The following is a 144179-nucleotide window of genomic DNA, read 5'->3' as shown; positions in this document are numbered from 1 at the left end:
TTTTACTACTAAAACTTAGGTTGGAGTGTAAGTGCTATTGTAATGTTATTAAAAAGTGAGTTCTAGCACTCTGCTTCTTCCTATTCCTCTGGGGTCTTTATTCATCATGGTATCTCCCTCCCCATTCTCCCACTCTGCTCTTGATCCAGCTGGTACCTCCTGCTCCCCTAAGCTCTCTTTCCCCCGACCCTTGCCCTCCATTACTCCACCCCCACCCCCAGTTTGCTCCTGTAGATCTCATCCATTTCTCTGTTGTTGGTGATCCCTGTGTCTTTCTTAGGGTCCTTTTTACTAGGTAGCCTCCCTGGAGTTGTGAGTAGCAGTCTAGTCATCTTTTGTTTTACATCTAGTATCCTCCTATGAGTGAGTACATACCATGTTTGTCTTTCTGGGTCTGGGTTACCTCACTCAGGATGATATTTTCTAGTTCCATCCTTTTTCCTGCAAACCTCATGATGTCATTGTTTTTCTCTGCTGAGTAGTACTCCATTGTGTATATGTACCACGTTTTATTTATCCATTCTTCAGTTGAAGGGCATCTAGGTTGTTTCCAGGTTCTGGCTATTATAAATAATACTGCTATGAACATAGTTGAGCATGAAGCAGAGTGCTAGAGAGGCCCCCAGAAATCCACAAAGATACCTCCACCTTAGACTACTGGCAATGGTCGAGAGAGTTACTGAGCTGACCTGCTCTGGTAATTGGAGGCCGAACACCCTGGCTGTCATGATAGAACTCTCATCTAGTGTCTGATGGAGGTGGATGCAGAGATCCAAGGCCAAACCCCAGGTGGAGCTCTGGGAGCCCAATCAGTGAGAGAGAGAAGGGATTGCATGAGCGAGAGATATTGAGACCATGATTGGAAAAAGCACAGGGACAAATAGTCAAACTAGTGGAAACACATGAACTGTGAACCAATGGCTGAGGAGCCCCCATGGAACTGGACCAGGCCCTCTGGATAAGTGAGACAGTTGATTAGCTTGAACTGTTTGGGAGGCCCCCAGGCAGTGGAGCCGGGACCAGTCTTTGGTGCATGGGCTGGCTTTTTGGAATCTAGGGCCTATGCTGGGACACTTGCTCAGCCTTGTTGTAGGGAGGAGGGGACTGGACCTGCCTTGGCTGAGTCTACCAGGCTGGGCTGACTCCCCAGGGGAGATCTTGCCTTGGAGGAGGTGGGAATGGGGGGTGGATTGGGGGGGAGGGCTGGGAGGTAGGAGGAGGGAGGATGGGGGAATCCATGGCTGATATGTGAAATTAAGTTAATTATAATATATATACAAAAGACAAAAAAAAAGTGAGTTCTTTAAGAAATGGCTGGCCCATAAGGGACTAAGTTTGGTATGAAATTATCAGTATTGTACAAGTTTGAATTCAGTCTCCTTATCTTTTTGCCTTCTCCCATGTGATGATGATAGCATGAGGAGATTCTCACCAGGCAATGGTGCTTTGGGGAACTAAATTACTAAGATAAATATGTCATACCATTTTAATGTTTATAGCAGCATAAGATTGCTTTTCTTCACCGGGCATGGTGGTGCACACCCTTTAATCTCAGCACTTGGGAGGCAGAGACAGGTGAATCTCTGATTTTCAAGAAAGCCTGTTCTACAGAGTGAACTCCAGGACAGCCTGGTATTCATGGAGCAACCTGTCTCAAACAACACAACACAATACAACGCAAGATTTCTTTTCACCAAACTGTCAATTTTCCATACTTGTGTTACCATTCAACAATGTGTTCTTTTTTCAGTGTAGAATATAAATACCGTGGTTCTGCTCTAAAGAGTGTTGCTAACACTGAATACCCCTTGATATGTACTACCCAGCAGCTCATTAGCAAGTCTTAGCTCTCTATTTTATTCTAAGTATCTCTGCTCAGATGGATCAAGTTACTATCATGAAGGCAGGAAAAAAATATATTTTACCATCAATATTATTTCCTGGCCCTGTGGCTGTAGATGCTCAAACATTTATGATTGGAAATCCATACCCATTGGAAATGGACGCTGAAACAGGTTAATTTATTGAAATAGGGAGTATTCTTAGAAGGGAGGAAAAAACTATCTTAAAAGTATGAGAACTGAACTTCTGTCCTTACTGGTTTTTGTTTGTGTCTGTATAACCTTTCACCTTTCACATAACAGTGGATTTCTGTTTCTTCACATATGAAATTAAGGGTTTGATAGACAAATTCTCAAAGAGTGATTATGAAATCTACTTTACATGTTTGAATCATTTAGTATTGTTTAACCCCTTTAGAAATATCTCTAAAATGATTCAGACAAGTGTAGCAGAAATCTTAGATGGTCTTATTAATAAAGTCAAACCTGAGGCCAATTATTGGGGTGAACACTGGAAGATCAGAGAGACAGAACAAGCCACAGCTAACCTCACCTGGCCAACTTCTCAGCTGATCTTGTTTCCTCAGACTGGAAGCCTCTGTGTCCTCAAATCCGAATGGCTCTCAGCTGACTTGTGCTGCTCAAAACCTAAAAGCTTAATCAGCTAAATGCTTCTAGTTTCTGGTCTTCATGCCTTATCTACCTTTCTGCTTTCTACCATAACTCCCTGGGATTAAAGGCTCGCTTTCTGGGATTAAAGGTGTGAGTCACCATGCTTGACTGTATCCTTGAACAGATGGATTTCTGCCTCTGGAATGCTAGGATTAAAGGCGTGTGCTACCACTGCCTATCCTAAGTATCTAGTGGCTTTTCTGTTCTCTGATCCCAGATAAGTTTATTAGGGTACACAATATTTTGGGGAACACAATACTACTACAGACAAGTGCCATTCAAATTCTGTTTTATTCCCAAACTGTGTGTGAGCTTTCCATCTCTGCGAGCACTTGCAGGTACTTGACAACCAACTGACAAAGGGAAACGTTTCACTTGGCTCAGCGTTTTGCCTGCCTTCCTCGCTGCCGGCATCTTTCCTTAGCTGACATTGCTGGCCACTGGTGTTGCCACGTTTCTGGGATCTCTGCTGCTTTCCTTGCACTCTCATAGCCCCATTCATTGCCCTCACAGGAGGATGTGTGCAGGGGCTTCGTTCCTGCAGCTCACTGACTAACCAAGATATTCCTTTGAAATCTCAAATGAATCTTCCATGAACTCACAACTCTCCATTCTGTGTGTACAGAATACCAGCCTCAAGTGGGCTCTGCTGAGATCAGCCCTTTGTGGAAGCTATATCTGGGACTGTTCGTGCAATAGTTGCAGAACTCCTGAAAGCCTGCCTGGTTGCCTTAAACATTTTGAAGAAATCAAGGAAGTTTGGCGGACTTATATTAGGAAATTCACTTGAGATATCTTTGAAACAAATTGTTGTTTCCATGACTCTAGAGATGCCTTTCCCAGTATCTCTCTTTCTTCCCTGGTGCAAACAGTTGGCTTTGTTTTTTTAATGAGCCCGAATTCCCCCACCTTCCTTGGCCATATCTTTATATATGCTCTTTGTTCTAGATAAGTTCCAAAGTTTTAAAACTTTCCCCCGTGCTTCTCTATAATCTCTGGCTAAATGCAGCCATTGACACATGCTGTGCTGGATGCTGGTCCTTCTTGAAATTTCTTCCCTTAAGTAAACTAGTCTGCCACCTTCAAGCTCAGTTTTCCATAAAGGCTCAAGGAAGGAGAAAATGCAGCCACAGCTTGACACAGGTAGCCCCTAGCTCCGTTTTTGGCAGAACCCTCATCTCTGTCTTAAACTTCATCAGGATGGCATCTATGCCCATGGTTCCACAGCATCCTGGCATTCCACGTCTCCAACTGAACTTCTTGTTAAGGCTTATTAGAGCATGCTACGATTATGTTACCTCCTCCAAACAATTGCGGATTTCTCTTATAAACCCATATCAAAAGCTCTTCCACATCCTCACCATATATATACTAATCCACTTCCATTTTACTAATCCACTTCCATTTTACTTTTACTATATAAACACTGGGGATAGTTAAAAGAGAAAATGGTTAGTTTGTCTCAGAGTTCTAGTGATTTAAGTTCATGATCAATTGGCCCTGTGGTTTTGAGGGAGACGCTCATAGAGAGGTGTGATGAAGAGAACTGCTCACATCTTAGCTCAGCTGCAGAAGAGAGGTGTGAAAGGAGCCAGACTACCATAATATCCTTTGAGGGCATGCCTTCAATGACACTAAGATTTCCCACCAGAGAGTTCATTCCTAAAGGCTTCTTCCTCCAGTGACCACAGGCTGGATCAAGGGTTTCACACACAGGCCTTTGGGGAATACTTGCCCAAGCGATGGCAGTAATGTAAGCATATATCCCCTCTTTTGAAAAAAAACCCACAAGAATTTTCAACTTTCTAGAGAAAGTTAATTTCTATTAATTTCAACATATTAATAATTCTATTTTTATACGTGTATAGTGTTGTATGTGTGTGTGTGCAAGTGTGTGTGTGGGCACACACACACACACACACACACACACACACACACACACACACACAGTGATTTCTGAGGCAATGGACAGATTAGAGACCGCAGTACCTCTTAGCATACCTGTGGAGTCTTTTCTTGCCTCTAAACAAGAAATATAGCCAATATTATCTCTTGACCCTTTCAATGTAATTACTCATTTAGTCTCTTCAATCTCTCCTTTTCTGCAGGGACGGAATCTTGAATTATCAAAGACATAATCCATAGTTTCTGACTTAAATCATGTTGGGCCCCATTATGTTTTGAAAGCATTGCTAGCTGCTGTATCTAGCAGGCAAAAGGACCAAGAAAAAGTGGCATCAACCCCAACAAATGCTGTCCTTAATTTTCCTTCAATGTTTTTGAATCTTTAACTATGGCAACTAAATAATTGACATGTATGTGATCTCCTCCTTAACTCAAGCTCCTACCCATCTCAAACAATGCAGTCCCCAGAGTATTTGAGACAAAAAGATACAAATTTGTAAGCAAAATGGTAGTTTCCTGAGCCTGCTTTCGTCACTAAAATAATACGGCTTGTCATCCTGAACTAGTCATCATGATAAATTTATTTTCTGCCTATTAACTTTTTTTTTATATGACTCTATTTTAGATTGAAATTGAATCTATGGTTCCTGTGGTCCATTTTTCATCACTATGACAAATACCTAAGAGAAACTGTTTAAAGGGAGCAAAGATTTATTGGGGCTCCTGATCTCAGAAGCTCTCACCATGGTCCATGGTGAGCTAGCTCCATTGGTTTCCAGCCATGGTGAGGGAGAGTGTTTTGATGGATGGAAAGTAGAGAAACAGAAAAGGGCCAGGGCACATGGCACAGCTTTCCAGGAAAAATGCCTAATGATATATTTCCTCTAACAAAGCCTATGTTTTACTTTCTACCATCCACCAATAAAGCCATCAAATTATCAACCCATCAATCAATTAATCATTTATGAAGTTAGTGCTTTCCTAATCCAACCACTTCCCCCAAGCTCCACCTCTGATCATGCTGCACTTCTGACTAAGCCTTCCACCTCACATCCAAATCATAGCACTAACCCATGCCTGCAGTTGTACAGCAAGTGTTTATGGCATGTGACAATGCACTGTGTTTTGTTTTGTCATGTTTAAAAACTTACTAAATAAAACAAGGAGCACTAATATTATTATTCGAGATTGAGACAGGAGGATCCTAAGTTCAAGGACAGTCTGGTCTACCAAGTGAGGCAAAACCGATAAATAAATAAATAAATAAATAAATAAATAAATAGACAAAATATCTAAAATAGGTATTTCAGAAACAGAGAAAGTAAGTCCAAGATACATTGCATTTTCCTTTAAAGGTTAAAAGAAGGTGAATATCAAGAACAATGTGTCATTTCTTTCCTTGGCTTCAAGTTTCATTTCTTCCTGTATCACTTTACATAATCACTGGGCACATTTACTTTTTTATTTTTGAGATATTTATTTAATTACATCATTTCTCCTTTCCCTTTCCTCCCACCAAACTCACCCTTCTTTTCTCCCCTTAATTCATGGCCTCCTTTCTTACCAATTGTGCGGGCACACGTATCTTTGCATATACACATGTATTCCTTAATGAAACCTGTTTAGTGCTGTGATGTTTCTTGTATGTATGTTTTCAAGGCTGGCTGTTTAGCACTGGACAACCAGTTGGTGTGCTCTGACTCTCAGAGATCTCAGTCCTTATTTGTAATTTTCAACCTGGAGGCACAGATCACAAAAATCAGTGACTCGCATTCCACACCTCCTTTGGCTTCATGATACATACTTAGAACTTACTGTAGATTTAGAAAATCTTTGTCAACCTGATGGATTCTTGACATTCTCTAGCTATATCCTTGGGACATTCATGGTGTAGTATGTTTCAGAGATTTTATAATTTATGTCTCAAGAGTTTTTCTGTAATGATACAACTCATGCATGTTTACAGATTGAGCGTGATCTTTGCTCTCTCTTAAAAGTAGGATTGGTCATTGTGCTTGTTAACACATGGCCAACACACATAGTTCATCTAAAGTGCTTCCAGATTGCCTTTGCTGTCTTATTTTCCATCCCACCAAGACCACCGGTTTTAATCATTTATATTATTATGCCTGTATATGCTAGTCAGAGATTTCAACTAAAAAAATCACTATTAGGTTAACACAGTAATTTAAGTCTGTCACTTACCAGCAGCTTTTAATTTTTACACTAATGCATCCCTGACAACGATTCCTAGCATCTGCAGTCTCTGGCACTTTGTCTTAAAACAGAGCTGCCTGAGAGTTCTATGGAAAGGACCATGCCAGGGTACTTAGAGGTTCCAGCTTCTCCTCTGGCATCACAGAAACAAATTTGAAACCACACCAATTCCCTGAGTCATAAATTCCAGAATTCTAGTTAAGAAGCAGATGGGCTTTCAAGGCAGCCAGATTCAAGACAGCCAAACAAGAACTGATTACTAAGCATGTGATGAGCTCATGTGGATGGATGGTTTTTATTTTGAGTATGGCTGATGCTTTAATGTTCTGTTCTGTTGCAGTTTCAGGAAGACTCTCGTTTATCTATAATGCAAGAGTTTGATAAGCAAAAATGAAATACTTGTGTTTGTCTTACTTCTCTACCTTGTACTTTAGAGGTTGAAAATTCTTTTTTGTGATTTGGATTCATGTCTTCTAAGCCATGAATCAAAGACCACCACCCCCCATACCCCACACTCCTGTGGATCAGGACTTTATTCTTAGCTACTGCTCCAGTGCCAAGAGTGCTACCATGCTCCGGACATACTCCCACCATAATTATAATGAAGTAAACCTCTGAAACTTTAAGCAAATCCTAATTAAATGCTTTCAAGAAGAAGAAGGAGAAGAAGGAGGAGGAGGAGAAAGAAGAAGAAGAAGAAGAAGAAGAAGAAGAAGAAGAAGAAGAAGAAGAAGAAGAAGAAGAAGAAGAAGAAGGGCCTGTTTGGAAGTTCCAGCCTTTTTGGGTATGCCCCTAAGATATAAGGAAGGCATGTTCAAGAGACCATCTGTTAGAGATTTGTGATAGGGATCAAATGAAAAGAATGAATAAAAAAGTATATTCAAGGAGGAGGATGTCATCATCGGTGCTTGGGGGATATGCCTCTGTGAATGTGTTAAACTATGGGAATATGATGTTATATCCCCTTAGCTGTGTGAGTGGTGGAAGAACATAGGTGGACTTAGGAAAGGAGCCCCACACATTAAAAAGAAAAGTTATGATGAAAAAGAGAAAATCTGGGTTCAAATCCCATCATTTGATATACCTTATTCTCTTCAGGGTAGTTTAAGATAATTTCTCTTCTTTATCCTCAGTAGTATCCTATAACCTGTTCTAATGCTTGGAATTTGGTCTTCCAAATCTGATATGTTCTAATGTACTATAAATCATTAGGAACTTGGAAATTCTGTTTGGCTGTAAAGCAGTTGGCTACTCAATGACATTTTGATGTCTATAGTATGAGACATTTGAAGAGCTAAATACAACAATACTGGATACCCAAGTTGTGTTGGATTATTCTTATGGATTTAAATATGGACTTAAAAGAAACTTAAAAAAGATCAGTTAGTATAATGACACAATGTAAAGGAAAACAAATTGGTCTCTAAAGTGTAAAGTGGACATTTTAAAAGTAGGTACAACTTTATTGAGGATCTCAGATTTTGGAGGGTCTTTGTAAGCTGTTGAAAGAACTTTGGCTTCTGGCAAAAAAGCATACAGTGGTTTGGAGCTGAAAATGGACCACATAAATGCAAGGAGAAACTGGTTATAAATCTGCTACAATTAACTATCTGAGAAATGATACTGATAAAAGTCAGTCTCAGTGGATATCATAAGAAGAGTTTGGAATTTCAGACAGGTGGACCAATTCAGACACACCACAACCATGTGAGGTGACTAGGCATTTGGCTAGACTGGGGTTCTAGAACAATGATTCTCAACTTTCCTCATACTATGACCCTTTAATACAGTTCCTCATGTTGTGATGACCCCTAGCTGTAAAATTATTTCATCACTACTTCATAACAGTAATTTTGCTACCATTATGAATTGCAATGTAAATATCTGTGTTTTCTGATGGTATTAGGTGCATGTGAGGCAAATGAGTGTTAATTGTATTTATAATGAGAAATTATATGTAAATAAAAATGTGTTGATGTCACATTAAAGGATATTAAGAACTTTAAGAAGCACTTATGCTATACCTCTTATAACAAGTTTTGTTAATTTGCACCAAACTTTTAATTTTCACCTATAATCTACTGAAGAAGACATTTTTATGTTATCAGTTTAGATAATTATAGAAAGTGAGTTACAAACTGAAAAAGAATTAGAAAAAGATTGTTATATTTAGTAATAATTATTACTGAATTTATGTTTGCATGAAAAATTATTTTTAATTATTAATTTTATTTTTAATTATGCATATGTATGTATGTATGCCTGTTTGTATGTATGACACTTGTGTACATGTGTCCTTGAAGGTCAGAGGAGAGTATCAGATCCTCTAGAGCTGGAATCACAGGCAGTTGTGGGCTTCCTGATGTGGGTGCTGGCAACCAAACTCTGAACCACTGAACCATCTCTCCACCCCCAAGAAAACTGTAAGTTGGTAAAAAAAAACTTGCTAATGTATTTCTCTATATTTGTATATAGTAAATTAGCTTTCCCTGGGGTGAGCAATTTGAAGGAAAATTATTTTTCTTCTGTTTCAATGACATTTTAGAAATAACAATGCACAAAAATAACAAACAATAGCTTATTATCAAGACTTCAGTGCGAATTTTCTCAAAATTGAAAAGTTGGTTTGGACATTGGGAATGACATACAATAGGCCTAGAATTGTCAAAACCATTTAAAACCGAAGAACGTGTACTATTTGATGTCAAGATTTATCATCAAGACAATGTCATGTTACTTTAATTCAGACATGCCGATCGATGACAGAAAAAGAAGAATTCAGATATTGCTGTTGTCCTTACAGAACTGATAATAGCACTGAGAAAATTCAGGGTAAAATGACAGTATTTGTTTATGAAAACATTATGAGAAAGTTAAACATATGAGGTAAACACTGAATATAAAAATCTTCATTTGTACCATTCATTAAACTTCATTCACGATTGAAAATTAATTCTAAAAAAATAAAGCTATGAAGTTTGCAGAAGAAAATAATGAAAAAGCCTTGTATCTTTGGGTTAGGTAAAGATGTTTAAGATTGTACCTAAAAGGCATAAGCCATAAAACATGAAAAATGATAAATGGGACTGTCATAACTCAAATAATTGTGCTTTTCAACAGACACTATGAGGAAATATAAAGGCAAGTTTCAGGATGGAATAAAAATGTAAAAACCTTTGTTATAAGAAGACTTGTATACAAATATAAAGAGCACACTGACACCTCCATTAGAAGAACATTAGTCAATAAGAAAGTGAAGAAATGTTTTGATCTTTTCTTTAGCCAAAGTTAAGTGAACTATAAACAAGTGAATGAAAGGATATTCAATGTCAGTAGTACCTATCCAGTTAAAACATAATAACATATCACTTGAAACTTTTGAGAGTGATTAAAATTCATAAGAACTGTCTATATCAATAGTGGTGAGGACTGGAGTAAGGGGAATTCCTGTATTATTGGTAAGTACAAATGCATTATTAAAGAGTGGTGAGACTGTGGAAAGTGGGGCCTAGTCAGAGAACTGGGTCAGTGGATGTGTGTCCTTGAGGAATGTGCCTTGTCTTGGGCTTTTCTGATTAATGGCCCTCTGCTTTCTGTCCATCAGGAGATGAGCAGTCTTTTTCTGCACATGTTTCTCTTACCATGATGTTCTGCCTCTCCAGAGATAGTACCAAGAACTACAGAATAAAAATTTCTGAAACCAGAAGCCAAAATGAATATTCCTCACATGGTTTTGGCCAGATGTGTTGCCATAGCAGTCATAAGACTAACTTACATGGTAGAAATTTCAAAGTGTTCAGACATTTTGGAAAATATTGTAAATATTTTCTATTAAAGATAAATGTAAAATTATACTATATAATAATTTTATCCCTAGGTAATTTGAATGAGTTATGAAAATATATATTCCTCAAAGTCATTTATATGAGTTTGCACAGTATTTTTTGCAATAGTTAAATCCATTTGATGATTAGATAGAATGGAATATTTGTGGATGAAAAATCATAAAGATAAAAGAAGTAATTTTCAAAAATACATGTTAGGTAAAAGAATGCACACAAAAACATATGGTGTATTTTATGATTTCACAAACAGAAGAAGAGGAAAGTAGAAATGTTTCTATAACTAATATTTGTTGAGGCCGGCCAATAGAAGAGTGGTCCATAAGGATGACATTTTGCATCAAGATTAGATCATGGATATAGATCATATTTCATTGTTAACTTACATTAAACATATTTTAATCAATGCATTTTATTGCCTATAGATGATAACGTCAAAAACTGAGAAGGCAAAAATTTTTTTTTGCATTTTATCAGAATTACATCAATTTTCTTAGTTTAAAAGTAATATAATTACCATATGGTTTCTGTTTGTATGGATAGTATATTGCTTTATTTCTTTGCTAGGTTGATTTATTAGACAGTGTTACAATGCATGGTATCTTTTAAAAATTATACTTGTTATTGGTGGCATACCATAATGTTATTTCAATTAATGTTTAGTAAATTAATTACATAGAGAAAAACTTAATTTCCATGAGCCTTTAACTTTGATAAACCACCTCACTTGTTATTGGTTTATTTAGTGTTATTATTGGGATTGTTTTACTTATTCATCTTGTGACATAGCCCCCAGATATACAAATAATAATTGGTACAGTTACATGGAGAGTATGAATCAACATAAATAGGTGTTCATTTTGACATACTTTTATCAACTGATGGTCCCATCAGACGAAATTTAGCTATAGGAAAAATAAAAATAACATTCATTATGTGACATGCCAGATTCGGTTCCATATCCAGCATCTGTATCTCATAATGGAATTTTCTGGCTCCAAAGACTCCGTACACTCACTACTTCAGTGTAGCAACATACGACACAGAGCCTCTTTCTTGGGTCAGCTCCATTTAGGCCTGCAGCTTTTCCTGGGCTTGAGTCCCATGGTTCCAGCCTCTCCACTTTCTGGGGTCTATATTACAACTTGGACCTCACCTTGATAGCTTCATGAAGTGATCTCTTATGGCCTCTCTGCAGAGATTTTATTAGCTATACATTGTCTTACCTCAGTGGTTCTCTGGGATGGTGGCTATTTGTGAAGGGTGTTGTGTAGCTAGAGTTTTCCTGCCTGGCCCACAGTCAGGATAAATCTCTCTCACCTGCCAGTCCCTCACCTGCCAGTCCCACAGATGCTCAAACCTGACCAAGTAAACACAGAGACTTATATTGGTTGCAAACTGTATGGCCATGGCAGGCTTCTTGCTAACTGTTCTTACAGCTTAAATTAATCCATTTCCATTAATCTATACCTTGCCACATGGCTCGTGGCTTACCGGCATCTTCACATGCTGTTTGTCATTGTGGCGGCTGGCAGTGTCTCTCTGACTCAGCCTTCCACTTCCCAGCTTTATTCTCCTCCTTGTCCCGCCTACACTTCCTGCCCAGCCAATGGCCAATCAGTGTTTTATTTATTGACTAATTAGCAACACATTTGCCATACAGAACATCCCACAGCAGTGCTGTTTCCATAATTTCTTTCTCAGCCCTTTTATCATTTGTACATAAGAGGGTTACTGATTTTTTGAGTTAATCATGTGTTCAGCCACTTCAATAAAGGTGTTTAATAGCTGTAGATGTTCCCGGGTGGATTTTTTTTTTTTTTTGGTTGCTTATGTATACTATCATGTAGTCTGGAAACAGTGATATTTTGACTTCTTTTCCAATTTATATCCTCTTGATCTCCTTTTGTTGTCTTATTACTCTTGCTAGAACTTCAAGGATGATATTGAATAGACACAGAGAGAGCAAGAGTCCTAGCAGTAGTGAATACTTAGCCTGAACTGGCCATCTTCTGTGATCAGGCAAGACTTCCAGTAGAGGGATTGGGACACCAACCCAGCCACACAAACTTTGTAGATGTTAGTGAACTTACCATTTTAAAAATAGTACTAATATTTTTTGGTAAATGTTGACTCTTAAACAAACAAGTCAGTTTCTTAAAACATTGTAATAATTTTATGAATGGGTTTCTTATTTACTTTCCTGTATAGAAATTTCTATAAAATTTATAATGAACTTTCATTGTTCCATATGTTTTTACATTATATATTCACAATATTTAAGTTCTTACACTAAAGGCTCTTGATGTATAAAAAAACTAGACTCAGTTGAAAGAAAACATATTATAAATAAATGAGTCTATTAAAAATAAAGAGAAGTTTAATAGAAGAACCTGTTTGCATAATGGAAGTGAAAAAGATGAGAGAGGGGAGCAGTGTTTGAGCTGGAGAATCATAGGTGCACAAGGCTTTTACTACCTTTGGTGGGGAATCCAAGGAAAAAGAGCATGACCTGAACCCAGAGAAGAGCATGTCTGACCATACTGTATAGAATTCTGAAACTATTTTTTATTGTGCTCAGCATTCAGAGGAGAGAACCAGGTGACTTAGTACTTCTGATATTCCAAATCCCAAACATGTCTGGGGTTTCGTATCTCAGAGAAAATAACATACAATTTGTACCCTAGGTATGCAGAAAGGAACTAGATTTTGAATGAGGCTGTCTTAAGCACGGAAAGGTAACAGACAGTGGAAATGGAAGTTGCTATACTCTAGAGCCTACTTATCTTCCATAGTGACTATCATGAGAAGTTAGTCGCCATTGACACTGAATTGGCTAAGAGCTAAAAGGTGGTCAAGTGTTCCTCACAGAAGAATATTTTAATGCTTGTTAGTTACTAAAACTTGACCACACAGTAAATTTGTGGGGCTCTTAAAATGTCACACATAATTATTTTAGGTTGATGTTTAACAGTCTTGGTTCAAACAGGTACTGGTACAACAAAGTTCTTACATATTGGTTATCTCTGTGGTGAGGGTGCTGAGGACTAAGTCTTCACTAACTACTGCACTAACTTCCCATCTATAGTGGGAAGGCAGTGGGAGAAGAATGCAGTGGAGTAATTGGTGCTTCTCAAACTTCAGTGTCTATCAGCATCTGGATATGCCAAAGCAGAAATTTCTGAATATCTAATCTAATTATGACAAGTTTAAGAATTTATATATTTTAAAAAGCCTTAGTGGATATTAATACTGCTGGAATTTGATTTGTGTAGAAGAAGACTCAAAAGTGTAATTCTAGCTCAATAAAAGCCTGTAAGGGAGATTTTGGGTAATCACAGCCTGTCAGATGATATTCTGGTGGGCTATAGGGATCTGGCCATTCCATTTTCATAATCCTTAGCTTTCTCAGTTACATTAATTTGAGAAGTACATGAATTTGAGTGAAATCTGATATCTGAAGTTGAGCTAGCCTCTGAAGAATTTAAGATCTACAGACACCATTACCCAATTGTGTTCAGCAAGGCCTTTCTTGATGTGGGTTATCTGGCAGTATGTTTCCACATCTACCAAAAAGGCTGAAATAAAGTTTCTTAACTATAGAGTTTTGTAAGAACTGGGTTTTATTTTTCATTTTTAAAATTCAATTAAATTAATGTACTACCCAATATTCAAATATCACTTGAAATATAGAATAACAGTTCCCTACTGGACCATAAAACAAAATGGGAAGAAAAATGTATGTATGAAGTGAATGTGATATCTCTATGTGCTCATATTGTTCTGAAATAATTGTGTAATAAATCTATAAAACAAAGCATTTTATAAAAAGCAACACAGGATGCAATTAAGGATGTTGGAACTCTTATGAGGAATAAAGATGTAAAGTCCAGGTATAATGGGTAAAATTTATGATTCAATTATATGAAATACTCACTTTTCAATGCTAACATATACTACAACTGTAGTTGGCCTAATTATGAATTGTAATAGAAACAAAATATAATTTCACAAATAAATTATACCATATTTCACTGTTAATATTACCTGGTATTTAAATATGATACTCTAATATTAATTTATGAAATACACTTGAACTATAAAGCATTAAAATTTTATGTTTACATGTTTTAGAATGATGAAAAATACATTTTATTCAAAAGGTAGTTAGCTGGAGGCTTTCTTTCTGAGAGATGATTATTTGCTGCATAAAATCTCTTTCTGTTTTAAAATTGAATTCTATTAACAGAAAGAGTTAGATTTTTGCTTTATTTTGAAAATCCCATTATTGTTGATTATCAACTCAGGCTGCTTGGCAATAATTACTCCCAGCTATATTTTTCAAGTCTACAAAAGCAATCCACTTATTCAAAGGTTACAATTTAAGTGCTGACATCCTCATTAAAATATGTAAATTTAAAAATATTATAAGGGTATATGAAGCATGTTCCATTCTTTATTGTGCAGAGTTTGAGTATTGCTGTTTAATATCTTCAAGATTTGGTTCCCCAAAGTAGTTTAGAAAAAAAGGAATAGATATAGCTTTATCATTATCTATTATCACAAAAGTTCTTAGTGTGAATATTTTACATTATAGAATGGAATAAAGCAGTTTAGCTGTTACTGTTTTCCATATGGATGTATGTGTAATTATGAGAGATTTTCAATGTGCATTTTTAATCAAAATACCAAGCAATGCTTTGCTTAAATTATTTAAATTGTATACATATAAGTTTTATAACTGTTATGCTTATTGGATTAAAAAAACAGTTAAACTTTTTTCTAACATCTATTAGTTAACCAGACTAATAGATGTAAAGAGTTTTATAAACATTAAGAAACTGACTACGTTAGGAAGTAAGTATTTCTGGTGTTGGGAAATAGTAAAAAACACAAATTGGTCACAAAAGAGAGATGACACAGCAACTTGCTTCATGGAGTCCACTCTCAGGAGAGCTCTGGGGAGAACAGAAACTCATTCATATGAGAAAGACATTATGCTGTTCATAAGGGCTCTGCCCTCATGACATAGACTCCTCTCATTAGGTGCCATATCTCAACACAATGGGGACCAAGACTCAACATGAATTTGAGTGACAACAAATCATACTTAATTTATAGGGCTATCTGCCTCTCTGTGGGATTTTCCCCTTGCCTCCAGGTTATTTATTGAACAGTTCTTCACAGACCTTCTATTTATAACAAACATCTGCACTATCACTCTGCAGGCCTTTCTTTGTCTTAATCCTCTTTATAGCATTTCTATTGCTCTACAATGCTACCTCTATAAAACTGGGAACTGTCCACTTGGTTTAGTATTCCACTGCAAGTATTATAACTAGTAACTGTAATAGAGTAGGAATGAATGTGCATTTCTTACATTAACAGTACATTTGTAGCAAACTTTGAAGAAACACTAGCAATTCTAAGTACTAGGCTTTACATTAAGTGCTTTAAATGTGTGATACATAATCCTGAGAGGAACTCCATATCAGGGAGGGAAACTGCCAGCATAGAAGTGATGTGGTATGTCTTTCTGTATGCTGTGAATATGTGTTGCTTTGATTGGTTGATAAATAAAGCTGCATTGGCTTATGACAGGGCAGAATGGAGCCAGATGGGAAAATCCAAGAGAGATAGTGATAGAAGAAAGGAGAGTGGGGCAGACGCTGCTAGCCACCACCAGGAGAAGCAAGATGTAAAAGTACTGGTAAGCCACAAGCCATGTGGCATAGCATAGGTTTATAGAAATTTGTTAATTTAAGATGTAAGAGCTAACTAGCAAGAAGCCTGAGTCATTAGGCCATATAGTCTGAAAATACTATAAGCTTCTGTGTGTTTATTTGGGTCTGAGCAGCTGCAGGACTGGGCAGGACACAGGAAAACTTCCAACTACATAGAAGTAATAGAGGGAAGACTGATTTTAGAGACCAAATGATTGCACATCATTTCAAACTACAGAATGAGAAATGACTTTAGTATTTAAATACATCACTGGTCTGGTGAGATGGCTCAGTGGGGAAAGGCATTTTACATTAAGCCTGACTACCTGAATTTGGTCCCCAGGAGCCACATAGTGGAAGGAGAGAACCAACTCCTGCAAGCCGTTCTTTGATTTATACATGTATGCTGCAATGTGCATATACTCAACTCCCTACCCCCAACACACACAATAAATACATGTGAGCAAATTTTTTAAAAATTACTTATTTTCTCTGAGGTTTCATATTCTTCATTATTTCAGATGAAGAGAGCAAGGGTAATGGACTTGCATTTTTACTTCATTTTGTTGTTTTCTTCAGGCATTGCTTTTTAGGGTAGATATCTTCTCTGACATGCTATTACTCTCTTACATCTTTTTGGTATTGAAAATATGATGAATTAAAACTTTATAATCTATTGTCTGGACCTCCAATCTACTTAATCTTTTATTACAGTTATTACATCATCACATAGCCTCTGGACTATTCCAGACATTGAGATTTCTTTTCAAATTTTATACCACATTGATATTCTTGAACATAATTTGTTGCTTTTGAAGCACTTCTACTTAGCAATATAATTTTAATTTTAATAACATATGACCTGTTTCTGTTATTTTTCACATATAATCTGTGAAATAATATAAGCAATGTATATTAGTCAGTTTTTAACAGTAATTGATGGCCTAATTTGATCATAAAATTATGAGCTAATACTCACTGTTTTATTTGAGAGCGACTGAAAGTAAAATAAGATGATAGTCAGACCATCTCTAATGCAGAATTCATTCTCCCTCCAGAAACCCCAACAACTACTGGGCACAGAGGGCTAGAACCTTGCCAATCACTAAAAAGATTTAGGGTTAATCAATCTGAGTCAAATATAGTTTTATAGCCAGTCTTCTAGAAGTCCCTGTTTCTCGTTAACGCCACTGAAGTCACAGGAAGTTTTCCTATTCTTCTATACAAAATTACTCCACTCATCATTTCCCTTCAAAACTTTCCTAAAAGAACAGGTCATGGCTTTCTCTATAGCTACATGAAAAATGGAATAAATGCTCATTGCTTTTGTGTTCTCATTTAGGTGAAATACGTTTAATCTCACAAATCCTTTATTAATGGGCTGATAATTTTGAGTAAGTTGGTGTTATACATACTTAATAAGATATAGTTGGGTTGAATTTAAATTTATAAAATTCATTCATTGTTGTTATCATCACTAATTCTAAGTAATCAATCCTTTGACAATTCTATACATTTATTTAAAATATTCTGGTCACACTTGTCTCCCTCTCTTATTCTCCTACACCATTTCCAAACTCCCTTCTTCTCTCAAGTGTTCATACCACTTCTTGTAATTTTGTTTTGCTTTTGACTTATATCTAACTAGAGCCATCCCATGGACAAGGATGTGGAGCTATCCATTGGAGATGAGTAACAGTAGCTACAAATTTTATATATCGATCTCTAACACACAGCAGAAAAATGCATAAACAATAAAGGCATAAGTCAATGTATTTTCACAAACTAACATCTCTAACAGCCACATTTCAGAAGTAGAATACTGCCACTCCCAAGCCCCTTGTGTTCTCTGCTTCCCAGAGGTAACTAGTGCTCTTATTTCAAATACTGTTGAGGTGTTCCATGTGTCTGAAGTTAAATAAATGGATTCACTAGTCTAAAAAAAGGAAAAAAGAAGACATTGTCTTCTTCTCTCACAGCAGACAATCAACGGTTGTCAAAAACTCCCCTGGATGTAGACAGAGAGGAATGTCAAGAAAAGAAAACCTCCCATCAATGTATCCTTGGGAAAACCATGTTTATTTGCCTACCAAGCCCAAGGGGTCTCAATTAAGGCTCCTCATTTTGTGTGACAACCTTTAAAATGGCTCTGCTAAAACTTCCTTATTAAGATCTTTGATGAAGATATTTTTCTTCACACTGACACGGTAGGCACCTGGGTCTTATAAAGTACAAGACTATTTTTCAAAATCTTCAGTTAAGAGACCATTATGTCCCCTTGAGTTACATGTTTGTTTGTCTGCCTCGTGCCCTGTGTCAGCTGTATTCTCTGTCTTCTGTTCTTGCTGTCTCACCTACTCTTGCTCTGGAGTACAAACCAACAATCCAGTCTCCATTTCAAGAAATGAGAAGAATCTAAATCAAGCAGAAGGAAGGGAATACAAAGAATAGAAATAGGTGAAATTGAATTAAAAACTAATGCAGAAAATCACTAAAGTCAGAGATGAGCACAAGCTTCCTGAAACCAGGACTCAGAGAATATCACTCAGCACAAAATCTGAAAATCTTATTCTCACATCTATTTTGTGTTTTCCCTTTTTCACTGTCTAGCAAACAGACAAATTGCAAGCAACTAGATATATAGGTTTAGATTATCATTAACTCTTCTAAAATTTTTGGCATCTCAAATAGGACAGTAGTTTATCTCCTATCTTGCATGGTCCTTAATATGTCCTGTTAAAAAAACAATAGGCATGAAAGTGTAAACTACAATTATTTCAGAGAAATATGAAAATGATACTAATTTTTAGAGATGAGAATGTGTAAGTTACAGGCACATTTATGGATCTATAGATGAGTGACTTTACCTGTATTATCCTAATTTGAGTGCATTAACACAATTCCAGGTTGGGATTTGATTCATGCCTATTGGGTAAGTTTATGGATTTTCTACTGTAGAAGGAATTATGTTTAATTGTATACCCTAATGGTATTACTGATTGCTAGAAATAACAGTCTTCCAGACATGTTTGGAAGTTTAAATTTGCTATAAAACTGCAACTTGTGATAGTTGACAACCAGAAGTGTGTGTATGAAAGCACTGAATTACAGTCACTCTTTGTATTGGAATGTACTCCATTTCCATGACTCTTAGAGACAGCAGCCTCTAGAGATGCAAGAGCATCTCAACTTTCTATGCCACTCATGGATTCACTACATTTCCTCCCATCTATTATTAAAGGCCATGCTTGAAACTCTGGCTACAAAGGGGAGTAGAAGTTGACTACTTACAGCAGAAATGGACATAGTCTGTCACTCAAATGTTATCATTGACCGAAATGAAGTGAGTTTTTTTTTCACTTTTAGTAGTGAATTAAAAGGAAAAAAATTTTAAATGTTTCTACAGTAATTAAATGTTCTCTTCTCAGAATATCACTGATACAGTGGCAGCCTAATTTCTTTGTAAATATTCAGTTTAGCCTTAGCAGCTGCTGGGCTCTACTGGTAGCTAGTTTTATCTTAAAATAGAGATAGTCATTTTGAGGCACAAATACATTGCTTTATTTAATACTAGTATTGCTTGTCTCCTTGACTAAAGCACTTTGCCACAGCTGAAAAAAAATACAGCTGCTTTCTTGTTCCTTACACTGCAAATAAGATAAATTGTAGGAAAATGAATTATAAAGTAAAATAGTTTATTCAGTATTTAGATTGGATTTCTGCAAGTTAGAAATGGATGATTCTCAGAAAAGGAACATACAGTTTAAACTGAGATATACTAATAATGATCAATTGTTCTAATCATTTTGCAACAAAGTTTTAAATTTGTTTTTCAGTAAAAGACAAACAAAACATGTTTTTATTTAAGTTTCAAGGAAAACTGAACTTGTGAACTTTAGAATCCCTTATGTAGTCATTTGTAAGAAATGATCATATATAAGACTTGTTTAGAATTTTATCAGATACTTAGGGTTAATATTAGCAATGCGAATCTGGAAAACATAGAGCATAATTATTTCTGATGATGTAATAAGTTGCTTAGGAGTACAATAAAATTCCTTGTCTAAACTATTATTTTCATCAGTAAAAACTTAAACTCATATGCTGTGCTTTGCTTCGTGTGTGCACTTGAATGTCCTCTTGGCTGTTTTCAAAGTCCAGCACAATTATGTTTGTTGTGTTCAAGCTCATGTAGAGTTCATGAGCACATTAAGGACTGTATCTAATTTCTTCCTTCTCCATATACAGCAGAAAAATAGGCCAGGTATGTCCCACCTCCTTATGTGACAACCAACAGATAGACAAATTTATATGAAATAATTCTTCTCAGACACTGAACAAATATAGTTTAAGGCAGTGATACTTTGAGAAAAGAAAATTAAGGGAAGTTCCATAGGCACCCCAATGATCTGCTCAGCCTTTCTTCTCTCTCTCTCCCTCTCTCTCCCTCTCTCTCCCTCTCTCTCTCTCTCTCTCTCTCTCTCTCTCTCTCTCTCTCTCTCTCTGTTTTTATTGAGACAGAGTTTCTCTGTGTTGTTTTGGTGCTTGTCCTGGATCTTGTTCTATAGACTAGGCTGGTCTTGAACTCACTGAGATCCACCTGATTCTGCCTCCATAGTGCTGGGATTAAAGGTGTAGACCACTATCCCCAGAGGGAAAAACACTTCCTAATTTCAGCACAAGAAACAGACCAAACAAGATGGCCACAACCCACAGCTGAGTTCAGAAAACAGAGGCTCGAGTCTGACAAGGAAAACATCAGAATACTGGATGTAGAGAGAGAGAACAGAATCTGAAGATGTGCAGAGAGACCCTTGTACTCTAGAATCTCCAATTAGGTTCTGATTTGTGCAGTTCTCTGGATCCATGAGAGAAAAGTACTGAAGACCAGGAAAAGACCTACCAGGAAACAGGAATATAAGTCATTTACAAACTTCATACAAAAAAAGCCATCTAGCATATAGATTTTATAGTGTCCAAAATAATTAGCAGACTCCTCAGAAAGTCATTGCTTTGTAAAGGACTGTTTTGTCCTGTACTATAATTGCAAGAAGCTTCACTATCAAAATTTAACAAGAAGTCTAAATGGAGAAAGATGATTATAAATAACAACTAAACTAGGTTCTATACCACTTAAAATAATAAAACACAATTTTGATAACACTGATCTACAGGTCACAATATCTGCTGTCTTATCAAAACCTGCCAGACAAATAAAGAAACAGGAAAATATAGTATGTGGTCAAGAGAAAAAAAAATAATGGATTGAAAGAAACCAGAAAGTACAGTGGACAAAGACACCTGCTTCCAAGCCTTATGACCTGAATTTGATCTCCACGACCCAAATAATGGAAAAGAGAGATCTGACTTCTGGAAGTTGTCCTCAGATGTCCACACTTGTGTCATGACACACAGGTGCTTATACACACACACACACACATACACACACACACACACACACACACACACACACACACACACATACACGTGTATGTTTTAAAAATATGATTAGTAGGTTTAAGGCACTAGAAATAATCATTAATTATCATGGTTAGAGAAAGTCAGGAGGTATTCTAGAGATAAAAAATGCATTGTTGTAAAGGAGTTTAATGACCCCTGTAATACAGCAATAGAAACTATTTGACTAAAGCACAAAAAGACATTACTAAATGATTGTAGTGAACCAGTGTCCTGGGTTGATGAACTATATTAAATGGTTTATCAGTGTATAAATGGCACTCCCTAAGGAGGGAAAAGAGAATTTTTTTAAAAAAAGACCATGTCCCACAGTTGTTCAAAGTAATAAACCCCTGTACAAGTAATACACTCAGTCAGTCAAAAAAGTCAAATTCTAATTCAGTTCTTAAGCCAGCAGAAAAATGAAAGTCTAGAAGAAGAAGCAGAGTAAGCTGGGCATACCTGTGCACATCATTGATTGTAGTGTTTGATAGTGTGTGGTAGGAGGAGCCTGAATTGAAGGCTAGTCTAGGCTCAAAGAAAGATCAGGGCCTCTACATGCTGAACTCATGTCTCTGACAACAGAAGCAAAAGTAAAACAAAGAAGACCTGGAGTAAAGTCACATAAAGAAGGATTAATTGAAAGAAAACCCTGTTTTGAAAACAATTAAAATAACAAAGTTATCAAAAAAGGGTTCAAAGTAAAATTCTACATTCATAAAACACTTTTTTTGGTGGGGGGAAATGAAAGTCAAATAAATACTTTTCAAAAAACAAAAGCTGAAAAAAAATCATCACCTGAAGATCTATACTTAGAGAAAATTTAAAGGCTGTTTTTCAGATACCAGGAAAACACCAATAAAGGACATTTGAATCTACACACAGAAGAAATTGACATGAGGATCTAATCAAAACATTACATACTTATTTTCTGAAAGAGTTAAAGGATAACAGGCATGTCAAAGTCAAACGTTAATCATGTGTTTTGTGACTTGATGTATCCAGAAATAAATTTTATGAAATAAATAAGGTAACAGACAGAATGAAAACATGGAGTTGCAAATTACTTAGCATACATTTGCAAATAATATGTAATTATTGCAATCATTATTGAGAAAACAAGCAAAAGCCAAAGATATGTAATTAATAAACAACATTTTTCTTTATATTTAATACAAAAACTGCGAGATTTAAGAGCTTTGGTAAGCAAAAGATATTGTCACATTAGATAGCACCCTCTGGTCTTTAAGTTGCTTGAAATAGAAGAAATTTCATTGTGTTTATGTTTTTTTTCCTTAAATTTACTTATACAAACAAATCACACTATATGGTACTAATATTACATTCACGATTTTGATAACTGCCCAAAGAAGAAAAATAAATATCTCACTTATTGAAACATTTGTCAATTCTAGAACATTTCATTTATTTCTATTTCAATAGTTTACAAATCTGCTATCTTTTTTTTTTTTTTGCAGTTCTAAAAATTTGATTTGACTTATCTTACGGTGTATACCTGGCAGAAATAAAATCAGGCTTTGAACGCGTTTCCTGTATCTTCTTTTGAAATATTCTTTAGCACATCCAGAAGTGGACATACCTGGATTGTGAATTTTCTTTGAGAACTGAAAAAGTTCTCAAAGTCATTTTATTTTGTGTTTGTTGGGAATAGAGGAATTCTCTTTCAGATGTAATGAAGATGTTTCTATGAGTGTAGACTATCTTAGTAAAAAGCTGGTGTAACTGCAGTGACTTTAGTGTTCTAAAGACTGGATCTGAATCATATCTTCATACTTGAAGCCATTCGCCAGCTGGGCTATCATAATTTTCTAGAGAGTTATTTATGATTCATTGTTTTCAATATTTTATTTTCTCTTATAATATGTATTTGGCAGGTCTTAATGTCAGTTTATATACTGAGGATGTTCAATGCGGTGCGAACAGCCCTGAAACCATGCATATAACTCAGCAAGTTGTATTTATTAAGTTAATATATGTAACAATAATAATTAAAGAAAAAGAGGCTATCAAGTTAAGTGTGGAAGGTCATGGGAGGGACTTGAGGGAAGAAAGAGAGAAGGAAAAGTGATACAATTCTATTTTAATTAAAAATACTAGAGAATAAAACTTTGCAAAAATTAAACTAAAAATAAGTTGGAGTAAATATCACTTGTGAACAAAATGTGAAGTTTAAAAAAATATAGCAATAGAAGTTAACCATCTTAAATAAATGCATCTTGACCATCACTGCTAATAAAACATTAAAATTATGAAAATATATGTACCTTTTTTCATCACTAAAACTGTTTATAAATGTATTTTACCATCTGACAAAATGGTGCTATGATTCTTTTAGATTTTTTGCATATATACACATGGCTAGCTTTGGTCAAGAGAATGTGAACAAAAAAATTTCTTTTAGCATTTTTTGGTATACTGTTGTGTGATATTTGTACTCTATGTGAAGGTATATTGCTATGATTGGTTTAATAGAGAGCTGAACAGTCAACAGCTAGGCCGAAGGTATTGGCAGGATTTCCAGGGAGAGAAAGGAAAAAGAGGAGGAATTGAGGGGTAGCAGAAGCCAGAAGACACAGAGAGGATAAAGGAGGGGCAAGAGGGAAGAGAAGTAAAGTCATGCGATAGTACATAGACTAGTATAAATGGGTTAATTTAATTTAATAAGAGATAGTCAGGAACAAGCCTAAAGCTATAGGCCAAGCTTTCATAATTAATAAAAAGTCTCCATGTCAGTATTTGGGAATGACTGGTGGTAAAGAGAAAGACTCATTCCATAGGCTATTCAACATGATGGCTCAAATATCCAAACACAGGGCCTGACAAAGCTAAGAAAAGTTCTGGGCAAGGAGCCAGATGTGGCTTCCTAGTTCTATAGTCTCTCAGGCAGGCCGGTGCTCTGAAGTGTACAGAGGAGGGGCTACCTGTAGACTGATGGTACATGTACTAAGCTAAGTTGCACAGTGGCTGATGTGGCAGTTTAAGAGTTGGCTCCCATGGTCAGAAAACGCTGCAGATGCACAAAAATCAGGTCCAGACCAAGAAGACCTCTGAACAGATATAGTACGCTTAAAATGTGCTTAGATGCTGGAAAAAAGAAAAGAAAATGGGTATAGACAGCCATAAAAATAAATAGTTTAAAAATAATAAAGTCTTTAAAGAAAGAGTAAAGTAATATAAAAGGAATAAGCCACATAAATATGAGAAATACACAGGGTGTCTGGATCCTGTATGGTGCTTTGTCGACTTTGAATTTTTTAAATGCTAGTGAACAAAAAATAGCAGCTGCTGAGAGATATTGGATTGTGGAAAGATCCTGCTTAATTGAACTAGCCTATACATTTTAAAACTTCAGAATGGAAGTCAGGAAATATGTTGTATTTGGTGGAAAGGTTATGTCTTTATTTCCACTGAAAACAAAAAAGTTATGGATCGCTTCAAAATTAATAAAGATCAGATTTGATCAGGGGAAACCTCCTGAGGATCTTTACCACAGACATTAAGGAAGAAACCAAGAAAGATAGGTGATGCATATGGTGATCCTTCGACATGGGAACAGCTCTGATACTGGATGAGACATGATAAATCTTATTTGCTACAGAGCCCTCATGACATGACATGCCAATTTTCATATGAAAGGACAGAAATTTATATTACAGTCTGGTTGTGCAGTCCAAATGGACTTACAAAGCTGACAGATGCCTTTTACTTGCTCAAACATAGAACAAAAGATCTTTAGCTGACCTGTACATGCCATGCATTCCATACTTCCATTAATGCAGATATATATGTTACCTTTAAAAATTTATGTGTTTTTAGAAAAAAATGTCCAGACTCCAATGAAAACAAGTAACCCAGGTGATCCAGCCTCAAAATGCCTTTGTTGCAGTTTCCTCAAAATTCTGAATCCAGAACAATTTCAAAGCTGTTAGCTGAGATGGTCCAGCCTCATGCACTCCAGCCAGGATTTCAGATAAACCCTGTAATTTCCCATTACACAGAGACTGGACAACAAATGATACAGCTCGCTTTCCCAGGACTTGACCATTATCTCAGCTTTCTCAGGGTCCCCTAGAGGTGGATCATCCTCAAACAACAGAAAGTAGTCTAGAGAATATAAGGTCAACATTCCCAAGAGGTGGAGTAGGTGATTTTTGGTTATTCAAAGGATTATGGATGTTTGTCATCAGTTAAGGGATTGATTGTAAGTTGTTATTGGTCATGGTCAGGGAGAAAGCTGAGCAAAGGAGATTAGATTCAGGGATCTCTTTCTGAAGGAAAAAGGGGGGATATGATATAGAAATGATAGGAAAAGGGTAGATATTGGTAGAAATATTAAGGAAATTCTACATAGTTAAAAAAGGAGGTTTATTTGAAGGTTTTACTTACAAAAAGTAAAGGGGTAGATTACAGGATCCGGGAGAAGTGATGTGCAGTCCAGCGGTGTTCTCTGGAGAACTCTGCTCAGTCTACATCCCACATCCAGGAGCACCAGGAACCAAGAGAGCCAGCACATCAAATCTTGGGTCTTAAGGGCTCCTGTCTTGGCTCCATCTCACGGGCAGACCATAGGTAGGCATCACAGATACTGGAAGCCTCAATGGGGGTAGTACTTCTAGGTCAAAGCTAGAACAGCTACCCACTACAGGTAGATTATTGGATCTACTTTTAAACTAAAACAACTACTAGCCTTAAATATTTTACATATTTAAGGTTATTTTTGTTATACTGTATATATGCTTCTACTCTTATTTAGGATATTTATGTATATTGATAGAAATTTAAGGTTATTTTTGTTTTAACATACTGCATATATGTTTCTACTATTGTTTAAGGTATTGTACCTATACAGCTCATCTTAAAATGTAGTGTAAAATTCTTATCCTTAAAGTCTATTACTATAAACTATTTACTATAACTAAGAATTGTTGATTAGTAGTTAGTTATCTATAACAATCAAATTTGTGGCCATGTTAGGTATGATTTCAAGGTCAAACAGAGATATATTTTAGATAGATAGATGGTCTTCAAACACTTCAGAGACCAACAGATATGGCATTTAAGATGTTTTAATAACATAAGGCTTTTCATGACAATGAGACACATCTGCTCCTGGTTGCACCAATGTATATCAAAACAGGATGATGGGCATTGAAGAACCTCCATGTGAAGTTTGCTTTCTATGTGGCAAAGCTAGTCACATGGGCAAGAAACTGCCATTGTCTCGATTGCTGACAGTACGGTATCCAAATTTACAAGCAGGACACAAAAAATGTCACTGTTAAACTTTGCCAAGATAAGGTAGGACTATTGGTTGTAGTATTGGGGCAACTCCACGTAGTTAAAAGGGAGGTTTACTTTGTGGGGTAACTTACAAGTAAAGGGATAGGTTACAGGGTCCGGGAAAGGTGTAATGCAGTCCAGTGGTGTTCTCTGGAAAAATCTGCTCAGTCTACCTCCAGGAACCCAGAGCACTGGCACATCTGGATCTTGGGTCTTAAGGGCTCCTGTCTCAACCTGCCTTGTAGACGTGACAGATACCGAAGCCTTAATGGGGGTAGTACTTCCAGGTCAAAGCTGGAACAGCTACCCACTACATAGGATAGTTCTTCAAAATTCATGCTTCACAAAAATGTCTGCCAGATATTCTAGGCTTATAGGTTGAAGATGAATGCTCAAACATTGCAGAGGCATGAGGGTGACTGTCCAGGCAGCCAGTTGTTTCTGTCATTTCTATAGTTTTGGAATTTGCTTTCTCTGTACTTCCTCTTTACTCAGGTAATACTATATCCTTCTTAGGTCTCTGATGGGAGTGAAGACAATATAGTTATAGTTACAGCATTCCTTGTCACCAAATTAAAAAAAAAAAACTTAAAAAGAGTTGTAAATTTAACAAAGGTTAAAAAACATAAAAGCTTAAGTTGTTCATCTAAGAAGATGTTTTAAAATCTAAAAAGATATTTTCAGTATGGTAATACAAGTTTTGATAGAACATGGTTTAGGCATAAAACTTTGAACTCCTTAAGATAGGATAGATAATATAGTACTTTCTCCAAATTTGCTAAATACATATGGACTATACATTGTGAATGTATTTTTTACCTGATAATTGTTCTCGTTGTATATAATTTTAGTGTATTAAAGCTAACCTCTTCCTTTTTCTTTAGACAAAAAGGGGGAAATGTTGTGGGATATTTGTACATTGTGTGAAGATACATTGCTGTTTAATAAAGGGCTGAATGGCCAATAGCTAGGCAGGAGGTATAGGTGGGACTTCTGAGGAGGGGAAAGAAGGGGATGAAGAATCAAGGGACAGGAGAAGCCAGGAGACACAGAGAGGAAACAGGAGATGCAAGGTGGAAGAGAGGTAACACCACATGATAGAACATAGATTAATATAAATGGGTTACTTTAAGTCATAAGAGCTAGTTGGGAACAAGCCTAAGCTATAGACCAAGATTTCATAATTAATAAAAAGTCTCCATGTAATTATTTGGGAGCTGGCTGGTGGGACAGTGAAAGACTTCCTATATACTATTTTAGAAAATATGCTAAAATAATTTATCATGTCTCTTTTCCCTTTTCCACAACAATTCTGAAACCATGTGTTTCCTTTAATCATATTCCTGAATGATCACTGAAAAATTATTTATAACTCCTAACATATTTTGTGCATGTATGACAGATAATTAAATCAAATAAAGCTTTAGAAATTTTTGAATTATTTTTTAATAGAATATGCCCTAACAATTTTGGTCAATATCTGGTTTCTTTTCTGAATGTACAACTGTGTTGTATACAACTGAATGTGATTCCATTGTTCAATATTCTGCGTTAAATCATTAACCCTTCATAATCTCCATTCTGTAGTTATGTGATAAGGAGCTGACATAAGTTTAGTATGGATGGATACAGGCCAAAAAGGGAAGATAAATGACTAACTTGTAACACAGAACTAAGAATATTGATGGAGACATGGTCTTGGCTGGAAAGACAAAGTTTCCTGCATTTGAAATCTACATGAAGTGGACATGTAAGTGCCTAAGAGCTCATTCATAAAGTTGTCTGTACCTTTACTGTGGGAATCATAGGAGTCTGTATCTTCTAAGATTTCACTGATATCAAATCCATCTGGGTTTATATAGCAAAATACTGTCTCAAGCCCGCTTTCCTCTGTGTCTGTTGATTTTGTAGCTGTGGTAAAAGTGCTGACTAGATTGTACTCCATAATCTAGATAAAGGATTTTGATGTAGGCTGCTCTTTGATCTCAAGTTCACAGCTATTGGCTTATGTTCCTGAGTAAAATAAAATATATCCAATGGTATCTTCCTGCTTATGCAACAACTGATTTTTAAGCACTATATGGTAAAATAGTGGATTATATGAGGCAGACACATGTTCTTCCAGATTACAATTCAGGACAATTAAATTACTTGCCAATTGTTGGATACCAAGAATTTGGGACAATGTTGACAGATAGGGTTCAGTTAACAATATACATGGGGAGTTGTGTAAAAATTTCAGGGGGATTCTTGATGCTATTCTCAAACTACATAATTTAAAGCTGGCACTTAGCCCTTCAGTACCACACTTTTCTTCCTTTAGAAGAACAGTGGAAACAATTTAATACATTTTCTGAAGCATAGTGAGGAGTCAGAAAGCCAAACTACTTCTACATAGCTGTGTGATCTAAGATCATGCTACATATATATGATTTATTCTTGACTTACCAAATGGCAACATGCATGCCTGTGTGGCTGCATGTGCGTGCATGTGTGTGTGTGTGTGTGTGTGTGTGTATGTATGTATGTATGTATGTATGTATGTATGTCTATGGGGAAGAAAGGTAATTTCAACAGTGGTGGAAAGAATTTACTTCCAAATGAGATTTATTCTAAATAGACATTGAACTGCATTTTCTACAGTTTTTACTGGGTGTGTGACACACATATGTTAATGCAAACTGTCCAAATGGAACCCTTGCTCTACTATGCGTAAGTTTTCCACCCGAAGGTACAGCCTAACTGCTGCCTAATATTATTTTAGGATGTGTTACATTTGTTTATGCTGTGGAATATTTGCTTTAATGATGCAAAGATGTGTTGCATTCTTTTATTTTGCATTTGTTTAACTCTGTGAAGTTGTGTTACTCTGCCTGTCTAAACAACTGATGGTCTAACAAAGAGCTGAACAGCCAATAGCAAGGCAGAAGAGAGGTTAGGTGGGACTGGCAGGCAGAGAGAATAAACAGGAGAAATCTGCGAGGAGAAGAAGAAAGAGCAAGAGAACAAGGAAAGGAGGATGCTAGGGGCCAGCTACTCAGTCACATAGCCAGCCAGGGAGGAAGAGTGAAAGTAAGATATACAGAAGTAAGCAAAGGAAAAAGCCCAGAGCAAAAGGTAGATGGGATAATTTAAAATTAAGAAAAGCTGGCAAGAAACAAGCCAAGCTAAGGCTAGGCATTCTGAAGTAACAATAAGATTCGATGTATATTTATTTGGGAGTTGGTTGGCAGGTCCCTCCCAAAAGTAAAGAGTCAAAGAGCAAAGAACAAAACAAATAACAACACCTGACATTTTATCTGTAGTGGATGCTTACACTTTGACATTTTACTATAGAGTACTGGGAGGAGAAAGAACTGTAAAAGGTTTACAAATTGACACACAAATTGTCTTCACAAGTAAACATTTTAATAACTAGTATATGCTAACATCAGCAGATTTTATCTTCCAATCATTTGGCTTTTACCTCAGAGAATTTTTACTAACCAAATGGAATGAGGGTATGTTGCTGATAACATCTCACATTGAACTAGACTTCTATTTGTCAAAGGTTTTTAGAATACTTTACTTATTTACCAAAACAACATTAGAAGAGACTTTCAAATCATAGCTTGCACTTGTAAAACTGAAGTTGAGATGAAATAAATTATTGACAATATCCTTTTGTTTTTATGTAAAAATGTCATTTTGTTTAAATATTAATAATCTTACTTCCAGTGAAATGTAATGAAAGTTTAATTATCTTCATATACAGAAGCTAACCATATTGACTATTGCACTATAATAAGCATCAAGACAATGCACTTATCACTTAATATACTTTATTAAAAATTAAACATGGACTCCCACATTATTTGAAACATAACCTAGAAGCATTATGTCTAGAGGGATTCAATCCAATCTGAAATGATTTGATGATGTCTTTATATACTATTTAATTAGTATTAGTGATAGAATTAGAAGTGATTTCCTTTTTCTGATCTTTATTTTTCTAGGAAATGTGTGTTTAAAATCTTTACTTTGAGTCTGAAGAGTAAGAAACATTCTCATGACCACATGATTGTCTGACACTCTTTTGAAAATAATGAAGTGCTTCTATGAGGCTAGAAAATTATAAATGAAATTATTATTTCACATTTACCTAAACAAATATATTTGATGTACTGAAGCAAATGTAGCAAGTGGGTTTATATTGTTAAGTAGTTTTTAATCATTAAATTTATACTTTTGCCTGTGTATCTGTGGCTAATAATGATGGCTAATTTTGATGTTGTACTATAAGAAAAGTGATAATTTAATGTTGAAAACTTCCATAATAATAAATGGCAAATAAGGAAGAAACAGAGGCTGGAGAGAGAAATTTGCTGTTTTTCCAGAGGACTCTATTTGATTTCCAGCACCCACATGGCAGCTCACACCTTCTATAATAGTAGTTCCAGGGGATTCAATGTCTTCATTTGGTCTTGGTGGGCACTGCAGACACATGGTACACAGACATACATGCAGTCAAAACACCATAAACATAAAAATCAACAATAATAATACCATTTTAAAAAGGAATGCATGAATTCTTCCAGAATTTTAGTTTTCTAAATTAAAAAAAATATTGCTAAATGAATATCCTAAAATGATACAATGGTTTTGATTTCCCCCATTAAGTATAAGACTTCTACTTATAAAGATCATATTACATGTTTTGTTATGTCTTCCAGATTTTATTCTGTATACCAATATATATTATGATTTAGATTAAGATATTATGATAAAATATATGTTTGTTTCTATTTTAATTTTTTAAGAACTACTTGTTAGAATTTCTAGAAAACTGGTTTGGTATCTAAAGATTATGTGATTTGGTAAGTTTAAATATGCTTTTTATCTCCTCCTCTTCTTAATTTAAATTAGTCAGTCTATTTATCACAATGTAATCATGAGTTAATACATGTTACTACTTATTGTACTGCACTGAAGGCTACAAACATTCTTTTTTAAATTGATAATAAATTCTTTTTAATATACTATATTCTGATTATGGGAGCTTCCAAGATCTTCACCACCTCCCTCCCATCAGAATCCATACCTTTTCTGTCTTTTGTTAGCAAACAAACAGGCATCTAAATAATAATGGAATAAACTAAGGTAAAGAAAAAAAAAAACAATTAGGATAAGATAAACAAACAGAAGGAAAAAGTACCAAAGAAAAAGCATGAGGAAAAATATAGACAAAGAGACAAACACATTTATGCACAAAGAAATCCCATAAAAACACATAAACTAGAAGCCATGCTAACATATGCAAAGGATCTGTAAGGTTAAAAAAAAAAAAGCTGTTACAAAACTTTATGAGACAAAGAACCTCCAAAGATGCCACTGAGGTCATTTTGTGTTGGCCATCTTCTTCTGGGCATGGGGGCTCTGTTTAAGAGTGGTTTGTATCCCCAGTGAGACTGTTGGAGAGAACTAATTTTTCATTTGTGAGTGGATATCAATTGGAGATAGCTTCTGGGTTAGGGACGGGGACATGTGTCCACTTACCCTCTCAACACTAGGACATCTTTCCTGTGCCTGTGAAGGCCCTGTGCATGGTGCCACAGTCTCTGTGAATTCACATGTGTGACAGTCCTCTTGTGTTTAGAGAGTCTTATTTCTTCGGTATCCTCTTTGCCCAAATTACTTGTCAGCTGTCATTTTCCTGAAATTTTATAAGAGTTTTGAAACAAAATTTCTCTCAAAAATCTCAAATGTCTGCTGAGTGTGGTAGCTGGTGTCTCTAAGCCCAGATTTGGAGTAGCTTAAAAAAAACAAGAGGGTTGTGAGTTGTGGGTCAGTGTGTGTTGCACAGTGATTTTGAGGTTAGCCTGAGTTGGGACCTGATTGAAAATAAAAATTCAATACAGTTAAGTACAGCTAGGGAGTTTTATCACATCAAAGTAAAGATTATACATTATATACTAACATTAAACTATGCACCTCACAAAAGTGTACATCACCCTTTGAAAGCTTCAGTTAACTAGCATTCTTTTAGGCCCCATCACATAGCAATGTGCAGGGAAGACCAGAGCTTTCCTTTATGATATTGGGAAAGATAAACCTGTTAATTTATGCTCAAACTTTATATGATCAATTTAAAGTAAAATACAGTAATATTTCTACCAGTTGTGTGCTAATAAAGGCCTTGAAATTATTATAAGCATAAAAATATTTCATAAAGTTAATTCACTATAGTTTATTTCACGGAAATATTTTAAACCAGAAAACTGATGACTCATGTCTGACTCTAGTTTGCAGGGTGATGCAAATCTCATAAAGTGAGTTTGGAAGTATTTATTTATTTATCTATTTATATTTTATTCTTCTCTCATATATTAGATCCTGACCGCAGTTTCCCCTCCCTTCTCTCCTCCTAGTCTCATCACCCCTCCCCCAAATCCATTCTTCCATTTCCCTTCAGAGAAGGGCAGACCTCCCAGGGATATCAACCAAACATGGCATATCAAGTTTCAATAATACTATGAAACCTCTCCCTCCCCAATATTAAGATTGGACAAGGCAACCCAGCAGGAGGAATAGGGTCCTAAAAGCTGGCAAAAGAGTCAGAGACAGCCCCTGCTCTCATTGTTAGTTGTCTCACAAGAAGACCAAGCTACACAACCATAACATATATGCAGAGAGCCTAAGTCAGACCCATGCAGGCTCCCTGATTGTAGATTCAGTCTTTGTGAGCCTCTGTGACCCCTGATTAGTTGATTCTGTGGGTTTATGTGTGGTGTTCTTGACCCCTCTGCTACTATGTGCTTCCTCTCCATCTTCCATAGGATTCCACAAATGCCTTCTAATGTTTGGCTGTGGGTCTCTGCATCTGTTTCCTTCAATTGCTGGATGAAGCCTCTCTGATGATGATTATGCTAGGCTGTGGTATACAGCAGAGTGTCATTAGGAATCATTTATCATTTCGTTGACCTTTTTTTTTCCTTTTGTTAGTCATATTACTTATTTCTGTTTGATGTATGTATTTCATTTCTTATGATAATTTTTAGATTCATTTGTTCTTACTGTTATGAATAATTGAGAGAAAAAATGTTTTTTCAGCTTTTTCTTCCTTTTTCACTGGTGACATTTAGCTGTGTAAAATTCCCCTCCAGTGCTCTTTCTTTGAGTCCTATCAGGTCTGATTTATTAAATTTTGATTTTCATTTTTCTCAAGACATGCTTAAAATGCATTTTTGATTTTTTTCTTTGGCTCAGTCATTGTTGAAGAGAGTTCCTGATTTTCAGTCCATATTGGAAGCCCAAAGCTGAGCCCTAATGTCAAAAAACAAATGCATCAATGGCCAGGATGGGACAGATGAACTTGCCAGTCAGAGTAATTAATGGCAAGCACGCAAAAGCAAAGCTTCCTACTAGCTTTTATCTGGTCTGCCTAAAAGTTTAGAGTGGCTCTTCCTCTCCAAATAGTCTGACCATGAAAACCCCTCGCAGAAATGCCCAGCAATTTGCCTTTGATTCCAGAACTCATACAATTCTTGTGTATAGTTTCCTCATTATATTTTCTTTCTCCAAATCCCTTCTTTTACTTATTATTAATACATTTAGTATCAAAATTTTTAAAATCCTAATTAACACTTTTAATATCTATGTTAATAAATTTCTGTCAACACAAACCCAGACATATCTGGGAAGAGGGAATGTTAGTTTAAAAAATGTCTCTGTAAGATTGGTCTGTAGGCAAGTCTTGATTATTGATTGATATGGATGGACCCAGATAAGTGTGGACAGTGCCACTGCTGGGCAAGTGTGGGGTGTTTACCCACCAACCCCACAGTTCCCCCAGTTTTCTTGAGTGAGAGCAGCAGGAAATATTAGATAGAAGGATTTAGAATGTGGAGATAAACAGATAGAAAATACAGGATAGCCTCAAGAGGGCTTGGAACCTATTCCAAAGGGCCCTGACTGTCTCTGCCCTAGAGTATTTATAGAAACGTCAAGGGGTGGAGCAAAAGACCTCCCCCCAGCACAGCCAAGTGCACACCATCTCAGATACCTGCACTTAGGCCCATGGTCCAATCATGCCCTCTATGCAGACCTGCTGGGTAAAGCCACTAGGAACCTGAAAATGGGCTCCCACAGGTTCCCCTTTTTTAATATCTAAAAAATAACTCATTAAGAGCTCACAGCAATCTCCACAGTTGTTACACCTTCCATATGGGAGTAGAGGATGATAAAGATTGCATTTCTCTTTTGGATTAGGCCTTTAGCTGCATCAAGCCCTTTCTAAACCAAAAACTCTTAATGCAATTGCAAACTCAAAGAATTCCTTAGCTTCATCATTACCATCAACAGGTTAACATAAAAATTGCTATACATAGTTACTATTCTCTCAATCTTACAACTTAAAGCAAACTCTTGACAGAACCATTTGAATTAACATAAATGGTACTATATATGGTTAACAATTTTCTCAGTCTTACAACTTTTAAGTCTTAATAGAACCATTTGAGTTTTCTTTCTAACAGAACACAGGGAAAACCTTGAAAGAAAGAAAACTTCTGTTTTCACATCAAACTTAAATATTTCCTTAACTTCAAAACAGGGTGCATTAATATCAATAGGTCACTGTAATTTCTGCAAACATACATTCAACCTTAATTCACTCATAACTCCTCCTTTTCTTTATAATTTTTTAAACAAAATCTCAAACCTAATTAGAAAACCCCAAACTTACACAATTCCTACAAACCCATATTAAAAAGCAATATTCTCAATCTAACCATTAACACTTTGAAAACTTTCAGCAAAACATCCAAAAGCAGTTTCTTAATCAAACTCTTTCACCCTTTAATCTCTTAGTATACCCTTTTGCATTTCTTACTAACAAAACATAACATTAATCCACCCAAATAAGAAAATTTTTAAATTAAATAGAGTAAGGAATATTAACTCTCCCTTTTCTTTATAATTTTTTAAGCAAAATCTCAAGCCTAGTTAGAAAACCCAAACTTTTCCTTTTAAACAGTTCCAATTTGTAACACAAAACCAGTTCCATAAGTAATTCCATTTTTAACACAAAACAATTCATGAACCACCAGCATATACGCATACACAAAACTGCATCTTGAGTCTAGGTAGAAACAATAAATTTCTTCATTTAAACAGTTCCATTTTTAACACAAATAATTCCAGAAAACAGTTCCTAGGTCATTACTGTAAGTAAATTCAAAACTTTCCCATAGCAATGAAATCACTATTGTTCATTTCATTTCTTAAATCCCAAAATTCAAATAATAAATTCTGGTACCAGCCTTCCAAATATGAAGAAATCCAAAACAAAGACCTTCTTGTAATTTTATCTCATGTAAGTTCAAAAAGTTCAAAAAAAAAGTAAATTCTTGTATTAGACTTTCACTTCCAAATATGAAGAGATGTTTTACAACCAAAACTTTTTGCAGTTAACAATTTTAGTTCAAACAAGCATCTCTGCAACTTTCATTCTCAAGTCAGAGACCTTTGTAGTTACAGTAATGTTTTAAACTGCACCGTTTTTGATGTTAGCTCAGGTTTTTCTGTGCTGCGTTGATTTTCCATGGATTTCAACTGTGGATGCCTTGTTGTGGTTCTGGTGTCCACCATTCTTAGCTTCTTAATGGCTTCTGGAGCCTTTGAAACCACTCAGACTGCCTACTTTGCAGTCTACTAGGACACTAACTTCTGTGTCTCAGGTTTTTTCACCATATACATTAAGCATAGACTTACAACATATATACACATACAACATATCTTGCAAAGCATTTAGACTCATATTCAAACATTTACACTTTTTTTTACAAACTCACATATAACATACTTAAACATAAACTCACACTCAACATTTACACTTTTTTACAAACTCATAACATATTAACATCTACTTATTTATATTTCTTAAGGAAACTATAAGACTACTTTAGCAAATATACTTCTTATATACTTCTTTAAACTTACATCATGGCCATTTCCTACATGTCTTAAAGAAATTCTATAGATCTATTTTACAAACTCCACAGGGCTACCATTAGCATATATCTAACTTAGCAAACACCTAAAGATTTCTTACACTTAGAAGAGATTTAAAATTTTCTAACAATACAGAATTCTACTTTTTACTCTTAATTATTATCACTATCTCTATTGAAAGATTTTCTTAACTAGAGAGGAAGTACACAAATCATTTCTAAAGTTCAGAGCTTATAATCAGCTTTGATAGTTGTGAGAGTTCTTTTGAAAGGAGAATCTATTTCTTTAATGGCTTTCTTAACCCTGGGATTTAGTCAGTTCTGTTGCTAAATATTTCAGGTGTTTTATAACAAGTCTATTAAGAGCTATGTCAGTTTACAGCAAACCCACAGAGAAAGAAAAGAGAAGAAAAACAGTGTAAGGAACATTCTGTTTCTGAATTGCTTAGCTGGCAACTCAGTCTGTTTACCAACAGGAGAAGACAGTTGTCTAAATTGGAGTCTGGTTCCAGACCTGAAGCATTCAGCAGGTCTGAAAACATTGCTGAAACATTTTAAACTCCTCAGCAGCCTGGAAGCCTTTTTATACTCCTGCTATCCCCAGACTGCAAGATGGAACCTTAATATCAAGAGTTTTGTTTTAGCTGCTTTTTTAAAAAGAGATTTTCTATTCATTTTACATACCAACCATAGATTCCCCTGTTCTCTCTCCTCCCACCCTCCAGCCCTCCCCCCAACCCACCCTCCATTCCCACCTCCTCCAAGGCAAGGTCTCCCATTAGGAGTCAGCAGTGTCTGGTACACTCAGTTGAGGCAGGTCCAAGCCCCTCCTCCCCACACCAAGGCTAAACAAAGTATCCCACCATAGGCACTAGGCTCCAAAAAGCCTGCACATGCACTAGGGATGGGTCCCATTCCCACTGCCTGGGGGGCCCCATAAATAGTTCAAGCTAAACCACTGTCTTGCTTATCCAGTACCATAAACTAGGTTTTTTTTTTTTTTTTGGAGATAGGGTTTCTCTGTGTAGTTTTGGTGCCTGTCCTGGATCTCGCTCTGTAGACTAGGCTGGCCTCGAACTCACAGAGATCCGCTTGTCTCTGCCTCCCGAGTGCTGAGATTAAAGGCGTGCGCCACCACCGCTCGGCTGTGTTAGCTGCTTTTTACACTCAATCTCTGATACGATTTTCCCCCTTCTTAATTTTTTTAAAGCTGTATTTACCTTGAGTTCTTTATCAATGCTGATGTTTCTGATAGATTTTTATTAGCCCAATGTTTTCACCAAAACTGCTATATTCAAAGGAGTCAATAACATAGCTGTTCTTTCATGAAACATATCCTTCATTAGTTTACTCAGAGGAAAAGTATTTTCAGGATTTAGTATTTTCACTTCATTAGCTTTAACCCCTGATGTTATTGTTAGCAACTGTGATATTTAGCATTGATTTCTTATAAGGAACTTTTAAGTATGAAGCAAATATTTTTTTTTTTTTTTTTTTTTTTTTTTTTTTGGTTTTTCGAGACAGGGTTTCTCTGTGTAGCTTTGCGCCTTTCCTGGATCTCGCGCTGTAGACCAGGCTGGCCTCGAACTCACAGAGATCCGCCTGCCTCTGCCTCCCGAGTGCTGGAATTAAAGGCGTGCGCCACCACCGCCCAGCAAATATTTTTTAAGACAGTTAGATTTTCTGGTTTGTTTCCCATCTATCAAGCAGTCATTTCTTTTTGAATGCCTGTTTCCTTATCTCCTTATTAAATTGCAAAGGAATCATTCATTGCATGTTGCTTGTTCAAAGGGCAAAGAACTTTTTCTATTTTCACGTTTCTTCATATCTGAAACAACGTTCAGTGTATAAACAGCTTTCTCTTGCTTTCTTAAGGATTTTAAAGTGGCTTGTTTGCTCTTATAGGTAACTTTTTGTCATCTAACTACTGCAAACACAGCTATTAGGGTAAATAAGGCATTTTCTCAAGGAGCTGGTAAAGACAAAAAGCAGCATAACTCTGAGTTACATATTCTTACAGTCTTTCCTTGTAACTAACATTCCAGAAACTCTAGATAATTTTCCTCCTTCTTATTCTTTTAAAAGCAGTATTTTAAGTTTACTATGAATGTATTTTTGAGCTGACAAAAGTCTTTCAGGGCAATTTTGCCATCTTTAGTGGAAAAACTACCTTTCCCAGAATGCATTTCTCTTCTATCAGTCCTTTGTTGCAAGCTACCTTATGGACTTCATTTCCCATAGTTCTTTTCGGGTCTGAAAGTGAACTTCTAGTTCTCTTTTACCCGGCTTACTTTCAAAGTTCTTGCCCGGGAGGTTTGAACCAAGCTTTTTGTGTTTTTAAATTATGAGAGATCAGGAGATTTCTGTTCTCTTTTACCGGGCTTGCTTTCAATGTTTTCGCCCAGCAGGTTTGAACCAAGCGTTTTATGTTTTCAATTAGGGGACATTGGGAGATTTCTGTTCTCTCAGAGCTGGCCTCAACAGGTGTCTCCAGATCAGAGCCACTCCTGCCTTGTTAGCATGCCTTTGAGGTGGGCATTCCTTTAATCAGCTCCCCTCAGGGCTTGTGTTTGCCTTAGCCAGTCAGTGAAAAATAAAAGCATTTACAACAGAGCTTTTCCTTAGCTCCTTCAGAGAGATTTTCTCCCACTGATAGATCTTTATCTCTTTTTGCTTGTCCCCCCCCCCCCCCCACACACACACACCATGCAGAGCTTCATTTATCTCAGGCTGCTGCTCTGCCCCTCTGCTAGCTGCCTCTGGAGGTAAAGGCTTTTTCCCCTTCTGAATCTGCCTCAAACTCTAGCAGCTTTCTGGGGAGGAATCTGTCCCTTCTCCGTTTCTTCTGAGAGTCACTCTCCCTGACAGTTCCCAGTTTTGTCTAAGTTTATCCCCTCTGCCCCAGAAACAGTTTCCCAATGCCACAGTGGCAGTTCTTCTGCTTCTGAAGGTAGAGGCTTTAGTCCATCTCTATTTTCAGGGTCTGTGTGGTTTCCGTACAGACTGAACCTCAAGTTTCTGCTTTTCTAACAAGGGAAGTTTTTGCCATCTCTAAGCTCTCATTAGGACAGGTGTGCTTCCCTAATTAGGCCTTCACCTGGCCCAAATCCCCAGTAGATTGCTTTTGTTTGTCTGAGTACTCTCAGACAGAGCTTACTGCCTGAGGCAATCACCCTTTAAGGCAACACTCCCTCACCTCACCCAAGTCAGTTGAAATAAAGCTTTTTTCAGAAAGGTGTTTTCTCTGATAGAAAAGAAAGCTTTACTCCTGGATAGTTCTCCATTCTGCCCTCGCTGGGCTTTTTCCCCAGACTGCATTCCTGACTGGGCTGCTCAACTGCTTCAGACACAGTTCAGCTTTATTGCTTTACCCAGCAGCCCCTCCTGTCAGGGAAGGATCTTCTTTGGCTCTTTGCAGCTCTGTGTCTGCAACTTTCCCAAGTCTATGGCTAAGTTCTAGCTGCAGGAGAATTCTGGCTAGTCGCTTCTCGGTTGTTGGTTAGAAGTGAAGATACAACACTTAACAGAGAGAGTTTCGGCTCATTGCTTAAGGGGATCTTTGCCTTAGGGCAGTTAGGAGCACCCTTTTATTCTGACAAGTGCTCACTCAGAAACAAACCCCTTGATGCTTCAAGCTCAGCTGTAACTGAAAAGCTTGGCTTTTTTGCTTTTCCCATGCAAACAGTTTCCTGCCCCTTTGGGCTCTCTGTGGCTCTTCCCCCACATTCTCCCAAGCGTTTCCCTCAGGGGATTCCAACCTGCTGCTTTTTACTAGCTGGAAGAGAGAGAGCTTAGAGGAGAGGTTTTTAGGAACTCAATCCCCGCCTCCTGCATTGCAGGGAGGATTTTTAAGGCTTGAAAGAAAGAACTTAGAGAGGTTTTGCTGTCTTAAGAGGTTTGTTGTTTTCCCTTAGAACTAATCTCAGGTGATTCCCATACTAATATCTTCAGATGACTCTAATTTTTGTCCTTTTGGGAGAATTCTGAAAGGCTTTAGTTTAAGTTTTTTAAGAGACCTTTAGTTTGAGAAAGATTAAGGATTTTTAGAGAGATTTTTCCCCAAATTTTCCAAGAAAAGCTTTTTTAAAAGAAAGATTTTTTTCCCAAGAGAGAGTAAGACCGACTTTTCCCAAAACTTCTGAACTTTAAACTTTTTGGCTTCTTATAACTCCATTTTTGCCTCCGGGAGAAATCACTTTCTCCTGCGGCTTGTACTTAGCTTTTCAGCTGTCCTCAGGCCAAAAGCTTCCATAGAAAACTTTTTTCTGCCCTATAAGCTCAAAGAAGAGCTTTTTTTACTACCCATAAAGCTCAAAGAAAGATCCCCCCGTTTGCTTTCATAGCCCCCAAAGTTAGAAAATTGAAGTTTTTCTTAGTTGCCTTACTTATCTTCAATTTTTCTACATGATCTTACACTTATAAGTTTTTCCTACACTGTATTACTACACTATACCTTATACATGTTTTTCACAGACAGAAATTAAGAAAGAGATAGAAGATAGAAGTCTTGATAGAGATTTTTGTGCTGCAGCATCAGACATCCTTCCAGTCCGTTTTTCTTTTTCTCTCGAGGATAAAGCCCCCTGCCCTTATTAATTTCTGTACTTTCACTTAAACACTGGGCTGGCCATTTCTGGCAGGACCTTACTCTCACTTTTGCCAAAATCTCTGTAATAAAACTAAGTATTACTATTGTTTTCCTTTGTCTTTAGTCCCTATTCCTTTGTCTTTAGTCCCTGTTCATTTGTCTTCAGTCCCTGTTCATGGTGCCATTCTGCAGGATGTTTACCCGCCAACCCCACAGTTCCCCATAGTTTTCTTGAGTGAGAGCAGCAGGAAATACCAGATAGAAGGATTTAGAATGTGGAGATAAACCGATAGAAAATACAGGATAGCGTTGAGAGGGCTTGGAACCTATTCCAATGGGCCCCGACTGTCTCTGCCCTAGGGTATTTATAGAAATGCCAAGGGGTGGAGCAAAAGACCTCCTCCCCAGCACAGCCAAGTGCACACCATTTTCAGACACCTGTACTCAGGCCCATGGTCCAATCATGCCCTCTATGCAGACCTGCTGGTAAAGCCACTAGGAACCTGAAAATGGGCTCCCACAGGCAAGGTGGTCCTGGGTTGTATAAGAAAGTAGGTTAAGTAAACCCTGAGGAGCAAACCAGTAAGAAGATTCCTCCATAGATTCTGTTATAGTTCCTGTTTCTGTGTTCCTGCTCTTGACGTCTCTCTGTATGATGGACTGTTAGCCTGAGAGTTACAAGCTAAAAAAAACACTTTCCTTCCCAAGTTGTTCTTGGTCATGATGGTTATCAAAACAAAAGAAGCCTAGCCAAGGAAGTATCTTAGTTTCTTTTCTAACTTTACAATGATTAAAAATAAAATTTCAGAAATAACACTTCATAGGTAATGAGACTATATGAACTGCTGAGAAATGAGCTATCTGAATGTGTCTTAGACAGTGGACAGTCTGGTTCATAATTTTGTTGTATAACTCATATTGGCTTTGTCATCTACTTGATAACCATCATAATGATATGTGTCCTAAAAATTTTAAAGGAAAAAATTCACATTCAGTTCTATCAGGTACTTTGGGTTGCTTGTTTTATTAATTAAAATTTTAGTCACTTGCTGTCACACATAGAGCTAATTACTAAGTTTAAAGTCTTATTGAAATTCCCATAGAAAATACTTATACCCAGAAATTGAATCATTGATACTTATGGTGTATATAGAAAACGGCTATAAAAATAGCTTAGATTACTTTTAAGTTTACAATAAAGAAATGATAACTTCTTTAAGAGATAAAAAGTTTTACCCTAATTTAAACACAATACTATATATATGCATACATATACCTACAGGTGTATGTATTAACCCATAGGGTGCTGCATTGTATAAATTTAAATACTTTAATATTTCTATGTACTAATTAAAATCAGTCCCAAGTGGAACATCTACAAAACAACTGTTGCACCTAAGGGTCAAGGAACACTGTTGAAAAGAGGGCAGAAAGACTGTAGGAGCTGTAGCATGAATCTTAAAGAGTCTTATTAATAAAATCAAACCCAGAGCCAGGTATTGGGGTGAATGCTGAATGATCAGAGAGACAGAACAAGCCACAGCCACCTCACCTTGCCAATTCATCAGCTGATCCTGTTTCCGCAGACTGGAAGCCTGAGTCCTCATCCAAATAGATCTCAGATGAACTGCTGCTCAAAAACCTAAAAGGTTAACCAAGTCTAGTTCCTGGTTTTCATGCCTTATATACCTTTCTGCTTTCTGCCATCACTTCCTGAGATTAAAGGCATGAGTCACAATTCCTGGCTGTGTGGCCTTGAACTCACGGAGATCCGGATGGATCTCTGCCTCCAGAAAGCTAGGATTAAAGGTCTGAGTGCCACCATTTCCTGGCTTCTATGTCTGTCTAGTGGCTGCTCTGTTCTCTGACCCCAGATAAGTTTATTAGGGTGCACAATATATTGGGGAACACAATATCACCACAAGGAGCCAAAGAAACAGGGAATTTGCTTTGAGGCTGTGTCTCCTGGTAATTTCAGAAGTTATACCCATAAAATTTCATTAACATGACTGCCCAAACCTGAGCTGAACAGGAACAACAATAGACATGCTAACGTGGAAGGGAGAAAGAATTCAAGGCTTCAACCCTTCACCAAGAACCACAGGTGACTAAGGAATGCTAAGAGCAGGAGACACAGACTTCATCAGGAAAGAGCACACTAATTGGTTATTCAATATCAAGGGGTCAGCCCTGAAATTATTCATACAAGTAACATTGTATAGAAAGGACAGGTTATAGATATGAATATGTATTTATACACATATGCATGTAACAACAATTGATAAGAAAAGGACATGAATTTGAAAGAGAGCAAGGAGGTGTATATGGGAGGGCTTAGAAGGAGAAAAGGGAAGGGAGCAATGATGTTATTATAATCTAAAAAATAAAATATTGAAAAAATAATTTTATTAAAATACAAGCCTTTACTACACCTTTAATTAAAGTATATATATATATATATATATATATATATATATATATATATTTTTTTTTTTTTTTTTGGTTTTTTTCGAGACAGGGTTTCTCTGTGTAGCTTTGCGCCTTTCCTGGAACTCGCTTTGGAGACCAGGCTGGCCTCGAACTCACAGAGATCCGCCTGGCTCTGCCTCCCGAGTGCTGGGATTAAAGGCGTGCGCCACCACCGCCCGGCTTAAAGTATATATTTTAAGTTGAATTAGTATAATAATTGGACAGTATGTTCTACTTTAAATATTTTATTTTATAGGGAATCACAATTTTATCAAGTGGAGAAGCTCTAGTGCTTATCCTGGTGGGGTGGTGAGGACGACTTTGGAATACTGTCGCTAGATCGGGAGAACACCTTTGACAGAGTTGAAGATACCTTTGCCAGCACTTTAGACCCTTGCTTGGAAATAGTGTTCCTGGATGTTTCTGTGGAAAAAAAAGACGACATTAATGAACTGAGAGATAATTGAAGTAGTTAAATTACAGCAATGATTTAGAATTCAGAAGTTGGCATTTGTAAATTGATCTGTGTTTTCTCTTGACTTGTTCAGCTCCCCTAAGGAATCATGCAGAGCAATATCCTCATTTTTGGATGATGAGCTTTGGTGAGGTCAGAGACCTTGCTTGAGATCATACAGACAAAATGAGTCTAAGCTAGGAACACACTTCAGTAATTTTATCTCTCCTTGACCTTGAGGCATCTCCAGGTAAGTGTGCAAAGTCCACTTTTTGTCCCTCCTGAAAACTATTTGGAAATGCCTAATGAGCTGAGCATGGAGATACATTTCAGTGCTCTGTATTTGGGTTCTATTTTATAGTGCTCAAGTGTAAGAAGAAATATTTTAAAATGCTGTAGTTCCTCTATTTTGTGTAAATTTCCTTTTGAAAGTCCATAGATAGATTTCTTTGTCATGTAAGATATGATGTATAGATAAAGAAACTGTCAGTATTGGGATTCAGTTTTCTGTATCAGCTATTAGTAGCCCGAGTCTTTTTAGCAAATATCTCAATTTACGATAACTTGTAATAGAACTTGAAAACATATAAGATGTCAAAACTCAACATTTCCCTAACTGCAATATATAATTTCAAAAGTCAGGAATCTTTCTTTAAATATCTATATTTAGTTTCTCTTTTAAAAAGAAAGGAAGAAAGAAAGGAAGGAAGAAAGAAAGAAAAAGAAAGCTCTGAAAAGGCGACTAGGAATCTAGCATTCAGTGACCAATGGGTCATGCCAGTTCCACTATGTCACAGTCCTATTCTATTTCTATTACATCATCCATCTTGCTCAGGAAGCCATACTTTCTTGTGAACCATGCTGCTTCTGAGTGACCATAGGCCCTAAAAATCCTGGGGTTCTATGTAGCTCAGCAACTATGTGACTTTGGAGAACTCATTATGGTCTTTCTCCTCAATTATTCCCATTTCATTCTTTAGTAACATATGGATAATTGCAGCCTAACAAATGTTAGTTACACCATCTGTTACCCCTTGGTGTCCACATTAAAGACAATTATATAATAATGTATAGATTTTTATGCAAATGGTATCATTATTATATCAATCCCATATTAATAATGTACAAGACAAGGGCCACTCATACTGGAAAGATCAATGATAAAAATGTCTACATTCACAATAACATTAATAAGAGTTTTACCTCATTTGTGTTTAAAAGTTACTGCATTTTGTACCTGAAATGTGTTCCTTTGAGGGACGTGTAGTGCTGGTCACTCTTTTTGATCCTTCAAAGATGGTGACAAACTGCCAAGACAAATTGGCATAGTCAGATCTTTAGACAGTCAAGATTACATATGCCAAGAAATACCCAAATATATATCTACTATTACACAATTTCATGCTAGTGATATCTGTATTCTTCTGCTTCAAATAAGCCCCCTCTAAGACTCATGTAGATGAACTTTTCCATTTATAGTATTGAGTATTGATTTGTCTTTGTGACAGGTGATGACCTCAGCTATAACCACATGACAACCAAAGGCTGAGCCCTGTTGACTCTTAGAAAATGTCAGCTATTTGTCCACTTCTTCCTTTGCATTCACTGCAATACCTTGCAAACCTGTTTCTGAGAATGGATAAAATGATAAGGGAGAAGCCAAAATGCTTCACTTTGCAACTCTCAATATTCTCTGTGTAAAGTTTTGCAATTTACAAGTTCTGAAACAATAGAGTCACTTGTTTTGATATTTCTAGGAACATGCGAGATGCTAGGTTTTTTTTGGAAACGTGTCATTTCTCTGAATAAAGAAGAGTAACTGTTCCTGAAAGGCAGGATGCGGCCACTACCAAGACTTAAGTTCTCAAAATCTTTTGTATATATAACTTCAAGTGTTCAAGAGAAACTTCAGTTAGACAAGTAGGTACTGCCCTGCCTAAGTCTCTCTTTCTATATATAATTCTCCTTAGCTTTTGACCCTTAACAGACCCTCTCCCTTTAATCAGCTGGTTAAAATGCCCTAGGGCTCTAGTCTCCTTGTGTGTTGTTTCATGCTCCTTAGCATTGCAATCACTTCCAAAGATCAGAAACAAAACACAGGTCCACTCCACAGTTTTCATCAGCTTGGAAGCTTTATGTCCTCTGGTAAGAAAGAATACTTTTCTTTCAGAATTTTAGGTAGCATCTTGTTTTCATGACTGACATTGTCATGGTAGCAGGAAAAACAACACACTCTCTACCACCATGGGATAAGTATCAAGGCCTTCTAAGCAAACTTCATTCTATCCTTTGTTTCTTTGAAATTTCAGAATTGTGCCAGGAAATAGTGAAAGAATGTTTAAAAAATGGTATTGACTGCTCTTTGAGATTTGATTTCCCATTCTAAACTTCTACTATCTATTTTCAGATCCTCACTATTGTCCACAGTTTCAGTTGTAATCAACTAGTGGATATGTCTGAGTGAAGGGTACGTATACAACTTTATTTAGAAACGCACCGAGTAACAATTTTAACAATAGTTTGGGTATGGAAAAGGTAACAAACAAGGAAAGTACAACAGTGGAAGAGTGTAGACTCGCTAGGAATTCAGCGTCAGTCAAAGAATGTTAATGATTTTCAAACTAGAACTTCAAGGCCTCTCTTCTATTGACATATATTTTTATTTTCTGCAAGGTATGAATTAAATGAGGTAAGAGATTGTTAAAAAGATGCTCACATTCATGAATAAAGATTATGTTGACTGTAGAAGTGACTGGTTTCTTTGGAAAACTGGCAAAAATTTCTTGAAGTGTGATACAGGATTTTATGAATTGGATCTGAACATTGTACTATATTGTAATACTGGAAAGTTGCTGAGTTGCTGAGTTGCTGGTGAGTTTGTAATTCTGTATTCGTGAATGTACTGTAAATAATGAAATTGGATTAAAATAAACCAGGAAGACACCGTGAAAAAGAATGAAACAAAGAGAATTACATCAGGATCTATTAAAAGGGTTCAGGAAGAGGAACATTCCTCAGCCCACACTGTGGGAGCCCGTTCTTGGGTTCCTCATGGCTTTACCCAGCAGGTCCGCATAGAGGATGATTAGACCATGGGCCTGAGTGTAGGTGTCTGGGATGGTCTGCACTTGGCCGTGCTGGGGGAGGAGGTCTTTTGCTCCACCCCTTGGCGTCTCTATAAAAACCCTGGGGCAGAGACAGTCAGGGCCCATTGGAATAGGTTCCAGGCCCTCTCGAGGCTATCCTTTATTTTCTATCTGTTTATCTCCACAATATTCTCCGCAATAAATCCTTCTATCTAATATTTCCTGCTGCTCGCACTCAAGAAAACTCTGGGGAACTGTGGGGGTGGTGGGTAAACGCCCCACAACACACCATGTAGTAGTTAACTGTATGTGAAGAGTCAGTCTGTAGAAACATGAAAACATGGGTGAAACTAGGCATTCATAGCCTTCTTGACTCATCTTTGAAGTTACCCTAAATGTCCTGTCTCCATCTCCCACATCATCACTGGACCCTTAGCCCTAGGCAGAATCAAGTAACTCACCCCTTTAGGCTTTTCTTCAGAATCAGAACAAGCTATTAATGGAATTGTAGTTAGGTGTTGAGAATCAGTGGCTTATTCTACTCACCCCAAAAATTAATTCTTATTAAAATCCAAGGATCAAATACTTTCCTAAAGGGATTTTTTCAGATATTAAGGACAGGTTTCATTTAGATGGGGAGATCTGAGTGTGAAGTGATTGTGAATAAAGCAGTGTTTACTGATGTTCCTCAATAATGCTACTCAGGCTCTGATAGAATTTGAAAATTGAGCTATTTTACAACTAACCCCCATTGTACAGAAACTAGAGGATATTGAAGAATATTTACCTGAAGACTGCTTGAGTTTCCTGCTTGTGGTTTCTGAGAACTTTCTGGAAAAACCAGGAAGAAATATTTTTTTCTTATATATACACACACATACATTCATAAACACACATACATATATTGTTGATACAAATCCAGTATTTTACCTCAATTAATATAATTTAGATATACAATTGTTATTATTTTTAATGAATAGACAGTTGGAACAAATTTGAAACAAATAAGAACCCTAGAATGTTAGAAGATGTATTTGTTTTCCACATGGAAATTATAAAAGATTAGTATGATGTCTCAGGAGAAGCAAACTCTGTGCTTCAGTAGCTATACATCTATGCAAAGTCACTCAATCCCTGTGCCTATTTTTTTAATCTATAAAAGAGAGATTACTTTAATGATAGTCCCTAAGTGCCTTTCCAGCTTTAACATGCCTTATATTTATCAAACTACAAAAAGGTAAGTGAGTCAGATATGGTGGCACTCTCTATTAATCTCAGCAGAGGCAGTCTGATCTCTGTGAGTTCAAGGCCAGCCTGGTCTTGATAATGAGTTCCAGTCCAGCTAGAACTACATAGTAAGATTCTGTCTCAAAAACAAAACACAACAGAAATAAATAAGAAAGTGCTAATGTTTTAAAACAGGGCATCTTTGTTGTAATACTCAAGGAAAATCTAGTGGAACCATTTCAGATCACAAAGCTGCTGGAGGTTCCAAGGGAGATCAACACATCATCAAAACACAAGGAAGCAGAAATAAATTGACAAGCAACATTTCTCAAAGACCCATTTTTAGTGGGGCAACTAATCTGCTGGCAGAGGATCTCTGTTGAGTCTTAGCTTCATTGCTTAGAAGTGGGTGACAAATTAAATGTAACTTTTCTGACTCAGTATCTTCATACATAAAATGGGAATGAGACTATCTACTTGGACACTCTCATAAGAAGACATGAGGAAATACAGCACATTCAAGTACTATGTACTCGATACATATGAAGTCATCAAAAGCCAACACAAGTGAGTATTCTGAATTATCATTGGGGAGCAGTACAGATTCTGGAAAAATAGTAAAGGAAAAACTTCAAGTAAACTAGAATGATAGAGCTATCTGACAGAACTAGTAACTTCATAATTAATTTATTGTATTCCTAAAGGATCTCATTCTACTTTAGATTGCAGATGACTGCACTTACTTTTTCTTTGAAATTATTGAGAATATTTGAGTTCAACATGAGGGCCAAAACTGTAAACACCAAGTGTTTTTTTTTTTTTTTTTTTTTTTTTTTTAATGTTTCTACAGTGTATAGGCTTTGTACTTCCAGGACTGTCTAGAAAGCTGTTTTGATTAAGAGGAATACAAAAATTCCAGTTATTTAAGTGGCTCAGCTATTCACACTTACTTGAAGTTTTGTTTTTTTATTGTATGAAACTAGGAATAAGTATGTTCAGTTAGACCTCCATTAAAATCTATACTGAAATATCCAATGGCTCACATGTTATCTCAGCTTAAATATCTAATGGATACTTTATTCTCATAACCCAAACTGTTTTCACATGCTTCCTCCCCACTCCTTTAGCTTCTTCTATATCCTGCATTACTCAATATTTTTAGCATCTATATGTCAATATGCTGTTTTAGGCTCCAGTGGACATTAATTCAGCAAGCTTGCATTCAATAAAAAGCAGTCAAGATCAAATTATTAAAACATACCATCTTTTAGAAAACTGCAGGAGAGAAAAAGAAAGCAAATATGTGGCCTATGTAAGATCACAGAAGGCAATTAATTTCCATTTCAGGGTCTGTGATCATAAGAGAGCTCTCTTGGAAAGTGAAGTGGAAAAAGTCTACAGGTGAGGGAAGAATAAGGCAGAGTAAGGGGAAAGAAAACTCCAGAAATCATGACAAGTGAAAGGCTTTGTAGGATTGAAGGACAGCAAAGAGGTCAGGAATCAGAGTTTGCTGGAGTAGAGGAAGCCACAAGGAAAATAGAGGAAGAGTTAAGAAAGACAAAAGGGGCAGTATGAGCTAACGATGGAGGGTCTTGTAACCATTGCAATGTCTTGAAATTCTGTCATTAGTAAAATTGGAAGGGACTTACCAACCTCTAGATTTATCTTATATTCTGATCATTGGATTCTTCAACTCAAGTTACCATGTAAATTCCATAAGAACAAACTTTGTCAGTATTGTTTATACATGGAATATTATAAGAACAAAAAAGAACTGTTTGGTGAATCTTCAGATGAATGAATGAATAAATGACTTGGTCAGTGACAATATCAGTGAAAAATATAAGAAATATGCATAATCCAAAAATCAAAGTTAGACAAAACAAAATAATACACAAAATTTAATCACAGGGAATGAGGCCTCATGTGGATTCTTAGACAAAGAGTTGGACATGTTGGACACTAATGTCCTCACCTCCTGCTTGACTGTCTTCAATATTGAAATTAAACAATTACATTAGGTAGTTCCTGGCTGGATCTTATAACCCATGATTTATAATTCAGGAATCTTAGTGGTGATTACCATTATACATACAGATTATGATATGTTGATGCTGTTCGGACAGAATTATTGCTAACAACAGTGAAAGTTATTTCTATATCCAAGTTGAGAGAAGTTGTTTCATGAGTGGGTTGCAGAGCAATAGTTGGGATAAACTTGTGGCTTGAATTCAAGGCCATGCTATAGTAAAAATGATCTCTATACCTTATGTATATATTGTTTATTATTTAATCAGATTGATCTCATGAGGTCTGAACAAATATTGGAATAAAACATCATAAAAATGTGGTAAGCACTTTATATAAGCTGATATTTAAAAACAAAACAAAACAGTTAATGCTAGCCAGATTTTGATGTGAACAACTCAATTTTGTGTTTAAAAGGCCTTTTGTATATAAGTAGGGGTAAGGTCTAATACAAGGAAAGCATAACTTTTCAATGAGCTAATTAATTTCACTTCAAGTCCAGATATAATTTAGCACAATAATTTCATGCTTCTTTATTTACAGGAGGATGGTCAAAGTAAATTTATAATATCAGACTAAATTACTATAAGCATTTGGCTTATTTTAACAGCTGGATGAAATAGTAATGAATCACTTCATTAAAGTAGACATACTTAATAGAAAAGTAAACTAGCATCTCTTTCAAGTTTAATGATTAACATTTTCCAAGTAGGAAATAATTAAGCTACCAGAATAGTCAAAAAAGTTACTTTTTCATCAGTTTTTAAAAGTTAAGAAAAACATCCAACCTTCTAGTGCATTAGCCTTTGGATCTGGTTTAAACTCTTCTGCTTCACTAAAATAAAATAAAAGAGAATAATTTTTAATGTGTATATTTAACAAATGAAGAAGCTACTGGTTAACAACAATCTGCCATTCTCTACATGGAAGCAAACCTGGAATAGCATGTTGCTAAAATTGAAAATTGAATGAGAATGATTTATGATTTACTTTTCTCCAATTTTAAATTATATATATAATTTATATATTTATATATATAAAATTTATATATATAAAATTGTGACAATTTTAGAAAGTTGCATTGTATGGTTTTGTGTCATTAAGCACATTTTCATTGCTATGCAAACATCACCATCTCCCACTTTCAGACATGTTTTGTGCTTAAACACTAACACCCATTTTCCTCCTGAAAAAAATCCCTATTTTACTTTTTATCTTTAGGATTTTGAATACTCCAAATAAGTAGAGTAGTAATTTTACTTGTCACTTTGTAACTTACTCTAATTAGTTCAATGTCATCCATATCCATGCATGTTTTAGTATGTGAGGATTTTCTTTAAATAGTAGATAATATTCAAAAGAATGAGACATTTTTTTCTCCTGATTTAATACACTGATGAACAATGATGAAAGGTTGCCTTTATCATTGGTTTATTTTGAATCATGTTGGTATTGATACACGTTCACTACTATCTGTTGCAGTACCTGCTTTCAGTTCTTTGAGGAATATATTCAGAATTGCTGGGTCACACACTAATTCCATGTTAAATTCTTTAGGAAAGTGCCACACTGATTTTTCACAATGATTTCACAATTTTATAATTTACCATCAGTGCATAAAGGTTCCAGTTTCTCTCCATCCCTAATACTTCTTTTCTTTCCTTTCCTTGCTCTCTTTTCTTGCTCCTTTCCTTTCAGTGACTGTCATGGTTTCAAATGGCGTCTTCTGAGATTTTGATTCACATTTCCTTAGGGATTAATGATGTACAATCTTTTAGAGGATTTTTCTATTCAAATAATTTGTATTTTTAAAATTGTTTTTGTTGTTTTATTTTGAAGCATACAGAGTGGTTTAGGTAGTGACCTATGTATATGTAAATATGTATATATATGTGTGTGTGTGGTGTGCTTGCATATGTGTGTATGTATGTGTGTGTTTGCATGTGTGTATGTGTGTGTGTGTGTGATGTGTATGATCTGCAAATATTTTCCATTCCTAGTATTGATTTTTTTTATTCTCAATTTGTATTGCTCACATTGTCACAAAATAGTATACTTCTTATTCTACTTAATAATTTACAGTTTAACTTTGTGTTTTTATATTACTACAACTAGTTTGTGCTTTTAAAATTAATCTCTGAGTACTCCAACTTAATATTTTTCCATGTCTTCTTCAGATTCCTCTTGTAAGGCAGAGCTATACACCTTTAGCTTACTTAACAAAACCGAGCAGGAGTCTTTCTGTGCTGACAGAACACTTTCTGCTGCTGACTCTATGCCTATCCTTTGGGTTATAATAACAACCACAAGCAACAACACATTAGCAAATATCTGATCCTATGACATTTACATGAGAGAACAGGTATCTGAAAATATGTAGAGGCTAGGTAACTAGAAATACAGTATTGTATGGTAAGAGAACTTAAGACTTAGAGTCAAGGGATAAGAATCAGAAGTGAAGAAGGATTTGATACTGGGCACTTGCTCAACTACAGATTTGCTAACAGACCCATTCTTTCATCTCAGATTTCTAGATTTGTTCTGCATTAAGTTGTCTGTACCCAGAAAGGAGGTCTTCTTGGTTGTATGATGAAGTACTCATAATTCTGTGTATGAAGTAATGTGTTGGTTCAGTAGCAAGTCTTTCTTCTTTCTGTAAAATTATAAATCAAGTATTACACACACAGAACTTGATATGTACTTTCTCCCCCATTGTCATTTTTGTATTCCCATCAATACTTTAATGAAAAGAAATTTTTATAAATTACTTAAAATACTATTTTAAAAGGTAAAAATAGAGGTGGTCCCTTTAATTCTAATTAAAATGTCTCTTCTAGTATAAGTTTCTTGGAAATGGTTATGAAAAGATATTCTAAATTATGGCACTAGATTTTGAACACATTTTAAATGTAAAGTACAGATACTGAAGAATGTAACATTCTATTTTAAACTTTAAAATATTTTAATTAGTTTATTGAATTAAATAGAAGAGCAGCGATACAACTCTAAGCATCTCCTAAACTTGTATGATCAGACATTTATCACATACTCTGATCTATTTTTTGGGAAATCCTGTGTTTCTGATTTGACTGAAATTGGATGTGTTTATTTTCTGAAGTTTACTATAGATTTGGTATTAGTCTAAACACAGAAGTACAAAAACTGTGGTAGGATATTTAATTAAGGCAATTGTCTCACTAGGAAATCTCCTATCATATGATTTCCAAAAATATGATTAGTATTGACTTTTGGACAGGGCAAAACCACAAGGGTCATTGAGTATCTTATCACCATTGGATAGGTTGGATACAGTAACATGAACTGTACACCGTCACGATTAAGAAGTTTAATGGATAAATATATCTGTGATGTTTAAAATACTGGATATAACTTGTTACATTTGGGTAAGAGTCAAAAACTGTGTAATAAAAATATTCACCGTATAATTTATGAAGGTAACATATTTATTAAGTGCAAGAAAGTCTGGATTCAGATCTGTTGCAGGATATTTGATTACACTGTGAACCCAAGATTGCATTATTTATTGGAAAAAACCTGTTTCTAGTTGTGGTGTGGCTCAGGCCTATCCCACACGTTTAATCCAAGAGCTTTCTGCTTGAATATTGTGAACAGGATTAAATAAAGTCAACCATAGGTTAAGTGGCAGAGCTAGCAACTTGTTGACAGGAAGTGAACATAGGATTATTAAGAAAAAAATCATAGAGAGTAAGAGGGAGTCAGGGGATGGATAGAGATATGCACAGGAAGCAGAAGGGAAGACATTGAGTTTGGTTTTTTGCTTGAGATGGCATAGGAAAAAAGTCTTTTCCTGGGATGTCAGGGGAAGAGGAAGGTTGGCCAGATGCTTTCTCTGCCTCTCTGAGCTAGTAGGATTTCACCCCATCATATGGCTCCTGAATATTTATTGATAAAATCAAGCATTTGAGATTTAGTTAGAAAAGCAACATTTGGTGCCCAGTGTGAGGAATGACCACAAGGACAGAGAAATTATGCCAGCTATGAACAAACTGAGAAGACATATTTGGTAGGACAAATTGGAAGTCCTCAATGAGAGAGGTAAGTAATATTAAAAGGAAAAATATTTCCCATGTTAAGGATGGGAAATATAATATGAGGACATTAGGATCCTGTATAATGCTACTTTAGGTGACTTGAAAACAGAAGCAGAAAATTAAAAGATGAATTACTTAACTGAGATTGACATAATATCAATTATAATTACTATCATTCTGGTAATTCTAGTAGTCATAGTGGTTTTTTGTGCCAAATATGAGAAGTGGATTGGTAGCATACAAGTCTTAGAAAAACTTATAAATGAAAATAAGAAAAATACTCAGACACAGAGGAATTTATACAAGAACCTACTACACTACCATATGATGAAACTGAAGAGCAGCAGCCCAAGGCTGTTAGAAAATCAAACTTAGCTTACCCAGTTACTATATAAGAACTACCAGTAGATGATAGTTATCCCCAAGGTTATCAAGAAGTTAAAAGGAATCCCATAAAAATATTAGATTTGAGGAAATTTAAGGATGTGATTGTTTAACATGGTATGTATTCACTCTATGTGAAGCAGATATTAAATTCATGGTCAACTCAGAAAAGCATTATCCCCCAAGACTGGAAAGGTTTGGCAATAGCAATATTCAGAGCTAGTCCTCAGCTACAATGGTGAACATGGTGAAAAGAGGAAGCTAGGGCCATAGAACAACAAAATAGAGCTGGGGTATTAATATTTCCCAAGACAAGTTTTGAGGTGAAGGTCAATATGCTTAGTTGCAAAGGCAGCTTGAATTTGATGATAATGCCTTGGCCTTGGTGTTATGCTTTTTAGCAACTTTAAATGCTTGGGACAAGGTTTAAGAATCAGGAAAGGGGCCTGAATCATTTACTAAAATTATACAAGTCCCCAAAGAAGCCTTCATTGATGTTTTTTGTGAAGATTGGCTTCAGCTATAAATAGGATAGTATCAGATCCAGAAGTCAGACAAATACTAATTGAACCTTTGTTCAAAATGCAAAAGGACGATAAGGCCTTTAAAGGCAAGATCAGCACCAATAGGTGAGTGGATTAGAAATATGGCTAATATTGGATCTTATATTTATGATGCTACTCTTATAAGAGAAATAATTTCTCAAAGTTTTAAGAAAAGTCAAAATGTCAGATGTTTTAATTGTGGTAAGCAAGGTCATTTGAAAAGGGATTGTAGGCAAGACATTCCTAGAAATGATGCTTATTCTGTAGATAATTCAAACGGGTTCTAGCCTTCTGGTGTACACAGAAAGTATGACAAAGGCTAGTATTGTACTAATGAATTCAGATCAACAAGGGACAGGCAAGGTAACCATTTGCCATCAAAATGCCCTAAGGGGCCTCCCACAGGCCTTGATATCAATTTGGTTTAATAATTCCTTGTCAGCATTGGAGAAACTCATAAACAGAACAATTAAAAGTTGATATATGTTGTTAAAAACAACACTGATCTGGATGTAATCAAGGAGAGAACAGCTTCAGTAAATAAAAAATTCAGGAGAGATAAGAAAACAAGTATTTTGGCAAACTGCTGCAAATGATAAGAGACCAAACCTAAAAATACAAATAAATGGCATTGAAATTGAAGATTTACTAGACACAGGAGTTAGATATAAATAATTTCACCAAAATGTTGACATCCAAATTGACCTCTTCAGGAGGTAAATATTCAGCTTTAGGGATTGAAACTTTACCTCATGTGAAACTAAATGCAAGATGGGGGGAGTATATAGGGACAGAAGGACAAATAGGAAAATTAAAGCCATATGTGGCTAACACAATGAATTAATTTATGGGGAAGTGATTTGTTGCAGCAATGAAAAACACAGGTGAATATTCTTCCAATCTCATAAGCAAACCATAAAAGATGCTTCCAAGAAAAATGTTAAAAGGTATTATAATGAAGAGTCACAGACTCTTCAGGTTGTACATAAATACAACACAACAGCTGTTGGTCTTTTAAAAGCACCAACTACCCTACCTTTAAAATGGTTAAATGACAAATCTGTGTGGGTGGAACAATGGCCTTTGACATCAGAAAAACTACAGGCAGTAGAACAGCTGGTACAGGAGCAGCTAAGAGCTCAACACATTGAAGAATCGACTAGTCCTTGGAATTCTCCTATATTTGTCATTACAAAAAAATCTGGATATGGAAAATGTTAATAGATTTAAGAGGCATAAATAAGGTGATTTAGTCAAAGGGCTCTTTACAGCCTGGAATTTCCTTGTCTTTTTTATTACCTAAGGGGAGGTCTAAGGTCTATTATAGTGATTGATTTGAAAAAACTGCTTTTTCCCTTATACATTTACTAGAACAGGATAAAGAAAAATGTGCCTTCACAGTGCCTACTTATAGTAATGCTCTACCTGTTAAAAGGTATCAGCGGAATGTTCTTCCATAAGGAATGTTAACAGCCCCTCCTGTGTCAATATTTTTTACAACAGCCATTAGAAATAATCATAAACAGTTTCCTTAATCTAAATTTTGTCAATATACTGATGATATCTTACTAGCTGATTCAGAGACATATACCTGAGAAAAAGGTGTTTGATGAAGTAAAGAGAATTTTGCCTTGCTGGGGAATACAAATTGCTCCAGAAAAAATACAAAGAGGAGATTCTATCAATTATCCAGGATATAAGAAGGTTTATTGAAAATTCGACCACAGAAAGTAGAAATCAGGAGAGATCAATTACAATCTCTTAATGATTTTCAAAAATTGCTGGGAGAACTGGCTGTGGCCCACAATTGGATTAACTACTCAAGAGCTAAATAATTTCTTTCAAACCTTATAAGGTGATAAGGACTTAAATGGTTCAAGAAATTACCAGCTAAGGCTGAGAGAGAATTTGGTCTGGTAGAGAAGAAATTACAGGATATACATTGGATTGCTTGGAGCCAAAGCATATATATATATATATATATATATATATATATATATATATATATATATATATATATATATATATATAAAATCATATTCTGGTTATTTTACCATCTAGGCATTCTCCCACAGGAATTCTTATGCAGAGAGAATATAATATCTTAGAATAGATATTTTAGCACACAAACAGTGTAAAAAATTAAAGATCCATATAGAAAATTTTTCTGAATTGATTTTTAAAGGAAAAACAAGATTTTGTCAATTAGCAGAAATAGACCCAGCAGAAATTGTGGTACATTTTACTAATGCTGAAATTGCCTCATTATGGGCAGAAATGAACATTGGCACAGAGCTTGCAGTAATGTTTTTGGAAAGATTAACAACAAATATCCCCAAAAGAAAAAGACATGTTTATAAAAAGAACTAATTGGATTCACTATCATATAGTAAAAGGGACACCAATTTCTAGCTACATTCTATACTGATGCAAATAAATCAGGAAAGGCAGGTTATAATTCAGGAAAAATAGGTAAAGTGACTCAAAGCCCTTATGATTCAGTTAAAAATTCAGAGCTATGTGCCATTCTTATGGATTTTTTTTTCAGATATTCCTGGATCTCTTAATATAGTTACTGATTTTCAATTTGCAGAAAGAGTTGTTTTACAACTCATTGCAGATTATTCAGAATTAACTTCACTAAATATTCAACTACAGCAAATAATCAGAAACAGAAAGCATCCATTGTATATAACACATATCAAATTCCATACGGGTCTACCAGACCCTCTAGCACAAGGTAATAATGAAATTGATCAGTTACTAATAGGAAGTGTGCTAGAAGCCTCAGAATTTCATAAGAAACACCATGTTAATAGCAAAAATTTGTAGAAAGATTTTTCTATCACTTGGCAACAAGCTAAGGAAATTATAAAGGCAATTTCCTACTTGTTCTTTTTAGAGCCAAACCCCATTATCTACAGGAAGTAACCCAAAGAAATAAAACTTGGCAAATATATGTGTTTCATTTTGCAGAGTTTGGAAAATTAAAGTATGTGCACCATACCATAGATATATATTCAGGGTTTCAAAGGGTAATTGCTTTAAGTTCTGATAAGCTTGATTCTGTAATTACACATTTATTAGAAGTTATGGCCATCATGGGGATACCTGTGCAAATTAAGACTGACAATGCTCCAGCATATGTCTCTAGTAAAATGAAACTTTTTTGCATATTAAAACATAAAGCATATTACAGGTATACCACACAATCCTACAGGACAAGCACATATAGAAAGATATAATTGTACTTTAAAAGATATACTTAATAAACAAAAAGGGGCAATAAAGACACCCTGAGATAGATTACACAGTGCTTTAATAACTTTGAGTTTTCCAAATGCTAATGAGAAAACAATGACAGCTGTGGAAAGACATTGGATAATAATAAAAAACCAAAACTATGGAATTAAATCAGTCTGTATATTTTAAAGATGTGTAGACCTCAGAATGGAAACAGAGATATGTGTTACATTGGGGAAGAGGTTTTGCCTTTGTTTCCACAGGAGAAGAAAGGCAATGGAAGCCATAAAGATTGATAAACATTAGATTTGAACAGGGAGACCTCCTCAAATGAGAGGTGCTAGTTCATCAGACAGCTTGGTCATTCAATCTAAACTAACTTATAAAGACTAACAAATACCTATCATTTATTCCGGCATGAAAAATAAAACCAAATAATGTTTTGAATGATAATTTACCAAAGGCACACTTGCCTGTGGTGATATTTTATTTGTGCTGTAACAAATAAATCTTGCCTGGGGATCAGAGGACCAAGCCAGCCACTATATTAAACACAGAGGTCAGGCAGTGGTAGCCCATGCCTTTAATCCCAGCATAGACCAGTGAATCTCTACAAATTATTTGTTTTCTAAATTCCAGAGCTACAATGAACAAAGGTCATGGTGACACATGCCTTTGATCTCACCACCCAGGGAAAAAACTCATAGACAGCTCCTAATTGGTATGTTTGCGCATGTTTGCACACTATGGAAATCACATACCATGTTTCCAGAATATTATGAAAACTATGAGGTTTCTAGAAAGGCATCTAATTTCCAATGGGCACAGGAACAAACAGCAGCTTTTGCAACTGTAAGCTCTTCTCCATGCTGTAACCCTGACCAATATTGAACCAGTTGATATTCTAATTATGGATATCATATTTATTGGTGAACTGGCAACTGGAGACTCTTCATAAAGGAAAAATGAGTCCACCAACATTTTCCTGTTGGCTTCTAATACAAACATTTTCCATATAAGGATAACAAATGTTATCTTGTTTGAGAAACAAATCTGGACATTTTTATGAGGTATGGAGAACCTTATACTCAGTCATTGCTAACCACCCTATGGTCGTAATGGTGCCATTACAATGATGGATTGGGTCCATTTAAAGCCAGAGACCTTCACAGGCTTAGCTATGTAAGGAAATGTATTACAGTGGAACTGGTACCTATCTGAATTCCTTTACGACCGGAATATGGTAGCAAAGGGGTCTGTGTCTTCCCACACTGAGGAAATAGCTCAGTTGCCCATAATGCCCATCCTTAAACCTATCACTCCCCCCCAAAAAGAGGCACCTATTGAACTGTGGGGACCAAGAGAATGATCGCATTTGGCTAACACATGGTTTACTGATAGTTTTCAACCACTGATGGACCAAAAGCTATTGGAAATTGGCAGCCTATAGACCAGGTATGGAGTGGCCAACACTGAGAAAGGAACCACAAAATCAGTGCAGCAGTATTGGCTATAAGACAACTAGGAAAGCAAAAGGAAAATCTCTATTTTCTCCAATTTATGGTGTATGTGCAATGGTATAGCTATATGGTCATCAAAATGGAAAACCACTAACTCTCAGATAAATGACAAAGATATCCAGTCACAGGAGGCATCAAATTTTATGTCGCTCATACAGGCAAGATAGCCAAAACATCTAAAAATAATGAAATAGCGAACAATTTGGCATCATGTTTGATTAAGACTAGAATATTAAAAGTTGCCAGGGAACAAATTCAGAATAAATCAGCAAGAATGATAGATTACATGTTTGAAAAACATAAATATTTACCCCTAAATAATAGGAGAAATGGACAACCAAATTAAAACAAGACAACCCTATGACAATAACTATTATAAGGAATCTATAGCCAGGTGGTGGTTCACACCTTTCATCCCAGCACTTGGGAGGGAGAGGCAGGCATATAAGAAGTACAGAGATTTAAATTTAAAAGACACTTGCAAAAGGCAGGCTGAAATTCAAAGTGAATGTCCTTTGTGATCTAAAACTAAATACACTTAAACATTGAATTTATATATAAAGAAAAGGGGAAATACATGCATATTTGTCCACACATACTGAGGTATATTTAGTTTCAAAATTTCAAAATAATTATTTTAATTGAAAGGTAATACTTTTTCTGTTGCCAAAATCATTTTGGCCTAGGAAAGATAGAACCTGAAAAAAAAAAAAGGTACTCTCAGCATTTGAGTTGGGGTAGGGTTTTGATTTTATCATTCCGAATAAAAACATCCAACTAAGGAATCCAGAGACCACTGGATAAGTGAAACATTTAAAGAAAAAGGATGAATCATCAAGAGAAAATGTCCCAAGAAAAAGAGTAAATTTGGCCAAGTGGTATCACCGACTTCCAGCTGACTGGCTTGAAATCCCAGGTCAGAGTCCCAGAGTGTGACCCAAAGATCAGCTTTGGACTATGAACTGCTCAGAACAAATTCTTGAGTTCATATCATACTGACACAAATATTTTACAGAACTTTGTACTCAAAAATGTTTAATCCTAAGTCTGCCAAATACAACCTACCTGGCATTGTGGCAGGTTTGACAGTTATAGCTTCATTATTGCAAATAGTTTTAATGTGTTAGAGTAAAAAACCTTTCCTACTTATTTAGACAAAAAAAGGGAAATTTTGCAGGATATTTGATCACACTGTGAACCCCAAGATTGCATTATTTGTTGGAAAAAACTGTTTCTAGTTGTGTGGCTCAGGCCTCGCAAGTACCTTTAATCCAAGAGCTTTTTGCTTGAATATTGTAAACATGATAAATAAAGTCAACCATAGGTCAAGAGGCAGAGCAAACAACCAGTGTGAAGATAGGATTAAACCATAGAGAGTAAGAGGGAGTCAGGAAGATGAATGGAGAAATGCACAGGAAGTAGAAGGGAGGGACACTGAGTTTGAGGTTTTTGTTGGAGATGGTGGAGGACAAAGGTCTTTTCCTGGGATATCAGAGGAGGAGGAAGGTCAGCCAGGTGCTTTTGCTGCCTCTCTGAGTTAGTAGGCCCCTGAGTATTGGTAAAATTGAACATTTGAAATTTAATTAAAAATAACACAGACCAGATAATGATTTTTTTGTTGTTTGTTTTCAGTGCTGTGGATTGGACTTAGGTCTTAATACAAGTTATGCAACAATCTCACTTTCTACAGATCATTTTTAACTTCCATATAACTTAGCCAGGTATCTGGATCCATCCTATTGACATGAAGTTCTCTACAGATGTCCAACAAATATTTATAGCCCAAATACAAAATGGAATCTCTTGTTTAACAAATAAGGTTGAATTTCCTTAAGCAGTGTCTATTTTCCATTTTCCCTTCAGCTAGTAGTTCTAGGGTTTTTTTTTTTTTTTTGTATTAAATACTTAATTGAGTTTCATGCTTGGTTAATTATTTAACCTATGCTATATATCTACAGGCTTATGCAGATAATCACTCAAGTATGCTTTGCTGGATAATCAAGGTACATCCCAGAACAGAATGTCTGAGGTTGGCTACTCTTCCAAGCTTCTGGGAATTATGTTTGTCACCTACCTTATACTGTAACTTGTCCTTAGAAGACAGTCCTTCTGCTAAGCTTTTAGAAGAGGGCGTGTCAAGTTCAGCAACAGCTCTTTTAACGTGTATCTTGTTAAGTTTCATAGTCTGATTTCCAAATGCTTCAATACTTTCAATATTTTCACCAGAAGTGGGCTGACAGCATTTGCTTAGTGCTAAGAATTTTCTCAGGCTACTTGTGCTTGTTGTTGTCTTTGGAGAAACAACCTTGGTTCCTAAAGGTTTCACAACTTCTTCACCATGACCTCCAGATATTTCTCCTAAGCACTGATGTCTAGCAACCTCTCCTAAAACAATTTCCTCTTCATCAGAAACCGGGTCATTTCTGAAGCTACTTTCTGAAACTTTTTGACTAATATCATGAGCTACTAATCGAATGATCAGATCTTTTTTGTTATGAATATCTTTCAAAAGCTCTACTCTGGTGATATCAGGTCTTCTTATATTTTGAAATGAATTCCTGCCAACAGCCTGGAATTGAAAGTACAATAAATATTAAAAATATATATATATCAATATCTTTTCCAATATTACTTTGTGTCATAGCTATTTTTTATGATTTCTAGCTTCAATCTAGCTAGTATCTTCAAATTCCACTTACTGGCATATTTTCACTGTTTTAAAAGAAAGAGATAAAAATCACATGTAACACTTGTTTGTATCTAGCATTATTTTTACATTTAGATAATATTAATCTGTCATAATTTATTCCAAATATCCATTCTAACATAATAGTTTAAGCTTTATATTTTCTTATAAAATAAACTTATTGTCTTCTACTTTTGTAATTTCTCTTAAAAATTGTTGTAGAACTACATAATTAACTTTTTTGTCTTTAGTAAGTGATCCTATAGACATCTAGACATTAATTTTTAAAGAAAAGGCAAGACTTTAACAAACTCTACATATAAAAGCAATGCCATATTGGAATTGTGATCTTCAGCTTATTTTTTTACTCCATAATCACATCCTTTGTCTTTTGCAAAAATAAGTAAATCTTCATTTCTTTTTCATATTCCACTCAAATCCCAATTACTATTTTTTAATATAGAAGAATCCAATAAAGGGTAATTATAATTCAGAACCAAATCACTCCATTTCTGTAGTCTTTGCTATATCACAGAAATTATAAATAAATTTATAATTGATCTTCAACTCAACCTTTCTTTGCAACTGTCTAAACTATATTTTCAAGTGGCAATGTCTTACAAAGATCAGAAGTTTATTTCTTCTGTGGAAATAAACTATTTAGAAGCAACTCTTGAAAAATTCAAAACAATCTCTTATATGCAAAAAATTAGTAAGGTTAGAAAATCCAAATATATGCAATATAGTTTGGGAATTTGTTACTGAAGGTGATTTAAATATGTCTTATTAGGTGAAAAGTATGGCATTTCTAAGCATAATATTAAGCTATGAGGCAAAGCCAAGTGCCTAAAGTACTTGACCTAACCTGTAGATTTTTTTCTGTCCTTTTGTTGGCAAAAGACATAGTCATAATCAAATTGGCATGTAATATTTATGTGCTTTGAATTCCACATGGCTGCTGGTTGTTTATTGTTATTTTTGTTGTTATTACTACTTTTACTACTATTATTATTATTATCAAATGAATTTTTCTCCCATTAAAAAGAAAATGGCATTTGTGTTTAAAAATTCACTGTGACCTAAATAAAGTTGGTAACCAGGAAAAGAATTTGTTATGGATAGTTCTATAGATAATCCAAATTTTTTTGGTTATATTATTTTATAGGATGTTCATAGTCATTTTACACTCAGGGAATTGCTTACATATAAATGAATACTACACAAAGTATATGCTAATGTAGCAATGGGAACTCAGAAAAGAGAGGATATTTTATGATGACAAGGACCATCATATGTTCTTAAAAAAGGATAAAAGAGGTTAGAGGAGTATAAATGCACAATAATTTTAGTATTTCAGTTTGAAAACATAAGTACCTGCAAATCTAGCACCAAGAGGCAGAGGCATCATAGTCAGAAGGAGCTAGAGAGAGCCTGGGATAACTTTTTTGGGGGATACATGAACAAATGTCTGTTCATCTCAGACAGAACTCAAGGATATACCAAAAAACAACCACCACCACCACCACCAACAACAAAAAAACCAATTTTATCCAACTCTATCTTACTAGTCTTACTAAAGCCAGTGAGTTTATTGAGGTTACTTACAGAAACATGAGTGAGAGATTACTTTCAGAAGGGTAGATGACTCAAAGGTAGCTTTATCAGTAAAAATCCTAACCAAATATGAATAATAGCTCACTAAAATTGCATCCCTTGAGCTTTCTGTGTAATTTCCTGTCAGCTTTCCACTTTCTAGTAGTTGTTACTGTTGAAATGACCTTGAGTAGAGTCTTGTGAATCTTATATGCCTTAGGAGCTTCCTGAAACTTGCAAGTTTTATTTTATTCTTGAATCTTAGTAAGTCTTTGTCTAAAAGAGAATGTTATACTTTGGAAGAAACAACTAAACATCATCAGCCTTTGTAGTAAGTTCCAGGTTGTCCTGGGCTAAACAATGACTTAGTGTCTAACTCAACAATCAATCAATAACTAATTAACTTATTTTATTATCGGCTTTAATACTTAATTCAGTAATTTTCAGAGTCATACTGGAAAAAAATGAAGTATTTATTTTCCAGAGAATATAGTTTTATACTTGGGTCAGTGCTATGGCACAGAGTACATCCATAAAAACAGAAATCCCACAAGAATGCACACATTCAATATGAGAAATTTGAATAGAACCCCAGTGTGCCAGGAATGGGTTACATTTTATTGAACAGCTGATCAAAGGGGTCCTATAGAACCCCTCAAATACCACAGGCTATTGATAAGTCTATTGGTTACCCTCTGCAACTTGACAGTAAATGCTATGGCTCTAGATATCATATACTCATGTCTTCAAACATGGAGAAATAGAGCTGGTACCTAACTAGAACCTTCACCCCAGTGACTAGCTTTCATGGTATAGGAAGGCAATTTGCATGTTACCGGAGGAGGGAAGGAGTTATCAGTGTCATCCAGCTACAAACCCTGAAAACTGCAACAGTGAACTGACTGCAAGAGATACAGTTGCAGGAGTGGACAAAGGTTATGGCAGTAATTAACCAGTGTTTGATTGGATGTAAAGCCAATCAAATGAGATAGAACCTGTATCTGACATTGCTCGTGTGGCTAATGACCTGAGACTAGAGAGATCATTGGCCTATGGGAAATACAGTTAATTCAGAATTAAGAAATTCTGATAAAGAAATACAACAACAAAACGATTTCTCAAGACATATTGCTATAGCCATAAATCAGTGCCTCAGCCATCCCTCATCAGAGAATAATCTTCTTGGTAATTAACACAGAGATCCACAACCAGAAAATGTGCAGAATCTAATAGACTCTGTAGCACTCAGCCCTAAAAGGGATGTCTTTAGCAAATCTCTACCTTAAGGCCCAGGTATCTCTGAAGAAAGGAGATGGAAAGACTGTTAAGAGCCACAGGTGGTGGATGGTTGCAAGGCAATGCATCTTCTAGACACAACACAGCAGGTCTGTTATACATATGAACTCACAGAGAGTGTGACAGCATGTACACGTTCAAATCAAACAAAATTTTAGCAGTGAGAAGAGGAAGTAGGTGCACAGTACCACCCCTAAGCAAGAAGCTATTTGCAATTGATAACATGCTGGGAAAGGGAAAATCAGTTTTCTCTAAAATAATGTCACTAGGTATATCAATCATACTCCAGGGCAGGCCTCAAACCCAGGAGTAATTGGCCTACAAAAACTGAACTTTATGTATTTTTGCATGTCCTTTGTTGTTTTGTTTTGTTATGTTTTGTCTTATGATTTCCTTTCTGTTTCTTTGTTTTGATATTTTTCTTTTTTTTAAGAAAGAAGAGAGAGAGGAAGAAAGAATATGAAGTAGGGTGGTGGGGAGGACACAAGATGAATTGGGGCAGGGATATAATTCAAATATATTACATGGAAAAATTTAAATAAAAGTAAGGGAAAATAGTACTGTAGTGCCTTAAATAGATGGCTTTTAATACATGTTCCTATGACTTTCTAAATAAAATTATATTCCAGTCATTCTGATGTCAATCAGTATCCATATTTATTTCCCTGCTTCAAAGAAAAGTAGTTTTAGTGGATTATCTTATAAAAACTAACCTTAGGCCTTTAGTGTGAAATATGGAAATGATATGGCAAGTCCCTGAAAATTCTGACTGTGGAGATGAATCGTTGCAACCAATTCCCTGTTCAGCTAGCAAAATAACAAGCATATGTTTGCATGTAGCTAGGAAAGGAAGGAAATCACAGAACTGGCTCACTGCTTTCCCCCCTTTCTCCATTGTCGTGATGCTTACCTCTAAGGGTTTTACATCCAGTCGTCCTGTCCTATCCAATGAGATGCGCCTTTCTTTCTGTCTTGTTCCTAATTCAGACACATCTGTGGAAGAGTGACCTTTTCCACTTATGGAAGCTCTTCTGAGCTCTGCTATGCTACAACCAGTTCTCTTTATACAGTCCATCTTAAGTGTCTCCAGAGGCTGAGTCTTCATAGAAATAACTGCTAAGTGTTCTGAGATGATATTTGGATCTATTTTCAGTGGTTTATTCCCGACATGTGGAATTATTCTAACAGGAAGTTCATCTTCTAATGCATCATCCGACTCTTTATCGGAATCAGAGTTCATTTGTGCAGCATGCTTTTGTGCCTTTTTAATGATTCGATTTGTGTCTAGATCTCCAAAAGCAGCAGTATAAGAACTTGTTGCACTAAATCTACATGATGAAACATTTGAAATGCCATCAACAATTAAGCTAGCCACTTTCTTAGGGAAGGCCTTCTTTGTACCTTTTATATCACAGGGCTCATTATGGGTTCCAGATTGGTTTATTATATTATCGTAAACAGACTCAATAACCTGAGAAATCATTTCAATGTTTTCTGAAGCTAAAGATTGTTCTTCAGGATTAGAATTCACGAGATTTATATTACTTCTGGAAATTTCAGCTGTTACAGATTTTGTCAACTGAGATGCAATTTTCTTTAACTCAGGCTTTGTTAAACTGTCCATGTCTTTGCTTGCAACACCAGGCTTCTTTACTAGTTTAGCCAAGAATAAGGCCAATGCTTCCTCTAAAACTCTGGAGTCTAACATTAAATCTTTTATGGGTGAAGATTTTTCTTGGGACTTTAGCTCATCAATAATTTTCACCACCTTTTCCATAATTTTGACAGCTTCTAGAGCTAATTCTGAACTTGAAAGTTCTTCCTCTGCTTGAGGTTGAAATTCAGCATTGGAAATCTCCTTCACCATTGACAAACCTATTATGTCAGAAAGGACATTACTCTTACCCATTAAATCTTCTAATACAGATGTAGGAGAGCCAGATTGTTTTAAAAGATTGGCATAAACGGAATTAACTACTTTGTCAATAGTTGCATTGTCAGTTACAGGCACAGGTTCCAATTCCTTGGCAGGTTGTACAACTCTGATCTTACTTTTGGAAAAACATTCTTGGATTGACTTTAATATTTTTGAGGTTATTTTTTGCATTTCAGTTTCTTGAGATTTAGTTCTTTCTGTACGCACTTTTGGAAACCCAGATAAAAGTTTTGATAAGAATTTTACAGCAATTGCTTCTATTATATTATAAGATAGTTTACGGGGACGTGGTGGCTGTGATGGAGTAGTTAAGACAACATTGGTGAGGATATTTTCAACAACATTGTCAACTTCTGCACACTGATATGGAGTCAACTCACCGCCAAAATAGTTCTGCAACTGATTGCCAGCCACTTCTCGAAGAATTAAATCAACTATGGTTTTTGAAAGGAATTTGCATCCACTAACTACACAATTTTGTATGGTTTCCTGTGATCCAAACTGTGGCAAAAGATTATTATAAATTGTCTGAACCACCAGCTGAATAATTTCGTCATCATTTGGGTGCAAAGAGTCTACATACTGTACATTCAAATCTTCATTTTTGGCAATCTCTGCTGCAACCGCACTTACTAGCTTCATTTTAAGGAAGTCACGTTGTGCCAAAAAATTTTGTTGAGATATTTTTGTTTTGACATTGGATAGTTTTGAAAAAACTTTTGCTAAAAGAGCAGAAATCACATCATCTAAAAATTTGAAAGGCAACTTTATGGTGTATGGAGATGAAGTTTGACATTCTTTACTGGCTGTGTTACCTTCTTTACTGGCTGTTTGCACTGCCTTTTGGACCTTTTCCTCAACATCTTTTGATTCCAGAGGCACACATTCTGAAGCTGGTATCTCATCAGAAAATATCAAGTTAAGCTGATGCTGAAAAATTTCATTTATCACTGTGCTAGTTAGTCTTTTTGCTAGTTTTTCACCATTTTTGTTGATGTTCTTGCAAACAGACTCTTGAGATGTACATTCCTTTAAAATATCGCAAACACAAGAGTGAACGATTTTATTGACAATTGATTTTTCAATTGATAGCATTCTATTTATGGAGGGCATCTTGTCAGAAGAGGATTGTTCAACTGTTTTATGCTCATGTGGCAATTTATCCACATTTTTAATATTCATGTTGGATGATGGTTCTTCTGTAGTTGCTTCTTTAAGCCCAGGAGGTACTATATGAGCTGATGAATCTTTGATTGCTTGTGAGGAAATCTCATTTCCCTTATCTGTCCTAAATACCTTGATTTCTGCATCTGAAAACTCCTTCAACATTGAATCAATGAGTTTCATAGCTGTGTCATAAAGTTCACCTTGATTTTGGTCAGCACTTGCATCTGGAGTTCTATCACACGTTTCTGCTTCTGGTGAAGATGTAAATATTAGTTTGTTCACCATTTCAATGATCACATCTTCTAGAAACTTAGCAGAAATGATTCTAGGTTTACTATCTGATGAGGACTCTGGATGGTCTGTCTTACTAGGCTGACTTTTAATCTCTTTCTCTTTTTTTATCTCACTCTCTTCTTTTCTTTTAGTTTCAGCTTCTTCACTTGCTTTCTCTTTAGCAGTGATGTCTCTGTTAACTGTTGGGGATGAATCTTTTGTTGTAACAGGCTGTGCAGAATCTTGAAGTTTAACCAAAGCTTTATCACTTGGGAGGCTTTTGCTGTATATTGGTCTAGAAAAATCCAATGGCTCTTGAGAAGATATTATTAAAACATTGTCATAAATATTTTCAATGACATTTTCAACACGTTCAGTTTCTGTGTATAGTTCCTCATCTATATCTGTTTCAGCTACAGAATGTGTCCTCTCTTCCTTGACTGGCTGTTGGGCTATTTTTAAAGTTTTTTTTGTTATGTTCTCTTTACTCCCACTCTTGGGCTTGTCATCTATTTTCACTAAACTTTGACTAGCATTGTCAATTTTCTTTTTATCGTCTGTTATGAAATCTGATTCAAGTACCTCCTCAGCATTATTATTAACAGTAGCAACTGCAAAATGGGTGTATATTTCAATCATCTGTCTCTGCTCATTGATTAGAACTAAGTTCTCTTTCCCAGTTTCATTACTTTTACATTTGTAACTCAAATTTTGAACCTGAGGATCTTTACTTTTCACACTGGTAGCTGGAGAAGTAGCCTTTGAGGCACTCTCATATTTTAGGGTGGCAGATTTCAGTTTATTTTCATCATCTTTCTTTGTATCTGTGACACCTGTAGTTGATCCTGACATCAGGTTGATGATATTGCTTTTCATGAAGGTAGCTATAGAGTTAATTATTGGATGATGGATATCATCTTTTTTCATTGATGTGTCTTCAGACAGAGCAAGCTGGCTCTGCTTTAAGAGTCTACTAATCTGCATGGAGGTTTGCTGGGGTAGCAGCTGAACTCTTTGGGTGATATTTTCCGGATCTAGAAATGAAAAGAAAGTTGAGCACCAGTCTCCTGAAAATAGTGGCTGAATCTTGAATGCGGAGATTGCCTTCTGGGCTAAAGAGGAAACCATTTCTATAGCAATGTTACCAGTGTCATCTTTCTGAATACCATCAGATCCAAATTTCCCTATGAACTGATCATATACAAAATTAGATATCTCATCAACTGTCTCCTTCCCAATTGGTGGTAAAGAAAATATTTCTTCAGCATGTGGTAAAACTTTGATTTTACTTTTCCTAAATTCCTGTATGAGAGAGTTTGCAAAGTTGATAGCTAAGCTTACAATTTCTGGCTCTGGCATATCCTTTTTCCTAGAATCTTCAGCAAGAGTTGCAAAAGAACAAAATTTGTGAGCTAGGTCAACAATTACATCTTCTAAAAATGCAGCTGAAAATAGAGAAGGCTGTGCCTTTTCTTTTTCAGACTTAGAAACAACAGAAGAATGGCCATATTCAGGTAAGTTACTAGAAGGTGAGTCTTCACCATATAAAAATGGTTGCAAATGATGATCCATGATTGCTTTAATAATGAAACCAGCTATTTTACTGAGAAATGAACCTCCCTTTTTGTGTGCATCTTTCTGTACTTCTGCTTGGAATTCAGAGTTTTTCAAAATATTATTACATACAGAATCAATGAAATTCTCAGTAGTTCCTAATTGCATACTATCTTCATTCTCCTCTGCAGTGGCAAATCTGATCTCATGTTCAGAAATTTCTTTTATAATTTCATCAGTCAGCTTTGAAGCTGCAGCCATGAACTCGTCATCATCATCTGGCCCAACCTCTTTTTCCTTTAGTTTATCTGTTGTATCATCTGAAGGGAAGATATTTACTAAAAGCTTGTAAATCATATTTTCTATCAGAGAACAGGGGAGCACTGTAATGCATGATGGCATGACATTGGTATCCTTCAAGGTGACATTGAGCACATTTTTGATGATATTTTCAGCTCGAGGGAAAGAATAGGAAGAAGGCATTAATTCACCTGAAACTAATGACTGTACCTGATAATCATAAATTTCTTGCAGTAAAAAATGATATAATTTTCCTCCAAAACAAGTAGTGTCATTTTGTATAGTCCTGTGTAGTTGAGTCAGTGATTTATATTCATCTAGTATGTTTTCATAAACTGAGTTGACTGTTTTTTGAACCATTTCTTTATATGTCTCTGAAAACCATAGACTCTCATCCAAATTTTCTGCAAGTAAAATCTCAGATGTAGTGAACTCTAAAACAATTGATTTTACTAATATTGTAACAATATCCATTATCTGGGCTATTGCTTTCTCTGGGGTTTCAGCAGCCAAGGAATCCTGTATGAATGTCTGAAGAATTTTGCATAAAAGCTCAGAAATTACTTCCTCCAAAAAGATAGCTGAGTTCATAATGAAAGACAGTTCTCTTTGCTTAGGGTTTGTTGCCTTCTGCTTGCAAGGTTGAGCAACTGAAGCAGAAAGAAAACTTTTATCTCCTGATAAGAATGACTCTAGATGATGATTGAAGATCTCCTTTATTATAAAACTTGCAATTTTTGAAACAGGTATGCGACTTACACCTTTTTTATCCTTTGTAAGATGCTGGTATAGATTTGAATGAGAAAGATCAGCATAAATGGAGTCAACCATTGACTGTATGTCTTTTTCTGAAATCATACTTTGTTTTTCATTTCCATGTTTTACAATACATATTGCATGTTTTGAAATTATTGACATGATTTCATTTATCAGTTTCATGACTGTGTTACTTAAGTCTGATTGCGGAGTATCAGAATGTTCTACACTGGAATGCGATGGACTTATCTGAGACATAAGCTGAGTGACTATTTTTTCTAAATGAATATGTGAGAGCATAGTAGTATATATTGTTGATGCTTGTCTTCGGAATCTTGACTTGCTGATTTCATAATGGACTCTATTTACCAAAACATTTTGACTAAGTTTGGAATGTAAACTTAAAGGCAGATTTGCTACAAGAGCTGGTGGAATTTGGAAATCAAAAATTTCAGTCAGAATGATTTTGGTTATCCGGCCAGCCAATACCTTTGTGTCATTTAGAAAATCTTTATCAGGCATGGTTCCCATTTCATATTCTTCTAAAACTTTGCTATACACAGTGTTGATAATGTTTTTGAGTACATCTTTCTCTACTGGGGAAAAACACAACCGATTCTCAGCATTCTCTATAGTTGTAATCTGGGCTTTTGAAAATTCCTCTGTTATCCAATATATGAGATTTTCAGCTTTATCAAACAAAACATCTTCTGAATTTCTTGACTCTACTTGTACAATGCCAATCACCCTGTGGAATATTTTGCTCACTACTCCAGAGACCACATCTTCCAAAAAAGTTGAAGAATAAGCACTTGCATAAATGAATGGCTGTCTGTCATCAAAACATTTGCATGGTGATGTAGATATTTGCCTTTTTTCCACAAATGGCTGAAGATGCTGCTCACAGATATATTTAATAATAAAACCTGCCATTTTATCAATGAAAACATCATTAGTTTTTGTGATATTTTGTTCCACTGATTCTTGAGAACTGGAGTTTTCTAAAATATTTGTGAAAACAGAATCAACAAGATGGCAAACATCATCTTCTGAGTAAAAAGACTTGGCTTTATCTTCATCTTTTGAAAATCTAATTTCATGTTGGGAAATTTTTCTCCTAATATCACTGATCAGATTGGAAGCAATTTCATTAAAATTTACTCCTTTATCTTTCAGAGCTGTTATATTTAAAACCATTTTAGGAGAAGGAAAAAATTTAGATAATAGTACTCTGATCATATCTTCTAAAAATGTATATGGTAGCAATGTATTATATGGAGGTAAACTCTGCTTTGACTTAGTAGAATTATCGATGTTACCAAGAATATCATAAACAATATCATCAGCCATTGAATTAGAACAGGGAGCAGCTGACAAATCGCCAGAAAACAGTGGGTGAAGAAGGTAGTCTGAAATAGCTGCTATGATTAATTTGGCTATATTTTCCATAAAAGCTTCACCATTTTCAGACTCATCAATGTGAGGATCTAGCCCATGCTGCTTCAAAACATTTCTATATACTGAGGTGACAAGTTCATCTACAATATCTGCATCACTAAATGGAAAGGACGATTGCTTATCACATAGAATAGGAATCTTAGTTCTGTCCAAATGGTTATTCACTGAGTTTATTATTTTTTGGGTCATATTTTCCAGCTCAATATTAGTATTAGACTTAGGGCTAAAAATCTTTGATAAAACTCTGGTAACAATTTCTCCTACAAATTTATCAGGGTAAATGTGTAAAGGTGATGGCTTCTGGAGTTTTTGAGACTCTACAACTTCATTGAGAACTTGTTTGACCATATACGATACCTCATCCAGTGGAGTCTTGGGGCGAGGCAAAGTCTCTCCACACAAAAATGGTTGAAGGTGGTTTTCAATAATCTCTTGGATAATGAAACTGGCTATTTGATCAATCATAATTGGACTTCGGTTGATTATATTCTTCTGTATTAAATCAAGAGAACCAGACATTTGTATAATATTACTGTAAACAGAATCTACCATCTTTTGAAGGTTTTTATCTGTGTGGAGACATTGATTATCATAGATGGTGAACCAGATTTTATGTTTTGAAATGGCTGACATAACCTTATTTGTTATACAGTTGGACATTTCATCAAAATCTGAAGTCATTAAACATTGTTTTTCTAAAGATGAAGGCTTACTAGGCAGGGGCATAAGCTGAGCTAAAAGTCTTCTGATGACATATTCTAAAAATGAGTGTGGTAACATGGTGCTATAACCTTTTGAAGATATGGGTTCAGAAATAAATTTTCTTAGATTGTTTTGAAGTTTATACAGTATGAATTCAGCATTGAGAGTATGATATGAATTTGATCTGAGCTTTCCCTTGAAGCAAGATGGAAGCTGATAGTCTCCAATCTCTAACAATATGCTATTAGACATTTGTTCAGCTACTGAAGTATTATCATATGGCAGATTACCACCACAGGTTACTTTAAATTCATACTTCTGTAAAACATCATAATAAATGGAATCAACAATCTTAGTAACACATCCTTTATGTGCTGATGGAAAATATAACCTTTCTTCAGGATACCTTAGGACAGTAATTTGAGCATTATTTAAGTCATTCACTACATTGTTCATAAGTGATGTATTTATTTCATTGAGCCAGGTTTCAGTGATGTTTATATTTTTCCTCCACAATGATGTAGATAGCTTAAAAAATAATTCTGAGATTATGTCCTCCAAAAATGTAGCTGAATAAACACCACCATTTGCACCTCTTGGACATAGCTTATGAAAGGCTACTGTGTTCATTCCCCTTGTTTCTTGTCTTTCAGGAAGTAGCAAAGAGAAAGGTTTTACTATATGTTGTTTGCCAAATGATGTTTGCATTTTAAAGCTAGTTGCTTTGGAATTATTCAAGGACTTGGTAAAATAATTATTGTCATAGCTCATGAATCCTACATGGGCATTAGTTTGTCCCAATTCTATTAATTCTCGCCTTTTTGCTTCTGGGGAAAAAGGTTGTATTTCTCTTGTTCTGTAGTTCATGTGTTTGTTTTCAAAAGGAGCTTGTTGAAAACTATGAGATAGCTTATCCATCAAAGATTTAACCAAGCTGTGGGACATAACATCAAGTATACAGTCTGATGATAATAAATCTTGATCCATGTCTCCAAGATTTTCCGAAAAGTCTGACATGTAATCTCCTTGAAATTGTTCACAGTTCATTGGTGCCTTACAATAATCAAAATCTCCACCTTGAACACTTCGAAGTAATTTTACATGTTGACATTCTTCTGCTACTTCACGAAAAAGAGAACTATCCTCAAGAAATGCAGTGCCCGTACATTTTTCTAGAAGTGTTCTAATAAGTTTCTCACACACAATATTGAGGAGAAAAATTGATTTAGGGGAAAGCCCTAGATTATTTGCAAGTATTCTATTACTTTGTTGATTATTTGAGGTGAAAAATGTTCTTGCTGATTTACCAGAACACATATCCCCATCTGGGAAGTCATCTGGTAAAAATAAATCTAAAACAATATTAAAGACTTCATTGATGACTTCTTTGGATTCATGAGATTTTAAGTTACCAACCAGACCATTTAATCTATGTGCTAGGTAATTTAATTTATTTCTTTGAGCAAGGGGATCAATTAGGTGAGAAGATGATTCCCAGTCCCTAGGGCCTATCTGACTTTCCATGGTATTGACTTTGTTGAAAATGGGCACACTATTTCTAAATGTAGAATATGATTTGTTTCTTACATTATTTTCAAAATGATTTATTCCTAGTACTTCCGACAACACAAAAATCACTCCTTTTAAGAGATCTTGAAAGATATCATCAAAGTCAGTAGAAGTCACGCTTGGACAGAACCTGTACTTAGGTTTTATGGGAGTCTGATGTGCCTTGTCAGCAAATATAATGTTATCATTAGAAAGAATTTCAATAATAACTTCAAAAATACTTAAAGCAAGTTCTCCAATGGAAATAGACCTGCTCTTATACACTCGAGAATGTATAGATATATTTTTGTTAGAGATTACTTTTTGGATTTCCCATTCTTTGTCTTTGCTACCCTCTTTGGTGCCATCAGAAATGTTTGAAATTAAGTAGCAGATGACTGACTCAGAGAGATGTTCACAAAACTGATACATTGAAGAATTACTATATATGCTTTTGAGAGGCTGTTTTGAGTCATAATTTTTCTTTGGGAGTGAAGAAACGTGAGACAACTCCTCAGTCGAAACTAAAAGAAAAATGTAAGAAAGAAACAAGCATTTTTAGATTGGATTAGAGGAAATTTAACATATTGGCAATGTATTTTGTCTGTGAGGCTCCTTACTAAAGTAAAAGGTAAAACTTAATGAAAAAAGAAATAGGATTTTCCTTCAATATTTCACAATTGTGAAATCTTAGCCTTAGCCAATATGTTGAGAAAACAGGTTTTCCATATTCAAATCTACAAGTCATAGGTTGATGTCTGCCTTGACTGTATAGTTATGGACACTAAGAGACGAGATTTTTCAGGTTTGGTGAAACATCCTGCCATAGCTCCAGATCTATAGGTCTAGAGGGGAAAAAACCCTGTATCTTTTTACTGAATACATAAAGAGTTAACTTAGTAACATTTTTAAGCATCATGGAAGTTTAAAAATAATCAAATAGTTATTCACGTTTCTAAAGCTATTTTCAGAAAAAACAAATTATTTCAACTTAAAAACTAACTTATCTCTTGCTTACCTGCAGCTATGGCATTCTTCAAATGTGTGATCACAGAAGTAGTAATATGTCTTGCCAACAAATGCATTTCATTTGGACCCAGTTCATGATCAACAAAGGCAATTGTGTCAGTTTCCTCCAAAGTGTCTGCTGTCATTTTGGAGGTTTTATTTTTCCATTTGTGTAATAAAGAAAAATCTTCTTCGAAGGCTTCAAGATCTTCACTTTTTTCTTCATTTATACAGGTCATTCGTTTACACCACATTCTGAGCAAATTTTTCTCATTCTTTTCTCCTCCATTTACCACAGACAAAGGATCTTGCCTTGACATAAAAAATGGTTTCATGGTCTCCAGGCTTTCGTCTGGGTGTGGCTGATGGGGAAAGCCATAGCAGGACAGTACTGTGTTAACAATATTATCTGCAGCTAAACATATTTTGAGTGGGGAAGCATTTGTATTAATTTCATTTGGCTCAATTGGTTTGGTGGTCTCATAATGAAAAACCCTTGGATTTTCACCTTTCCCCATTTCTATGAATGACATGACTTGTCTTAGTGATTCTTCTGTGGAATCATTTGCTTTCTTAAACAATTTCTGTAACATACTGCCTTCAGGAAGAGAATTGTTACCTTTTGTGGCTTCCTCAAAATGTCCAAAGTTTGGTTTCCTTTGACTCTGGTCTTGTGCTTTGTTTCTAGAACATGATGGCACAGCTTTTGAATTGGGCCTTCCCATTGGCTCTGAGCTTATAATACTGTTTTCGACTCGGGAACTGATGTGTGAGGGTGAATTGGATGTGATCCCATACTTTTCTTTTGTATCATCCTCTGAATTAAACGTCAAGCCAGATACACTCCTCTGTGAAGTATTACTTCTCACACTAATGTTTCTCATCTTTGATGTAGGCATTTTCACATGAGATGAAAATTCAACCTGGTTAACAATGTAAACATTCTCAGTTCTTTTGAAATGATTTTTGTTTGGAAGCTTTTCGATCAAAGACTCACTGAAATGAGTACATTGGTCTATCAGTGTACCAATGATCTCACTTGCAGCAATATTCTCTTTCAATATGCTAACTGGATATGGTTCCATTTGGCTTATTTCTTTGTCTAGCTTATTCTTGATTATGCTAAGCATGTCACTGACAGTAGTGACAGAATATGCAAGTAATTCTGAATGGAATGAATGAACCTGTAGGAGTGTGTTCTGTATGTTTTCCTTGGATGCACTAGTACTTGCTTTGGGTTCATCACCAAACTTTCTAAATGGTTGTAACTTTGGCAACATTTTTTTGCTTAATTGTCTCTGTTGCACTTGAAAGAGATTGTCTATGGGCATTTTCACTATTTCAGAAAACTCATATTTAGAGATATGCTTAAACTTCAAGTCCACAAATGACTCTAACATGTTTAAGACTCTTTGTACGATCTCCTGCACAATTTGGTTGCTAGGGCTCGTAGACACTTGATCTTTTGTTTTCATGTTACAGGTCTGCACACCACTGAGGATGTGCTTGCTTGGAACACCATGCTTACTTTTAGCAGCAACATATTCTTTCTGACTTGTCAGCATTCCCTTACTGTCTTGAATAGGCATCTGAGACAAGAAGCACAACTGCAATTTTTCAAATAGCATTTCAACAATTTCTCGTCCAAACATATTGATTTGTGCTTTTGTATCCTCAGCTCTGGTAGATCCACCTTTAGAGCGATCATAGAATCTGTTTCCACAATCTTCAAGTGGTGGTAGATTTATAAGTGAAAGCGAATACTCCAAATCTTTCACTTTAATTGAAATTTCAGTCAAAATGCTTTCAGCTACGGTTAAAAGTTTAGACTTTTCATTTTCTGTATCACTTGTTTCTGCTTGCCATTTGTCAAACATTTTTTTAAATATACCTTCTTTAGGAAAAATCTGTTCTAGCTGTGAGGAAACATTCTCTAAGTAAAAACATGCCTGCTGCTCAGTAGGGGAACCTGCACCCAGATTCTGCTTTGATATGCGAAGATCACCCAGATTTGAGACATTAATTGGAGAAGCCAAATTGTGGTTGTTTGTAGCATACAATTCTTGCAACACTGAATTAACAATTTTACTTGCTTCCAGAATTTGATCAGATGGTAAAGCTTTTGTATTTAACATGGCTCTATTTTGTGCCACTCTTTCAAGTTCTTTCACAATTATTTCCAAAATATCAGTTATTATGTTCTTGGCATAAATTCTTAATTCTGAAGCTGGCAGTTTTGTTTTCAGTAGGGTTTTGGCATCCTCTTTTGGTAGAGTTTGTGGCAGCCCAATGGCAGTTTTGGATCGGTTCTCCCTTGGAATCTTCTCTCCAGTACCTAACTTGGTCTTGCCTTTGGACTTAGTACCACTAATGCCTAGATGTGGTTTTGTTTTAAATTTAGAGAGAGAGGTAATTTTTGACCTTGCTTTTAAACTTGTTTTACAGCCTGGCCTAGGGCTGTTCTTAGGGCTAAATTTAGAATTATGTAGTCTAAGAAGGTACATGTCATCATAACTACCTTCAGGGGGAAATCTCTCTTCGAGATGAAGGGAAACAAAATTTGACAATTTATCAAGAACTATTTGAACTAAATATCTTCCAATTTGCAATGGTGAATAAGGCAAAAAAGTGTTTTCTAACACAAGAGCATTTAAACTGTCAGCATTAGAATGCATTTGTGATACCCCAAGTCTAGGGGGATTACTTCTTTTTCTTGCTGGCTTATTTTCTCTAAAGCATGGTGGTTTTACTGATGAGGTATCATTGTTGTCATACATTTCCACCTCTCTCCTGCTTTTAGTTTTTTTGTACAATGATGTCACAACCACAGAGTGCATTTCTCCCAAAATATTTTCAAGTATATCATTTGATGTGTTGTTAATATAAGACTGAAAGAATTTCTTCTGTGCTATAGCTGATGTTTTACTCTTAGATTTAGACACAATGTAGGGGATTTCATTAAATGGGAGCAAGTGGCCTATGATTTCCATTATGTTTTGACTCACTTTCTTCAAAACCTCCTCTACTGCACTGAATATTTCATTTTTTTCTCTTGGTTTTGATCCTCCTTTCTTAAAAAATATTTCTTCCAAAACAACTCTCTGGCTTTCCTTTTCCAGTGTTGTTTGGTTTTCTTCTAAAGGGTCATTTGTAAACTGTGATAATGTGGTAGGTTTTTCCCTTTCTTTGTATCCCAGCAAAACTTCATTTGATATGGTTAACTGTGAACAGCTAGGATTCTCTGGGGAGGATAAAAAAAAATCCTTTTCTGATCCTTTATTGTGCAAAATATTTAAGATACTATTAACAATTTCACTCACAGTATTTTTTTGAAATAAAATGTTGTTTGAACATGTGTGCACACTTTGTATTTCTAAGTCTAAATCATTTTTAATAAGCTTCAAAATAGCACTGGCAATGAAATCAGCATAGTCCTTAAGGCTAGTTTGTGATAAATGGACTGTGGTTCCAAGATTTTCTCTGCAACTGGCAAAAACGGGTTTTGCAAGCTCTTGGCTAGGATCTGCTTTGGTTGTTGATAATTTTAGGACATTCACATCAGATTCAACTTGGCCTGACTCATGAAAAGTGCTGTCATATTGTTTACTATTTTTAAATTCTGGGATAATAAATACATTTTCTTTATTAGACTGAAAGGTGGGAGTCATTAATGAATTTATTCTTTCTGTGGCAAAAGACTGTAACCGATTGAAAATAGTTTTAGTAATGAAGTTGGCATTTTCCTCGCATGGGTCAAGTGCAGGTTCCCTGGTGTCTTCATTTCTCTTCACAGGCATCTGATAGACATCAGCATAAGCTAAGTTCATATTTTTTGAATGTGAAAAATGCCCTGGTTGTTCCTCAGTTCTTTGTGTTATAAAAAGAGGCTGTTGGCACTGAGGTTTTGGAAACATATCATAGAAGGCCAATCTTGAGGAAGCAGGATCTTTGGCCTTTATGGCAAGCATGACCAAAGAAGTAAGGTTATGAAGCACAATATCCACTATATCTTTGGACACCAAAATGACATCTGTTTTAGGAACTGACACTTTCGGGATAATATTTGTACCCATAACAACTGGTTGTAAATTTGCTTCTGAGTGTTTTCTAGGTATACTATATTGCAGAGTGGGTGTGGCAAATGAGAGATTATTCTGATACATAATATTTTCATAAATATCACACAAGATCCCTTCAATGGTATCTTGAATTTGAAACTCAAGTATTTTTCGATATTCTGTCTTATTGACTAGCCTTTCAATAATACCATCTTGCTGTTCTGAATAATTGTCTTTGTCACAACTGTTTTTGTCACACTTGCTTTTGCTTGACACAATATCGAGCACTGTGCTAACAACCTGACTTGCAATATTCTTGGAAACCACAATGTTATTTGCCAGGGGCAGACTCTCTTGTTCTTTATCTAACTCATGCTTAATGCCTTGTAAAATTTTCCTAGCCACTTCTTTTGCATAAATATTTAATTTGGACAAAGACAGTTGGCACCACGAATCCATCTTTCCTGGGTTGCTATAATCCACTGAACAACTGGGAAATTGCTTATCAGAATATGAGTCTTTGCCTGACAATGCTTTGCTTAATGTTGCCCCTTCCTGCTGTACTGGCAAAGTCACTGGAACTCTGAAGTCGACTTGGGGTTGAAAGAGAGATTCTACTTTGGAAGCTGCAAAAGTTTCTAAATTTTCTAATATTGCCTGCATAATATCTTCAACTACATTTATTTTTGTTTGTTTGTCAACATTCCAGCTCGAATGAATGTCACATGGATTTCCATTTAAGACACTTACAGGTTGGTTTCCTGGATAGGTATGCTCATGAAAAGATACATTGGTTGAAAAGATGATTGTTTCACATCTGTTTTCACTTTTATGTTTTTCTGTCGTGGCAGCTGAATACAGTTTGTGAAATACAGTCCTAACAACATCATTCACCACCTTAGTTACATCTGTGTCAGACACTAAAGGGCCCATCAAAGGATCCATAAATTGAGCAGACACATGAGTAGTTGACACAGGGACATTATAAGGCATACTACTAAAATGAGAGTGTGAGAGAGAAACATTTAGTTGATTGATTAAAGCACTTTGAAAAATTTCATTCAAAATAGTTCTTATAATGGGAACAATTGGAGATTTGTGTGGTTCTTTGAGTTTTACTTCAATTTTGTTCAAGGTTCTTTCTAGAACCCACTGGTCAGTAGAAAAGGTTCTAGTTTCTTCTGTGGGTGATGTTCTATCTCCAATGAATTCTTTATTTTGTGTATCATCATCTAGAAATGACCCTGATTCAGCTCCTCCAGGAAGAAAATTTCCATAAATTGGTTGATATCGATAATTTTCAATGTCTCTGTGCTCAGATTCAGGTTCAGCAAACATATCTGAAGATACTATATCTAAAATTAAATCAACTATATTTGTAAGAAATTGTGTCTCTTGTCGTGAGTTTTTTGTATTTTTCTTACAATCTGATGGGTTAATATTTAATTCTGTTTGAATGGCTTTCAAAATAGCACTTGATGCCTTCTTTGCATGAGTGTATAAAGTAGACAGCAATGATTTATCATGTGAATCTGTGGGAGAATTTTTGCTTTCACAGTCCCAATCCATTTTATTCTCTGTTTCACTTTCATCATTAAGAGCACCAACATTTTCTACATTTCCACTGGCAAATAGTTCCAGTTTAGCAAAAACCATGTTAAGAATATCTGAAGCAATAGTTTTCAGTTTATTTGGGCACATTTCTTTTGAGTTCTCTGTTTTGGGAGACACTGAGAGATCACTTTTTGCTTTATTTTTGGTACTCTCTTTATTATCCATCATCATTTCAGAAATTATATTAGAGATGATGTCGGTGCATTTGGCCATTTCCTCCATAGTTGAAGCAAATGATAGGTTGTCAATGGCAAGTGACTCTGAGAGAGTTTTCAATCCAGAATCTACAATGCTGGTATCTATGTCAATATCACATAGTTTTGCAAGGACATATTCCAGAATTGCTTTGGAAATGAGTTGAACATTAGATAGTGTTGGAGGATCCTTATGTAACTTCTCTGTGTTTTGCTGACTACAAGATGGCTGAGAATCAGGGTGGAAACCCGTGAGTTTGCTTAACATTTCATACAGTGTTTCTCCAATTCGATCTAACACCTTCAACTTGGAACTCTGTTTCAAATTCCTTCCATTAGGGACACTGTGGTGAATACAAGGTGTAGCCAAATATTGTCGAAAAGAATTTTTATCCTGTTTACTTGACAAAATGTTTTGTTTGTTAGCATTTTCAGACCCGCATAACACTGTAGAAACTGCCTTATCTGTAGAGGTTGAAGTATTTGTTTGATCTTCATTTGTACTTGATATCATTTCATAAATATATGCCAGTAATGGACTTGCCATAATGTCATTGAAACTGGTGACATGGGAGTCTACTGCTTTGTTGGAATCAGCAAACAACCCTTTGCTTGAACGACACTTGGTATGATCTGTCTCCCTAGGATCTGGGTTTATCTTGGTGAATTCTAGTTCATTCTGTATAGCATCTAAAACAATGTTGACTATTTTCATTGTGTAAGTACTAAGATGAGAATGCAATGATTTCCCTATGAGTGAAAATTTTTTGCCTGGCTTTAATTTTGGACAAACAAATAACTTCAGACTTTTAAAAATTGTATTAATGATGTTATCAGTAATGTCATTTACACTCTTAGGTTCACATTCTCGAGATCTTAACATGGAAGTTTTTTCAAGCTCTATGTTAAGTGAAGATAAATATTTCATTTTCTTTTCACTGTCAAACCATACTTTGAATGGCATTTTACTTGGTAATTCTGTGGTTGTTTGGGGAGTATCAGAATGATCTAGAGAAGTTTGATGACCTGATGAAATGGCATTTTTAATGGTATTAGGAATGCACTTCGAGGCCTTGTGAAGTATATTTATCACAGAATCAGTTATTTCGTGTGCAAATGCACACATTTCTTTCACAGAAAACATCTCTTCCATCCATTCTTGATCTGATAATCCTTGAGATTTTTCTGAGATGGAAGCAGAGGTTTCTTCACCAATTTTGCTTCCTGGGTGATGAGATGAAACAGAAGACATATCCTTGAGCATCTCTGTTAAAATGTGTTGAACTATGTTTTCTGAAGCCTTTTGTATTTGATGCTTTTGATCTTGGCTGAAAACTGAAGCATCATTAGTCAAGCAATGTGTTGTTTTCATAATGTCTTCACTACTAAGAGATAACTTCAACTTTAATCCGCTGTCATGAGATCCAACTTTGCTTTGAGGAGTAGGTTTTGTTGGTAGGTTATTACTCCTTTTGGATTCCAAACAAGTGTCTCTCCTTGTAGGCCAATAATTAGGAATCTGCACTTGCGGTTTTATTTTTTCATCACTGAAGGATGAATCAAGCACACTTCTCACAAGGTTATCTATTTCCTCATCATCATCTTCAGAATAGAGAACCATGCCTGGGACATTAACAGGAGGAAATGGTCTTTTAGTTCTAAGACCATTAAATGAGCTAGTGCTAGTGAGTCTATACTTCTCTTCAGCATCAGGAAGATTTCTTACTCGAGGTTGTCTCTGTTTTTTAACACCTGCTTTTGCTGGCCCCTGATGAAGTTGAGTTAAGATATCATCCAGTAGCTGAAGAAGTACTACTGTTTCTTCAGATGCAATTAGTCTCTCATTATTAAGTTCAGTTTGTACATAGCCTAGTATAGTGCTTATTGCTTCTTCTACATAACCAACTAGAGAGGACTGTGAAAAAATATTTGATATTAAGTTTTGCATTTCCTCTTTCACAATTAGATTAGCAGCATCAGATTCAGGACTAGATTTCTTTTGGTCAGTTTTTTGAAGAAATTTATCAAAAATTGGCTCTGTCTTAATTTGTTGGTGGAAATGTTTAGTTGTGTCTTCAAGAGGAAGCTCACTTTTCTTATAAGATGCAAGAGTCATCAACTTGTCTAAAATGGCATGTACCATCTCATCTGCAATATCACACATTGGCTCCAAGGTAGAAGTCAGTGTATCTTCTGAAGGTTTTGTATCTAAGGATGAGAAATATTCAGTACTACCTGAGAAACTTGTTTTAATATCAACTGTCAAATCTTCTTGTGAAAACATTTGCATACATTTTTTCTCAACGGAGGACTCCAGTTTCTCCAGCATATTTTCCACAATCTCTGAAGCTACTGAGCATATGTCAATATTTGAGAGCAAGTCTTCTCTCTCTGTATCACACTGGTCAACAAAAACTTCAGCAGTCACAGAAGAAAGAGAAGGAATGGCCTGGGTTAAGTCAGACATTATTTCTTGAAAAATACTTTCTAAAATAATTTGTGTTTCTCCTTTCAAGTGACATTTAAAGTTTACAAAAACATTCTTTAAATTTTTCATCTGATCCATGGCCTTTGCTTTTTTGTCACATAGCAATGAAATCTCTAAAGTATCTGTTTCTGTGGTAACATCTTTAGATTTTTTGGTGTTTGTTTCTAATGTCGTTAAAAGGTGACTATCAGATTTACTACTTCCTATCTTAGGAAATGGATATTCCAAATTGGTTTTGTTGTAATTGACTTGTGAAGATATAGATTGTTCTCTCATTTGATATGTTGTGCCAGTAACTGTTCTTGCCACATGTGCAGAAGGAGGTTTCAAAGGTGTGGGTGGTTTCTTCACTGACCTGTCACTGGCAAATACACATGGATCTGCTTGAAATGCTTTAGGTATGTAGCTTCTGTATGTGAAGCCCTCACTGCATGTACTACAGAAACTTGAACTATCCGAAGAAAGGTCTGAGTCATCAGACACTGGGTAAGTATGACTCTGCACTCTTTCTTCATATTTTGTGATGGCTGGATATAATATACTGGTTACTGTAGCTACAACCCACGTCATTATATTTTGAATTATGCTATTTAGTTCTTCAGAAGTTACCTAGAAAGTGATAATCAGATAAAAATTAAGTCATACAAATATTTCTTCCATATTTGGGAGATATAGGAGTAGCATTCAATTTTTTATACTAAACAATTATATAATAATTATACATAAGTAGAATACCAGCATGATTTATAAAAAAAAATGAAAGAAGGAATCTATTCAGAATTTCAGACTGTTTTTAGCTGGTTTATTTCATACTAGAGAAAAAATATTTTGAGCATTATATTTCATTTTGTTTATATGCCTTAAGAAACTATATAAATTATTTCCCAACATTCATAATTTGGGTCAGTAAGTTTAAAATTGCAGTTATCAAATTGTTATTTAGTCATATCTCATGAAAAGTTTTGAAAAAACCCAGTGTGGTATTCATAAACCTGCTATATATTTTGAAAACTGATTAAATTATTTAAAATTATTTCTCTAAACAGATATAATAAACGTATTTTGGAGTCTTCAGAAGTATTTATCTAGCTTCTATATGGTGATGAAAAATAAATCATCTTCATGACTATTCCATGCTATAACAGTATGCACACAGTCTGTTTTCATGGAATACAAAAATTAGTGTATTTTAGATTGGCTTTGTAGCTAACATGACTTATCAGAACAAACTATCTATGAAAGCATAAAACAGATGAATGAAAATATAAGACATGACAGAAAGGCTGACAGGTTGTTTCCATTCAAAATATACCTATGGTAAACAGAAATTGCTCATGTTTTAAGTCAACATTACAAGAAAATCTAAGATCTGTGTAACACCCTCTCTGCTGATCCATTTTGAAGCTCTTAGGGAGCACCTAATGAAAATCCACCAGGCTGTTAAAATTTACCCAATTTTTAAAAATAGTTTTTCACTACTATGATAGATGATGGCTAGTGCTTTGATAAGCACAGATTGAAATCATATAAGTATAAAAGTCTTATTTATATAAATATATCTTTAATTGAAAATTCTAATAATAAGTCATAAATTTTAAAGTAGGAGATAATTATTCTAAATGAACAATACTGAATGTACATATTGAAATATCCAAAATATTTTTTATACAAGATATAATGAACAACGGAACCATACTGCTGTTCATAAACTAGGTGAAGGATAAAGCATTTCCAATTGTAATATAAAAAAGAGGGTAACTCCTAAAGTTTTGAATGTAACAAAATGAAGTTAAAGGAATCTTAGTTTTTCAATTTTTTCAATTATGATATTAAACAGAGAAACATTCCTTAAATTGAAGCTTTGTGTGTGCTTCATGCCTTATTAACTGAGCAAGATTCAATGAAAGAAGGCCCACTGCTGTTATATTTCTCAAGGATTAGACAGAGTTAAATGTTTTTAAACTATGCCATCTTTTCTTTTCCTGCTTCAAGTCTCAGCTCACAGGTGAGCAAGTACTTTTGCCTGTGATCTTTGGTAGCAGGTACTTCCCACAAGAGTTGCTGGAGACAGATTCAGGTATCTCAACTCATTTTCTACAGAGTTAGACATCAATATCTGCAAAGCAATACTGATTAATAATATCTCACGAGGGATGAGATTCCATTATCTCATGCTGCTCATCAAAGCTAGGTCCCTGAATGTTTACTCCATTGGTACACCCAAGAGGCCTTCCTAAAGTATCAAGAGTATTTTTTTGATAACAACTTTAGACTACAAGGAAACTATTGAAATTATCTAAAAGTAAACTTCCATTACAATAAAAGGCATAGGATGTGAACAACAAATATCAGTAGATGATTATTGATATCTGATTTACATTTTTTTCTAGAATGGCATATGGTAATTAATATACTGTCTTATCAGTTAACTTTATGATACATACTTTATATTGCAAGCAGTTTTGGAGATTTTGTTGCCTGTAAAGTTAAGAAATAGTTATGATTTAGTTAAGTTAGGACAAATAATTTATGAACATACTTTCAAAATTCATATTATTTATTATTTCTTTTTTATAAGAGGTCTTCTACATAAATACAAAACATCCTAAACTTTATTTTGTTGTCTTGAATGTTCTACTTAATGTTCTGCTAAAATAAGGGCCTGTAGACTCAAAATTTTGCTTTGTTCACTCAGGAGAGTAGAATCACAGTACGCAATATTTCACATAAACAATGCATGATTCTGGTGGTTGGAACTCTGATATACCTTTGACATGTCCATTTTACGATTCTCTGGAGAGTGACACAGGATAAGAAAGGAAGGAACGGATGATTACTCTATTCTATCTGCTAATAGAGCTGATGGAATAGTAAGTTTTCTGATCATAGCTCTCTGGTAATCTTCTATCTGCATTTTAAGATCTCAACCTCATTGTGCTACATCTCACAGCAGAAAGAGAGCATGCAGATTTCTATTCAGTAACTACTGGATAGAATCCTGGGTTTCTGACTACTTTCAATGCTAACTTCAATCATCTTTGTGTAATAATGTGATGGACACATCTTTTCATGTGTTGTAATTAGATTTACTATTACATACTAATGAAACAAAGGGTAGTTTTATGAATTGTAAAACAGTATAAGAACTCAGTAATTAAGAATTATGGTAAATAAGTCTGAAAATTGAGTTCTGATTGTCCCAAACACAGACTATTTAAATGCCTATGCTCTTCCACTTCCTTAGTCAAGTTGGCACTCTTTTTAATTTTCTTAAACCTATACATTCCAAAATCATTTTTTTCACAAAAATCTAAAACAAAATTTTGAAAAAAAATTTAAGCATTGCAACTTAATTGTGCAGAAGCAAAACAAAACACTTCAGTTGTAGCTCAGAACTCGGTTTGGGAAGCTGGCATTATGGCTGGGCTCTCAGCTGGAGGCTGAGGTAAGAAGATTGAGTTCATGAGCTACCATGAGCTACCATGAGCTAGGCTGGGACTATGACAGGAGAGGAGAGAGGAGGAAATTTAGAGAGAAGTAAGAGGTGAGGGGGAGGCTTGAAAAGAGAGTAAAGAAGTGGGAGAGAGGAAGGGAGAGGTAGGAAACAATGGTCTACAGACTAGAACTTTTCTCAGATCTAGTTTGTTAAATCAACTCAAAGTTCCACACTTTACTTCTTTTATTTATTTATTACTTTGGATTGTCTAAATTCAACTTTATTTTTTTTCTCTCTTAAGGCATAGAATAGAGTCCTACCGCTCTCTGCACTGACAGTCTGCCATATGTCCAAACAGGCAGCAAAGACCTATGAAAGACCTAAAGAAATAGATGAAAAGTTGGTCTTAAGTATTGACTCTATTAGCTGCCAGCATAGCTCAGTGAGTGCTGCAGTGCTTGCCTAGCATGGAGGAGGCACTTCACTAAATCCCCAGCACCCTCCAAAGCAACAATTGTTTTTTAATGCCAGCCATAAGAATAAAAATAACGGAAGTGTAAAGACCTCCAAAAATTTATTCTTTTCATTGAAGAAATGGACACTAACTAAAAACAGTCAGGACCGTAATTCCACAATTCTTAAAAAAAATGAAGGCTTGCACTATTTCATACATATTTATTTCAGAAAGATATGAATATAATGTAGGGAGTTTTAAATTGGTCTATACTGCTTCCTTAAAATAATTCATCATAATCACAAGGAATTAATTCTGTAAATCTTGATATTTACCTAACATCTGGCATTGTTCCTTAAACACAGTGTGTTCTCAATATATGCTTGATAAGTAGGTTTTAAAGATGTGCCTACCTATATCCAATCTCAAATGAAGACCATTATTGAATGGTTCTTTGCCTTTAGTTCTAACGATGTATTGCTAACAAAGTAATTAATTATATGCTAATTTGATCACAATATTATTGTCCCAAACTATTGGATTAATAAACAATTAGTACAGGTTCTAAACTATAATCTGTATGGCAGAGGATTTCAAACTTAATTGTCTAATGCTTAGTTTTTACAATTCTCCTCCCACTGCTAACACAATTTATCTCAATTCTCTGTCATGAATTTTCATTTTTACATTAGCAATCTTTTGCATTTATACTTTTAAAAAGGACAAATAAATATTTGAGGGAGGTGAAAGGTGGTTGACATTAGAACAAATGTAGGGTCCCTATGGTAAAGTATTTCATGATACATAGTTAAATTGGTACGTGTGATGAGCAGGGTCTGACCAGACAGTAAAGGGGGTTATAATGTTCTTCCTTTAGCACTTATTTATCCCATTAAAAACAAGTAATCATTATCCTCACACGGTAGGCATCTTTCCTCCTCATTTTGTTTGGATAAGACTCATTCTTTCTGGCTGTAACACAGTGCTATGCATTCTGTGAACATTCACTGAGTTCTACTTATTAACACCCATCAACCTCACATTGAAACTCTTCATGGACAATACTTAGTCTGAACATGAAAATTATTTGTCATCAGTGATCTTTTCTTTTATATAGCCATTTACACAGGAATCTAGGTTTGTAAAGTGTGTAGTTTGGTTTGTATTTCATTTGCTTTGATGGTTTCCTTTTAAGGTTTTAGCATTGGGTCACTGGGAAGACAGTCTTTTGTAAATAGCTTGCTGTGCATGAGAACTGGGTTCCCATCCTGATCACACACATAAAGGCTGCATTAGGTTCAGATAGAGACTCTGCCTAATAAAAAATAAAATATCAAAGAGAAGATAAAGACAACCAGTAATGTTGACTTCTGTCTTCTGTCTGTGCACACATGCACACACAGATACTATTCCCATATAAACATATTTTAAAAGATCACAATGGTTCTAAAACAGTAGCTGGTTCTTTTCAAGTTGAAAAAAATGCTAAAATATCTGTTTCCCAATATTTGTTTGAGAAATGAAAAAATTTTGCTGCTAAACATCTCTAAAGGTTTCAATTTCCAACATGAGTATTATTCTGGACAACACTGCAAATTTTTTTAAGAAGGAGAAAGATGATCAAGTCATTGAAATGGTATGATGAACTATTTTATCATCCATTAGAAGCCAATAATCTCAAAAGTCATAGGTAAATATTTCAAAGAGAAATACAAAGAAACCCTGGAAAAAAGGGCAAAGATCATGGGTACAGAGAGCAAAGGACTGGATAGAAGGAAGGAGGATGGCGTTCACTATGTCTACAATTCAAACTCAGTTTTGAAAGTTTTTAAGCAATGACTTTTCAGCAAATCTAAGTAGAACTACAAAAATGGGAAGATTTCACATAGTCATGTACTTAAGCAATTATCAAAATATGAATACATGATTCCATGTTAATAATTTGGATACTTACATATTCGAGTAAACAGGAGTAGAAAAAATACCCGGGGGTGGAGCACCACCCTGAGATCCTAAGTATCAGGAAAAGAAAACTATAGTTTATATTCATTCTCAGTAATTTTTAAAATGGCAATATCATTGTCAAATAACCTATTCTCACTTGTAACTGACTTGTTCCCAAGCTTTTCAGGACTTTCATAGCACCTTCCAAAGTTCTTAGTGCACAGTTCAATATACTGTAAAATCTGAACTCTGTATCTACCTCTCCAATGCTTCTAGATGCCTAGGTCTTCTGCATGTATTATAGGGCCTACAGACATAGAGTAAAATTTAATGTCCCACTGTAACATGCTTTCTATGCCTGTGGACTATTACTTTGGCCATTTCCTTTGGAGACTTTTTATTTATACTTCTTATTTTTAAAGGTTTTGCCAAGTCTGTGTTAAATCTTTTGAAATCTTTCATTGAAACTCACATAAACAAATAGATATCCTTCCTTAGAATTCTAAAACACTCTACAATGCTCATATTAAAAACTTAAAAGGGGCTGGAAAGAGGAATCATAGGGTAAGAGTATGTACTACTCTTATAGAGAACCCAAGTTCATTTGCTGGAAGCCATGTCAAACAGTTTACAGTTTTGAAACACCCTCTCTAAAGGATCCAATACCATTCTCTAGTTTCTTCAGACACCTGAACTTGTGCACATGCACACACAGACATACACACAAATAATTTTTAAAAATAAAACATGTATTAAAATAAAAAATAGAAAACTCATTCCTATAATCACAAGTTTATTCATATATCTTAAAAATGTAATAGCTGAAAAAGAAAAAAGAAGAAAAAAGAAGAAAAAAATGTAATAGCTTTACCACAATATTCTCAGCAATACCTAATTGGAGTATATTATTTGGTATATGCTTTCTTGGCACTTGATGTTCATCAATTTGTTATTTATCTTGTTCCATTGAAATGTCTGACTTGACTTAGTATATAACACAGTGAGATTCTGCCTCTGACTGTGGTTAATAAAGACATAGACAAGGCCTTTCTGCAGAGCATCTCCACTGCTTTACTGGATAAGATGTGTAGATTTATGTATGTCAATTACACAAATAAACAGGAAACAAAAGTCGTAGAATGGACTATCAAGAAAAAATTTGTGTTTTTATTTAGGGTCATTTAAAAATCAATTTAATTAGTGACTATTAATTTCTCAAATAATGAATAACAATCATATATATGTAAACTATTTAAATTCTGTACTTTTTTGGTTTTTGTGGATATGTTTTCATATCTTTGGTTTTGGAGAAGAAACTGAGATTAGAATGCACAGAAAAAAGTCACACATGCTGGCATGTGCTTATAAACCCTTTGCTAGGGAGATGGACTAAGGGAGATGCCTTGAACTTTATGGTGAGTCTGCTTAGCCTGTTTCTCAAATACCAGGCCAGTGTGAATCCCTGATAAAAAAGATAATGCAACACACACACACACACACACACACAGAGAGAGAGAGAGAGAGAGAGAGAGAGAGAGAGAGAGAGAGACACACACACACACACACACACACACACACACACACACACAAATAAGCAATATGAAAGTTTTCATGAACAATAATCATTACAGCAAATCACTTTTCTGAATGGGCAGCAAGTAATGATTGACTGAGTCAATTTCTCAAGCCCAAGAGCTGAAATTAAGACACTGGGTCCTGTTTCAGGTTGGGTAGTTTGTTATAGGAACAAAAATGTACTAATACAAAGAAATATATGTTGATGGGTAAGTGGATTACCAACATTGGTGTATAGAGTTATCCCTTGGTATCTTTAGGATATTGGTTTGAGGATCAAGTCCATGGATCTGAAGGTGCTTCACACAAAATAGCATAGGATTTTCACATAATCTATCCATGTCTCCTGCACATTGTATTCTCCAGATAATTTACAGTAGTTAATACAAAATAAAGAGTATAGAGTGTATTATATTGTTTACAGAATAACAACAGGATAATTATACACATACTGAGTATAGATGCAACCAGCATTGACATAAACAGTGTACTACTCAGCTTTGTGGATTTTTTTTTTTTTTTTTTTTTTTTTTTTGGTTTTTCGAGACAGGGTTTCTCTGTGTAGCTTTGCGCCTTTCCTGGAACTCACTTGGTAGCCCAGGCTGGCCTCGAACTCACAGAGATCCGCCTGGCTCTGCCTCCCGAGTGCTGGGATTAAAGGCGTGTGCCACCACCGCCCGGCACTTTGTGGATTTTTTAATACAAAATATGTTGTTATGGGCACTTAGCTGTACATTGAAAGATGGATCTTCAGGTGAAGGCGGGAGGACATAAAGTTTAAGGGCATTCTTGGAAGGAAAAAGAAAAAGGAACATGCACAATCCTGGGGAGCATTATGTTACATGAAATAAGTCGAAAGTGCAGAAAAGCAACTATCACATATTCTCCCTTACTTGTGAAATACAGATTGTCAAACTCAACAACAGAATATAATGGACTTGAAGGAAAGAAATATGGAGTGATAGTTGTCACAGTTTAGTCTTTTGTAAAATTAATAAATACTACAGATCCAATATATAGTTTAACTATTGTAAACAGTATTTTTTTTGTGTACTTAAAAATTGTTAGGAGAGATGACCTCCAGTGTTCTAACCATGCACACATTCAAACTTACATGCACAAGTGTAACTGTGAGGTTAAAGATATGTCAATTGGCTTATTATACAGTATTTGTATATTTGTATGTATATCAATAGTTTGATATGTCTCAAATTACTAAGTAGTTTGTACTAAATTCATACTATTTTAATTGTAAACTATGCCTCAAAGTCTGGAAGACAGGAAAAGACAAGCTAATAGACAAGTAAAAAGGACATAAAATATAAGCATCCATAGGAAGTTATTTCAGTTTTGATATGAGATATCTCATTAAAAATAACATGAGATTAAAACATAAAACTTTCAAAGGCCAGGGACATTGAGAAAGAGAGGGCAGAAAAATTTTAGGAGCTGCAGGAAGAGGCAACGTGCTGTGCCCGTGTCTCCTAGTAATGTCAGGCGCTACACCCATAAACTCTCACTGACTTGACTACCTAGACATAAACAGAACAAGGACAATATAATAGATATTCTAAAGTGGGAGGGTGTGGGAAGTCCAGGAGGCCTGAACCCCACACAAAAACTATGGGCAACTGGTGAATGTTGAGAGCAAGAGAAACAGTCTTCCGCAGGGATGAGCATATCAATTGCTCAACCCTGAAAACATACATACAAAAAACATTATACAGAATAAGCATGTTGTACTTGGAAATATATATATGTATATTTTAATGAGAGGAAGGAGGGGTATATGGCAGATTTTGGAGGGAGGAGAGGAAGAGGGAAATGATGTAATTATAGTCTAATCTAAAAAGTAAAATAAATAATTAATAAGAATTATAAAACTTTCTTCATGACTCAAATAACATAGTTCTAGGTATTCTCTTCATACAGTATATGACTTTTATACACACACACTTTATTGCATTTATAAACTTGGTTTGTGTGTTTATCGAAACTATTTCTTCTGTTATAGGGTAAAAGCTCTGGGTAACATCCTGGCTACATTTTCCTTCAATGTTCAGTACTCTGTACAAGACCTAGCAGAAATCACTGCATTAATACATTAACTGGCAGAGCATTGTAATGGGAATAAGTGACAGGTGAAAGAATGTTTTAATAGCTGCATGACTTCTTGCTGATGTTTACCTGGTTCACCAACATAACTTGATTTCTTGCTTGGTCTTCCATTCCAATCACCTTTCATATCCTGCTACATAAACACGAAGAAGAGAGATTTCTCCAAATTTTTATCACCAACTTATATTTATATGTTTATTTAAAAATTAATAATGTTAAATTTCTCACAAATCTCCATTTGTAAGAAATATTCATGTTTTGTGCTTATGTTATATTTATTATTTGTGCAATTAAAATTAATATATTTATCAAAAATGTCTACAATACTTAACACATCTGATGATTTTCCAACTTTGATACTCAGCGTGTAGTTGTATTCATGACAAATGCAGTATCATTATAGAGTTTAATGAAATTCAATGAAATTATATATAGTTGGAATGGGCATTAGGAGTGAAAACTGAAGATTTAGATGTTTAAGAGGAAGGTTCTGTGCTCCTGCTATGATACTTCTTTCCTACAAATATAGCGTTTTCTGGTAACCCTAAATTAACTTCATAAAGGCAAAGAAGTCAATCAACTTAATTAGAAGTGCATGATATTTTTGAAAACAGCAGCTCAGTGGTACTGAAAAAGACCATGTACCCTCTATGAGTGACTGTGAGTTTCTATACTTTTCTGGGCTCTCAACCTGATTGCAGAAAAAAGAATCATAACACTAAGTATCTTAATTTTTCAATATTTGAAATGTGAAAGCAAGCAATGAGAAAAATGTCTGACAATTTTAGGCTTTGCACAGTGTGCCAGAGAACAATTAAACTTCTTACCATAAATTTGGTATCTGTGAACATCTGCTACCCATTTGGGAGTAAAATGGAAAGTGAGTAGAGCATGTAATACTCAGAAAGGTCAGTAATGCAGTTTACATATTCTATTTTTGTGTCCTGATATAAATTGTTTCCTTGTTCTTTACTGAACATTATCTGGATGTAGCACAGTGATGTTCTCATTTTGCAGTCTTGAGTATTGTAATAATCAACCTACAGAGTATATTATTATGCCACTTTTTTTACAATCCCATGAATAAACTTGACACATGCTTTTTGGCCTCTTGTTCCTTGTAATGTTTTGAAAATGTACAAAACAAAGATGTATGCTACAGTGTGTTTTAAGATATTGTTTTAACAGGCCTTCTTGGTTTCTTAAATGTTAGAGGCTTTAAAATATGGTAAACAATGTTACTATTCCAACAGTTAAAATTTTTCCTGATTGTTAGCATATTTAACAGAGCTAGTGACACAGCAGATTAGTGAACTAATTATGTAAAACTACAGTTAACAAATATTTATTTATAATAAAATGTGTCACAGAGACATACCATCATGGTAAGCATAATACAGTTTAGATATTCTGCATTACTTTTTATTCTGCATTATTTGATATCAATTGCTATGTATTATAAGTCACATAAAATGATATCATTTTCTACTTTTATATGAAGAATTCATAAGGAGATAATCTATTAAATATCTATTAAAATTTTTGAAAACCATGTAAACTTCTTAGCATAGTGAATTAATTATTACCATGCTAATATTGGAACTGAGGGTATTGATTTTATTCCTAAGATAACATGTTGGCAATTTATAGATAATGTTTATTTCATCTGAAATGGCTATACACTTGGATACCCACTGATAACTTTCCATGAAAAGATACATGATTACTGATAAAAAGTGCTAAATCAGTGTTATAAGAAGCCCACCAAAGAATCTCAGCTGATTCCTCTGAGAGTTCCATGTATACATTAAATATTACACCTTGTGGATTATATTTAGATACCCTGATCGTGAGTTATTACATTTTTATAATTGTACGACAACTTTCATGGAATGAAGTTATACTGTAAGGTTAAAGAATGGCATTTTCATATATTAAGATGACCATAAAATATCTCATTTATTGAATTTATAATAAATTAAATGTTACATACCTCTTCTTTTTGAGGACACAAAGATGAACGTGAAAGTCTATTAGTCTTTGTGGGTGAATTTTGAGCTGAAATAATTGACTCTCTCGTTGATGTGTTTACAGGAACTAGAAAAAAAAGAAATAGCTTTAAGTATGAGTGTACCATAGTGCCAAAGGTGAATTATAACTTTCAGGCTTGCTCTAGCATTTTCCCCACTAAGCTGCTACACTGACTAGAATAATCAAAATCAGCAATCTATTTAAGCTAAACAAACTTCTTCAAAGACAGAATCTATTTGGATGTTTACTGCCTAAAAATGTCACTTCTTCCCAATTGCATCCAGTGAAAAATCTGAAACCCTTATCTTTTGATGACCACAACCACTTAGTCTCATGAAATTAACAGGGCCCACGGACAAACTGGACTGTTTTAATTGTATTCAGTCTGCAACAACAACTTATTGTTTATACAAAGAAATAAAGCTGTATTTTAAATTAATTTTATGCAAAAGGCATAGAAGTGATGAAAAGTTGTTTTAAGAAGATTTTTTCACAGCAAGATTTATGGTGAACTAAAAAGAGGAAGAAGTGATTAGAGAAAGGGTACTTCAATAATGAAAAAGTCAAACTAATCATTCCTTTTAAAATTAGACAAAACAGCTTTTAAAACCATACAATGGAGTCCAACTATGTACTTAATAACAGAATCATTAGTATTGTTCATAACCTTACCTCTTTCATCACTTATTTTTTTTGTTACTCCATTTCTCTATATAGCAAAATATTAAAGAGAAAAATATTCATTAGTAACATTACTTCAGGAAGAGATTCTGCCTTCTCTCAGGAAACCAAATGAATCTAGATGTTTTTCTACCCTTCATGTCTAAAGTTTGTCATAAAAAGTGTAGCAAGCACAGTGAATATACTTAACTTCCCAGAATACCTTTCGCCATCTCAAATTTAGTTCAATATTGAGCTCAATTTATAGCAATATAGGTCTTACTCCTCTTCTGTCTGCCCTTTATTTAAAGTCACAGTGAGCCACTCAATGGAAAGTTCTCAAACTTAGTCATTCAACTGGATAAAGAGAAATACAATTCTACCAACTCAAACCCCAGGCAACACTATAACCCTTATTTAAAGTACTCCTTTGAACTAGAGCCAGAATAAAAATTAGTCACCCCAGATTAGTGTAACATTTTCTATGTTTATGCCTAATTAGTCAATGTGTCCTCAAGATGGGTGTTGCCTCACTAGCCTTTGCATTCAATTGACTCAATTTTCTTACTTTCTCATGTTTAGCTTATCCCAGTGCTTGGTCAAACACATGAGTATAGATTTCTTATATTACTAGTAAATAGCAATGTTATCATCACTATTGATAATGGGCTTTGGATTTGTTTCTGTTAAATGTCACAGTACATGGATAATAAAGCTAAAGTGAATCTTTCTTGCCCCTGAATGGGATCACTTTTTCTTGCAAGAACTCATTTCCCCTAATAATACCAGGTTGGTAAAACAGGTAACACATATGAATAAAACTTAAGCAAATGAAGTAATACTAAGCACAAAATTTGAAATATTTTTACCTTTTGTTCTGAGCTACTGTTCTGTATCCCTGTCTGATACGCAACTGAGGATCCTGATATTTTTGTAACATTCTTTGAACTACTCTGAGAATGATTAACAACAGTTGATACTTGTCCTAGGAGTAAATGAGAAAGAAAACCTTTGGCTTTGAACATGTTGTTAAGTGAAACAAATTGTATTTTCTTTAACTAATTATTAAAATTTGAAATATTCATGAGTAACAATACTTACAAAAGAAATACAACTGAAAGACTCATTCAATCAACAATATATTGGGATTACTTGTATATGTGCTCCCCTGGATGGTTGTAATCAATCCATCTTTCTAGTCCCAAGAGTACTAATGTATAACTCTTAAGGTTAGTTTGTATTTTCTGAAATTTTACATGAATGCAATTATACAGTGTGTACACTTTTCCTTTATTTTTATTTTGGAGGAAGTAAAATGATTTTTTTATGCAGTATAATGCTGTTTGGGTACACCACATTTTGTAGTCTACGATGAGTTCATAGACATCTCAGTTGTTTTTAATTCCAGCCATTTCTTACATGAACTTCTGTGAATTTTCATGCACAAATATATATATATATATATATATATATATATACACATATATATCAAACATAAATATATATATTGATCTATAAAAGTATTGATCTGTCTCTAATCTAATTCAGTTAAATTGAATAAAGCTTTATCATAAAACATGCCTTACCATATGGTAAATATAACTTTAAGTAGTAACCTCAAAAACTATCAAAGTGATCATCTTATTTTAATATCAATCACCAGTGGATCATAATTTCTCTTCTTTCACATATTCCTGTCAACACTTAATTAGTGTTAGACAGAGAAAATCATTCATTTACATACATATTAAGAAAATAAAAAAGTAATAATACCAACAGCAACTCTAAATTCAGTAAAAATGAAAAACAAGACCGACCAGGGAAAGAAAAGGACATAAATGAACACAGCAGAGTCTACAGATAATCACCAAATGGTTAAGAAAGGAGAGTACAATACAAAATGCATGATATGAAAATATACATTGAAGATAATGATCTTGAAAATTCACATATCCACTCCTACTTATGAATAAGTAAAAACAGGATAAAATTGTTGTCTAATAAATAAATATAATACTAGTTTAAAAACTTTTCCTACAAAATGGTCCCAGACACAAATTACTTCTTGGGTTTAAGTGACTTTATAGAATTGAAGCCGATTTCCAAGGGAAATTAAATTTACACAAACTTTCAAGTCACTGAAGTGCAAACATTTCACAACCCCCTTGTTTTTAATTGGTGTGTACACTTTATACGGTGCTGGGCTTCATAAAGACATTTCTTTTTTTTTTTAAGGTTTATTTATTATGTATACAGTGAGTGTTCTGTCTGCAGGCCAGAAGAGAGCACCAGATCTCATTACAGATGGTTGTGAGCCACCATGTGGTTGCTGGGAATTGAACTCAGGACCTCTGGAAGAACTGCCAGTGCTCTTAACCTCTGAGCCATCTCTCCAGCCCCCATAAAGACATTTCCATACAGGCATATAATAGACTTCCACTCTCTTTTCCCTTTCTTTCCCTTACCATTATCATTAGTCACCTTTAATCTTACATAGTTTCACTTGTAAATTCATGTCTTATAGGAATATATAATTTTATGTATCTGCATAAAATCTAGGATCCACAAATGGGCAAAAACATGCAGTATTTTTCACTGAGTCTGATTTAATTTGCTTAATATAATTTTCTACAATTGCATATATATTTTTGCAAATGACACAATGTTCCCTTTTTAACTAAATATAATTGTTATACATATATACCATGTTTTCTTTATTCTTTTGTTGAAGGACATCTATCTTGATTTCATAATTTATTATGAACAGTACTGAAATAAACATTGATGTGCAATTTCTCTATATGTTTTGAGTTTTTAGGGTAAATATCCAGAAGTGATTTAGCTGGTTTACATGGTAGAGTTGTATTTAATTCTTTTGAGAAACATCCATACAGATTTTTACAGTGACTTGATTAATTTATATTCCCACCAGCATGCATAGACAGACGTTCTTTCATTTTTAATCCACATCCTCATCAGCATTTGTTATTTGTTTTTTAATGATTTCAATTCCATCTGGAGTGGGAAAGAATGTCAATGTTTTGATTTGCACTTCTCAAGGTGTTTTGGCTTACATTTTTCTAATGATGTTGACCATTTATTTCATCAGTTTGTTGGCCATTTATGCTTTATCTTTTGAGAAATGCCTATGCATCAATTTATTTACATGTTGTATTGGTCAACTTCCTGTTTTGTGTGCATATATATATATATATATATATATATATATATATATATATATTCCAAATGCTAATCCAGATTAGATGTGTAGTTAGAAAATATTTTATTTCATTCAGTACACCATTTCATCATTCTATTGTCTAAAAACATTTTTTGAGGGTGAAGTCATTTAATTCTGTGCAAACACACTTGGTAATTTGGTAATCTTGTTAAATCCTTGTCTATGTCTATGTCTTTAAGCACATTCCCTAATTTTCACCTAACAGTTTCAGATATTTTACATTATTTGATACATCTGGAATTGAATTTTGTATATGGTAAGAAATAGACATCTAGTTTATTCTTCTACTTGTAGATATCCAGCTTTCCCAGAATCATTTGCTGAAGACAATATCATTTTCTCCAATTCATATTTTTAGCCTCTTTTTAAAAAGTCAGTTGGCTATCTGGTAGTGTGGGCTTATAGGGTCTTCTGTTTTATTCCATTATTCTACATGTCCTTTTTTGTAGCAGTGTCATGTTGTTTTTGGTATTATGGTTATCTTAGGTTTCTACTGTTGTAATAAAAACCATGACCAAGAGCAACTTTGGGAAAAGGGGTGTATTTCACCTTACCATTGTAGTCCATCACAAAAGCTTATTAAATATTTGGGAGTAAACATAATCAAGAAAACAAAAGAACTCTACAATGACAACTTTAAAACACTGAAGAAATTGAATACTCAAGAAAATTGGAAGACCTCTCAAGTTATGGATCACCATAATTAATACTGTGGAAATGGCCATACATCAATATCAATCTACAAGTTTAATGTAATCCTTATCAAAATTATTATGAAATTCTTGAAAGAAATAAGTAAAATAATCCCCCAAATTCAAATGTAAGCACAAAAGACCCTAAATATCCAAAACAATCCTGAACAAAAACAGTGCTGAAAGTATCACCATACTGAATTTGAAGTCATACTACAGAGCCATTGTTCTGGTTGTATTTTGTCCAATGAACACAAGCTAGAGTAATCTGTAATGAAGAAACTTCAATTGAGAAAATATCCTCACTAGTTTAGCCTGTACACAAACCTATGAGGCATTTTCTTGATTTGTGATTGATGTGAAAAAGTCCAGCCAAGTGTGGAAAGTGAATCCCTGTGCAGGTGATCCTGGGATGTATATAAAAGGAAACTGAGCAAGCCATAAGGAACAACCCAATAAACAGCACTCCTCCATGGCTTCTGCTTCAGTTCCTGCCTTCAGGCTCCTGTCTTGAGTTCCTGCCTTGACTTTCCTTCCTGATGGACTACAATGGTAAGGTGAAATACACCCCTTTTCCCAAAGTTGCTCTTGGTCATGGTTTTTATTACAACAGTAGAAACCTAAGATAACCATAATACCAAAAACAACATGACACTGCTACAAAAAAAGACATATAGAATAATGGAATAAAACAGAAGACCCTATAAGCCCACACTACCAGATAGTCAACTAATTTTTTACAAAGAGGCTAAAAATAAACCAAATGTGTTTTCACAGAATTAATGACTGAAATAGCCACAGTTAGCTGTGATAACTGTTGGTAGAGGGAGAGTAAGATTTCCTTAGGTGCTATGGTATGTTGCCCAAACTCTAATAGGAGGTTGAGAAAAGCTAACTGGAGGTGGGGTTGGCTTTTGCAACCTAAATGCTGCCCCACCCCCAGTGACACTCCTTATACAACAAGGCCACAGCTACTAACCCTTTGCAAACAGTTGTGCTAACTAAGGACCAAACATTTGAATACATGAGCCTATAGAAGTCATTCTCATTAAAGGCATCACAGAGATGGACAAGCTCAAATTCAGAGGGTCCTGTGACAGACTAGACAGGTAAAGATTAGTAGCATTGTCCTTTTGCCAGGTTTCTGGATTTTGTAAAAAGTAAATATTACACACAGAGAACAAAAAAAACGTGGACTTTGTTTTCTTTAGGTTTTAATCAGTAAGATATGTTTCAAGGTTATTCCAAGTTTACACATTAACTGCACCTTGAGAGTTATTAATGAATGAAGTGTCATAGTATTCAGTTTCAATGTTTTTCATTTTCAGGTTTATCATTAGAGTCCTTCTTGTTTGGGAGCTCATGGTATAATCTGCTGAGCTTAAATGAAGAACAAAAAGTGACACAGCCTAATAATAATAGAAAGTGATACTTCAATAAAAGTTCATTTTATCATGGAGTCAATGAATTTAGCTTCTGAAATATTCCTGAGATTTCTAAAATCATTCTGAGAATATAAAGTACAATCAGCCAATTTGTATCTATAATTAATAATAATAAATACTGCATCAAACTGTTCTTAAGTGACAGTTCAATGACCAGTCAAAAACACTAAATGAGTTATCTAGAGATTAAATTCTGAAAGCAATACATGGCAGGCAGCCTCAAAAATCAGAATAAACTAAAGCTTCATGTGCATTCAAGTGAAGATCACCACCAACTCAGTTTTCCCCCAAATCACTACTCTAAATATTTGATATTTACTAATATATTCAATTACCTGATGTTCCTTTTAATGATTCCTGGTCACCATCAGGATAAACTATTTTTATATCATCAAAATGCTTCTTTTTCTTCTTTACAGAAGCTTAAAAATGTAACAAGACATATTATTAGTAGTGATAATAGAATTAGCCAAGATCAAATACCCTTTTGTGCTCAAGAGAAAGTAAGTCTTTGTTAATCTATATGTGGTATTTAGAAGACATAGAGGAGAAGATGGAGAAATGTCAAATGGGAGAAGATAATTATTTCTGAAATATTATGCATTTAACTTAAAAGACATACTTGGAGAGACTATTTTTTACTTTTGAAAGAAAGAAACCTGCACTATAATCTACTGGAGCATGTAGTTTCCTTTCTGGAGGAATGCATACCAGCATAAAGACATTGATGAATATTTACCAGGCCACAATGCTGTGGGATGGTCTGTATGTCAAATGTGTCACTCTGATTGGTCAATAAATAAAACACTGATTGGCTAGTAGCCAGGCAGGAAGTATAGGCAGGACTAACAGAGAGGAGAATTGAGAGAACAGGAAGGTGGAGGAAGACACTGCCAGCTGCTGCCATGACAAGCAGCATGTGAAGATGCTGGTAAACCACGAGCCACGTGGCAAGGTATAGATTTATAGAAATGAATTAATTTAAGATGTAAGAACTAGATAGCTAGAAGCTTGAGTCATTAGGCCAAACAGTTTAAATAATATAAGCATCTGTGTGTTTATTTTATAAGTGGGCTGTCAGACTGCCAGGGCTTGGTGGGACCTGGAGAGAAAACTCTCCAGCTACACCACAGTGACTATGAGATTCTTGAATTTGACTTAGAGATGAGTGTTCTTCCTCAATAGTATGCATTCCTAAAACTTTTTTTAGAATTCTGTGTTAAACAATAACTAATATAGATAGTTTCACTGTAATATCTTAATGTTACACATAAAATGCAGCTGATATGAATTGGACTTGGTCAAGTCATGCTGTTTCTTTTAAACCTTCTTCCATTCTTTTCCATTTTATTTCGCCCTTCTTTTCTCTACATGTTTTCTCCATCTTTATTTCCCTAATTTCCCAGGTTCTTTCAATTCTTACTACTTGACAACACACCAAAACACAATGTTGATGTATATAAACAATTATTTTACATATTAGTTTTAATGTGTTAGTAGACTATGTGTTAAGTACAGGGAAATTGGTGCAAAAACTGTAGGGCAATCAAATTTGTCTCTTAAACAAGTTGATAAGATTATTTTAGTTTAGGATCGCGCGCGCGCGCGCGCGCGTGTGTGTGTGTGTGTGTGTGTGTGTGTGTGTGTGTGTGTGTGTGTTTGCACATGTGATCTTTTCAACTTGAACAATAATGTGGAAATGGTTAGTCTGGGACCGCCCATAAAGTGAGTAGCAAGTACAAGTATGTAAGATATTACATTACAGTGATCAATGCTTCCTTCTTAGTGCCATAATATTCTCACATTCATAAGCAGTTCCATTTTGTCCTTTATAGTCAAATGCATTTCTTCCCATGTCATCTTTAATGCCAGTATCCTGCATTTTTTGCAAATGATAAGCCATTTTTTTCTCTAACATTGCTTGTTTCTAAAATATTAAAGAAAATATACTGATTAGTATTAGTTTGTCATTTATAAATCCAAAACAAATATTTAAATAATCTAGTATAGTAGAAATAAACACTTATTCTTGTTTTGTGACTTTTCAATTTAGAGTATTTCGAGAGCAGTAAGGAGTTGATTTCTATTTCTGATCAAACACGTAGGTGCAATTTACCTCACTGAATACTTTGGTATGTAACGTTTTGTGAATCTCTTGGATACTACTGACCATGGACATGGCAAAAGAGAGATAAATGTATAGAGAGAGCCCTAGACATTTTATTTAGCATTCTATAAGAAAAGGGATTAGTACACATAGAGAAGCACTCAAGATAGCATAAAGGAACATCCTGAGTAAGATGAGAACAGAGCTTTGCATTTCCATAAAGATGAAAATTACATGTATTTTCACAAGCTCCGGTAAAAAGGCTTCATGAGTCATACTGGCTAGAATACTAAAATGACCCTTGCTTCAATAATAGGGAATAACTAGTTCAGATAACTGGTAACACTGGCCTCAACTAATAAATCATAAAAAATCTGATTAATCAAATTGTTTCCAAAGTTATAAAAAGACTGAATACAAGAAGTCAATATATGGCATGAAGTTCAAGATTCTAGTCCTGTAAAGATACAAGGCCATGTGACCTATAAAAATATATCATTCAATTATAATTATCCTAGGAAAGGCAGAGAAATTAGACTTCAGGCCGAGAATATGAATGCACCCAGCATAGTTGCATTCTATATGGATTCAATGATAGAATGTATCTTAAAGGAAGCACTGAAAGGGAAAAGACTCAGATATAGAGACCATTTTATGTAGTGAAGGCCCTGGGAAGAGGAAAGCATGGATGTGCAGTGCAGTTATCTACATTGCAAACTTGTTGGGATTAAGAGTAACCATGGGTTTATACCACATGGTGGGTCTGCAAGGTTGTTTAATGAAAAGAAAAGACATACCCAAAATGTGGGCAGTACTAATCCAGGGGCTGGAACCTCAGAATAAATTAATAAAATGAAGGAAGACGAGCTGAGCACAAACAGTTTCAGACTGTGGAAGTAATGGGAGCAGCTGTCATGATCCTGCATTCTTGTTTTCCTAAAATGACAGATAGACTGGATCCTCTCAAACTGAAAGCCACAATCAACTCTCCCATTCTTGAATCACTTCTTGTCAGACATTTGACTACAGAGAGAAAAGTAATGAATATGAGATAGAACAGAAATATTTTAAAAATACTACCTAAAAAAATTTCAAAGTTGCTACAAATAATGAACTCAGAGGTTCAGGAGAACCCTGAGCAGGATTACAAACAACTGAATGAGATCAAGCTACACTGATACCAGATCTAGACAGTGACTCCACAAGATAAAACAAACAAACAAACAAAAACAAACAAACAACAAAAAAAACCAAAAACAACAACAATAAAAAAACCCATGTTAACATTTCTTCTGCAAAATTCTACACAAACTTTTGGCTATTTGTGTCAAACTACATGTCATATAAATTACAGTTACAATCTGACCAAATGAATTGTTTTGATGACCATGAATTTCATATTTATTGAACATTTAATATTTGATTTTAAATATTATACACTTCCCAAGAACCATAAATATCAATTCAACAAAATCATAATATAAAATATTCAACAACCTACCAACATTCCTTCCTGATAAAACTTTTGGCAATCTAGTAATAGAATTTTCTAAACCTGATGAAACTTATTTATGAAAGACACAGAACATTATAGCTAATTCTACAAAAGATAATGTTTTACTTTTGAGAGTATGCCTACTACTATTCTATTATTAAAGCCTACTGTAATTAACTATTTTTATATATATATGTATGTATGTATGTGTGCTATCTGTAGGTGTTTATGGAGCTGTTGAAACATTGAACATCAGGTGATATGCAGATTATACTAAATAAGACAAGCCTACTTATTCATAGGAACAGTGAATCTCAAACAAGACTAAGATGCACGTGTGAGAAGCAGAATGAAAAATAAAACACAAACTTCAATTTATGATTTTTTTTTTTCCCGAGACAGGGTTTCTCTGTGTAGCTTTGCACCTTTCCTGGAACTCACTTGGTAGCCCAGGCTGGCCTCGAACTCACAGAGATCCGCCTGCCTCTGCCTCCCGAGTGCTGGGATTAAAGGCATTCGCCACCACTGCCCGGCCCAATTTATGATATTTTATAGGAAAATAAAATACACACTTCAATTTCCAATATTTTATGAAGTTTAAGTATAATGAAATATTGTAATACAAGTCAAACTTTGTAAATTTTATACCTAAGTTTGTCAAGAATAATTTACCCCAAATTTAGAATTTTAGACCTACTTATTAACATGAAAAATCATTTAGTGTGTTTTATTAAATGAAGAAGCAACCTACAAAATAATCTATAAGATATAAAAACAAAACCAGGAGAGGGGGCTTGCGTGTTAAGAGCACTTGCAGAGAACCTGGATTTGGTTCCCAGCACCTACATGGTGGTACACAACCATATGTAACTCAAGTTACAGGGGACCTGACTGCCTCTTCTGGCCTCTGTACACGCAATGTACAGTACATATATGCTGTTAAACACTCATAGACATAAACTAAAAAAAATATGTCTTTTTAAAAAGATGTAAGAGAATGTGCTTACTTTAGGAGTAAATAAATATTTATAAGAAGATTGTACATTGTGTGTGTCTGTGTGTACTTAGCAGATGGTAAGCTCGTAAAAGGATTCTATAAGCTGCTGTTTCTCCTTATACAGCTTTACATTCTAAATCACAAAGCACAGCATATTATTAAACTTAAAGGGAATAAAACTTTTAAAAAATGAAGGAAAAAAAAGAATTTACCAAAAACTTAGAGTTCTCTAAAAGAACATTTTTATAACAGTAAGATTTTTATGGGAATTAAAGCTACTGTTGTATTGTGAAGATAAATCCAAAAGGGGTTACATCAAATAATGGAGCAGTGCTTTTTACATTATAAAAATGCATTAGACAGGACATGTAAAAGTGTGCGTATCCGGGTATAGTGGCTATGGCAGTGGGTACAAGGCCCGTCTGCTCTCAGAAAGCTGAAGCCTGCAGGTCTCTTGGAGCCTGTCCAGGAGTTCATGAACAGGCCGTGCACTTAGCAATAGCCAGGTTTTGTTTCTTGAGTTTTTAACATTTAGTTTTGCAGAATATATATTTTTTGAATACTTGGTCACTCAAATGTTTACTCTGAACAACCAAGCTTCTCTTCCACCATCCCAAGAAAGAACTTAGAGCTTCCACTACCTTTCTGTCACTCTCTTCTCGGCTTCTGCGCCTCTGTTCCTCCACCCTCTGCTCTCTCTTGGCATCTTCTCCAATCTTCGAGAGCAGCAGCATCTCCTTTGTCTTCCATTCCTAGGGACCAAAGAAGTACCATGCAGGTGAGAGCGCGTTTTGTTTTCACGGAAGATGCGTTTTGTTTCCACCACCAAGAAAAAACCAGCAAGTCGTGGGTCCAACAGTTACGGGCCGGATATGTGCAAGTCCTCGGTGCTTTTCGAATGGGCTGTTCTTAGGGCACGTGTATTAAGAAAGCCGACATGAGGCCGGGAGGTGCTTCAGGGGTGAGGTGCCTGCTGCCAAGCCAGTCGACTTGAGTTCAGTGGCCAGAACCCTCGTAGCCGGAGGAAAGAACTGACTCCCATAAGCTGTCCGGACTTCTCCCACTGCACTGTGCGGTGTGCACACATAAATTAATTTTTAGTTAAAAATAAAAATTAGCTATGGTTAAATTTTACTAAAGATAACTTAAAAATTATTTCCCATGCACACTCATTCAAGTTTAACGAGACGTGAAGCCACGCTTTGTAACTTTTTTACAATGATCTTTAAAAACAAAAATTTGTCCATTATGCAGTTATATATGCCTCTACCGTTAAAAATACTCACAAATGGAAAAACTACACATTTTTATTCCTCATAACATTTAATTCACCTCTTACCTCTTCGATTTTTCTACGAAGATTAAGTTTTTTTCTTGTGTATTCCCGCTGCCGTCGCTCTTCTCTGTCCATGCGGAGCAGGCGCTGCTCTTCTGCTGTGCGGTCAAGCTGTTCTAATTCTCTACTGATCATATCCAGATATCTGAGTGAGAACGAACATATGATTGCAGGTGAACTGGGAGCTCAACTTTATCGTCATACTCCAAGTCAAGCCCTGCCTGACTTGTCATGAGAATTTCATAGGGGTTTTGTATTTTGATGTTGTTTTATCAGTTCCATTCATCATTCAGATCAGACGTACTCATAATGTCTGCCTCGTTTTTAATTCTTCGTTTTGCATGCATATTTGTTATCAAGGTCAAAGAAAGAGTGGGAACAAACTGATTCAGTGTTTTACACAGTGAACAGTAAGTCAGTGGGTTTAAGTCAGTGGGTTTAGAATCTGGACTTACAAACACAACAGAAAACAAGCAAGGCTTCAAGTACGTTCACTGAAAGAATGTTTTCAGGACGAAGTGAGCACTAGGCTCCTGGTAGCAACACAAACTCCCACTGAAGGCGGGGACAGCAGTGTGTCTTATGGCACTGTGGGGAAACAAAACTGCACAATATCAGAGTCACGTAACATAAAAGGCTCACTCTTAGTAAAGGGAAGAGTGGAACATCGTTTTGCTTTCAGAAAGATAAATTTGGTAATGTAATGCTAATTAATGATTACGAATGAGAAATAGCTGAATAAATCTGTAGTTATTTTAGAATGTTTATGTTTTCTTCAGATATACTAAAACTTTGTTTTTATTTGGACTGATTTCTCCAAATTTAATGCTGTCAGTTTTTAAAGGGTGATTATAAAAAGTTGCTTTTCTTTTTAGCTGCTGCTAAAATAATTTCTCTTATAGAATGGCTCTGAGATGTGGTGCTTCCTCCAGCTCTCACTTCATTAGCTCTTGGGTTCCCAGAAAACTCAACTCTCCTGGAAGAAGTTTCCACTCACAGCTGTAGGACCAAGATTCCTTATCTCTTTACCTCTTTGATTTCCCTTCCTTTCTCTCTCCACTCAGGAATGAAGGGGAGCTAAACATTATTTACTGCTTAAGAAAATGAAAGTCTTGCTTACAATGCTTTTTAATATAATTCATTTCACACACACACACACACACACACACACACACACACACACACACACACAATGCTATAACTTCAAGCTCACCTGTGTCTTAACAAATGTTCTTGGTCCTTGATAGACTGCGTGTTGTCCTGTAACAACCAGTTCTGGAACCGTGTGACGTCAGAACAGTGAGGAAACTGGCTGGTTTCTTGCAGTTTATGTAGCTGTTTTGTAATCAATTGCTATTTTTTTTTTATAAAAGAATGCCAGAAATATATAATGTTTTTACATTTCCCAGAAACACAATCACTAAAATTCCTATATTTTACAGATGGTAAATTGTTTAACTGCATTTAATTCTATTTTGAACCAATTTCAAATGTAGAAAAAGAACTAAAATAAGACTTTCTCTCTCTAAAAATGAGAGACAAATATTTTAATTTTTCATCAATACTACATTTTCTGTCTGCCTATTTTTCTATTTATTTTTGGTTTTATTGACACAAGATCTCACAACATATAACCCAGGCTAGCCTTTAACTCACAGTTCTGTTTCAGCCTACAGAGTGCTGGGATTTCAAGTGTGTACAGATCTTAGTCATTCTAATTTTTCTCTAATATTCTCACTTGGTAATATAAAATTGTGAGCACACACTTGCCTCATTTTGAGCTTTGTTGACTCTTAAGAAAAATATGAATCCAGTTATACATATCACACACACACACACACACACACACACACACACACACACACACACGTGTGTGTGTGTGTGTGTGTGTGTGTGTGAGAGAGAGAGAGAGAGAGAGAGAGAGAGAGAGAGAGAGGAGATGTATGGTATACACAACTTTGATTCAAGATTAAAAGAAACAAGCATAATCTAAGAATTCTGTCTCATTTTTATGAATTTTTGTGAATGAATACAGACTATGTATATAGATACAAACACACAGTCTATTTGGTTCTTCGGTGTTATGTAGGATATTACAAATGTAACAAAGGAATTCAGCTGTTCCTAAGACTGTTTGGGTTTTAGCTTTGGAATTTGTCTAGTACTACAGACAGCTTCTAGTGCCAGCTAAGGTCTAAGTAGCTTATCTGACTTACTAAATTTTTGGTTTACTGAATTGCTTACTAAATTAACAACTAAATATAAATAATAATACTAAATATCAGTGTACTGATGATATGATCTAATCCCTTTTCTCTTATTGGGCAAATGTTGCAACTTCCAAATATTATTCATTTCTGCTCCTAATTTCACATAGAGTATCAGCAACTAAACTTCAAAATATTAGACAATATCACACACAGAGAGAAAAAAATCTTTTGTATTCTATTTAAACCAATGATTTTAAATGCACAGCTTACCTGTTCTCTTACATAGTTTCTTTCAAAGTCTATTTTTAAGCTTGTAAGATATTGCCTGTATTTATTCAGTTCCCTCAAGCTACATACAATCTAAAAATGAAACAAAAATGTATAAATATTTTAAATGTGTAAAGACTGAAATTCATAACAGTTGTTTATTAGAGGAAAAAAAGAACAATGACAATTTTAATGACACGTTGGTGTGAAGAGTGAGAAATTATTAACAATTTGATAGGTGATACCTCTACATTTGTAAGCAAGGAATTTCTATCTAGAAATAAAATTTTCTTCTTATTATAATAAGGAAGTAATTATTCACACATAGCTGTAGTTATTAAAATAATAAATCTAATTAATTATAATTAGAGTATGGTTATAAATATAATGTTCAAATGCAATAAGAATATCATCTCAGGATGCTAACAAACTACATTTCCTACATTTCTATTTCAAGTTTTTAAAAATATAAATCACATACACGAAAACAGAACCATTACTGACAGAAAATAGAGAACTATGATTCAGCTGGGAACATTAATATACCTTTGCCTATTTAAAATAGACGATAATAATTTTTTATGTTAAACATAAAGGGTAATGGAAATAATCACGTGTAGAAGCACTCATTTCTGATCTCTGAGTATTCTATAAAACTGATCAAGAAGTATAATATTACAATAATGTTAATGGTGCCACTACAGAAAGACGCTGTACCTGCCAAGGCTGACCTACTAGGACTTCAGGGATGTGGTGAGGATGGAGTGTTGCAGCCTAAGTGTAATTGATCCTAAGGGGGAGAGACATTCTTTACCCACCTGTATTGTAACTAACAGATTAAAAACCCCTTTTAATCTATTAGCAAAACCTTATTTTTTACTCATCAAAGGGCTAAGAATGCTATTAACATAGCATCCAACGCATATAGCTGAGACTTCTTTGCTTGGCTATAACCACTTCTCTGATGTTTCCACCAACATATTTTAAAGGTCTCTTGATTTATGATTTTGTTTGTTTAGTTTTATAAAACTTCATGATGTTACTTCCACATTAGATCATGGAATTTGGGGTAACCTAAATCTGTGTTCCAGAGCCATGGTCACTCATTTTCAACTCTAGAAGAAATTATTTCTTATTCCGTTAGAAGTGAGAGCAATGTTTTTGCATCAAGGGACTGGCTTCCCCTTAGGGTAGGGGAGCAAACACAAAATAGTCTAAGTTTTCATTGATTAAGAAAAAGAAAGCACCCTTCAACTCACTTTGTTATTGCTGGTGATGTAGCCGCCTTTTTTTAGCCTTCGCAGAATATCTTTGCGCTTATAGTATGTTCTTAAATGTGGATCATGGAGACTTTTATATTGGGTTTCCAAAAGTCGACAGTAAGGGTCACTCAGGTTAAAATCATAGGAAGGTCGAAAAAGCTGCATACACAGATATTAAAATATTACAAATATAAATTAATGTATTTTCACTTTTAATTAACCTGCTGACATGACTGAAAAATCAAACATGCACTTTAAATTTGACCTGGGAATAAGCAAGCCACAGGAGGATTTACTCAGGTAAGTTTCTCTTCTTCCCCTTACCCATGTGAAGTAATTTAAACAGTCGGCCCCACTCAATCAGTTCTCTCATTGATGTGTCACCTTATAAACATGAGAGAAGGGAAAGAGAAACAGAGAGAAGGGAAAGAATGGGAATAGGGTATGATTTGCTTTAAGAAATAAAGCCAATGCTTGGATGCTGTCTTTTCTTTCTCTCCTTGTATCAAGAAACTATACACAAAAGGAAAAAGGATAATATTAATTATTCTGTTTCAATCATCTGAAAGTGAAGAAAAATAATGGAAAAATCTTTTACCAAGTTTAAATGGAAATAATGCATGAAAACAGTGTAGAACTTAGTTGCTAAATACTAAGGATAAAGAATCATAGTGTTTTGGGACTTTTAACAAACCCAAAGCACTTTGAGTATTATAGTCATAAAGAAAATCAATGTCTATGTTATATAATTCCACATATTGAAATATTAATTTTAAGGCATATTTACAGAAAATGTTTTTGTCCTGTCCTGTGTTAACAGCAAACCCAACCTCATACAATAAATGTTAACATATAAACACAATTTTACCATATAAATATAAATATTATAATATAAATAGCATAATAAACTTACCCATGTAAAAGAATGAACGGAAAGATAGTCAACTAATGTTCGTGATTCCCTATTATTTTTTACTATGAAGGAAACACCTAAGTTATTTAATCTCATTTATTAACTAAAACATTGTCTGAGTAAGGTTTTGGTGTCAGTTCTCAGTTACTTTTTCAAAAGGAGAATAATGATAATAGCTTGTACAAGCACTTCTAAAGATGAAAAGGTAACTGAAAAAGGATGTGTAAAAATGTGCTAATGTTGTCTTTGCATTCTTTCAGTTTTAATGCTTACTAATACAATGCCAAGTCAGAAAACAGGTGATGATGTTGAAGTATGTCGGGGGAGCTGGAAAAGCAGAGGTCATGTGCCTTTGTTTGTAGGCTTCTAATTCAATTTACGCTACTACATAATATTGTGCACCAATCAAGAGGGTCCTGAAGGTACCAGTTTGTGATCTTTGTTCATTTCTTGAATCCTGGAGAATCAGGTGGAGTAGAGGGTCTAAAAAGAACTAGAAGGCAAAAGGCAAAAAGAAAGCCTAAGGGAGCAAGATAGCAGAGTAGCTCTTCCTTTTCATAAAATGCCACAAGTTTAATACCTTTCAAAAGGTCTAATCAGAAAAGTGGATTGAATGACTACCAAAGCTTCCCAGAGAACACCAGTCCCCCTGTAGTTTAAAGTCTCATTTAGTGAGAATTGGACCAGATAAGAGGTGCACATCATTAAGAGAAATATATGTCAAGGAAAGAATTGTCTCTCTTAGATGACATTTGACTGTCAACTCTTTTTAGATGTTGACTTTTAGCAATGACAAACACATTTTTCAATATTAATTAAAGTACCCACTTAACAAAAATATAATAAGTCTTCTTCAGAATTATTTAGTCAAGAACGGGAGGCGGTTAGGGATGGGACAAAAATCTAAGCATTTAAGGGAAGTAGACAGTACCATAGAATTTAATACAAATGATGAGTGTCATCATTCAACCTAAAGAAATGTGAATTCTAAGCAAAAATATATTGGTGATCCTCTAGAATGACTCAAAGTAACAAATTAGGAAGAAAGGAGAGTAAGTTTGGAGACAAACTGGATAAAAATAATGAGTAATGGTTGTTTGTTTGCATGGACTTAAAACATATTGCCTGGAAGAATTCATTCTGAAGCTATGAAGGAAGGACCAGGGACAAGCTGATCATGGGGTTTCATCATCATAGAAGCAGGGCATTTTTCTATCTACAAGAATTATAATACCAAACATGAAAAATAATTTCAAATCTATTTTTTAATTTACTGCATGAGATAGTGTTTGATTCAAAAGAAAAAAAATGTCTTTTATCGAGAGTTTAGCACCAGTTAGTATTGATTAAAATCCTAGTGCTGATTAAGAACAAATAGTAATAGCCTTTAAATCAAATGTTTCTAAGAAAAAACCTAATACATAGGCATATAAAGGGCTTATAATTAAATGTTAGTATGTTGTTATGTACTATAAATTAAAATAGGGCTGACGATCTAAGTCCTTTTGATCATGATTCTATAAAGCCATGTTGGATGAAATTGCTTTATTCACAATCTAAACAATGCCTGTTGGTACGATGTCTGACTATCAGTACACGTTCTCCTCATATACTCTGTATTGTCTAACAGCAAGGAGAGTACAGCGTTGTAATGTAAGACAATTCATGTAATTATAAAAAGTTGCCTTACCTTTTCACCGATATTCGTCGTAAAATACACAGTATCAGTCCCTGGGATCACGGGCAGCTTGACTCCAAGAGGAAGATCTAGTAGTTGAGCGGCTCCCACCCCTGGAATTCGGGCTTTGTGTGCCCCCTGTGAAATGGAATCAGATAATTTGTCTTTTCTTTCGGTAACAGTCTTTTGCTTTGGCCCATCTCCTCCCTTAACAAGGACAGAATCCAAGAATCAAAGGGTAAGGTCTGAAGGGCACACACTCACAGTGTGCCTCTCTTTAGCGAGCCTAGGACACCCTGCTATAGCCAGACAGGAGCTGGTGATTCCCGTTCCCAGGCCCGAGGCCCACAATGGCTACTCCCAGGCCTGAGACAGAGGACATCCACACTGGCCTGAGGCCACTCCACTTACATCTCTGCATTGCTGACTGCTCTCAGTCAGGCTGCCAGAGGCTGCTTTGTTGGCAGCCAGTTTGGCGGTCTTGGAGCAGGCGCTGAGGTACTGCTCCATGACAGCCTGAGCCTCACGTCCTCCCTTGACGCTTCCTGGCTTCCTTCACCGCGGTCCCTCAGTTCCGAATGACCGGTGCCAGCCCACTGCGGCCCCACGAGCTTACGTTCCACGTGGAACTGTGGAGGCCACGCAGAAGACTGAGTGCCTCAGATTGGGAAATTCGGCCCCAGGGAAGCAGATTGTGACGACCTTGATCGAAAGTCTGGTTCTCTTGGAAACCGTCACCCCTCAGGCAATCCAAACAAACAAATGAAAAATGTAAAATTCTGCTGGGTGGGAGACTGAGAGAACAGAGCCAAGAGGCAGCTAGTTTCTTCACCAAAAAAACTATAAGCGCTTCCACACACACCTAGTGTCTAAGGCCAGGCTATGTATCCATCTTCTGCAAGGAAACATTGTAACCCAGCTCTCATAACTTTCCACAACAGACCCACATCCAACAAAAGAGCCTGCTCCATTCTCCTCTAGTCTTCCCTTTCTCTTTCTTTCTTTTTCTTTCTTTCTTTCTTTCTTTCTTTCTTTCTTTCTTTCTTTCTTTCTTTCTTTCTTTCTTTCTTTCTTTCTTTCTTTCTTTCTTTCTTTCTTTCTTTCTTTCTTTCTTTCTTTCTTTCTTTCTTTCTTTCCTTTCTTCTTTCTTTCTTCTTTCTCTCTCTCTCTCTCTTTCTTTCTTTTCTTTCTCTCTCTCTCTCTCTCTCTCTCTCTTTCTCTCTCTCTCTCTCTCTCTCTCTCTCTCTCTCTCTCTCTCTCTCTCTCTCCTCTCTCTCTTAGTATCTCTCCTGTTCTTTCTGTGTCCTCTACTTTATCCTGTTTTCTCCTGTTCTCAACTATCCAACCGAATTTTGTAAAATTCTCAGCTCCTTTGAGCCAGTCATGACTGGACAGGGTAGAACACAGCTGTATAATATATGGTGCTTGTCTTTGAGCAGTTGTATGGACAGAGGAGGCTCTAGGCGGTCATCTGACTGGTCAAGAACTAGGACTTTGTTTCAAAGGTTCCTTGACCCATTGGCACTCTTTCTGGACCATTTAAAACTATTAACTCTGTATACCAAATACCTCCTTAAATTTATAACTATCTTGTCAATAGCTTGCTTTTTATTTTCAAATATTGATGTGATAATCTGAAAAGTGACATCCCTCCAAATGTGAGTATAGAAATTACTGTTGGATATCATTTAACTGAATATTTTTATAAATAAGGATGCAGAGTGAGTGAGTGAAATGGGATTACTTTCAAAATTATGAATTACGATAGCTAATAGGGGAGACAATGCCCTAGCTAGACATTTTCTGTCAACAAGTGAAAGTTCTACTGCCGGGAATGGATTGCATTTTGTGGAATTGTTGGACAAAATGGTCCCATGGAAATCCCAAAGCATCACAGGCTGTTGTCAAGGTGATTGATTGTGTTCTACAAACAGCTTCTAAGGCCCTACTGCTGCTGACAGCATTTATGTCATTGAACATGAAGAACTAGATCTGGTGTCTAACTATAAGCTTCATCCTTCTGATCAGATTCTATGGTGCTGGAAGGCACTCTGCACACCATTAGAGGGGAAAGATAATTACAAAGGACACTCAGTTACACACTCTGCTATGATAACAGTAATCTGTCTACACGATTACTGCAAATATACTGGTGGAATAGTGGCACAAAAGTTACAGGAGTAATCAGCCACTTTTTTTTTTATTGGTTGTGGAGCCTACTCTATGTGATGGAACCCATACCTGACACTACTAAAGTGGCCCAAAACCTGAGGCAAGATAGGTCATGGGCCTTAGTGGAGAGCCTACTAATATTATTCTGCTAAAAGAACACAGCAGTAAAATGATTCATAATGATATATTGCTAACCCACAGATCAGTGTCTTACTTAACATTCATCAGAGAAGCTTATTCTTGCAGTGGATGATAATACAGAAACCCACAAGTAGACTCTGTACAGAGAGTGAAAGACTTTGGATCACTCAGTGCTAAATGGAATGTGTGCATCAGACTTCTCCCCTAAAGGCTTAGGGATCTGTCTGAAGAGGAGTTGAAAAGATTGTAAGAGCCAGAGGTTTTGAATAACCCCAAGAAACAGTGTCTTCCATACTCAACAGCTGATAAACATGAACTCAAAAAGACTGTGCAAGCACAAGGCCTATACGAGTTTAAGCCAGATGGAGTCTCGGCTCTGAGAGGTGCTGTGGATATCTGTATGCTGTAAATGTATTGCTCTGATTGGTTAATAAATAAAGTGCTGACTGGCCAGTAGCCAGGCAGGAAGTATAGGCAGGACAAAGAGAGAGGAGAATTCTGGGAGGTGGAAGGCTAAGTCAGGAGATGCTGCCAGCCGCCACTGCTGCCATGCCACAAGTCACTTGGCAACTTATAGATTAATAGAAAAGGGTTAATTTAAAATTTAAGCTCTAGCTAGCAAAAAGCCTGCCATGGCCATACAGTTTATAAGTAATATAAGTCTCTGTGTGTTTACTTGGGTCTGAGTGGGACTGGAGAAAACTCCAGCTACAGAGATGGGTATATCAACCACACTCCAGGGAGGCCTCATGCCCAGGAGTAGATGACCAACTCAAAATGAACTCCATAGTTTCTTTCTTTTTAAGATTTTTGTTTGTTTTATTTTGGCTTTTTTTTGTCTTACTGGTTTGTTGAATGTTTTGATTTTTGTTTTTGTGTATTTTGTATTAGTTTTAGAGATAGAACATTAAGTTGGGTGGATAGGAAAATGGGGGAGAACCTGAGAGGAGCTTGGAGAGAGGAATACTGAACAAGTTAAATTATATGAAAAAAATAAAAACAAAAAATTATAATAGTGTTTAAAGTTGTAACCCAAATCAAATTTTCACAAAGCACACTATCGTGCAAACTGTCTAATAATTCACATTTATTCTTATTAGCCTGAAATGAATATTGAGTTCACAGGGTTTTTGTTGTTCTTGTCTTTTCAAAACCACATCATATCACATGCAACTACCACAGAAATAAGGTGGTGCTTTTCAATATTTTCAGAGAATAAACATTCATTTTAATGCATTTAAATAAAGTGGCTCTAATTGCAATTTTGTAATTTCCTTACTTTTTAATCTTCATAATACTGAGTTAAAGGAAATTTGTTTTTTTGTTAACATGGAATAATTGTCACTGATTCATGTAGTTGGTATTGTAACCATTCTAATGTATGTGTGCAGAACAAGTGCCAATTAAAATATTACTACATCCTTATCATCTCCTGCCAGCTGGCTGTTTATATTAACATTGCAGGGGATCACAGTGCTATTTAAGGTAGCTGCTTATCACTTAGGGCTTGATTTTACGTTGCTGCTAATATTTCCACCTAATTAGTGGACCGTCAGAGAAAAGCTTTATCTTTAGTGTGTCTTCACAAATAATGAAGTTGAGAATAAAGTGCATCTTTGGAGACATTCTGTAAGAAATAAAATAACACAGCCCCTCTCTAGCATCTTTTCCATGCTGAGGCTTCTCTATGTGAAAGTGTCTTGTCAGCTATCAGTTGCTCACGCTGTTCGGCTCCTACTTGTGTACATTTGTCACACTCTTTCCAATCTCTTTCTTGAAACTTCTTCTCAATTGTGCTGTTTTAGATATAGTCCCTCGATTTTGACTAGATTTGTGTCAACTTGGCACAGGCTAGAATTATTTGGGAAGAGGGAACCTTCAAATGAGAAAATGACCCACTATTTTGGCCTGTGGGCAAGCCTGTGGTACATTTTTTAAAATTCGCAATTAATATGGGAGGATACATCTCACTGTGGATGGTGCCACTCTTTCACAAGTGGTCCTGGGTGTATAAAAATTTAGGCTGAGCAAGCCTTGGAGAGCAAGCCAGTAAACAGCACTCCTCACAGTCTTTGCATCAGCTTCTGCCTCCAGTTTCCTGTCCTGTTGGCCTTCCTGTCTTGGCTTTCCTCAGTAAACTGTGGCTCAGAATATGTAAAACAAATTACACCTTTCCTCTTTAAATTGCTTTAGGTCATGGTGTTTTATCACAGTTATGGAAACTCTAACTAAGACATCCTACAGGCAGAAAATTGTTGGGTTTTGGTTCATGATGCACTTTGAAAGAATCTTTGTAAATGTTATAAATTCACTCATTTTCACTTAATAAGATACTGTATACATCCTTAAGTTGCTTCACTCTGTATTTACTATATCTTTGGTTCTTTATCTCTTTTTCTCTCACTCTCCTCATAAAGTATTTTAGTTAATGCTGCTACCTTTTTTGAAAGTTTTACACAAAAATACCACAATAAAGTTTTAAGGTATTGACTCAGAAAGATATGTGTTGTGAAATAATATTTTTGTACACTGTATAGATGTGTCTTTTCCAAGCCACCTTATGATTAGTATAATAAAGAGCTGAATGGCCAATAGCTGGTCAGGAAGAGATTAGGCCGGACTTCCGGGCAGAAAGAAAAGAAGAGATGAATCTAGATGAGGGGGAGTTGCCAGCCAGATGCAGAGGAAGCAGGACATGTAGGAGCAGAGATAAAAGCCACAAACCACTTGACTGGTTAGAAACAAGCCTATGCCGGGTGGTGGTGGCACATCCCTTTAATCCCAGCACTCAGGAGGCAGAGCCAGTTGGATCTTTGTGAGTTCGAGGCCAGCCTGGTCTACAGAGCAAGATCCAGGACAGGCACCAAAGGTACACGGAGAAACCTTGTCTTGAAAAATAAACAAACAAACAAACCAAAAAAAAAAAAAAAGCCTAAGCTAAAGCCGAGCTTTCATAATTAATAATGTTTCTGTGTCATGATTTGAGGGCTGGTGATCCAAGAAAAATCCATCTATAAGTATACTGCTTTGTGTGTGTCTGTGCATTTAAGAAAGGATCTAACTATGTAGCCCAGGCTGGTCTTGAATTCACAATCCTCCTGCAGCAGCCTCTGGACTGTTGGGATTATAGGCATGTGCCCCACTGCCACACATGGTATGATCTTTGTAGTGGTCTTAATGATTCTTTTCTGTCCTGGCCCAGGGAGTAAATATTATTAAAGATAGAAATCATTCAGAGATTTCCATTAAAGGACCATTCAAATTGTAAGTTTTTCTTTTCTGTGATTTTATCGATACAAAAGTAAAATGCTTCCTTCAAGCAAAGAAGAAAAGAAAGCTCAGAGAAAATGTGTTATTTAAAGGCTAAATACCTGTAAGTTCACAACACATAGGTGCTTCATTTCAGATATGTTCTACACCTGTTTTAGATTTGCAGTTATTTAAAATCAAATTTGTTATGGGTTAGATAACCTTCAAATCCCCAAACCATTGTTTGGAACAATATCTTTATGAAGCAGTTCTTATGGCACTTTATAATATTGGATTTAATGTATTTTCCTTTCTTTTATAACAGAAATAGTAAGGCAACTGATTTTTCTAACTTTGATTTTTAAGACTCAGATACTTAAACTAAATTTTCTTTAAAAATTTTAAAGCAATTCTATGATCGTACTCTGCTACAAAAGATATGCCAGAAAACTTTGCTTCATGTTATGGTGGTCTTTATCAGAGAACTAATAATAAATTATCATTTCCTAAAGTTAGTAATATTAAGTAATATACTTGTTACTCTACTTTATTTCAACCTTTTAACTTTTTTGTGAACTAGGGACAATAATTTATAGTCAGTATCTTTTTAAAAGAAAACCGTGCTTGCTATGAAGGTATTTTCTGCTTAGCGATTAAACCAAAAGTGACTGAAACAAGAGAGCAACAATTTTATATTTTTCCACATTAAACATGACCAAGTTTTATGCACATTATGGCTAGTCATTTGTAAACTATGGATGAAAATAGGAAGGTTGATGATGGTTATAATTATTGCTATCTGCAGTTCTGATGGTGAGCTAGTGTCTCACTGATTTACATACTTTTCCGGCGCTCACTAACTCCCACCTAAGCAACCGTGTAGTGTTTATTGGTCCTCACACCTCAGCTTCCCAAGTGGCTGGGATTTCAGGCGTGCATCACACTCGCGTGGTCAGAATTCGTAATTGTGTTTTTAAATTTGGTAAGTGTTGGGTAAAATTCTTTGCATGAATTATCTCATTGGGCCTTTATAAAGCAGCTAGGTTTATTTCCATTTCTCTTCCAATTAAAAGGAGAGGTGGTAAGTGTTTCTGAGGGAAAATAAGGTAAGTGATTCGTAAAATCTTACCAGATAAAATGAATGTGAACAATTGCCCTCCCCTCAGGTAAACGGATGGCATTTCCCTGGAATGGGTTCTTATGTTTGGGCAGGGTAGGTCTGGTTTAAGATTGTGCTTTAACAACCTAGTGTTGGGGAAAGACGGCTCAGTGGTTAAGAATCCTGGCTGATCTTCCAGAGAGGGCTTGGGTTCAATTGACAGCATCTACATGGCAGCTCACCACCATCTGCAAGTCCAGTTCTAGGGCAACCATGGGCACTACACTACACCCGTATGGTACACATGGCAACCATGGGCACTACACCCGTATGGTACACATGGCAACCATGGGCACTACACCCGCACGGTACACAGACACACAGGGCAACCATGGGCACACAGACACATGGTACACGGACACACATGGCAACCATGGACACTACACCTACATGGTACACATAGCAACCATGGGCACTACACCCGCACGGTACACGGACACACAGGGCAACCATGGGCACACAGACACACGGTACACAGACACACATGGCAACCATGGGCACTACACCTGCACAGTACACAGACACACATGACAACCATGGGCACTGCACCCGCATGGTGCACAGACACACATGGCAGCCATGGGCACTACACGGTACACAGACACACAGGGCAATCATGGGCACTACACCCATACGGTACACATGGCAAACATGGGCACTACACTACACGGTACTCAGACACACATGCAGGCAAAATACCTCTATACATAAAAATGAAAATAAAGCTTAAAAAATTAACAGAACAAAAGAAAAATGCAACTTAATATTTTTTTCCTAGGACTGTGTGCATTCTTTGACAATGTCACTCAATATACACAGTTTCCTGGGCAAAAAGATTTTAATACTGTAAGTACTCTCTAATTTCTGTGGTACCTTGAATATTTTTTTAGTGAGTATCTGAGCTTAAAGGACTAAAGTAGACATTGATAAATCCTAAATCTTATTAGTTGTGTATATATATATTTGAAATTACTAGTAAATTTTTATAGTAAATAAGTTTCATGAATCATGTATGTCTTATTTGCAAATGCAATCCTTTGAGTTATCTCAAGACTTAATAGGTTGGTCAGTGTTACAGATTCAAAAAGTAATTGTCATGCTTTAGAGCCCTTGTGTGTTATTTCGGTAAGTACAAGTTTTCCTTGATACACTAAAAACAAGCACTTAAACAAAGCAAAACCTAGTATGCATTTGTGTAAGATAACTATCCAAGGAACCTCATATATATAAGGAAGGATTGACTTATCTAATCTTATAGTTCTAGAGGGATGAGAGTCCATCACCATCACAGGGAAGCTTCAAGTGAGCAGCAAGCTTAGAGGTCACATCTTTAACTGCAAACAGAAAGAGCAAACTAGAATAGGCTAGAGTCTATAAACTCTCAAAATACTCCCCCAGTCACAGGGTTTCTCTCACAAGGAGACTTACAAAATAGGGCCAACAACCAAGAACCAAGTATTCAAACCTCAGAGCCTATGACTCTGTTAATTTTTAACAGAATGGACAGTAAACACCAGAATCTCAATTTATGAAAGGTAATAATTACAACATCTATTTAAAATCATTGTAGTATTTAAAAATGAAATAATATATGAGAAGATTCTGTGCAACTGTTAACAGAGGTGCCTTAGTACATGTTATTTCTCGCTCTCATTAGTGTTTTATCTTCTACTTATGGAATAAAACTTTAGGGTGTAAATTTGAGTATATTACATGTTTTCTGACCAAAAGATTCAAATGAATATTCAGTTTCTGAATGCTCTTAACTTTCTTTATTGAGTCTCTGCTCATATAAATCAGACTTCCTGTGAGTTTTCTCCAATTTTATCAAAAATCCTTGAAAGAGGATGTTTTCATTTCTGTTGGGAATGCTGTGTTACTTTCTGGAGAAAACTTTGAAATTTAATATCATAGATTGTGAGACGACATTCAGACACCAGATAACTGTTTGAATTCCTACTTTTTATATGTAATCAATGATTAATAAGGGCAAATTTGCTAACTGATAACATTCTGACATTGAAAAAATGCTAATATTACAAAATAAATTAATATTACAAAAGTATTTATATTGAGATAATCTTGTATCCTGCCACCTTACTGAAGGAGTTTATCAGCTGTCGGAGTTCCCTGGTAGAATTTTTGGGGTCACTTATGTATACTATTATATTGTCTGCACATAGTGAAAGTTTGATTCTTCCTTTCCAATATGTATCCCATTGATCTCCTTTTGTTGTCTTATTGCTCTAGCTGGAACTTCAAGTACTATATTGAATAAGTATGGGGAGAGTGGACAGCCTTGTCTTGTTCCTGATTTTAGTGGAATTGTTTTGAGTTTCTCTCCATTTAATTTGATGTTGGCTGTCAGCTTGCTGTAAATTTCCCTTATTATGTTTAGGAATGTTCCTTGTATTCCTGATCTCTCTAGAACCTTTATCATGAAGGGGTGTTGGATTTTGTCAAAGACTTTTTCAGCATCCAATGAGATGATCATGTGTTTTTTTTTTTCTTTCAGTTTGTTTATATGGTGTATTACATTGACAGATTTTTGTATGTTGAACCATCCTTGCATCCCTGGGATGAAGCCTACTTGGTCATGGTAGATAATTTTTTTGATGTGTTCCTGCATTCGGTTAACCAGTATTTTATTGAGCATTTTTGCATCAATGTTCATGAGGGAGACTGGTCTGTAATTCTCTTTCTTTGTTGCATCTTTGTGTGGTTTGGGTATCAGGGTAACTGTAGCCTCATAAAAATAATTTGGTAATGTTCCTTCTGTTTCTATGGTGTGGATCAATTTGAAGAGTATTGGTATTAGCTCTTCTTTGAAAATCTGGTAGAATTCTGTGCTGAAACCATCTGGTCCTGTGCTTTTTTTTTTGGTTGGGAGAGTTTTAATGACCATTTCTATTTCCTTAGGGGTTATTGGTCTATTTAAATAGTTTATCTGGTCTTGATTTAACTTTGGTATGGGGTACCTATCCAGAAAATCGTCCATTTCTTTCATATTTTCCAATTTTGTGGAGTACAGGTTTTTGAAATATGACCTGATGATTCTCTGGATTTCCTCATTGTCCATTGTTATGTCTCCCTTTTCATTTCTGATTTTGTTAATTTGGATGCTCTCTCTATGATTTTTGGTTAGTTTGGATAAGGGCTTGTCTATCTTGTTGATTTTCTCAAAGAACAAACTCTTTGTTTCATTGATTCTTTGCATTGTTCTCTTTGTTTCTTGCTGTGGGATGGTCTGTATGTCAAATTGCTCTGATTGGTCAATAAATAAAACACTGATTGGCCAGTGGCCAGGCAGGAAGTATAGGCAGGACTAACAGAGAGAAGAAAGGAGATAACAGGAAGGTGGGAGGAGACACTGCCAGCCACCACCATGACAAGCAGCACGTGAAGACGCTGGTAAGCCACAAGCCACGTGGCAGGGTATAGATTTTATAGAAATGGATTAATTTAAGCTGTAAGAACAGTTAGCAAGAAGCCTGCCACGGCCATACAGTTTGTAAGCAATATAAGTCTCTGTGTTTACTTGGTTGGGTCTGAGTGGCTGCGGGACTGGCGGGTGAGAGAGATTTGTCCTGACTGTGGGCCAGGAAAACTCTAGCTACAGTTTCTATTTGATTGATTTCAGCTTTCAAAGTGATTATTTCCTGGTATCTGTTTCTCCTGGGTGAGTTTGCTTTTTCTTGTTCTAGAGCTTTCAGGTTTACTGTTAAGTTACTAGTGTGAGATTTCTCCAACTTCTTTATGTAGGCATTTAGTGCTATGAGTTTCCTCTTGGCACTGCTTTCATAGTGTCCCATAAGTTTGGGTATGTTGTAAATTTGTTTTCATTGAATTCTAGGGAATCTTTAATTTCTTTCTTTCTTTCTTCCTTGACCCATTGGTGGTTCAATTGGGTATTATTCAGTTTCCATGAGTTTGTAGGTTTTCTGTAATTTTTGTTGTTGAAATCTAACTTTAATTCATGGTGGTCCAATAATATACAGGAGGTTATTCCAATTGTTTTGTATCTGTTGACATTTGTTTTGTGACCAAGAATTTGGTTGATTTTGGAGAAGGTTCCATAGGGTGCTGAAAAGAAGGTATATTCTTTTGTGTTAGTGTAGAATATTCTGTAGATATCTATTAAGTCCATTTGTGTCATAATGTCTGTAAGTTCCCTTATTTCTCTGTTAAGTTTCTGTCTGGCAGAACTGTTCATTGGTGAGAATGGGGTGTTGAAGTCTCCCACTACTAGTTGCTGCGGGCCGCAGGAATATATCATAAGAACTCAGCTGGTTATGGCAAAGTCACTACCTGGAGGAATCAGGGAATTCCTCCAGAGGAAGCCAAATCCCAAGGAGTTTTTGGTGTTACTTGGCTTGTTATATATCAGCTGTCTTCTGTTATGAAAATCATGTGTGCCTTCATAGTTTTCCCAATTGACTTTTCCCTAAGAACGGCTAACAATGTGGACTGATCACTCTCTAGACATACACATTCCAGGCATTTGGAGAACAGCCTCAGGAAAGGCTTTCTCTGGAATCAGATAACTCCCCTAGCCACTTTCAAGGGCTAAAGGAGACACCACCCAGGTGGTTGCCCAACTTCCGAGGACTAACAGTGATAACCACCCACAGGCGAGTCTCCTGACTTAAGGTAAATTCCACAAGGAGACACCGCCCAGGTGGTTGCCCAATTTCCGAGGACTAACAGTGATAACAGCCCACATACAAGTCTCCTGACTTAAGGTAAATTCGACAAGGAGACACCGCCTAGGTCAGGTGGACGTTAAGTAATAGCTTTACACAATTTAGCTCGGACCCTCCTTATATATACTGGGACCTCCAGGGCAGAGGGTCAGAGAAGAGAAAAGAGAATGGAAGAACTAGACGGGTAAGAACTTGAGAGGAACAAACTGAGATGGGGAAGAACTAGATTGAAGGGCTAGAAGAGAGTACTAGAGGAATGAGATGGAAGATGAGGATGAGCCAGATGGGGAACAACAAGATGAGGAAGAACGAGATGAGGAGAGAGAAGGAGATGGGAGAAAAGATGATATGGGAAGGAACAAGATGGATGAGACCCTAGAAGGGGCAGAACAAGATGAAGGAATTAAGATAGAACCCAGAGGGGACCGCGGACAAGTGTAGAGAGAAATCAGGCAAGAAAAGACCTAAATATGAGCGCAGAATATAAGCTTGTAACTGACACAGAATAATAAAGTTTATGGACTAAGGAGTTTCGTGTACATAGATTCATTTCTTCTCATCAAAGATTAATTATCAGCTGGTTGTAGATTCTTCCCGGACCCTGGGAGGGGACTATCGAGGGGCTGGACCCCCATAGTCCCCGATAACTAGTGTATGGGGTTTGATGTGCAATTTAAGCTTTAGTAATGTTTCTTTTACAAATGTCGGTGCCCTTGTATTTGGGGCATAAATATTCAGAATTGAGACTTCATCTTGTCGGATTTTTCCTGTGATAAATATGTAATGTCCTTCTTGATCTCTTTCGATTGATTTTAGTTTGAAGTCTATTTTATTAGGTATTAAGATAGCTACACCAGCTTGCTTCTTAAATCCATTTGATTGAAAAGTCTTTTCCAAGCCTTTTAATCTGAGGTAGTGTCTGTCTTTGAAGTTGAGGTTTGTTTCTTGTATGCAGCAGAAGGATGGATCTTGTTTTCATATCCATTCTGTTAGCCTGTCTCATTTTATAGGGGAATTGAGACCATTGATATTAATGGATACTAATGACTAGTGATTGTTAATTCCTGTTATTTTTTTTTGGTGGTAGTATTGTATATTTCCCTTTTTTCGTATTTGTTGGTGTGGAACTATCTATTGCCTATGTTTTCATGGGTGTATCTAACTTCCTTAGGTTGGGTTTTTCCTTCTAGTGCTTTCTGTAGGGCTGGATTTGTGGAAAGATAGTGTTTAAATCTTGCTTTATCATGGAATATTTTCTTTACTTCATCTATGTTAATTGAAAGTTTTGCTGGGTATAATAGTCTGGGTTGGCATCCATGCTCTCTTAGTGTCTACATAACGTCTGTCCAGGTCCTTCTGGCTTTTAGAGTCTTCATTGAGAAGTCAGGTGTTATTTTTCTAGGTCTGCCTTTATATGTTACTTGGCCTTTTTCCTTTGCAGCTCTTAATATTTTTTCTTTTTTTAATTTAATTTTATTTTATTTAAAAATATAATTTAATTCTACATATCAGCCACGGATTCCCTTGTTCTTATCCCGCCCACCCCCCTCCCTTTCCCCCCAGGCCACCCCCCATTCCCATCTCCTCCAGGGCAAAGACTCCCCCGAGGATTGAGATCAACCTGGTAGACTCAGTCCAGGCAGGTCCAGTCCCCTCCTCCCAGGCCGAGCCAAGCGTCCCTGCATAAGCCCCAGGTTTCAAACAGCCAACTCATGCACTGAGCACAGGACCGGGTCCCACTGCCTGGATGCCTCCCAAACAGATCAAGCCAATCCACTGTCTCACCTATTCAGAGGGCCTGATCCAGTTGGGGGCCCCTCAGCCATTGGTTCATAGTTCATGTGTTTCCATTTGTTTGGCTATTTGTCCCTGTGCTTTATCTAACCTTGGTCTCAACAATTCTTGCTCATATAAACCCTCCTCTTTCTCGCTAATTGGACTCCCAGAGCTCCACCCGGGGCCTAGCTGTGGATCTCTGCATCCAATTTCCTCAGTCATTGGATGGGGTTTCTAGCACGACAATTAGGGTGTTTGGCCATCCTATCACCAGAGTAGGTCAGTTCGGGCTGTCTCTTAATATTTTTTCTTTATTCTGTATGTTTAGTGGTTTGATTATTATGTGGTGAGGGGACTTTTTTTTGGATCCAATCTGTTTGGTGTTCTGTAACTTCTTATATCTTTATAGGCATTTCCTTCTTTAGGTTGGGAAAGTTTTCTGTGATTTTGTTGAATATATTTTCTATGCCTTTGAGTTGGTATTCTCCTTCTTCTATCTCTATTAATTGTTGGTTTGATCTTTTCATGGTGTCCCAAATTTCCTGGGCATTTTGGGTCATGACTTTTTTGGCTTTAGTGTTTTCTTTGACTGATGAATCTACTTCCTCTATCGTATCTTCAATGCCAGAGATCTGCTCTTCCGTCTCTTGCATTCTGTTGGCTATGCTTGCATCTGTAGTTCCTGTTCGTTTACTCAGATTTTCCACTTCCAGCATTCCTTCAGTTTGTGTCTTCTTTATTGTCTGGATTTCAGTTTTCAAATCTTGAACTGTTTTCCTCACTTGTTTAATTGTTCTCTCTTGGCTTTCAAGGGATTTACTGATTTCTTCCCATTTTTTGTTTGACTTTTCCTTGAATTCTTTAAGGGAATTTTTCATTTCCTCTTTAAAGATCTCTATCATCTTCTTAAGGTCATTTTTAAGGTCGATTTCTTCTGTTTCTTCTGTGTTGGGATGTTCAGGTCTTGCTGCAGTAGGTTCTGATGGTGCCATACTGGTTTTTTTTGTTGTTGACTGTATTTTTGCACTGGCATCTACCCATCTCTTTCTCCACTTGGTGGAAGCAGTGTCTGTGTCTGAGAGAGCCTCTCTTGTTCTGATGTATACTCTTGGTCCAGTGGGAGCTCTTGGTCTAATCGGTGCTGAGGGACTCTGTCTCAAGGAGCAGATCTTAGTCCAATTGGCACTCATGGGCTCTGTCTCAGGGAGTAGCTCTTAGTGCAATCTGGCACTGGCAGGCTCTGTCTCAGGGAACACTTGCAGTCTTGGAGGGTGGGTGGGGTTTGGGGGAGGTGTGGCTTGTGGTTCTGATGAGGTGTGGTTACAGGGTCTGATGGTCTGCAGGAGGCCTGCCTATTGGCTTGAGACTGGGACTGCAATGGGTGGTTGTGTGGGAGCTCAGGGTTGTGCCCTTCGACCCCATCTAGACAAAGACTCACCTTTTAGTCCAGTCAGGCACTGGCAGGCTCTGTCTTAGGGAACAGTTGGAGTCTCAGAGGGTCGGTGGGATTTGGGGGAAGTGAGGCTTGTGTGTTGCAGGGTCTCTTGGGGGATGGTGGTAGTCTTACCTGCCTGCAGGAGGACTGCCTGCCAACTGGCCTGTAACTGGGACTGCAATGAGTGGTGGTGTTCAGGTGTAGGTTGCGTCCCTAGACCCAAAGCCTAGGGGCTGGGGTGTTCAGGTATGAGGATAAAGACTCACCTCTTAGTTCAATTGGGTGCTGGCGGACTCTGTCTCAGGGAACAGTTCACTACTATATTTTTAAGACAATAGGAAATACAACAAAATTGTATGTAATTCAATAATATATGAAACACTAAGTAATTTAATTTTACAAAACAGTTATATTTGATGGATTAATTAGACAAGCATTGAAAACCTACATTTTGTGAATGACCTTTAACATCAGTGCATTGGTAGCAGAGAGAGTATTATGATGATAAAGAATGGCAGAGTGTTTCAATGGGAGGACCGCTAAAGCTAGAATTATGAAGCTCAAGCTGTCATTTCACAGCCCTGATTCAAATTTATCACCTTCCTTGGAAAACCATTTTCTTTTGTGAGTTTTTTTCTCTATAAATTATTTCCAGCAGGCTTCACTATCCCTTTCCTTACCCAATTCACATTAATATTTTCATCAATTACCTGTAGTATCTATCAATATAATAGCTTTGCCTGCCTACACATGAAAGCATCGACTTTTCCTTTTTGTAGATGTTCTCTATCTTTTGCTTCATTTCTATATTTTCTTTCTACTTCTGTTTATTTCTCAAGTGTATCATCTGTGGTATATACCCTTTCAGCTCAAGATCTTTCTGGCTACCATGCCATATTTTCCCTGGTGCATAGCCAACACTTATGAATTTATATTTCACAAGGGGAATCAAACTAGAAAAAGTGTTTACAGGAACTTACTGCAGCTTTGGGACACTCAGACTAACAAGATTATACACAGTTTTGTCAGCTTATTTTCTTAGTCAGTGTTCTATTGCTGTGAAGAGACTCCTTGACCATGCACGGCAACTCTCATAAAAGAAAGTATTCATTTGGAGTTTTCTCACAGTTTCAGAGATTAGCCCATTATCATCATGATGGAGAGCATGGCTGCATGGCTGCATGCAGACAGACATGGTACTGGAGAGGTAACTGAGAGTTCTACATTCTGATCTGCAACCAGCAGGAAGAGAGTGAGATACTGGGCATGTCTCAAGCTTTTGAGATAAGAGCTTAGCCCACCCCCAGTGATACATTTCCTCCAACAAGGCCATATCTCCTAATCCTTCTCAAGTAGTGCCACTTGCCAATGACTAAGCATTCAAATATATGAGCCTATGGGAGCCATTCTTATTTAAACCACCACATTGCACTGCCTGGCTCCCATAGGTCTGAAACATTATCATAATGTAAAAATGCATTACATCTACCTCAAAAGTCTCCATAATCTATTACAGTCTCAACACTGTTTAAAACTTCAAAGTTCAAAATCTCTTCTGAGACTCATAGCAATCTCATAACTGTAACCCCCTACAAAATCAAAATGAAAAAACAGATCATATACTTCCAACATACAATGGCACAGGATATATATTGCCATTCCAAAAGGAAGGAAAGGTTGAATAGCAAGAAAATACTGGATCAAAGTAAGACTGAAAACCAGTACGGCAAATTCCAAATTCTGTATCTCTGTGTCTGATATCAGAGTTCTTCAGATCTCTAATACCTTTCAGCTTTTTTGACTGCAACATACTTCTGTCACTTGGGGTGTCTCCACACCAGGTCTGCAGCTTTCCATGGCATGTATTCCATGACTCTATCCCATCCAAAATCTTGGGGTATCCAATGAAATCCAAAATTCACCTTCATAGCTTCATGCAGTGATTTCTCTGGGAATCCATGCAGGGACATCACTGGTGTATGTTTGGTCTTAGTGGTTTTCCATAGTCAAGGAGATAGATTCTACAACTCTTGTCTTGTATCCTTAACTCTAAAGCCAGAATCATGTGGCTGACATTGCCAAATTTTGCTGCTTCCTGGTGTTGGAACATGGCCCCCCTCATTCAATCACAACACATCAGCTTTCTGTTGTTGATGGCTGTATTCACTTATTAAGCTTTTCTTTAATTCCTTTTTAGAAGTTGGAAGTTCAGCTGCCCTGAGGACACCGTTCTCTTTATTCTATTTAGTAGCAGGCTTTTTTCCTTTAAATATTCTATCTCCTTGCATATTGTACTTAGCTTCATTGCACTTCCTGGTGCTCCATGTTTAGCTTGCTCCTTTTTATTTTAGATCTGCATAAGAGTGACTACTAATAACCACACAACAGCATCAATACTAGGCTGTCTTGAAATCCCCCTTGCCAATGCCATTAACCCAAAACTCTTCACTGTAACCTTAGGCAGATTTTTTGGATAAGGATAGAGGGCAGGCACATTCTTAGCCAAAATATCACAAGAACAGTCTCTAGGACAGTTACTAATATTCTTCTCCTCTAAAAATTCTTGAGCCAGGCTGTTGTAATCTACATTGTTCTGAGCACCACTGTCTTCTAAGTTCCTACTAATATTGCCCATTAAGCCTCACGTAAAATGTTCAACTGTTTTCTTAATCCAAAGTCTCAAAAACCCAATTACACTAACAAACAGCATGGTCAGGTCTGTCACAGCAATACCCTCAGTTCTGGCCTAAATTACTGTCTTAGTTGGTGTTCTACTGCTGTGTGAGAGGCAGGTTTGGGGACCACAGAGGGGGAGAATAATGAAAGAGACATCTTGATATGGGAGCCTGTTGCATGGTTCAGGAGAAACCTGGTGCCAGGGAAACCCCCAGGAATCTACAAGGATGACCTCGGCTAAGACTCCTAGCAATAGTGGAGAGGGTGCCTCAACTGGCCATCTACTGTAATCAGATTGGTGACTATCTTAATTGTTATCAGAGAGCCTTTATCAGTAACTGATAGAAGCAGATGCAAAGATCCATAGCCAAGCACTTGGCAGGGCTCCAGGAGTCCTGCTTAAAAAAGGGAGGAGAGATTGTAAGAGCCAGGAGGGTCAAGGTCATGAAGGGGGAACCCACAGAGACAGCTGACATGGGCTTATGGGAGCTCATAGACTCTGAGCCAACAGTTAAGGAGCTTACATGGGACCTAGCTAGGCCCTCTGTGTGTGTGTGACAGTTTTGTAGCTTGGTCTGTTTGTAAGGGTCCTAGCAGTGAGATCAGGACCTGTTCCTGGCACTTAGCTGGCCTTTGGGAACCTGTTCCCCATTCTGGATTACCTTGCCCAGCCTTGATACAGGGGAGGGAGCCTAAATTTGGTGTGCCATATTTTGTTCAAGCCCATGGGAGGCCTGCCCCTTTCTGAATGGTGATGGAGAAGGAGTGGATAGAGAGGTAGGTAGATAGGAGGTGGGGAATGGGCATGGGAGGAGAGGAGGGAGGGGAAACTGTGGTCAGTATGTAAAATAAATGAAAAGAATTAACAAAATAAAATAAGTTAGAAATGAAAAAGTAAAAGAAAAAAAAGAAAATGGCAAAAATTACTCTTAGAAAACATTTTATGGGGACTATTTTTCAACTTCAGAGTTTAATTTTATTATCATCATAGTGGGGAAAATTGTGGCATGCAGGCAGGTGCTGGAGCAGTAATTCAGAGCTATATCCTGATCAGCAGGTAGAGAAAAAGAGAGACACTGAGCCTGGGCTTTGGAAACCTCAGAGCTCCCCTCCAGTGACACACCTCATCCAACAAGGCCACACCTCTTAATCCCTTAGAAATGGTGCTACTCACTGATGCCTAAGCATTTAAGTGTATGAGCCTATGGGGGGGGGGCATTCTTATTCAAACCACACCACTTACTAAATCATGTACAGACATGTTTTTTTTTTTTTTTTTTTTTTTTTTTTGGTTTTTCGAGACAGGGTTTCTCTGTGTAGCTTTGCGCCTTTCCTGGAACTCACTTGGTAGTCCAGGCTGGCCTCGAACTCACAGAGATCCGCCTGGCTCTGCCTCCCGAGTGCTGGGATTAAAGGCGTGCGCCACCACCGCCCGGCTGTACAGACATGTTTTAACAACAGATCAAACGTGCTTCTATACTCTGTAGGGTATAGTTCTCATACTAACACACAGACACGCTCCATTGTGCCCCTTTATTATTCTTACTTTTAATATGTACCCCAAGTGCCTATAACCCAATTCAAATTATCTTCAGAAGACAAATAATCTTGTATATTAAAAGATAATATTGTTCAACAGTTATTTCTTATTTATTATAGGAAAGTACAAAGGAGTGAATCTTCCCCCAAATTCTGGTTTTGACTAAATTGCCTAATCTCATGCTAGCAGTTAAATTCAATGAGATTCACAGACACACATAGAGTTTATGCATTATTCAGTCACTTGAACTACAGTGATTAATGATTAATATAAATGAAAACATCATTAAAATATCTAAATACATATAATGAATCTAAATAATAATCTTAGCTGATTTACCATGTGAACAATTTACAATCACACCTATATTTAATACAATTATATTTTTGGCTCAATAAACTGCTTTGAGAAAAAAATTCATGGAAAAATTAAAAACCACGTTTTTTTTTAAATTTAAATTCTTTTTTCACAGAAGAGGAAGAAGGCCTGTTAAAGCCAGAGTTCAGGAAGGAGTATAGGCTATGGAATAGTGTCTTCTCAACATGACATGGCCTTTGCATTCATAGACTCACAACAGCCGTTTGTACAAGACCTATACAAAATTAACCCAGTCAATATTCCAGCATGGATATAGGGGGCAGGGTCTCATTAGATTCTACTCCTAGCTGATGAGCTACTGAAAGGTGATGTTTGCTAGGGCAGGGAGGATCAGTTCCTTCAGGGGTTTGTCTCCTTGTAATTGACCATACTCTAGTGGATGACCATGCTCACATGAATACTGGCTGCACAAATCAGACAGTGATTTGTTTAAAAAAAAAAGCACATGAGAATTGAAAAGGAATATTTTGTAGGGTGACATCTGGCAGAAGTTGAGGAGAGGTGATTGATATAATGAAAGTACATTATGTAAATATATGAGGTTCTCAAAGAATCAATAAAAACTACATTGCAAAACCCTACAATTTTTCTATTGTTTATAGATGTACCAACAAAAACTCTTATTGTGAAATATATTTTACTTTAAGTATTAATCTATAGAAACCCTATTGTGTGTTTAAAACATGACCTCGACTTAGCTATTTTACCACAAAAAAGAAGTAAAATAATTGTCAAATACCTTGATTGGAATTTACTAACTGTTCACTTGGGAGAAGAATATTTTTTCTCACCATAATTGTAATACCTTTAGCTAATCATTCCCTTTCCCTGTTCTTTCTCACTCTCTGATGACCACTATTCTTTTAACTTCTATGATTTCAGGTGTTTACATTGCATGTGCATGAGATCATGAAATACGGATTATTTCTGATACTTTGTAGCACACTGAGATGATTAACAATAATGTACTATTCACTTCAAAACATAAATGAAAGGACTTGCAATGTTTTCAGTGTGAATCAATGACAAAGTTTTAAAATAGTAGCTACACTAATCACCAGACTTAATCATCACACAACCTATACATGTGTTGGATCCCATAATTTGTGAACTTGTTTAGTGTAAAGACAAAATAAAAGAAAAACAGTGTCTTGATTTCAGATAGGCAGAAGATAGTATGTAAAGTTATTTCAGAATTAAATATTAAATACCTGAGTGATGGTGAATCAACACCCTTTAAAGTTAGTTCAGGTAATCTCTCTGTAGTAAAATCATTTTTAGTTCTTTCAAGAACCCTATTGCCAGGTTCATGTTACTTTAATGTGACTGAGATTCATTCACTATTGTTAACTATATCACACTCATAGATTCATCTGGGTCTTTAAAGTCATTGTTGATTCAATGAGCTATTAGCTTGTCAGGATGGAGGAATTGCATCACTCTAGAAACCTCTCCTTTAGTATAATTTACTAATAAGGATACAAAACCCCATTCTTCTTTAAGATTATCCTTTAAAACACACAAGAACTTCCCATTCTTTCTTAGGTTATTTTTGTATGAAAGTTGGATTAAATATTAATGAAATGCTCAAAATCAAATCATAAAATAAAAAATATAATGCACAGTGATATTATATAGAGACATGTAACTAAATTAAGACAAAGCAAATGAAATGGAGAAAACATCTTTTAAAGTAGCAGGAGAGAATTTCTTTTTTTTCCTATTTCTTTCTGTTTTATTCATTTAATATCTGCAGTTTTGAGAGTCAAAGATATAGGCCAGTATGATAGCAATTTTTCTTAAATTATACAATAAGCTTTAGATAGAGGACTGATAAACCCTGCACACTCAGATGTCCTTGAGAGGAGATGGCAGGTCAAATCAGATCTAAAATGCAACCCAAAAGAAATGGAAGAAAAAAAATACACTTACGTCAAGCCCCTTCATGGGCTCTTTCAGTTTTCTAGCAAGTGTAATGCTATATTTTCCATATAAACATGTATGTTGAGCATGTAAGAAGTAAAGAATAAGTAGGAATAGAACTTTAAATACAACTTACTGGAAATAATTTTATTATTTCATTGGTATCATGTCCATTAACCTAGAGTTTCACAACAAATACACAGCAGAGTCTGGTGTTCAAAGAGAGTGTCTGTTTTCCAGGTGTTAGCTTCTTAAGGCTCTTGGTCCAAATGAGATCACTGTTCAGAGTAATGAATGCAATTGGGAATCTCTTCCACTCTCTATTGACTGAAGGTCAACAGCCATCTGGTCTAACCCATGTTTGCTTTCCAATTGAGAGAGAATTTCTATGAAATTAGATGATGCATCACATATATGAAAGGAGAATGCATTCCAAGGAATGAAAAATCATATGAAATAGCTGTATCTGCCCAGCATGAGTATAAGAGGACAGTGTAACAGTGGTTCTCTCCTTCCAACATGTGTGTCCTGGGGACAGAATTCAGGAACTCAGGTGGTCAGGCTTGGAAGCTGGTGTCTTTACCAGCTCAGCCTTCTCAACAGTCTGAGATGCTGCATTTTATTAAATGCCTTTTCTGTATCTATGGTGATGATCACACTTTTTTCTCTTTATTGTGTTGATATAGTATGTTTTCTGATTTGCAAATATGGAATCATCAAATCATCCTTTTGTCCTGAGATGAATCTCGGCTGATCATAGTAAATGATGTTTTCATTGTAATATTGGATTCAATTTGCTAGAACTTTATTGAGTATTTTCATGTGTCCTTATCTAGAACATGATGTTGCAGCTTTCTTCAGGTTGAGCCTTTATCTGGCTTTATGTCAGTGGAATGTTGGCCTTATAGAATGTATTTAGATGGATTCATTGTTTCATTAACAAAATAATTTATTTCTTTAGTTATTGATTAGATTAAATAATTTAATAATTATTACTTGTTCACTTTAAACATTTACTAAAACTAAACATCAAAGCCTTCTTTCCCTAGACTCTAGACTTTTTTTTTTTTTTTTTTTTGGTTTTTCGAGACAGGGTTTCTCTGTGTAGCTTTGCGCCTTTCCTGGAACTCACTTGGTAGTCCAGGCTGGCCTCGAACTCACAGAGATCCGCCTGGCTCTGCCTCCCGAGTGCTGGGATTAAAGGCGTGCGCCACCACCGCCCGGCACCCTAGACTTTTATTTGAGGAAGACTCTTTGTTACTTACAAGATTTTATCACTGATTATCAGTCTTTTCAAGGTTTTCATGATTTAGTCCTTGTAACTTAAAGTTGAGGAATTTGTTCATTTCTTTTACTTTATCAGATGCCTTGGCATATAGTAGTTCTTAATAACCTGTAATGATGCCTATACTGTTTTATCTTTTAACTCTGATTCTGAATATTTTCTTCTTAATTCAGTTAAAGCTTTTTAAATGTTGCTTATATTTAAGTTTTTTAAAGAAAATATGTGTAATGTATGTATCTGTATGTGGGTATGTGTGCATGAATACAGTGTGTACAAAAACCACAAGAGGTGTTGTATTCCAGGGAGCTGGAGTCGTAGATATGTGGGGATTGGGAACTGAACTCAGGAACTCTGAAATAACAATACTGGATTCTTTTCATACAATGTATTCTGACTATGGTTTCTTTTCCCTCCAATCCTCCCAGATCCTCCCCACATCCCACACACCTAAATCTACATTCTTTCTAGTTAGAAAACAGACATCTAAAAGAAAAGAGAAAAGACAATAAAATAAGATAAAATAAAAACAAAGAATCAAATAAAAAGCATAAGAAACATGTATAGATGCAGAGACACACATATTGGTAAACTCAGAAATCCCATAAAACACAAATTGGAGATAATAATATATAAGCAGAAGACCTATATGGAAAAAATAAAAGAAGAAACAACCCAAAACAGTGTAGACAGAAGGTTTCTCCTGTCCTGCCTAGCACCACAGCCACTCAGATGCAAGTAAACACACAGAGACTTATATTAATTAAAACTGCTTGGCCGTTAGCTCACGCTAACTACTGACTAGCTCTTGCACTTAAACTCAGCCCATTTCTGTTAATCTATATGTCACCATGTGTTCCATGGCTTTACCTGTGTGCCATTACATGCTGCTCCCTGGATGGTGGGCAGGAGTCTCCTGACTCAGCCTTCCTCTTCCCAGAATTCTCCTTGTCTACTTATCCTTCCTGTACTTCCTGTCTGGCTACTGGCCAATCAGCATTTTATTTATCAATCAATCAGAGCAACACATATTCACAGCATACAGAACATCCCACAGCAAAACAGCATTATGAGATAAAAGACCTCCCAAAATTACCATTGACTTACATTGACCATCTGTTGCTGGACATGGGGCCAGGCCTTAAGAGTGGTTTGTAGAGAAACTTTGGTAGAGAAACTAATTTTTCATAGCTAGGTTGTAGCTTCTGAGTTAGTGATGTGAGCTTGTATTTGCTTCTCTCATCAGCACTGGGACACTGTCATCCCCAGACCTGTGTGGGCCCTGTGCATTCTGCCATAGTCTCTGTGAGCTTGTATATGTATCAGTCCTGCTTTGTTTAGGGGGCCTTTTCTCCTTGGTGTTCTCCATCTGCTCTGGCTCTTACAATCTTTCTGCCTCCTCTTCTCTAGAGACCTGGGGGAATTGATGGAGACATCTGATTTGGCACTGAGTGTTCCAAGGTCTGTCATTCTCTGCACATTGTTCAGCCATGGCTCTCTGTACTGTTCCTATCTTCAGCTTCTCTGAAGATGGTTGAGCAAGACACTGATCTAAGAGATTAGCAGAATGTCATCAGTGGTCATTTTGTTGCTACATTTCTTTAGCAGAAACAGTAGGATTTGGTTTTCCCTTAGGTCTATGGCTTATCTAGTTTCAGGTTCTTGGCCACCCAATCAATGCTGGGGATGGGTTCCATCTCATAGAGTGGGCCTTAAGTCCAATCAGATATTGTTTAGTCCCACAAGCTTTGTGCTGCTATTGCACTGGCACATCGTCCATGCAAGTCATCGTTGTAGACTGAAGGGTTTGTAGCTGGGTTGGCCTTAACTTTACCCATTGGTAGCATGCAGAGTAACCATGGCAGTTTGAATGAAAATGGCCACTATGGACCTATGGGCCTATAGGGAGTAGCACTATTAAGAGGTGTGGCCTTGTTGGAGTAAGTGTGGCTTTGCTGGAGGAAGTGAGTCACTGGGGGTGGGCTTTGAGGTCCTCAAATATTCAACTTAGTTCCATTGTCTCACTTTCTTCCTGCTGCCTGCCAATTTGGATATAGACCCCTCAGCTACCTCTCCAGCACTGTTTCTGCCTGTGTGCCACTATGCTTTCTTTCCACCATGATGATAATGGATTAAATATCTGAATGTAAGCCAGCTTCAAATAAATGTTTCCCTATAATAGTTGCTGTGGTCATGGTGTCTCTTTACAACAATAAAAAACTGTAACTAACACAGTACCATGAACACTAGTCAGCAGGGGTGTAGGCTTTAGATAGGCACCAGCTCGACTTCTCCATATTCAGTGCGTTTTACAGACGCTGTCTTCAACACCAGGGCCTTACCATCTGTTTTTGGAGAGCAACCAAGTGCCTTGGAAATAGCCTGAGTTATCTGGGAGTTTTCACTGGGTTCCTTTGGTCATCAACACAATTAGTTGTAACCCACTCCTAGAACTGGTTTTTTTCATTTGACAACAAGAGCTCTCCAGCTGGGGCTCTGACTCCCCATTATTCTAATAAGATCACCTTTATATATGTATGTTTTGCAGGAAGTTTCTATTGCACTAGGTTTCCCTCAGTTGGCCCTTAATGTTAACTGTACCTCTCCCCTCCTCGAACTCTCCCCTCCCCTTTATTTTCTCTCCCCTTCCCATTTGATCCTCACATTCCAGTCCTGCTCCAATCCATCTATAACTACCTATTTTATTTCCACTTCCTTTGGTGATCTCATCTTCTCTCTATTCACTTACTTTATACCTAAACTCTGTGGTTATATGGATTATAACTTGCTTATCAAAGAGTTTGCCGGGTGGTGGTGGCGCACGCCTTTAATCCCAGCACTTGAGAGGCAGAGGCAGGTGGATCTCTGTGAGTTCAAGACCAGCCTGGGCTACCAAGTGAGTCCCAGGAAAGGCACAAAGCTACACAGAGAAACCCTGTCTTGAAAAACCAAAAAAAAAGAGTTAACAGCTAACATCAACTTATAAGGGGATATATACATATTTGTATTCCTAGATCTGGGTTAACTCATTGCAATGATTTTTTTCTAGCTCAATCCATTTACCTGAGAATTTTACAATTTTATTTTTTAACAACTGATAAATATTCAATTGTGTAAATGTAACACATTTGTTTTTTTAATCTGGTTCATCCATTGACAGACGTCAAGACTGTTTCCAGTTTCTGGCTATTATGGACAGGACAGCAATAAACAAGATTGCACAAATATCTCTTTAGTATGATGTAGAATATTTTGGGTAAATGCCCAAAAGTGGGATGGCTAGATCTTACAGTAGATATATTCACATTTACCTGAGTGACTTCCACGCTTATTTCCATAGTGGCTGTACAAGTTTATACTCTAACTGGCAATGGATGAGTGTCTGCTTATGCTACATCCTTGCCATCATGAGCTGCCATTTGTTTTATTGATCTTAGCTGTTTTGAATGGTGTAAGATGAAATCTCAAAGTGCTTTTGATTTGCATTTCCCTGATGACTAAAGATGTTGACCATTTCTTTAATGGCTCTCCGCCACTTCGGTTTACTCTTTTGAGAATTCTGTTTAGATCTGTATGCCATATTTTTTTATTGGATTCTTTGTTTTCTTGAGTTCAGTTTTTAAAGGTTCTTTATGTATTTTATGTATTATCCCTCTATAGGATATGCAGCTAATGAAAACATTTTTTCATTCTGTAGCCTGTCTGTTTGACCTTTGCCATATAAAAGCTTTTCAATTTCATAAGGTCTCATTAGCTAATTGTCCTCAGTGCCTATGCTTAGAATGTTCTGTTCAGAAAATCGTTTCCCGTGCCAATGAGTTCAAGACTGCTTCCCACTTTTTCATATATCAAATTCAGTGTATCTGGTTTTATGTTGAGGTCTTTGATTCATTTGGAGTTGAGTTTTGTGTAGCACAATACGTTTGGATATATTTGGGTTCTTCTACATGCAGTCATTCAGTCCCTAGCATCTACTTCTGGCTTCTTTATAGAAAATCAGGTGTTCATAGGTGCGAATTTATGTCTGCATCTTCAATTTGAATCCATTGATTAACATGTCTATTTCATGTGCCTCTTGCATGCTGTCTTTATTACTATATCTCTGTAGTATATTTTGAAGTTGGGGATGGTGATACCTCTAGCAGTTATTTTGTTATTTAGGATTGGTTTATCTATCCTGCGTTTTTTGTGCTTGGATAAGAAGTTGAATATTATCCTTCCAGTTTTTGTAAAGAACGTGTTACAATTTTGATGCAGATCGTTTTTGATAGGATGGGATTTTTTTACCATGTTAATCTTATAGATCCATGGGAATGGGAGATCTTTCCATCTTCTAAATTTTCTTTAACTTCAAGTCTCTTACTTGCTTGTTCAGAATTACCTCAGGATATATTTTTAATCTTTTGTGAAAGGTATTATTTTCCTAAATTCTTTCTCAGTTTATTTGTCATTGGATATAGAAAAGATTCTGACTTTGGTTTATTGATTTTTCTATTCTGCTATTTGCTGAAAGTGTTTACCAGTGTTAGGAGTTTTACAGTGGAGTTATTAGGGTCACTTGGCGTCCAACGTGGTGGCAAGAGTTTCCACCGAAAACCTGAGTAAAAAGATTCTAAAACGGAGCTAAAAACAGCTTCCTAATTGTCTCTCTCAAATGAGCGGCAGCTGCCGGTTTGAGCTACTTGTGGGTTCCTAGCCTGTGCGCTCGACCTGCTGTATGGCGGGAATGAGGCCTCTGCAAGTGACACATTAAGCTGCGTGGTGGATGTAGGCTTTGCTAGTACAAAACAAAAAAAGAGGTTTCTGGGCTACACACTGCTTGGATAAAAGCATAGAGACCCACGATAGCTCCCAGAGCTGGTGGTAAACTACCACCACCATGTTGGGAAGCTGAGGTGGGCAGAGCCAGCAGCCACAGCTGCTGCAGTTTAATGCAATAGATTCACAATAAGACAGATTCAGATGTAATAGTTTACAATGTATAAAATATACGTAGGCTTGAAAGAGACAAAAAAGGTGATATATACAGTTATAGAAACAAATACATTGTTTAAAAAAATAAAGTCTTTAAAGAGACTGTAAAATTAATATAAAAAATAAGCCACATAAAGATGAATATTACACAGAGAATCTGGATTGTGTTGTCTTTGGGATTTTTAACTGCAGAAAATCATTTGATTGTAAAAGCTGTTGAGTTATGCCAAAATGTATATTTTAAAGGTACCTTGACTTCAAAATTTGGATATAAAGATATGTTGCTTTGGAAAGGAGACTCTGCTTTTGTTCTCACAGAAAGCCAGAGGCTATGGATTTGTTCCAGATTAAGATACATCAGGTTTGACCAGCCAAGACCCCCTGGAAGGTCTTCGATGACACCATGGCCCAGATGATCCAATATCCAGAATGGTTTGAAGGCATCTGGCTCAGACAATACAGCCTCATGGACTATTCCATAATCCTAAAATTTTCTTTGTGTCCCCATAAGATACAGTGCCCCCCTCCAGCAGGAAGTAGTAAGAGAAGCTACGCCCAAATTCCCAAATTATATGTAATTTTACTTTGTTAAGGTTAAAACCTTCCTTTTTGAAAAAAAAAAGGGGGGGGGGGAAGTGCTGTGGGATGTTCCGTATGGCAAATGTGTTGCTGATTGGTCAATAAATAAAACACTGATTGGCCATTGGCTAGGCAGGAAGTATAGGCGGGACAAGGAGACTAAAACTGGGAAATGGAAGGCTGAGTCAGAGAGACACTGCCAGCTGCCACGATGAGAAACAGCATGTGAAGATGCCGGTAAGTCACGAGCCATGTGGCAAGGTATAGATTAATGGAAATGGATTAATTTAAGCTGTAAGAACAGTTAGCAAGAAGCCTGCCATGGCCATACAGTTTGTAACCAATATAAGTCTCTGTGTTTACTTGGTCGGGTTTGAGCGGCTGTGGGACTGGCAGGTGAGAGAGATTTGTCCTGACTGTGGGCCAGGCAGGAAACTCAAGCTACAGTCACTTATGTATACTATCATAACATCTGCAAATAAAGATACTGTGAGTTCTTCCTTTCCTATTCATATTCTCTTGATCTCCTTTGGTTGTCTTAATTCTATAGCTAGAACTTGAATTACTATATTGACTAGGTATGCAGAAATTGGATAACCTCATCTGTTTCTGATTTTAATGGAATTGCTTTGAGTCTCTTTTCATTTAGGTTGATGTTGGCTTTGTGCTTGCTGTAAACTGCCTTTATTATTTATGTTGAGGTATGTCCCTTGTATCCCTTTTCTCTACTTGACTTTTATCATGAATGGCTATTGGATTTTATCAAAGACCCTTTTTACATCTAACAAGATGATCATATGAATTTTATCTTTAAGTCTATTTATATGGTAGATTTTACCTATCAATTTACATAGGGTGAACTATCTCTGCATCTCTGGGATAAAGCCTACATGATTATGGTGGGTGAAATTTTTTATTTTTATGTGTTCTTGCATTTGGCTTGCAAATATTTTAATGATAATTATTGCATCTTTGTTCATAAGGGAAATTGTTCTGTAATTCTCTTTCTCTGTTGAGTCTTATTTGACTTAGGTATCAGGATAGCTGTAGCATTGTTAAACAGATTAGACAGTGATCCCTCTGCATAGAGTTTAATGAAAAAAATCTAAGGAAAGGACATCAAGTACAGCCAAATA

General features: G+C 35.9%; 1 protein-coding gene across 1 annotated transcript; it reads right to left on the bottom strand.

Annotated features, from left to right (window-relative positions):
• Positions 1-44286: 44286 nt before the first annotated feature.
• Positions 44287-115566, bottom strand: Fsip2 (fibrous sheath interacting protein 2). The gene is made up of 23 exons (XM_052726005.1): positions 115468-115566; positions 115069-115194; positions 112463-112624; positions 111207-111296; positions 109940-110079; positions 108730-108871; positions 108032-108142; positions 104595-104718; positions 103127-103213; positions 98283-98398; positions 97426-97462; positions 96716-96819; positions 94792-94855; positions 91040-91097; positions 87640-87673; positions 76852-85804; positions 67050-76357; positions 62639-63133; positions 53361-53452; positions 51588-51634; positions 48332-48375; positions 45696-45765; positions 44287-44427 (listed from the first exon to the last, which is right to left on the bottom strand). The coding sequence occupies exons 1-23, from the start codon at positions 115564-115566 to the stop codon at positions 44291-44293; spliced, it is 20640 nt and encodes a 6879-aa protein (XP_052581965.1). The 3' UTR covers positions 44287-44290.
• Positions 115567-144179: the final 28613 nt, after the last annotated feature.

The sequence above is a fragment of the Peromyscus californicus genome, unplaced genomic scaffold, assembly GCF_007827085.1.
Source record: "Peromyscus californicus insignis strain IS unplaced genomic scaffold, ASM782708v3 Scaffold_7__1_contigs__length_154581171, whole genome shotgun sequence".
In the NCBI taxonomy this organism is placed as follows: domain Eukaryota; kingdom Metazoa; phylum Chordata; class Mammalia; order Rodentia; family Cricetidae; genus Peromyscus; species Peromyscus californicus.
This window is presented reverse-complemented; position numbering and strand designations above follow the sequence as displayed.

Bases quoted from the DNA above. Each gene is read 5' to 3' on its own strand.
- Fsip2 (XM_052726005.1), bottom strand. From the start codon at position 115,566: ATGGAGCAGTACCTCAGCGCCTGCTCCAAGACCGCCAAACTGGCTGCC. The intron at 115,195-115,467 runs GTAAGTGGAGTG...TCCATTTCACAG, and splicing joins GCAGTCAGCAATGCAGAGAT to GGGGCACACAAAGCCCGAAT. The intron at 87,674-91,039 runs GTAAGTATCCAA...TTAACTTTACAG, and splicing joins ACTCCTGTTTACTCGAATAT to GCAACAAAATCTCCAAAACT.